Below are 104474 nucleotides of genomic sequence, written 5' to 3' on the forward strand. Positions count from 1 at the left end.
ACTGCGACAAAAATAAACGTCGACATGGAACTTTGCAGAAATAGTGTTGCCATACAATATAAACTGTATTCGTTTTTAACATTGTTTCTGTAATTTTTTAGTAATTACGTTAATTCTAACGACAATTTTATTATTATTTTTTAATATTTTATTATTCGCAACATAAAATATATGTATGAAACATCTGTAATATCATTAATTTGTTGATTGATTTAAGGGGAACATTTGGTAACCCTATCTTCTTCGGCCTTACTTCAAATCAGCTGTTTGTGTCAAGCAAGAAATTCAGTTGAAGAAAATTCAAGACAAACCTTAGTATCTATTTAAAATTTGTTTTTAATGGTGTTTCATGCCCTTTTTGTGATTATAAACAAATTATACGCAATAATAACATATCAATATATCATCATGTGATTTTTTTATTTCAAAAAAGATTTTCTTTCATATAGAAAAACATGAATACAACCGACTCTCACTATGAAAATGTAAGTGTAAAGAATACACATCAAATGGGTGTAAAGTGTGTTACAGAACACCTCGGCGTGTGTTCGATACACTTCTGCCGTTGAAGTGAATGCCAGAACATGCCCGAAATATTTATCAAAATTAGAGGTAAACACGGAATTCCACATTTTTATTATGCTTCGTTTTGGTGATGTACGTTATGACACCTAGCTAGGTACGTTATGACACCTAGCAAGAAAACCAGCGTAAGTGAGAAATGCTGTTTCTTTGTTAAAAGAAAAATGGCTAATGGCAAAGAAGATAAGTAGGGCGGCAGGAATCCCCATTAGGGTCTTAAAAGTAAATACATCCGGACAATCTTCCAAATATGCTACACTTGTACACTTGTTTTCCATTTATGGACCTCTTTTCCTTTTTTTTTTTAAAGAGCGCTCCTTCTTCCATTTGTAGTTTGTCTAGAAAGTGTGTCCTTCCACATATAAAATACCTACCCAATATCCATCTTTTATTGGAAAAGGCCTTCCATTTCGAGAACATTTTCCAAAATTCCGTTGAAAAGGAAGGGAAAATATATATGACCTTCTGTGTATTAAAAAAATATATCGCCAATCGGAGAAAAACTGTTTTTTTTTTTATAAAAAGTTTCCAAAAGGCCTTTCATGTTAAGAAGGTTTTCCTAAGATCTATAGAAATCCACCTAATAGCCTTGTAAACATAGAAAACTTTACTAATTATATAGTCCATATTCATTAAAATTGCCAAACAATATTAATTTTGATTTTCTCCTTTCAGTACCCAACAAGATGAAGATGAACCCATGGGTACGCTGTGTAAATGTGCCCATGTAGCTCTCACCGAAATGTTGCCGGCCACAAAGATGACACCCATTGTTGCGGATATCTTGAAACAAGATCGTTCGGAATCTCTATCGAAATCAAAATCTGTACTCGAATACATCTTATGGGGTCCATCGGATGTTGTTTTGACGGGTTCAACAAAAGAACGAGAGACAGCATTGCAACGTTGGCTGGATTTGGAAAGGGCCACTGTATTGCATGGTCTTGTGCGTACACGTGTCGAATTGACAGTTTACGATGAATGTCATCTGATGTTTTTGGTTCGATCCACAGCGAAAATTATGAATGATGCAGCAAAAATTATTGCCAATTATCAGGAACAACAACAGCAGCTGCAACAATAATAACGATTTAATTAAATCTATCAAAATTTAAGGATTTTAAATCCACATTAGTTTTTAATTTAGGAAATATTTATAAAAATTATAAAAATAACAAACAAAAAACTTTATATTTAATATGTTACTCGAATAGTTTGCTTTGTGAAAAAAAGCCCTAAAAACAGTTACTGTCACTTTTCATTCAGCTTGCCCTGGAAGTGTAAGCGTGTGCCAAATTTTCATCCTTTGTATAACGAACAACAATTGCTCTCTGTAGTTTTCTTATTTTCCTTTTTTAATTAAATTAATATTTGTTATAATTTTCCTCGTTTCGTTTTTGATTATTGTTAAATTGTAAATTAAAAAAACAAAAAAACTTTGTGAATTTTTTAAAAATACATTTCTTATATTATTATTTTGTTGCAGAAAAATTGCCCATTATAATTGTTCTTTATTTTCAATTGTCTGCAAAAATTATTATAATTATTATTATTTTTAAATACTTGTGTACATTTATATGAAATATTTATGTTAATTTCTATTATTACTATATTATTTTTTCATTAATTATTATTAATTCTTATATACTTATTATTTTTTTATTTTATTAATTGGTGTTTGCGAACAAATTTATGAAATATTATATCGGATCGAATTATGATTATAAAGCATACAATCAAAACATACATAAATATACTTATATACATATATTATATTTTTGTAATAAACAATATTTATATTATTATATATTTAATTAAAACAAAAAAAAAATATTGTTGTGTTTTATTTGGGGATTGAAAAAATAAAAATAAAATTGAAAATATGTTTTGATGTTATCAACCGACAGCTATGTAAATAATACCCATGAAATATCTATAGAATATTTCATTCGATCCATTATTTACGTATTATCGAGGGTTTCAACGGAAAGGTATAGAATTTCATTGTTTCGAAAAATACCCTTAGAACAACCTCTTCAATTAGAACAAATCCACTATTAAAGCCCTTTTCATGTACTTTAATCAAGCGCCTAAAAGAATGCTTTAATTTTCTTAATTTCATTATAACCTCATTAGAAACGATATGGCAAGGCAGCATGTCGCTGCAAACAGAAGCATTTTTGCCAAGTGCCGAATACATTGATTTTTCATTTTCACATAATAGGCGAACAGAACCGAACAGCAGCTATATTTCGGCACAAGCTTAATTTCAAATTGAAATATCTCTGGAAATGCTTAAGCTATTTTGATGATTTTTTCACCACTGTTTAGAGGAAGATATAAAGTTTTTCTACAAATAGAAAAATTATAGTAATACGGGTGATTTGTAGGAGAAATTCACGAAAAATGTAAACTCAACGTATGTGCAGCAATTTAACTGATTTTTTATATAGTATTACTGAACACTGGTATGTCATTCATATTCTGCTATATCTGTCGAACATGGAATAAAGTGGTATTTTAGGCAAAAAGGACAAAATATGAATTATGGTCTTATAATGTAGTGGAATGATATTTTTGTTCGAAAATAAGCTATTTTATGATTCGTAGAGTTATGACCCTCACATGATATAAAAAATTAAGGATTATCATCAAAACATCACATTATTTTTCAAACTCGATTGAAAATATATTTTTTAGATTATGAACAAACCGATCATTTAAATAATATACATGCAATGTTTATTAAATATTTCATAAGACTCCCAGTGTTATGGCTAATGTGGTATAAACACTTTGATACGTTACAAATGTTTCTCATTGAAATATTGAAGTAAGACCCCATGTTTCTTTGGACCAAATCCGTTTCACACAATTTGGAGTCAATTTACAAAAGTCCATCTGTCTGTCTGACCGGCTGATGCGCATGCTAACTCTCGAAGAGCGTAACCGATTTCACACAAACTTAGCTCATCGTAATATTTCTTCCAATCTTAGTTCAAGTTCGAGGATTGGGGTACATGGGTCCACTCATTCTGTTCCCTCCCTCAGAAAATAGTCAACATTTTGTGAAAATAAATGTTATAAAATCATGCGATACGGACTCTCCGATTTGAACCAATCTTCTTTGCAAAATCTATTATCTTTTCCAAGTCCAGTTCGAGTACAAAGAGTGAAGCCATTGACCCACTCCTTCTGGTATCTCCTCCAAATGTTCATTATTTATATATCCAATATTGGGGAATGGAATGAGCGATTTGATCCAATCTCTGCACTCCGTAACATTTCTATCAAATTCAAATAAAGTTGAGAGATGAAGAAAATCAATCCACCTATATTATGGTCAAAATTGTGCTGAAAATGCGTTTTATATATCATGCGAATATTTTAATCGGACCACACGGTCTTGTAACTCCCCCACAAAGGATCAACATTTTTAAAATTAGTTATTCCATTAAAAAGGGTGTGGATATGCAAATCGTAATTTTTTCTCAAACTAAAATTAATTTCAAAGGCGAGGAAAATCAATCTAATCCTTCTGGCCAAAATTGTGTCAAAAATGCATTTTATAATATCATGCGAACAGAGCATCCAGTTTAAACCAACCCTGTTCACAACGTAGTATTTTATTGTTGGAAGATGGGACTTACCGGTCACTCCTTCCCCCGCAAAGAGTCAAAATATTGACATTTTGTAAATCTTATATACAACGAATAGAAAATAGTATTTTAATCGAACCTTTACTTATCGCCATATTTCAACCTAGTCCAGATCGATCTAAAGATGGGGCTCATTGGTCCTCTCCTTCTTGTACCTTCCCCACAATGGGTCAACATATTGATTTTTTTCCAGTAAAATAATGTGGAATGTCCGACTATGCACATCGCCAAATATCGTAAAATTTCTTTCAAACTTAGTTCATGTTGGAACATGGAATTCACTCCTTCTGGTCCCTCCTACACAAAACGGTCAAAATTTTGCTGAAATTTAATTTTATAATGACATGCGAATGGACTATTCGATTTGTACAAACATTTCCACAACCAAATATTTTAAACATGCTTGTATAATGTTAGAAAATGTGACTTATCGGTCCCCTCCTTTTAGTAACTCCCCCAAAAAGTGTCAACATTTTGAAATTGTTTAAATTGTAAATATTTACCATACATGAATATGGGACCCATTGGTCCACTACTTCCGATAACTTCCTCACAAATAATCAACAATTTGTTAATCCAATATCAATATAATTGATTGTCAAATTTGATTCAAATTTTGCAAATCGAAATATTTTTCCAAACCTACATTAAATTCTAAGATGGGTTCAATTAGGCGCAAACCTTCCCAAAGATGGTCACCTCCTTGAGAAAACATATATCTTATATAAAGCGAACAATAAAAGTTATGTTTTATTTCGTAGACCTCCGCAAACCATAGTATTACCTCAGTCTATGGTTTGCGGAGGTCTACGGAATAAAACATAACTTTTATTGTTCGCTTTATATAAGATATATGTTTCCGTCGGAAACACCGACTGGCACTTTTTTTACTTGTTATTGATATTTTTGCATGAAATTTAAAATTTATTCCAATTCATTTAATATCTGTAGATTTTTAATGTTTTCTTATGATTTTTCCCTCTTAAAATATCGCACTTTTCATTGCAGGCTTGCTTTCAGTTACTCACACACTACAACGTTTTCTATAATAACTTACATTTAAATCAATAATGTTTACTTACAATAAGAAATAGGATGTCTACTAATCCTACATATGCGATCAAAAACAATATTAAACCAAATTTGCAATAATTATTACATTTTCCTGAAGTCTACACATATTTGTGAATTTCACTTGTAAAACACAAGCATTCTTATTTGCTATCACTTTAAATATAAACTTCAAATTTTCCTCTATACACCACCGAAAAAATCATCTAAATTGGTTGCATATATACCGAGATATTCCTATTTAAAGTTGACCATCATCCTAAATATGCCTACGTCTGCGTTCTGTTTGCCTGTTACACAAAAATGAAAACCACACAAACCACAAGTGGAAAAAATGGCAAATTTCATATATGTAGTGTTGCCAACCACATTAATTTCTTCTAGTTGTTATGTGAAGAGAAAATGTAAAGCATACTCTTAGGCGCAAATGAGAAAATGTGCAAACGGAGTCTAAAGATGTTAACGTTTACATCTAGTACTCAATTTGGAGCCAATTTATTAATATTTTCCTTATATCAAAACTTCTTGAAAATAAAAACAGTTGTTTATTTTTAATATTTTAAAATTTATATTTTATTTGAAAATAGTTTAACAAATACATAACATATTTACAGTTCAAGCAAAAAAAATTATAGGTAAAAAATTATACACTTTTTTGACATGTTTGCAGATATACTATATAGATAAAATTACAAATTTATAATTAAAAAACTTATTGTTTTCAATGTAAATAACCTACGATCGCAGCAGAGAAGGATTTAATTTAAATTTTCGCATACAAAACTGCGACGTTACAATACTTCGTCATCAGACATTCTTCTCTAAGTGATGTGATTTGGCCCCCTGCAATATTTTTTCCGCTGCCAGGAATTAACTCGGTACTGTCCCGATGATTGAATAAGATCTGCAATAAGAAAAAAATACAAATAATTAGTTATTAAAAATAAATAAAAAAAACAGAGGTAAAAAACAAATGTAATTTAAAAACATGTTGTGGTCAGCATAACATTGTAAAGGAGTTGGGGATCTACTCTCCTGCTGAAAAGTTTAACATAATATGCCACAATTTGCCCCAAAAATTACTAAAAAAAACATGTATAATTTAAGGGACCCCCCATTCTCGATTTTTTATTTTTAAGATTTTAAATGGGCTGGTAAATGAATACCAATGCTTGTTAAGGTTTGTAACTTGGCACATATGTATTTGAAGATTTAAAAAAGGAAGAAAAATAATTTACCAAAATTTGTTGTTGTTGTTTTGTTGTTGTTTTTTGGGTTCAAAGAAAAGTCGATATTTTCGATGGCGGGCATGATAACTCCTCACTGGAACATCGGAATCCGAAAATTCCAACTGTTTTAGAAAGAGGACATGTCTGGCTCTCGTATGAACTAGGATTATTGACTTCGCACAACAATTAACAAAATGGCGGAACTTTGAAAAAATTTTTATGGAAAATCGCCTATTTTTTACCACAAACTAAGTTAAAAAATAAGGAAGATCTTCACCGATTAGCTTTATCCTAGTTCATACGAGAGCTACACACTCCCAGAGAAACGTGTCAATATTTGAAACCGATTGGATTATTAGTTTTTGAGTTATCGTGCCCGCCATTCGTTTTGAGAAAAACGCGTTTAAAGTTTGAGAAGCCCTTTAGCCGTCACTTGATGCTAACACAATAAATCGGCTATATCTTTAAGAGTTCTTGAGATTTTCACTTGAAATTTTGTAGAGACATTCTAGAATTAGAGTAGATTCGAATTAAATCAAAAAAATTTTTGACACCGAGAATGGGGGGGGGTTCAAATAAAACGACTAAAAAAGTGTGAATTTGTGTTGCCGATAGATATGGATCCTTAGGAATAGGTACCAGAAGACGTTGCTTTGTAGACCCTATTTCGGCAGTTGGTAAAAATTTAACGATATGCTTACAATGAATCAAATCGGTTAATATTTGCAATGTTTGGATCAAATCCGATGTTTCATAGCTTGATACCATTTTCACCATTTTGTGTGGGAGGTACATGAAAAGAGTGCACCAATGGGTAACATCTTCAAATTGATTGATTTATGTTTCAAAGAAATATTACGATGTGCACATTTTTCTTTTATCAAATTGGACAGTCGTTATTGCAGTAATTGGATTAACAAAATGTAGATCCTTTGTGGGGGAGTGAACCGATGGTTCACATCTTCGCATTCGATTTAGGCTAGGTAAAAATATTACCATGTTAAAAGTTTGGATGAAATTGGACATTTCGTTCGCATCGTATGATGAACCGATAAGTCCCATCTTACAACATTATACAAACATGGCAAAAATATTAGCTTGTGCAAAGTTCGAGAGTTATCGTGTGCACAAACCGGCCATATATACAAACGTATGTTTTGTAAATTGACTTCAAATAGTCTAAAACGGACTTGGTCCAAAGAATTAGATCCCAACCAATATTTCGATGAGGCTCATTTCTGTCGTAGCAACGTGTTTATACCCTCATAAGCCATAAACCTGAGGGTGTCAAAAGAAATCCAAAATTTTGTACTCATTTTACAAGTTTTGATGATCCGAGGAGGCACATTTTCCAACCGAAGTAGCTGTAATTTGATATACAGTTTTCAGCTCCTCAAACTATACACCGCAGACTCCACAATGTATGTACTGATCGAATAAAAGTCTATATCGATTAAGCCATGTCTGTGTGTCTGTTGCAATAACGATAGAGCTCGTAAGGTTTAATATAGGGTTTTGAAAATTTGCATTGGTATTCTGTATTTAAATCAGTCCACGTTTTCGTATATCTCAAAATATTCAGTGTTTTGAGGCTCCCAGACACGTTCTTCCTATAAAAAATTATCAACATCGATCTACTTTTTGTTATAGCATACAATACCCCCACTTTTCGGTGTATTAAGGATTTCCTTTTTCAATCAAGTTGACAGTAATTATATAGTTTTGGCTTTTAGTTGGTCACCAAAAACCAATATCAGTTCAAAGTTATGTTTCTTGAATGTCTACCTGATGACATGGCGTGACACAATCCGATCCTTTTAGCTACCTTTACTAAAGGGTATGGGAGACCGGTTCGATGATTTTTATTACGTTATTACTTGGGTTTTATCATATTTTTTTACATTACAAATTGGATTACTAATTGTACGGATGTAAATAAAACGATGCTGAAAATTAATTGTTTTACAAATCAACAGGAGGACAAGATGTAAAAAGTGTTAGAACAACCTTTACACTCTATAAAAACGGAGTTTCAGTTTTGCGCATGATCGTTCCAGGTTTTTAAATTTATTTTTTTAAAAAGTGATTGCAAACTGTATTCAAGAAAACCGTAGGTTTGTAAAATAGACCCAAAGATAAAAAAAATCTCTCTAAATATTGTGTATAATTTTTTTGTAACCTTATTCAAATTTCTTCCATTAAAATATTCTCAATGAGCTGGAAATGAAAACACTATATCTTTCTATAATGTTGTTGTAAATTGTTAAAATTGTTCTTATTTTGTTTTATATAAAGCGACATTTTTTGCGGTAGTTATCATGAACTTGAAATGTTTTGAAATTTTGCTTTAAGCATATTCGACATGATAAACATTACACGAAGATTTGCCATTGCAAACTTGACATGATCGCAGCTAAAGAAGTGCGTTTCTAGAAGGTAATTGAAAGCTCACTTCAGTTTAGTTCTAAGACGGCACGTGAAGCATTCACTAGTAAAAAACAAAGCATTGCATTAATAAAAGTTTTCAGTTCAACAACGACGAGTATGGAATATTTTTTCCGAGGTAGTGTTTTTATACGGTGCAGAGTAAAGCAATTCACAATTATATTTGTAAATATTTTAAGACGCAAAATTGATTTTGTAATGTGATCATATAATACTTAAAAAAAATAAACATGTTGTTATGTTCAACCGGGCCCAACTTTATATACCCTCCACCATGAGGTAGACATCCAAACTACGTTAAATCGATCGGAACATATAATTTATAAAATTCTCAAAATATCAAAACCTGGAGAAGCCACTATAAAAAATATTGAGCCAATATGTGGTTTTGGTACGAACATTGCTAAATGGTATACCCATATCCATATGGCTAATGAGGGTACATATATACAATTTGCAAAAGCTAAAATGTACCTCATCGAAATTTTGGTCTTAAACACTATGTTTATTTGGACCAAATCCGTTTTAGACAATTTGGAGTCGATTAATAGATGTCCGTCGGTTTGACCGGCTAGTGTGCACAATAACTCTCGAAGGGAGTAACCGATTTCATTCAAACTTTGCACATCGTAACAGTTCTTAAATCGAGTTTGAAGATGGGGAATATCACTTAACTGCTTCTGGTACTTCCCCAACAATATGGGACTATTTTTGCTGAAAACTAATTTTATATCCGATTTAAAGCAGTTTTTGCACAACATATTAAGTTTACAAAGCCTAGATCATGCATTCAATATTTATAATTCCAACATTCGACGTAGGAAATTTCCCTTGTGACTCCCATCATGTTCGAAGAAGGGGCCAAAATTATGCTGAAAATGAATTTTATAATATCATGCGAACGGAACATTCGATTTAAACCAAACTTTGCAGAATATAATTCCTTACCCAAATATGTATAATATTTGAAAATGGAACTTATCGATCCAGAGCTTCTTGCAGCTCTGCCACAAAGGGGCAATATGTTGAAAAATTGTAAATCTTATATACATTTTACGAAATATCCAAATTTCATCCAAACTTTTCCCATCATATCCAAATTCCATCCACACTTTTTACATCGTATTATTTTTACCTAGCCTAAATTGAATCGGAAGGTGGGACTCATCGGTCCACTTCTTGTAGTACCTCTCCACAAAGGGTTAACATTTTGATTTTATTTAATCCAATAACAATCGTACGGAATGTTCGATTTTAAACAAAATTTACACATCGTTCTATTTCTCTCAGCCTTAAATGAAATTGGAATATGGGACACATCCGATTTGAAGTAAACTTTAAGCAAACAAATATTTAAACCACGCCTGTATAATACTGGAAGATGGGTTCTTTGGTTATCTTTGAAGTTTGTCACAATGGCGTAATAAAACAAACTTCACAATATGCGCTCAAACGAATTTCCACTACTGTAGCTATAGCATGGCATTCCAAATTCTTGAAGAGTGAAGCATATTTGCCAAAATATTCAATATCGATCCATGTTTGAAAGTAGCCTTCATATTGACCTGTTTACTTGTCTGTATTTTTATGTTATAACCGCATTTTCCTGCTAAAGGGCAGTAACTTGGTATATCAGGTTCTTGGAGGGTGAACAATATTTTGTCAGAACATTTTCGATATAAGCAACCATATAAAAGTCCGTCCTCCTTTTTTTTTTGGGTCCTAGTCATATTTTATAAAGGGTGAAAGTATTTTTTTTAGAAAAGAAGTAGTTTTGGGAATTTGTATAAAAATAATGCTAAAATCTTGAGTACCACCAATGTCTGAAGTTCCGAAAATAATCTACGCCTGTGATGCCCATGTCAAATTTCAAGATTGCAAATCAATTCGTTCGTCTAATCTGAATTGTACTAAAATTAGTATCATTTAGCACTTTTTAAATACCTTATGTGCGAATAGCACCAAGGAAATATTATGTGTCGATTCACGTTATGGTACAGCCCTCATATAAGGGTATCCCCGAAATTGTTTTATTTTGGAGGACTCAAAACGTGTTTTATCAACCGAATTGGCTCATTGTTTGGGTTACTTTGTATTATTTTCCCATTAACAATTTTCAATATTATTCGACGTATAGCCCACAATAACTTTTAGATATTTTCAGCATTTTAGAAACATTGGTGCAACTGATACTAGTTTTAGTCCTCTATAGAATGGTAATCCAAATTTCCTATATTTTGAAGATTTAAGACACGCGTTTTAACCGATGCAAATCTTACTACCTAGAAATTATTAAATCGCTTCATGTTTTTGTGTAACCTCCAGTTTTCGGTATTTTGAATATTTCAGAAATGTTTTTCCACCGAATTTGATATAATTCCAGTAACTGGTATGTAAACAAATTCTTCTCAAAAAATTGGAGCATATGGCTTCCATAAAGCATTGTCTTCTTACTCTATTTATTCCTGGTGTTAGTTATGTTAATTATAGTTTTTATACCGGGTTGGTCTGTTGTAGCCTTTCGCAGGTGATGGGGCTGCCATCTACCATTGGTTAGAAACAGTAGCAAATTGGGGTCCTTGTTTATTTAGCATTGCCATTTACCGCTGTGTGGCGCTATCTACTTTAATGTTGACTTCATGTGTTGAAGTTGACTCCGCTGTAGCCTGTCCCAGGTGATGGGGCTGCCATCTATCATCGGTTAGAAACAGTGGCATATTGGAGCTCTTGTTTATTTATTGTTGCCATGGCGATATATCCAGTCATTTGTACTTTATTGTTAACTTCATGTATTGAAGTTGATGCCGAGGTTGGTTATTAGAATTTCAGAGGTTTCCGTATGCATTTCATTTGGTGGAGGATGAATAATTTTTACAAATTTTCGATAAACTTTTTTAATAAATTTTTCTTCTCCGATGGGATTAAATTTCGGGATCCATTCCATTGATCCATTGATTTGTTTTCAATTATTATTCTCTCATTTTAATGTTTTCTTATTTGTTTATTTTTCATTTAGGTTTCTTTTCCAGTGTTCTGGTATTTTTAATGATCCGCATCTTGGTGGCATTGTCAAGACCCCTACCTTATGATGAAAACTTTAGAAGATTGCGACCGTTATATGAAGATAAATTTTTAGATGCCGATTATTATGGAGAAATATTTTATGATGACAACATTCTTGAAAATTTTTGGAATAGTTTCAGTTAAAAAAATTGTTTTTATTATAATATAGATATACATGTTAATTAAAATCGTATCTATGGGATGGATTGTACAATAAATCAATAATTTTGTTCGTTATTTTTAATAATATATTTTGATACAGTTTGCTAATATAATTTTTATAATAGTTAAGAGATTAAGTGTAATAAATCAATATTTTGTAATTATTTTTTTATAAAATATTTAATTTTTTCTTTATATATATTTTAATGATGTCGGGAATTTTTTAAGAAGTGATGAAAGCAATTTAATTGTGAGTTGGCTCCTCCAATATTACAAATACCACTTTATCTGGTATATTTGAAGAGTATGTGTATTGCATTTCTCCGGGAGAAATTGTATGCACATTACTTTAATTAATGTTGATTCAAAAATTTATGGTTAAATATAATTCGTAGCGAGAGAGATAAGCTGAGCCTGTTTCAAATTGGCGCTGAAATACAAAATGCTTCCTATGCGATGCTGTAGTTTACCTTTGCATGTGGCACAGACAACTTGGAAAAATGTTGATATTAAAAAAGGGGAGACGTTTAGTAACACCACTTAGCGGCGATGTTTACAAGAAATATAGTAACGTGAGTGATACCAATGAAATTTAAATCGAAATCGCTTATATCGACGGCCAGGAGACATTCGTAATTGGTTGATATAAACTATATACAGTCGAATTCAGTTAAGCGAAAACGTCTAATTTCAGAAAATTTGTTTCTCTTAAGCAGAATTTTCAATTAAAAGAACTTCGGATAATCGAAACTCGTTCCGCTTAAACGAAATTTTCAATCAATATCTGAAAATCGTGAAATTTATAAATCATATTATGAAATGAATTGAGTACGAACTTATTTTTTCTTAGAAATTTTCTTGGATGGTTGGAAAAATTTGCAACATAATATTAGGGTTGCACATAAAAATTAAAAAAAATAACATTTACAAAAATTATTTTTTTTTCACTCGTTTCATATATATTTGCTCGTTTCATATATAATTGTGTTTTTGCACCATAAAAGTCTATTTCTTATACAGATTTTCAATTAACCGGGTTTTCTTTTAAGCGAAGTAGAGTGTTTGGAAATTCATCTGAAATATTAGTTTAAAATTATTAGTTTCAATTAACCGATTTTTTTCGATAAAACGGCGTTCGCTTGTCCGAATTCGACGGTACGTTATAAACAATATCAAAAAAGGGCAAACCTTTCTTCGTGAATTTTTCTTCTATATGATTTTGACTATAATATACGTGGATTTTATATAACTTCCTTCATCTCTCTACACCACAGGTACTATTATTTCCTGCTACAAGAACCATTTTTACTTTGGCAACTCGAAAGTATTCCCTTTTTAATAATGAATGGCAAAATGCTAAACCCTTTGAAGAATTGCCCCGTATTGGTGCCTGGAAATTGTTGACAAATTTTCTTCCTGGTGGCAAATATAGAAATCTTGATTCGGCCCAATTAATGATGGTAATTCGGATACTGTACTTTGTCACAGTCCTCAGGATTTTGAAAAAGTTCATCGCAATGAAGGTATTTGGCCAACACGACCGGGTATGACTGTCTGTCAAAACACTGCGATAATGATGTATCGCAGTGTTTTGCGAGCTGACTTTTTTCAAGGTGTGGAAGGTCTTTCGGGAACGTAAGTACAACGTCTTATATCTACTTAATAACCAAAAGAAACACTTCGAAATGATTGTATAATATATGCAATTATAATATAATTTCCATGTATATGTCCATATCTAGTGTAGCATTGAATGTGAGTAGTAGTGTAGGATTGATCCCAATCCCAATTCGATATTACATATATAGAGGATTTTATATAAATCATATTTTAATTCTCAAGTAAACCTTGCTAATCTCTGTTTTAAAATTGAAAATCAACACAATTTTTTTAAAGTGGGTGATGATCGCATAGATTAGAGTAACTTCGGGTAATGTGAACCACCATTTTCCTTTTTTGATATTGTGAGCGTAACAGCGGTAAAAAATAAAAACAAATTATTTTCACAACATAGTAGATTCGTTGGCTAAATATATTCAAGTTCAAATATTATTTATATTTCTCTATAAAAAATGTTATTGCATTATATTTCAAAAAACTGTAAACTGCGAATAAAAATAACTTGGCGGGTAAGTGGACCAGTATGTGTTGGTAATGAGGATCAGTAAGTTAAAGGTAGATTGTGCATTGGTTGTGATAAATTTCCATTTATTGCACTCTTGGGTAACAATGAATGCAGAAATTTTTAGGTTTAATGTATTGGAATAGCCCCTATTTAAGGGTGTCGCCCCATCCGCGGTATTTTGAAGGTCCTTGCTCCATTACCCAACCGAGGGAACTGTAATTTCGCATATCGAGTTTTCAGAGGATAGAATACCACCTCGCATATTAAATGCACCCATGTTTCGATCTCGTCCTCATGAAAAGGTCCCACTTTTTTATAGTGGTCCACATTACCCAACATTGAATATTTTTATTTAAAAATAATTATCGGCTTCAAAAATTAATAAAAAAACAAAAATTACAGCTAAACATATATTTTTGTCAAAGAAAACAAGAAAACCACACAACTTCTTTATTTTCGAAAAAAAACGAAGTGTTCGACTAAAACGAAGTGTTCGACTATTTTGCAAAAACGTTCGTTGTGCTAAAAGATTTTCAAATCACACCTTTACAATCAGAGCTACATTTTCTACTACTAAATTTTCAACATTGCAATTATTTATTAAAAACTAAACTCGATGTTTGTTTTCACTAATTATGAAAACATTTATCAAGGCCGCATTGACATATTCCAAGCATTTTCTTAGATATGGGGGGGTGGTCCACATTAGATGCCTGGTCCACATTACTCTACTATTGGGAAAGGTAAAGAAAACTATAGTTTCAACTTTCGCCAGAAATCATCATCAATTCTTACTTAAAAAAACATCCCGACAAATAAATAGCTATCATTTGTTTAATATTAATATTAATATGTACGACATTTATATTTTAAAACCAGTGAGCGGAGCAGTATAGTCGGACGGGGCCGACCATATAATACCCTACACAACTTCCACGAAACCCTAACTTTGCGTTATTTACACCCTCTTGAAACCTGGCTAAAGGTCAACATATATTACTAATACTCAGTAGATGAGGGCTGTACTTGTCCAGATTCTCTTTACCGTGGGTTATGTTGTGATGTTGGGCTTTCAATTGTGGCCTACAGATAGACTCAACAAAAAAAAAACACAAAATTTCGGTCCCCTTCATCCCAAAATTATTATCTGATCGTCACTGAAAGTTATAGGCGTTGTCCTTGACCATAACTGGAATCTCATTGAAATTTTCAAGGCGATCAGCGCTATATTTCCGCCCTTTAGTGTGGTTTTGGGCTACTAAATAATGACTGAATACTTAAGCACACGTAAATATTTAAGTGTAGCTCCCACATCTGAGTACATACGACCAAATAATTGGTATCAATTTAAAGGTCAACCACTCCTCTTGAACCTATTAACTTTTTGGGTCTAGGTCCTTCAGCGGCAAATATATACGCCATAGAATACAAATTTTGTCATTTTTCACACAAAAGTCAGGGTTCATTTGATCCGCTAAATATTGACCGATCTTTATCAAAACAGGCATGCTTATTCTTTGGCCCAATCCCCTTCTCTATGCAAAAATTCGCTGTGTTTGGGCCATAATTGCGGCCTCAGGAGCGACCTGAAAACCCGACAAAAATAAAGTTTTTGGTCCATTTCATCCCCTAAATATTAACCGATCTTTTCCAAAAACAATAGGGGTCTTCATTGGCCAGAACCCATTCTACGTGCAAAATTTCGTGAAGATTGGTCCATAAATGTGGCCTGTATCGAGTTTACAAATTATAATGGACAGACGGACGGACGGACACACGTGTCTAGATCGATTCAGCTAGTCGAGATATGACGATCAGTATACTTAAAGGTGGGTCTAGGACCAATATTTCGCGGCGTTACAAACTTTTGGTGCTGCACAAAGCTATAATACCCTGACAACATAGTTGTGTAGGGTATAACTATAATACCCTGACAACATAGTTGTGTAGGGTATAAATAGTAATAACAATTTAATATTTAAATAAATGGTCCATTTTACATGAATCTCTCATTTATCACCAGCTACACGTGGCCAAATAACAAAAGGCTAAAAATTAAGCAATCACTTAACAATTTAATATATGTACATATTTATTGTAATCCTTATTTAATTATTATGCAATTAACAATCTGTAATTTACACTTCATGAAATGTTGTAATATCAAAGTAATTTCGGTCATATGCAGTCATTCATAAGCAAAAGTCAAACAATTTAAAGGGTCGTCGACCAAACCGAACCATTTATATGAGGAAAGTAAATTGGATATATGTTAAAAATGCTATAACGTTATATATTTCTTTGTGTGAGGAAGTTTTCAATTCATTTATAATCCCAATTTGTCGTAAATTCTGTAATAAAATTATTTTTTTTTTACTAATTAGGTACAAATATTATTTAATGCAATACATTTATTTTTTATAGGCAAGGAGAAAAATGGGGAAATTTTAGATCCGTTGTAAATCCCATATTAATGCAACCGAAGAATGTTCGTGTCTATTTTCATAAAATGTCTCAGGTCAACAAGGAATTCATTGAAAGGTAAGTGAACGAGACCACTACAGTACAAAATCGTTGTCTTAGTTATGGGGATTAAAGCCCTTGGAAAATGTATTAAGAACCCAGACGGACAAATTCACCATAGATCATGATTGTGATATATGGGAAAAGCTTTGTCTTTCTCATTATATGCATATAAGATTAATAGATTAAGTAGAACCAGTCCAAACAAGACCTTTTGTCTGCAGGCAGGTCATGTTCGTAGGGGAGTTATATCGGCATACGTTTAGATATATAAGGGAGCGCGATATTCATTCTAATTGGCTGAAATTTGGTAGCATGGGTTCTTATTGGGTACCAACTGTCTCCACAAAAAATTATAAATATATATATATTTGGTTGCCCCCATATAATGGTACCCCCAATTTTCGATATTTTGGGGTTCTTGAGCGTGCTTTTCAACCGAATTCGCTGTAATTTGGTACAATGGGATCTTCTTTGGTACATCAATCCAAACACATCTCGGTAATCTCTGCCAAATTCCATGTCATTAGGGCAGATTTATATTCGTTTTTTTTTTTTGTGCAATGGGACAAAATTATGAAGATCGATTTAAATGAAATATAATCTCCAATTCATCCATAATCAACACTTCAGTGCACCCTTTAATTGTTTGGTGCACCATTAACTTAAAATCGGACGAAAAAATATGTGGGAGCTATATCTAAATCTGGACCGATTTTTCACCAATTTCAATAGGGTTCGTCCTTGGGTAAAATAAATAATCTGTGCCAAATTTCATCTCATTCGGATAATAAATGCGACCTACACTCTGTTTACAATTTAACATGACAGACAGAGGGACGGACATGCATAAATCGACTCAGAATGCATATTCTTAAAAGTACCATCGGTCTATTCGTTTCCTTTTGCCTGCTACAAACATATGCACAAAGACATAATACCCTGTACCACAGTGGGGTAAGGGTATAAAATCGAATGAGACAATCCACAAAGCTGCTGGTTTAATATGAAAAATGTCACTGCAAAAAAATATGAAAAATGTCAATGGGGACTATGCCTAAATACGGGCCGATATAGTTCATTCTCGAACCTGACGTTCGAGTTATTTATCTCCATATCCTCTGAACGTAGGGTGATTACAACTATAACTACAAAACTCCAAATTACAGCGAATTCGATTGAAAAACGAGCTCAATAACCCCAAAATACTGAAAATTGGGGGTATCCTAATACGGGGCTACCCGAAAAAATTGGACCTACATTTATAATTTGTAGTGGAGATATTTGGTACACAATAAGAACCCAATATACCAAATTTCAGGGGTTGAAATTTGGGTTGAAAAACCCCAAAAAAACGAAAATTGGGGTATCCTTATATGAGAACTATGCCTAAACGTGGACCGATATATCCCATCTTCGAACTCGACCGGCAGACAAAATATGACATTATTTAAATCTATCTTTTGGGCGATCTATCTCAATTCATTTAGAGGCAAGAGTGATTACAACAGACGGACATGCTTCTACTTCTCTGCCCGAAAACGAGGGGTATATTTGCATATAATAAATTATAAATATGATAGTTTGTGTTATTTCTCTGTAGATGTTTATTTTCCTATGCGGAAATTGAATAAAAAACAAATAAATAATATTTTATGTGGAAATCGGTAATACTGTATAATTTATAATTTAATACTCCTAATTTCCGAAATCTGATAAGAATTCCAATTATATATATTAGCAAATACCTACAAATTCTACATTTAGTTTCATTCAGCACTTTTCGAACACATAAGTTCAGATTTTCAAGACTACCTCCATCAATCAATCGTACTTCTAATTTCACTAAATTTAGTACTCATAAGAAATCTAAATTCCAAATGTCGGGTTTCTAGACCTATCCGTTCACCCAAAATCCAAATTGTACTTAATACTAATACTGTTCGTACCCATAACTACCAATTTCCTAAACCACCTAAAGCATGTACTCCAGCAGTAAACTTAATTGAAATTTCAGGTTTTAATTTTTATTCGTTGAATCAAATCTAAATTTGTTCCAAGTTTAGTACCATTTGGTACACATATATTCCAACAATACTTTTTGTTCACATAAGTACGAATTTCCTAAACTACCTCAATCCTACCCTCCAACAGTAATTTTAGTTCCAAAAACTGTGGAGTCCGGCTCTATCCGTCCACGCTTATTCAAGTTGTACCAACTATAGTACAATTTAGTAAACATAAGTACTATACTTCCATATCCCAATTCTGAACTTCAACAGTAACCATTTTTCCAAATATTAAGTTTGTCCGTTCCGTTTCCTCCGTTTACCCAAATCCCACTTGTACCAAATCTAGTGTTATTTAGTAATTTTCGTACACATAAAAACTAATTTCCAAAGCTGTCTCTATAGCTCAATCCTCAACTGTAATCTTTATTACAATTTCAGGTTTTAAACTCTACCCGTTCAGCAAAATTCAAATTGTACTAAATTAAATACCATTTAGTACTTTTCGTAACCATAAGAAAACATTTCATAAACTGTCCCAAACCTACACTCCAACAGTAATTTTAATACCCAATTTCAAGATTACAGCTGTATCTGTTCAACTAGACCCAACTTGTGCCAAATTTAGTACCATTTAGTACTTTTCGCATACATAAGTACGATTATTTAAAGCTGCATAAATCCTGTACTCCTATAGTTCCTGTAATCAGGGTTCCATATATACGCTCAACTAAATGCAAATAGTACCAAATTTAGTACCTTTTATACAACTAAGTACGAATTTTTAAAACCATTTCCATACTTCCCAACTTATATTCCATATAAAATATCAAGATTCTAGCCATGTTTAATATATACAATTAGAACTAAATTTAGTAAAGCTTATTACTTTTCGTACACTAATAGATCGAAATTCCGAAAACCCTTTTGTACATCTTTTTAACTTTCCGTCAGTCATCCACATTGCAAATTTCAAAAATTCTAGCTCTTCCTGTTAGCCTAATACAAAGGGTACAATATTTAGTACTTTCTGTACTCTTCTAATTCGAATTTCCAAGCTTCTAGCTTCAGCCGTTTCGTCTGGGCGATGATCTGTTAGTCACTCACTCACTTATCACTAAGTTCTATTATACATTAACATAATTCATATCCATATTTTCTATTGAAAATAATTTCCAGAATCCGTGAAATCCGCGATCCCCACAACAATGAAGTTCCCGACAATTTCGAAGAAGAAATAAATCGCTGGACATTGGAATCAGTATCCGTTGTGGCATTAGACAAACAATTGGGTTTAATACGCCAACATCGCGATAATCCTCAAGCTAAACTTCTATTTAAATCATTGACGGAGATGTTTGTCTATGCTATGGAATTAGAAATCAAACCATCGATATGGAAATATTATACAACACCAACAATGAAAAAATGTATCCAATGTTTAGATCAAATTACAGAAATGACAAAATCCTATATCGAAGAGGCAATTCAACGCATCGAAGATGAATCGAAAAATAATCGGAACAAAAAATCATTTAAAGAGAAAAGTGTATTGGAAAAATTAATAAATGTTGACAAACAAACTGCCGTGGTTATGGCAATGGATATGCTGATGGCGGGTGTGGATACGGTAAGTGGGTATAACATTTAATATTCCTGTGTGAAAATTTAAAATATTTCCTTTTTCAAGACCACAACCACATTTACAGGTTTACTTTTGAATTTAGCAAAAAATCCAGAGAAACAAGCAAAACTTCGAGAAGAGGTGATGCATTTATTGCCTCGTAAAGATTCTGAATTTAATGAAAAAGTATTTCGAAATATTTGAAGGCATGCATTAAAGAATCGTTGCGCATATATCCCTTGACATTGGGTAATACAAGGGTACCAATTAATGACATCGTGTTAAGTGGTTATAGAATACCCAAGGGGACACAAGTCATAATGGTATCAACTACACTGATGAGAGATGAGAGACACTATCCCCGTGCCAATGAATTTTTACCAGAACGTTGGCTGAGGTCTATAGAAGAAACTTCGTCTATGGATTTATTGAAGCCCAGCAGTCCCTTTATTTATTTACCCTTTGGATTTGGTCCACGCAGTTGTATTGGTCGCCGAATTGTTGAAATGGAATTGGAAATGGGTATTGCACGTTTAGTAAGAAATTTTTATATAGATTTTAATTATTCCACTGATAATGCCTTTAAATGTGCTTTGATAAATGTACCAAATATCCCATTGCGATTTAAATTTACTGATGTTGAAAATAAAAAAAGAAATAAAAACTACCCATTTAACCCTATTATTTGAAAATTTAAAAATATATTTGAGTTGATAATCTTTGGGGAGGTACTAGAAGAGGTTACACAATGGACCCAATCTTAGGATTTAATGCAAGTTTGGAAACATTTTACGATTTGCAAAGTTTGCGTAGCGCATCTTTTCTGAAATAATTTTTCGGGAGGATGTGGCTTTTAAAAATACATTTTTGGACTCGGAAGTGTGGATTTTAAAATTATTTTTTTTTGGACTCAGAAGCGTGAATTTTGAAAAAGGACATGTCTCATATGACATATGACATGTCACATATGTCATATGACATGTCACATATGTCATATGACATGTCACATATGACATATGACATGTCACATATGTCATATGACATGTCACATATGACATGTCACATATGTCATATGACATGTCACATATGTCATATCACATGTCACAAGACATGTCACATATGTCATATGACATGTCACATATGTTATATGACATACGTGACATGACATATGTCTTATGACATGTCACATATGTCATATGACATGTCACATATGTCATATGACATGTCACATATGTCATATGACATGTCACATATGTCATATGACATGTCACATATGTCGATGACATATCACATATGTCTATGACATATCACATATGTTATATGACATGTCACATATATCATATGACATGTCACATATATCATATGACATATGACATGTCACATATGTCATATGACATGTCGCATATGTCATATGACATGTCACATATGTCATATGACATGGCGCATACGTCATATGACATGTCGCATATGTCATATGACATGTCGCATATGTCATATGACATGTCACATTTGTCATATGACATGTCACATATGTCATATGACATGTCACATATGTCATATGACATGTCACATATGCAGAGTGCTGTGTGAACGATTGAAGCCAATGGCCAATGCCATTATTGGACCATACCAATGCGGCTTCAGACCTGACAAATCCACCATTGACCAGATTTTCACTCTGCGCCAAATCCTGTAAAAGACCCACGAAAAACACATCGACACATACCACCTTTTCCTCAACAATAAAGCCGCATTTGGCAGTCCTATCCGTTCAGAGGTGTTTAAAGCCATGTCTACATTCGAAAAAGCCATGTCATCTTGCAAAATCAATACGGCTGTGCAGGATAACTTTAAGTGTCCCAAGGTCAGCAGTTAAAGTAGGAAAGGACCTATCGTAGCCCTTGAATACCGAACGAGGATTCAGACAAGGTGACAGTTTGTCGTGTGATCTCTTTAACATCCTGTTGGAAAAGGTCATAAACGTGAAGAGAAATGGCACTCTGTACACCAAACAACACATGTTACTCGCCTACGCCGATGACATCGATATAATGGGTCGAACAATTGAACAAATTGAGAAGGAGTCTGGCAAAATGGGTCTGGCAGTAAACGGCGTGAAGACCAAGCTGATTATATCAACGAGCTAGACGTCCAGTAGACTCGGACCAACTGTGGAACTTGAGAACTAATGCTTTGAGGTAGTTAAAGATTTTATATACCTTGGTACCGCCGTAAAAAAGAATGAATGACATCAGTTTTTAAATTCGAAAAAGGATTGTGATGTCCAACAGATGCTACTATGGTCTAAGTAAGCAGTTTAGAAACAAGGCCAACTCCCGCCAGACCAAACTCTCACTTTACAAGACGCTGACACTACCCGTGCTGTTATATGGATCTGAAGCATGGGTACTTACGCAATCAGATGAGGCAGCTCTTAGGGTGTTTGAAAGAAAAATTCTTCGAAAGATCTACGGGCCGATCTGCGTCGACGGTGAATATAAGCGTCGAATGAACCACGAGCTTTACAATTTATACGCGGACATCGACATTGTCAGTCGTATTGAGTTGTAGCGACTACGATGGCTAGGCCATGTTCTGCGAATGAATGAGAATGCCCCAGCATATAAAAGCGAGCATACTGATGGTTCCCGTAGAAGGGAAAGGCCACGAATCAGATGGAAAGACCAAGTAGAAAACAACATCTTTGGAACGTGGTATTTCAAATTGGAGGAGATATGCACAAGACCGACGCGCTTGGAAATCTTGTTCAAGTTCGGCTTATGGAACAACCGTTCTGTAAAAAGTCTGCTAAGTAAGTAAGGTAGTAAGTAAATATTTTTAAACTGACTTTATATTATTGACAAAACGAAGAGTTGTGGATTTTAAGACAGTATTTTGGCAGATCTATCCTGCTCAGAGGCGTAGATTTTAAGACTAATTTTTGACATGACTAAGGGACTCACATGTGAACATTTTTAAGCATATTTTTTTGTTCTCTTTTAGAGAAGGACTGAACAACTTTTATATTCCGAAGAAAAGAGTTTTAGTATAAGAAGCGTGAAGTTTTATACAAATTCGAATTTCTGGCTGTTGCCGGTCAACTGCCTATTAAATTGGACATTCGAGGGCAGTTCGGAAACTTCTTAGCCTAGCACAAAAAGGGCGGTATAAACAAAAAAAGTTAAGTGTTTTGGAAACTTTCATCTCATGTTAAATTTTGTTTCGTTCTGGCCTTCATTTAGAAACAAATGTTCAATAAAGACGCATTCGCAATTTTTTTACAATGGAAAAATTAGAAATACGTGCTTTCATGTATGGCCCATGCTGTCGCCTTTGTTGGAAAGTTTTGTCTTACTATGGGTATTAGGGCAGTATACAAAATACCAAATAGGCGAGAACTGCAAACATTTTTTCATTCTCTAAGAACCCCGAATGCCTGATTACTCCCACTTCGGAATATATAATTATCTAAAATGAGATTAATTGGTGAATATCGATTCAGATTTGGATATAACATCCACACATTACTTGTTCCGATTTCATATTTTGTTACACGGTGCTGCATTGTTTCAACGTTCAAATTTGTATAAGAATTTTTAGAAAAGTTCACAATATGACGTATTCGGATTGATAAACAAATGTATATGGTTGTCAATGTTCATGTTTTCAAATATAATTATTAATCGGGCGCCACACATCATAGATAAATGTTGTAGACATACCCCCTACCTGTCATACAGCTGGTGTATTCTGCAAAGCTTTTGCGAGAAAGCTTTTTCCATGTTCAATGTTCGATACTGTTTTGCGAAAAAATACTCAAAATTTAGTCAGTATTAAATAGTGGACGGCGAAGAGAATTACTTACGATATTAGCGGTGAAATACACAATATTTAAACGATCGGAAATTAGCAAACCAAAATCAACACAAAACGAACATGTTGAAAACAAAAAATCAAATAATGGCTTTAAATCGTTTGCGATATAGTGATAAAATTGTTTGGAACACATTCCCAGCTCTTCTGCAACAGGTATATTTAATAAACTCGACGTTTTTAAATATGTTTACAATAATTAATTATTCTTTTTTTTACAGTTGCGTAGCCAATCGACAACATCTGCCGCCTTAGAATGGGAACAGGCGAAACCATTGAGTGAAATGCCCACAATTAGCCCCTTGAAACTTTTGCGTCATTTTTTGCCGGGTGGTAAATATGCCAACAAAGATTCCACCCAATTGATGACAGCCTTTAGCAACGATTTTGGTCCTATTGTATTCTTTCACGGTAGTCTGGGAAAACCCGATGCTGTTATGACTAGCAATCCTCACGATTTTGAAAAAGTCCTGCACAATCAAGGCACCTGGCCAATGCGACCGGGCATGGACTATTTGAGCTATCATCGTCAGGTGCATCGCAAAGATATCTTTCAAGGCGTGGAGGGTCTTTTGGGATCGTAAGTATATTGGATGTATTATTGGGAATATAAATGATATTATACCAAGTCGGCGAATTGACTTGTATTTTAAGAGAAAGCAGTATGTAGCAGAAAAATGGGTTGCATTTGTGGGGCAAGAAGTCTCTTACCCAAAAAGATTGGCAATCTAGATTAAGATTTTAGTATAGACCAAACTTTTTGTGGTACGACCAGATAAAGATTATTATAATGTTTTCAATAATTACTCACGATATGTTCTATTTATTGTTATTTTTTTATTTTTAAACAATGTCTGACGAAATTAAAGACATTTCTTTATCGAAAGACATACCATTATTGAAAATTGATTGTCAATGTCAAGCAATTTTTTTTTATCAATAAATGTTTGGCGATAACATGAAACCAAGCACTCAATGAAAATCAGGTTAATTTAAACAAGCAATAACATATGTATGTATAACGTACACTCTAAATATAGTTATATATTCAAAAAGTAAACATTGGATTAAAATCGATCGTACCGAACATGAACAGTTTGGAATTCCAGAAACCGTAATGAAGAAAAAGTAGTATATCTTTGCATACGGCTCCAGGTCATTTTTATATCCTCAACTTTTTGAGGGTACGTTAAGAAGTGCCTCATCGAAATATTGGGTTTAAACCCTAGGTTTCTTTGGACCAAATCCGTTTCAGAAAATTTAGAGTCGATTTACAAATGTTCGTCCGTTGTCCGTCTGTCTGGCCGGCTGGTGCGCACAATAACTCTCGAAGTTATAATCGATTTCATCCAAACTTTGCACATATTATTATTTCTTCCAAACTTGGTACAAGTTCGAAGATGGGGAATATCGGTCCACTCCTTCTGGTACCTCCCCCACATAACGGTCAAAATTGCGCAAATAATTAATTTCATAATATCATGCGAACGGACTATCCGATTTGAACCAAGCTTTGTACAACCTGTCTAGATGAAGTAGGAACATGGGACCCATTGGTCCCCTCTTTCTGGTACCTCCCCACAAAGGGTCAGCATTTTCAATATTTATATATCCGATAACAGGCAAATAGAAAGTTTCATTTAAACTATACTTTGCACAAACTATTATCTTTACGAAGTTTAGATCAAGTCCGAAATTGGGACGCGTCTGCCTTCTCCTCTAGTACCACCCCCAAAAAAGGGGCAACATTATACAATATTGTAAATTATATAAAACGAAAAATAAAACCTGTGTGTAACTCCGAAGAGCTTCTCCGCAGGGTATATATCTGTCGGTAACGCCAACTGACACTTTTTTACTTGTTGAGATAATAACCTGGAATAGTCGTATTGTTCGTTATTATTTTTTGAACCGGAAACTAAGTAAAAGGTGATTTTTTTTATCACAAAATCTTCTACGAAAATATTGTTCATAAGTTTATCGATATTGATATGTTTTCATCCTCACATTAAATAAATTATGTGCTTAAGATTCAACTAAATCCGAAGATAGAAAAATAGAACCGTTATTATTTCTACCTTGTATAATTATGCCAGGCTAATACATAAAGTGTCAAAATCTAGAATATTTATAAATCCAATATTAGGCTAATGAATTGTCCTATCGTAATATATTTTCAAACTCAAATCATGTTCAGAGATGGAGAAAATCGGTCCACTCGTTCTGTAACCTCCCCATAAAGGGTAATAATTTTTTAATAAATAATAATCGGATTTGATATAAAATGTGCACATCGTAATGTCAGTCCACTGCTTCTGGTACCTCCCACATAAAATAGTCAATATTTGTTGAAAAATTATTTTAACGGACTAACCGATAACTAACTTACCGAACGGACTAACCGATTTGAACATTGAAAATTTGCACAACCTAATATTAGGTTGGGGAAAAAGAGATCTACTAAGCCGTCGTCGAAAATGTCGATAAAATCGGAGATATGATTGAAGTTGACCTGTATGTTAGCAGTCGTAACATCGCCCAGGAGCTTAAAATCGACCATGAAACTGTTTTAAACCATTTACACAAAGCTGGATTAAAAAAGAAGCTCGATGTATGGGTGCTACACCAATTAACAGAAAAAATTAGGATGGATCGAATTTCCATCTGTGAAGCCAAACGGAATGAGATAGACCCATTTCTTAAACGGATGGTGACTGGAGATGAGAAATGGAACATATACGATAACCCAGTGCGAAAACGATAGTGGTCAAAGAGCGGTGAAGCACCTCAAACGGTGGCCAAATCAGAACTAACGGCCAGGAAGGTTATCCTATGCATTTGGTGGGACTGGAAGGGGATTATTTATTATGAGTTGCTTCCATATGGCCAAATGCTAAATTCTGATCTCTACTGTCAACAACTGAACCGTTGTTAGAGGTGTCGTGTTCCACCAGGACTACAAATATACAGCAGGACTTCTATGAGAGAGGCATTATGATGTTACCTTTAAATTGGCAACACATGATATAATAAAACTTCCAAAATCGAACATTTGGAAGCAGGTTAAAAAGTTCTATAGTTCATATAAAAGAAATGGATTTATTTGTCACCAACCTAATATTATAACCATGGCTGTATACTGTTGAATGATGGGACTTATCGGCTCACTCCTCTAGTACATCTCCCACAAAGAAACGAATGGAATATCCAATTCCATCAAAATAGTGCACAACGTTTTTTGTTTACCTTGCCAAGATTATGTCCGAAAATGGAGACCGATGGTCCATTCTTTTTGGTACCTCCAATACAAAATATTGCTGAAAATATATTTTTTAATATCACGCGAACGGACTGTCCGTTTTGAGCAAAACTTGGCATAACCTAATATTATAACAATGGATGGGTCTTATCGGTCCTTCTAGTACTTCCCCCACAAAAGGTAAAGTTTTTTCAAACTTGTACATGTCTGGACACGTTTGTCAAACGAATTTGTTCTACTTTGATTTTGCAAGTTATCCTTCCTACTAAAAGTTTAAGTTTTGGAAGGCTTTAGCCGCATTTTTCAATCGATGTTTCCTGGTGAATAAAAAAATTATTTCCAGAAATTATTCAATATTGGTTAATGTTTTACAATAGCCCCCATACATTATGTGGGACATAGTTTTCATTATGTTATAGTTCCTATCCCAGTTTTTCAACCTGGGACTCTGGAATTTCGAATTTTTTTTAGACAATGAAAATTTCCGATCCATTTAAGGAGTTCTGAATCTACACCGAACAAGAGCTATGTACTTATAGAAATTGATAAAATATTCAAACGTAAAATGCAAATTAGAGATTTGATCAAAAAAGATCCCCGGAGTTAGTCTTGGACAATCTCGTTCAGTTCAGTGATCGAACGAACTAGATCATTTTGAACTAGGTCGTTCACCACGTTCAGTTGCTTATATCGTTCATATGGTTACTTAGTTCCATTGTCATGGCAGAGTATTCCAATTAAGTTCTGGCAGTTCAAACAACCGTAAAAAATGATTACCTTTCCAAATCATTCGAAGGACTTTCCTATCTGCGGTTCGGAACGTTCTTAGCCTAGCACAAAAAAAAAAAAACAATGAAAGCGCGCATTTCTAATTTTTCATTTGTAAACAATTGTGGATGTGTATTTTTTGAACACTATATATGAAGGAGTTGCCAGATCGTCCATTCCTCCTTGATCACAAATGGTCACAATTTTGAAAAATAAAAAAATGTCAAGAAATGGTTCTCCAATTCTGTCGAACTAATAACAAAAAATAGCCCATACACTTTCTAACTAGCTGTATGTCTATTTCATAGGCCAAATGAAATGGATTTATTTGTCACCAACCTAATATTATAACCATGGCTGTATACTGTTGAATGATGGGACTTATCGGCTCACTCCTCTAGTACATCTCCCACAAAGAAACGAATGGAATATCCAATTCCATCAAAATAGTGCACAACGTTTTTTGTTTACCTTGCCAAGATTATGTCCGAAAATGGAGACCGATGGTCCATTCTTTTTGGTACCTCCAATACAAAATATTGCTGAAAATATATTTTTTAATATCACGCGAACGGACTGTCCGTTTTGAGCAAAACTTGGCATAACCTAATATTATAACAATGGATGGGTCTTATCGGTCCTTCTAGTACTTCCCCCACAAAAGGTAAAGTTTTTTCAAACTTGTACATGTCTGGACACGTTTGTCAAACGAATTTGTTCTACTTTGATTTTGCAAGTTATCCTTCCTACTAAAAGTTTAAGTTTTGGAAGGCTTTAGCCGCATTTTTCAATCGATGTTTCCTGGTGAATAAAAATATTCTTTCCAGAAATTATTCAATATTGGTTAATGTTTTACAATAGCCCCCATACATTATGTGGGACATAGTTTTCATTATGTTATAGTTCCTATCCCAGTTTTTCAACCTGGGACTCTGGAATTTCGAATTTTTTTTAGACAATGAAAATTTCCGATCCATTTAAGGAGTTCTGAATCTACACCGAACAAGAGCTATGTACTTATAGAAATTGATAAAATATTCAAACGTAAAATGCAAATTAGAGATTTGATCAAAAAAGATCCCAGGAGTTAGTCTTGGGCAATCTCGTTCAGTTCAGTGATCGAACGAACTAGATCATTTTGAACTAGTTCGTTCAGCACGTTCAGTTGCTTATATCGTTCATATGGTTACTTAGTTCCATTGTCATGGCAGAATATTCCAATTAAGTTCTGGCAGTTCAAACAACCGTAAAAAATGATTACCTTTCCAAAATGGTCACAATTAGCCTAGCACAAAAAAAAAAACAATGAAAGCGCGCATTTCTAATTTTTCATTTGTAAACAATTGTGGATGTGTATTTTTTGAACACTATATATGAAGGAGTTCTCGTCCATTCCTCCTTGATCGCAAATGGTCACAATTTTGAAAAATAAAAAAATGTTAAGAAATGGTTCTCCAATTCCGTCGAACTAATAACAACAAAATAGTATAGCCATGATACTTTCTAACTAGTTGTATGTCTATTTCATAGGCCAAATGAAATTTTTGTAATCTATATCTTTAAATTTTTTAGGCAAGGTGAAGCTTGGGGCTCTTTCAGATCAGCTGTAAATCCCGTGTTAATGCAACCCAAGAATGTACAATTGTATTTCAATAAAATGTCACAGGTCAATAAGGAGTTTATGGAAAGGTAAGTAAATCCTACCACCAAATTTTCCACATGAAAATCGAAAATTATATCCAACCCTCTAAAACAGAATTCGTAAAATTCGTGATCCCGAAACGCTGGAAGTACCCGATAATTTTGAAGAAGAAATTAATCGTTGGACTTTGGAATCGGTATCAGTGGTAGCATTGGATAAACAATTGGGCTTAATTACGAAAAATCGTGATGATCCAACTCCGAAACGATTATTTAAAGCCCTAACAGATTTCTTTCAAGCATCGGGGGATTTAGAATTTCAGCCATCCATATGGAAATACATAAAAACACCAACATTTAAAAAGGCCATCAGAAGTTTAGATGAAATTACCGATATTACAAAAATGTATGTTGATGAGGCCTTCGAAAGGATTGCCGAGGAGAATAAAAATCGCAAAGAGGAAAAACCTGAAAGTGAGAAAAGTGTTTTGGAAAAGCTCATCAAAATTGACAAACAAATTGCCATGGTCATGGCCATGGATATGTTAATGGCTGGTGTGGATACGGTAAGAAGAACATTTTGAAATTTAATGAAATTCTTTATTTATTTGAATTGTATTTTCCTTGCAGACTTCATCCACCTTTACCGGTCTCTTATTGTGCTTGGCCAAAAATCCCGAAAAGCAAGCAAAACTACGCGAAGAAGTCATGAAATTACTGCCCGAAAAAGATTCCGAATTCAATGAAGCCGTTTTCAAAAATATGCCCTATTTGCGTGCCTGCATCAAGGAATCTTTGCGTGTCTATCCCTTAACGGTGGGCAATGCCCGTGCCTTGGGTAATGATGCGGTAATAAGTGGTTATCGTGTACCCAAGGGCACATTGGTCTCCATGAATTCGGTAATTCTCATTAAAGACGATCAACATTATCCTCGTGCTGGGGAATATTTACCAGAAAGGTGGTTGCGGGAATCAAAGGATAATAGTGAAAAATCTACCGAATGTCCTCATGCCTTGAAGGCCAGTACTCCTTTCAATTATTTACCATTTGGTTTTGGTTCACGCAGCTGTATTGGTCGTCGTATTGCCGAAATGGAAATGGAATTGGGTATTGCTCGATTGATACGCAACTTCCATGTGGAATTTAATAATTCGACGGAGAATGCCTTTAAGAGTTATTTGATAAATGTTCCCAATATTCCATTGAAATTTAAATTTACCGATGTTAGTAATTGAGGAAAACAGATGATGGAAAATGTGTATTTATGTGTGTATAATGTGTTTAAGAAAAATATTTATTATTCAGTATTTATGACCTTTAAATAATTGTAAAATCCCAAAAAAATCAGTGTAAATATATAAAGAAGTGTTCAGATCAAAAATTAAAAATTTTTATGAATGTTAGGAATAGAGCACAGGATTTGAAATTTGGTAATCGATCGTACCAAATTTAGTACATTTGGTATTGAGCGAGAGAAAAGTGGTACAATATCAAAATTTGGTATGGGGGTTGTTAAGGTAATCGTACCAAACATATTACCGTACTAAGTACTATATTGTACTCAAATTTGTACTGTTTAATTTAAAAATTTTAATTCGACTATGAGAGTTGAGGAGATGAACAATTTTGAGATAGAATCCGACATCAACCGACTCTACAGTTGACTGCGAATAAAGGTATTGTACTATGCAACAAAACGGTCGGATTTCTGGAAAAATATATTTGGAAAACATTGGCCTTGGCGATTATGATAAGAACTAAATTCACGAATTGTAATGATTTCGAGTTATGGTGTGATAACTTTTTGCTGGGTTTTATCAAAGTTTGCAGCTATTGCATATTATTATACTATCTACCAGAAGGTGTACTGCATATTAAAACCATTGAGCGGAGCAGTATAGTCGGACGATATGACGATATGTCGGACTGAATTCTAACACTCTGCTGATCTGTAATGCCCAAGCTTGGCAATATTTTGCTATAATCGTATTTGCACCCTTTTGGTAGATTACCCTTCAACACAAAAATGTGTATTCATTTGCCCCGTCAATATTGAACATTCATTACCAAGACAGTCATTTGAACTAGTCAGATCGCCTTCCCCATTTAAAATTTTTGATTTTCGACTGGTAATAGCAACGTCTAGAGCGTTTCTGAGATGGAGCTTTGAAATTGGCTCCACTTTGACATTATGGAATCCAATTGAGTAGGAAATCTCCCTGGTAAAAATATCCATGTTTCGGGGTAGCCCCAATGAGCGGGACGGGGTTTCAATAGAATTAACTGTAATTTGATATTTTGGGTTTGTAGAGCTCCATGCAATCCCATTTAAGGTTTTTTGAAGGTTCTTGTTTTCCGTATGTTACGTTTTCTAAACCAGTATTCCAACCTAAGTGCCTGATATTCGGTATTTGAATTTTTCAGAACATAAAAAACTACTAAATGGGCAATTTGGTCCGACTAATCGCGTTACATACAAGACAAAAATGTACCAAATCGAAATAAATAGCTTGAGCCAAATCCGTTTCACACAATTTGTAATCAATATACAAATTTCCGAAATGGTACCGAATATTTTACAATTTGTTTTTGTGCGAACGGATAGAGATGGAATCCTAAAATTTGGGATTAGAACTAGCATTCGAATGTATGATTGAGACATGGAGGTAGTTTTGAATGCTAAAGTTGCTACAATTTACATTTGGCGGATAGGATTCAGTTGGAATCCTGAAATTTGGAAATTAGATTATTCTTGTGGAGTAGAATTGATTCGTATCTTCGGGCACCAAAAGTGATAAATAGTACAAAATATTGTACAATTTGGATTTGTGTGAATGGATAGCAATGTCATCCTGAACATTGAATTAATTCATAATTGTGTTTACTAAATGGTATTAAATATTGTACAATATGGATCTATGTGAACGGAATGGGCTGGGATCCTAAAATATATGATTAAAACCAGTGAGCGGAGCAGTATAGTCGGACGGGGCCGACCATATAATACCCTACACACAACTTCTAACACACAAAATCTAACTTTGCGTTATTTGCACCCTCTTCAAACCTGACAACATATATTACTAATATTCAGTAGACGAGGGCTGTACTTGTCCAGATTCTCTTTACCGTGGGCTTTGTTGTTATGTAATGTTGGGCTTTCAATTGTGGCCTATAGATCGACTAAAAAAAACACACACAAAATGTTAAGTTTTCGGTCCACTTCATCCCAAAATTATTATCTGATCATCACCGAAAGTTATAGGCGTTGTCCTTGACCATAACTGGAATCTCATGGAAATTTTCAAAGCGATTAGCGCTATATTTCCGGCCTCTAGTGTGGTTTTGGGTTACTAAATAATGTCTGAATACGTAAGCACCTGTAAATATTTAAGTGTATCTCCCACATATGAGTACATACGACCATATAATTGGTATCAATTTAAAGGTCAACCACTCCTCTTGAACATACTATCAACTTTTTGGGTCTAGGTCCTTCAGGGGCAAATATGTACGCCATAGAATACAAATTTTGTCATTTATCACACAAAAGTTAGGGTCCATTTGACCCGCTAAATATTGATCGATCTTTATCAAAACGGGCATGCTTATTCTTTGGCCCGATCCCCTTCTCCATGCAAAAATTCGCGGTGTTTGAGCAAAAATTTCGGCCTCTGGAGCGACAAGAAAATCAGACAAAAATAAAGTTTTTGGTCCATTTCATCCCCTAATTATTAATCGATCTTTTCCAAAAACAAACAAAACCCATTCTACATGCAAAATATCGTGAAGATTGGTCCATAATTGTGGCCTGTATCGTGTTTACAAATTATAGTGGACAGACGGACGGGCACACATGTCTAGATTGACTCAGCTAGTCGAGATATGACGATCGGTATACTTAAAGGTGGGTCTAGCACCAATATTTCGCGGCGTTACAAAATTTTGGGGCTGCACAAAGCTATAATACCCTGACAACATAGTTGTGTAGGGTATAATTACTGTTGGAGTGTAGGATTGCGGATGTTTTCAAAAGATGTACATATGTGTACGAAAGTTAATAAGTGGTACTAAAATTGGTACAATTTGGATTTTGGTGAACGGATAGAGCTGTAATCTTTAAATTTAGAATTAAGATTATTATTGGAGTGTAGTTGTGTAAATTCGTGTTTATGGATACGAAAAGTACTAAATTTGGTACAATTTGGACATTGGTGAACGCCTAGAACTGAAATCGAAGTTCTGGGAATTCTTAAATTTGAACTTACGTTTACAATCTGAATGCATTATTGTGGTAGTTTTGGAAATTCGTACTTATAAGTACGAAAAGTACTAAATTGTATTATACTTGATATTAGATGTAGGAATAAATGTGGAATTCGGAATTACAGTTCAATAAATTATACAGTATTATTTATTTATTTGTTTTGTATTCCCTTTCCGCATACGAAGTTGCTGGCACTTCGCCATATAGGGCCACGTATATTATAGCTCATAACATATTACCGCCCCATTTTCCGCATTACTATATGTTTAACCATATTTTATCATCGTAATATCTCGATTAATTTTCGGTATGATGAAGTTCATACCCACTGGTTGGAAAACTGGGGTACGAACATGAAACGTTATTTTTTTCAGAGCATGGACAATCATCTAGCACATAATGCAAAAACATAACCCTATGTAAAGTTCGGCCCGGAAAACTATTCACTCATAAGCAAAATTTTTAGTTGTCTTTGAACCCACAATTGAGCCCACTGTGTTCTCAGCAAATAATTAACCTATGTATTATATGTTTGTAAATATATTTTCTAGTTTTCTGTTTTCATTCACATCTTCGTAATATAAACAAATACAAATAAATGGTGAGAAAAATACAAAAAATAACGCAAATTAAAATTGAGCTTTTTTTTTTTGTTAAAAAAGCTTCTGGGAATATATTGTTATCAGTTAGCGAAACACTCAATCAAAGCACGATTATTATCGTGCTAGCGATTAGCAATCTCATAGCTCAGTGAGACCCCCGCGGTCTATCTATTCTATGATAATGGTGACAATGTTTGCATGCTTTGTTTAGATATATACGAGGTGTGTATAGTAATGAATGCTGAATGGATAATAAAAACGTTAAGAAGAACAACTATGAAACGTCGATAAGTTCGGCTGTTTCAACTTTTTATACCCTCTACCATGAGGTGTACATTTAATTCACACAAAAAAGTGTCCAAATAAATAATGATATATGCTAAAAATCATATTGATCATAAATAGTAAGGAGATTTGCTATCCAATATGAGCTCAAAGTTTCAAACTGCAGTCAATTCCGGTAAAAAACTAGCCAAATGTTCCCAAATACTGTACCTATGTAGAAAATGTTTCTTTCTCCGACAATGGGAATCTTAAGGCCGAAGCAGATCTTTTACTCAAATGGAAAAATTAGTGTTCATTTCCAATTATAAAAAAATTAAATTTTTTTCTTTGACTTTTCAGATGAACCTCTTACATGCAAATCATTAAAAAAGCTCTGTTGATGATCTAGCTAGCGTTTGAAAACGATGAGTAGTTTTTTTTTTGCGATCAGTTAGTCGCAAAACTGTTGTGGAAGAAGTGAAGTGATATTTGAAAAAACAGACAAAACAGCAATGTTAAAAACAAATATTTGCCAAATCACCAGAAAGAATAATTTAAATGTTCAAAAATGCGTTCTAAAAAATTTCACTCCAGCCCTACAACAAGTGAGAAACACAAAAAAAAAAAAATCAAAATTAATAAAAACAAAAAAAAAAATCTCAATTAAATTAATAAAAATCAATTATTCCAGTGGCGTAGTCGTTCAACAATTGCCGCCACAGCTGAAGAGATAAATACTACGTCAAACAATGCCGTCAACAGTCAAGTGGAATGGGAACAGGCGAAACCATTTGATGAAATGCCCACAATGAGTACATTCCAATTCTTGAAGAATTTTCTACCGGGTGGAAAATATGCCAAATTGGATTCATCACAAATGATGTTGGCTTTGAAGGAGGATATGGGTCCAATTGGCCGCATCAAAGTTTCGCCGGGCAAACCTTTCACGGTGTTCACACATAATCCCCAAGATTTTGAAATGGCTTTACGCAATGAAGGTATTTGGCCAGTACGTCCTGGTTCTGAGGCTATGTACTATCATCGTAATGTACATCGTGCTGAAATCTTTCAGGGTGTTGAGGGTCTAATCGGAACGTAAGTGTGGCTTTTTTGTTGTGTTATTTATTTAGTGAATTAATATTTGTTTGTTTTTTTATTTTTGTATACCCACGCGTCAAATTTAAATACAATGAAACGTAATTGATATAAAATATGTCAAGTCATTTTTGTTAGTTGTTGAGATGTGATAATCAGTAGATACTTATAGGTTCTTTTTTTTAATGATATTGTACTGTGATAAAATTTTTTATTCACATTTTAAATTGAAAAGATAAACAAACAAAATTGTTAATATTTTTTCATTTTTTTGTCCTAAATTGACGACTATATATTCGGTATATATATATATTATATATACCGATTTCTCTTGTTCAGTGACTTATACTAAAATTTGATGGAGAATATTTTTGTCCTGTATATTATCTTTCTAACGACATCTAGTGGGAACAATTGCTACAAACCCGAAATAAGATTGGTTTTAACCTTTAACATTTGTTGTCCTAAATTGACGACTATATATTCGGTATATATATTATATATACCGATTTCTCTTGTTCAGTGACTTATACTAAAATTTGATGGAGAATATTTTTATCCTTCATACCACCCATCTAAAGCGAAATCTAGTGGGAACAATTGGTGCAAACTCAGAATAAGATCGGTTTTAATCTTCAATGTTTTTTGTCCTAACTTGACGACTATATAAAATTCGATGGAGAATATTTTCATTCATTATACCATCCTTCTAAAACGACATCTAGTGGGAGCAATTGGTACAAACTCGGAATATGATCGGATTTAACCTTATTTTTTTGTCCTAAATTGACGTTTATGTATTCGGTAACTATATTATATATCTCAATATCTCTTATTCAGTGACTTATACTAAAATGTGATGGAGAATATTTTTGCTCTTTATACCATCCTTTTAAAACGACATCTAGTGGGAAAATTGGTACAAACTATATATATATACTATATATATATATTACGTATATACTGATTTCTCTTGTTTAGTGACTAATGCTGAAATTTGATGCAGAATATTTTTGTCCATTAGACCATACTTCTAAAACGACATCTAGTGGTACAAACTCGGAATAAGATTGGTTTTAACCTTCAACACTTTTTTGTCCTAAATTGACGTCTATATATTCCGTACATATATTGTATATACCGATTTCTATTATTCAGTGACTTGTACTAAAATTTGATGGATAATATTTTTGTCCAGTATACCATCCTTCTAAAACGACATCTAGTGGGGAAAATTGGTACAATATTAGAATAAGATCGGAGTTTTAACCCTAAAATGAGTTTTCATATTTTTTAGGATTTTTGCGATTAGACTGATTACCGAGTTTTGGTCTATTCTGAGACTTATAGTAAAACTCTATGGGAGACCCAATAAAACAAATATATATTTTGATCGGTTTACCTATGACCGCCTGTATGTTAGAGTTCTGAAATTTTGCATCTAAATTGCTTCCACTTTTCTAGGATTTTTGGTATTGAAAATGGAATATATCGGTAAACGTTTTGATATAGCCCCCACATAATGGCATCGCTCTATTTTCGGTACTCTAAACGGGCAGTAATTTTGAAACTCCGACATATAAGGTCCCAACGTAATGTTGGTTTTTGGTCGCAATATATCTTTTGAATTATCGATGCAATAACTAGATTTTGATTATTTAAGGCTCACATTGTGTATCTTTACAGACAAGGCGAAAAATGGGGCACATTCCGATCGACTGTAAATCCAGTTCTAATGCAACCCAAGAATGTACGCCTATACTTCCAGAAAATGTCTCAGGTCAATAAGGAATTTATGGAAAGGTAAGATCACCAAACGAAAATACCACAAAATTCAGTAAAATATAAAAAATCTCCTAATTTCAGAATTCGACAAATTCGTGATCCCAAAACATTGGAAGTTCCCTCCACATTCGAAGAAGAAATCAATCGTTGGACCCTGGAGTCGGTGTCTGTCGTAGCATTGGACAAACAGTTGGGGTTGATTAGTAAAAATCGTGATAATCCCACAGCGAAACGTATGTTCCAGGCCCTAACCGATTTCTTTACCTATTCTCTGGAAATTGAATTTAAGCCATCGATATGGAAATACTACAAGACTCCGACATTTAAAAAGCTAATGAAAAGTTTAGATGAAATAACGGATATTACAAAGGGTTTTGTGGAGGAGGCCATCGATCGGCTGGAGGAGGAACGTAAAAATGGAGTACCTGAAAAGCCGGACAATGAGAAAAGTGTTTTGGAGAAACTGATTAAAATCGATAAGAAAATTGCCATGGTTATGGCCATGGATATGTTGATGGCTGGGGTGGATACGGTAAGTATCAAAATAAAAATAATTATATTAATTAACGAAAATTATTTTAAAAATATCCTTACAGACTTCAACCACCTTTACCGGGTTGCTTTTGTGTCTGGCCAAGAATCCCGAGAAACAAGAAAAGTTACGCGAGGAAGTTAGGAGACTCTTACCCCACAAAGATTCCGAATTCAATGAAGCTGTATTGAAAAACATGCCCTATTTACGGGCTTGCATAAAAGAGTCATTGAGAGTATATCCTTTGGCAATTGGTAATGCCAGAGAACCCATAAATGATGTTGTGCTGAGTGGTTATCGTGTACCCAAAGGAACACAAGTATCAATGATATCTACCTCCCTACTAAATGATGATAATCATTATCCCAGAGCTAAAGAATATTTGCCAGAACGTTGGCTACGACCTTCCAAGGAGACTGAGGGTACTGCAGAATGTCCCCATGCATTGAAGGCTAGCAGTCCATTTATTTATTTACCATTTGGTTTTGGTTCACGCAGCTGTATTGGTCGTCGTATTGTTGAAATGGAACTGGAATTGGGTATTGCTCGTTTGATTCGTAATTTCCATGTGGAATTTAATTATTCCACTGAGAACGCTTTTAAGAGTTTGCTGATTAATGTTCCCAATATTCCATTGAAATTTAAATTTACTGATGTTAGTGATTAGGAAAAACATTATTTACTAGGAGTTCGACTCCAAATGTAAATAATGCTAAATAGTTTATATATATTGTCAGTGTAGTCTAGTGAATTGAAATGTATGTGTATACGTCACAAAATGTAAATAATCCCAAATGAAATCCTTTCAACAAATAATCTTAAAAACTCAAGCTTAAAAAAAAAAATATTAAATAAATTATTATTATATGTTCTGCAGGCCATGTACCAGAGGTTGGTATTTAAAATTCTTTAAATTGTTATTCACTAGGAATCCGGAGTGCTAAATTGCAACCACTTCCAGGAGAAAATACAACTAAAACCTTCAGAATACCGAAAATTGTGCGGGACATATAGGAAACTACGTATGAATTAAAAAAATCTACAAATTTTTAATGTACAAGAACCCGGAATGCCAAATATATCCAATGGCGATATATCCAATTTCAAAAAGTAGGAGTAATAGCAATATATATCCATATATTTCAACAGACAGACGTAATTTAATGAACCCTGGCTTATCGGTCCTTAAAAAAATAAATTTAAAAATATTCCCGCTTATTGGTAGGTAGTTCCTTTAAAAATTATCCGTAGGTCTGTGAAAAAATTTGCCTGTATTGCATGTATTGGTCTGTAAGACCTTGAAAAAATAAGTTAAAAAAATCTACGTTTATTGGTCTGTGGGCCCATGAAAAATAATTAAAAAACCGTTTATTGGTCTGTAGGTCCTCGAAAAAATAATTTTAAAATTCCACGCTTATTGGTCTGTAGGTCCCGAAAAAATAATTTAAAAATATCGACGTTAATTAGCCTGTAGGTCCCGAAGAGAGTAATAACAAAAATCTTTTAAAAAAATTAACGGTTATTGGCCTGTAGGTCCCTGAAAAGATAATTTGAAAAATCCACGCTAATTAATCCGTAGGTCCTTGAAAAAATGATTTCAAACGATCAAGACTTATTGAAAAAACCTAAGGGCAAAATTCAAATAATAAAAAAAAAACAATTTAACAAATCCAAACACTTTAAACAGAAATCAGGATTGGTCTGTAGTTCTATGAAATAATATTTTAAAAAGTCCAAAAATCCGTAGGTCTATGAACAAATATTAAAAAAAAACAAACTTATTAATTCGTTGGTCCTTAAAAATAAATTTACAAATGCCAGGCTTATTGGTCTTTTGGGCTTGAAAACATAATTAAAAAAAATCCACGCTTATTGTTAAACTCACTGTTCTCACTGGTCCTTCAAAAAATATTTAAAAACACCGGTTGTTGGTCTGTAGGTCCTTGAAAAAAAAGCAATTTAAAAACCCTCGGTTGTTCATTAATTAAAAAATTCTAGCTTATTTGCCTGATTGTTCATGAAAAATAGACCTATGGACCTAAATGAAAAATGGTCTGCAAAAACTTTTTTCACTTTCAAGAAACCCGGAATGATAAACATACAATTACTTTTTACCATCAAAGAGACCAAAACCTTAAAAATACCGAAAAATGGGGATATGTCAAATTACAGAGCTTTCGGTTGGAAATGCGGATAAAATTTTCAAAATACCGAAATATTAAACATTTTCTACATACCTTTACATTTACCTTCTACGAACTCGGATTTGGATAAACCATTCACATACCCCCAAATAGGGTGGTGCTATAGGTCCATGTTGACTCTACAATATTGACCATTCATTCAAAAGTGTCAATCTCTATTCGAAATCTTGCAATAGCCAGACGATAATAAATATAAAATTTTTTTCTTATCTACTATACTACGAAAAAAGATTTTGGTGGTAGATAATTCAAGCAAATAAGGACGGAAAAAACGCCTAAGTACTCGAAATGGGAGGATGATCTCTTTTGCAAATATATTCATCATTCAATTTGACTGAAGACAAGTGATCTCAAAAATAAACCGCAATAGCTGCAAACAAAGATATAAAGTGCTATATTAATGAAATTTCGAACTACCAGCAAAATATTCGTGGCACTATAACTCAAAAACTGACTTATGGCGAATTTATCCTTCTGGGTTCTTAATATACTCGCCAAGGGCTTTCATCTCCGTAAAGAATTTTCACTCCCTTTTCTTTTTTTCTCCCAAAAATTCTTTATTTTCTTTGTTGTACTCCCAAAAATTGGACATTAGTACGCGTGTCAAGAACCAGGTACTTATTAAAGCAATGTGTTAATTATACCGAAGAAAAAAATTTTTTTTGAACTATTCGTATTTCTTTTACATTTAATTGTTTTGAATGTTTTCTGTTTTGATACACTTATTCGTAAATATAAACAATTTAAGGCGAGATAATCCCCATTGGCAAAGAGGTAAACAAAAAGTGTGAGTAAATTGTACCTTAATTTTATTGCAAAGCTTTCAAATTGTTGTTTACCACCAACAAGCAAACCAAACAAACAAGTTCATTATCATACGAGAACGATTAAAAAAGCTAGCACCGCAGCAGTATTTTTTATCAGATAATTTCAATATATTTTTAATATGAACAAACCCATTTTCAATGGCAAATGAAAATATTATCTTTATATTAATTTGTGTACTGGTAATAGATCTACATTTTCTATTGGTCACCTTTTAACCGCATACCCCAACTTTGACATTATACACAATTCTAACTTTATTCATGTTCATTATAATTTGGAATTTATCGTACATTTATAGTAATACCAAATCCTTACTCCACCAAAAATTTATACCCATATCAAAGATTATGATTCAAGTTTTTATCATTCATTAAATAGCTATTGTACTAAGTTTAGTACTGTTCCCAACTGTTCATACAAGTATTGTACGACCGTATACAACTCTATGCTCCATACGATTTCAATCTTATATTTTAACTATATTTGTTTAACAAATACCAATGTCACAAACTGTAATATAACATACATTTTTGTGGACACATAGGGGAGACTGGGGCACCTTCGGCATCGGGGCACCTTCGGCAATCGCGTTTTCGATATGAAGTTCTCCCCGTACATCACTAGTTTCGATACATAGGTATCGAATATCAAAATAAATAACTGACACAAAATTTGAAATTTCTAGCTAATAAGCTTATTTAGATATATAGGTTTTTGTATTTTTATAGATGTTTCTGTAATATTTCAATTCCATTTCGTAAGTATTTCGTGTATAAAACTTTTTAAATTTTTAAGACAATATTATTAAAAAGTGGTTAACTACGATGTGTATTATTATAGAAATATTTAAAAATATAATGTTTTTACAAAACTGATCGAAAAAAATGAAAAAACTATAAAAAGTACATTCGGGGTACATTCGGCATTTGAAAGTGGGGCACATTCGGCCATATACAGATTGTGCAATATTATTTCCTTAAAATGTTTTTGAGTTTGTCTTTAAAACTAATCCTTTAATATGGTTCGAAATTGCATATATAAGATCAAACGTGCTTGTATTGACGAAAATGCGATAGAAAACCTCTATTTCTGATGGTGAGTGCGACCTTGAGATGTAAACGTCCTCCGCTAGAAAATAATGTCCTATAATTCAAATATTGTGTGGCGTATTAAAACCAAGTAGAGCCTTTAGAGAATCAAAATTTCAATCAGACTGATAGCGATGACAATTACCCGGCTATGACTATGGTGCCGAATGTGCCCCATCAAATGCCGAAGCTACCCGGGTTGGGGCACATTCGGCGAATTTGACTTTTTTTACAAAACAGTAAATTTTTTTAACTAATACTATTTTTTTATATCTTTTTGGTACTTTTTTTATAATTGAGTGTCAGAGGACAATAATCAGCTATAAAGTTTTTATATATGTTGAATAAGTACTGAGATATAGAGCTCTAAAAAAAATGTGCCGAAGGTGCCCCAGTCTCCCCTATACGAATTCCCGTTATACGAGTATTCATCTACCAATTGTATCAGATTTACTATTATTTAAAATAATTGTCTACGCATAACAAGATTCTAGCTATATTCATTCACCCAGTAACAATAGTACAAAATTGTGTACCCTTTAGAGTTGCCCGCTTATATAGTCCCTATATAAATGTACCTCACAATTTTCTATATCTTGAGAAGTTTGAGTTCGTCTTTCAATTAATTTTGCTGCAATATTATATTTTTAAATCTCCTTGGTTGTCAAAATTTTCTACCAAAAGTAAATTATAGCCTCCAAAACACAGTAACCCCACAATTCGACATTTTGAGGATATCAGATATATATTATCAAACGTAATATTCGGTATGTTCAAGGTCCATACCCAACTTACCAGTACTTGAGTGTCTCTGGTTTATGTTCTAAAATTAGTACATATCAAATGTACTAGTTTTTGTACATAATACTATTTGTACGACTTTAAGAAATTGTACCCTTTTCTCAATCCGGAATACCAATAGCATTCACCATGTTTAATTTAAAGATTAGAAGTCTATCCGTCCACTATAAACTTAATGTACAAAATTTAGTATCTTTTAGTGAACGACTTGTCAGAACCAAATATTTATCACTATGTCCGCACTATAGAATTTCCAACACTTTGACATTACAGTAATCGTACACAGCAAGTACGATACCCATACACAATTCGGCTAATTTTAATATTAATTCTATCATCTCTTATTTGTATCTTCGGGCCATTAAAGAAGGAGATTTTCATTAAAGAAGGTGGTTTTCAAATATTATTAAACATGAAATTCATCTGAATCGCACTGACATTCTTATAAGTAATCTCGCCATCAACACATACAAAATAGGAAAGGCAGGATATAGCGATACCAGGGGAAAATGGCAACATTAAATTAATAAGGACCTCAACTACTGCTCAAAATTCAAGGAGGCATTGTTTCTAGGCAACGAAGATGACAGCCCTATCACCTACGACAAGGCTACAGAAGGCAATCATCTACTTAGCTATTTAGTATGCCAGATTACAAACCAATGGGTCCCAGGTTCGAATAACTGCGGTGGAGGAAAGATTCATTCCCTCTCGGCATCAACGCATGAGTATAACTTAAAATAGGAAAAACGGGAGATGGTGACACCCAGCGGAAAATTAAAACACTAAATTAGCAAGGACCTGCGCATCACATAGGACAACGCTACAACAGACCAATCAACTACATAGCTGAATATTGTGTTAGATTATAAATCAATGAGTCGCAGGTTCGAATCCCGGCAGTGGGGGAAAGATTATTTTCCTCTTCGGTTGAAATTCATCCGAAACCCATTGGCATTTTAATAGGCAACCTCGGCATCAACACATGAGTATAACACAATATAGGAAATACAGGATATAGCGGCATCCAACCGAAAATGGCAGTACTAAATTATCAAGTTCATCAACCACTGCACAAAATTCAAGAAGGTGATGTTTCTAGACAACGATAGATGAAAAAACAAAAACAAAAAATGAAAACAAGGTTACAGCAGGCTAATAAACTATTTACCTGTAAAGTGTGTCAGATTACAAACCAATGCGTTGGAGGTTTGAATCCCGTCGAAGAAGGAAATATTCGTTCCCTCTCCAAATGAAATGCGTCCAAAGCGCACTGACAATTTAATAGAGTAAGTTCTTGCATTGAAAGCGCTGAAAAGCGGTAGTTTTTCAATAAGAAAATGTGCGGGTTATGTGGTATAGTTGGTAGGATTTAGGTGGGATAATGTGGATTCCTAATTTAACCTGATTTGGAAATTATTGTTCTGAATAATAATAGGGAAATTAGCATACAACATTAGCCGCCCTCAGCTATATCACATTAGCAGCTCATGGATTATTACACAAATTATTAATTAGAAGATACGAACTTACTCTAATCAACCTCGGCATCAACATGACCACTAAATAGAAATGGTAGGAGATAGTGACACCCAGCCGAAAAAGGCAACTCTAAATTAGCTACGACCTCAAACAATGCAAAAATCACAAAAACGTTTATTCTAGGCAATGATAGATGGCACTCGCATGCTAGATAATTGATAGCAGCGTTATAGTTTCAAACCACTGTGCGTAGTATAACATATAACTTTTCGTTCTATCTCGCAAGTCATAATCATAAAAAGCTCTATGTTGATCATTTAACAGTCAAATTTAGAGAATATTTGAACCAAAACAAATCAGTAGTTATTTACCTGCGAAAGAAGTAAATTGTGATCGCCAAACAAGCAAATCAGCCGAATCGAAATGTTAAAAACAAAAATTTGTCAAATCACTGGAAATAATTTCAGCATTCGAAATGTGGTACTTTTAAATTCTTCGCCAGTTGTAAGTAAATATTTATAAGAAATTGAAAATAAAAATGGAATATATCGCTTGTGGATGAAAGTCCTTAATGTGGATTTAAAGAATCAAAGAAGAAGAAACCCAGTTACATTTTTCGGATATTTCGTGGTATGTTCGCTGTTTCTATTGTATTCTTTTGAAGGCATATATTTTGGAGACAGAATGTTTTCAGTTTTCAGGATTTTTCTCGTTTCACTTCAAGGACATCCGCGAAGGAATATTCCATTCCTTAATATAATATTCAAATATAAAATAATGATTTACTAATGATATACATACTTCCAGCTGCGTTACCGCTCAACCGTTGCCGCCTCAACTCCCTTAAATAATGCCGATACCACCACAGCAGGCCAAGTGGTAGAATGGGAAAAGGCCAAGCCATTTGAAGAAATGCCCTCTATGAGCACATTTCAATTCTTGAAGAATTTTCTGCCCTGGGGAAAATATGCCAAATTGGATTCGGCCCAAATGTTGTTGGCCCTGAAGGAAGATGTTGGCCCAATTAGTCGCGTTAAAATGTTCCCTGGCAAACCGTATACCGTATTCACCCATATTCCACAAGATTTTGAAATGGCTCTACGCAACGAAGGTATTTGGCCTGATCGTCCTGGTTCTGAGGCGTTGTATTATCATCGTAATGTTCACCGTGCCGATATCTTTCAAGGTGTTGAGGGTCTATTGGGGACGTAAGTGTTTATCATTTATATTTTTGGGTGATTCATTTGTGTGTTGTTTATTCGATTTTTGGGTGATTTTTGATTTTGGTTGTTTTTATTATCGCTTCGCCATGAAACGTGAATTGATAAAAGAAAAAAAAATAACAAGTCATTATTTTCGTGTTAGAACATGATTGTGGATAATGATCGATTTTTTAAAGCTCTCATGGTGGTATGGTATAGCCGATGTGTCTACTAAAAAATTAAAGAGCAATTTATAAACATTTGAGGGTTTTTTATGGTTCATAGTGCTACAATTTTTAAAGAGCAACCGGTTATATTTTAACCACAAACGCAACAAATTTTTCACAAAAAATGAAGTGTGTGGTATCAGGGCCACACTTCGTAATATAGGTTCAGAAAACTGTGGTACTAAAAATGGTACGTGTTGAGAAAGTTGGCAATGCTAGTCCTTTGTAAGAGTACTTTTTGATATTTTCATTTAAAAGTATTTGCGGGATTTTTTAACTAAGTATTTATTATTATTTTTTTAAATTCCAGTAAAGGCGAACCCTGGGGTACCTTCCGATCAACTGTTAATCCAGTGCTAATGCAACCAAAGAATGTACGTTTGTACTTTCACAAAATGTCACAGGTCAATAAGGAATTTATGGACAGGTGAGTCAAAACTCAAGAAAAAAATTCCAAACACATCTGAATCATTACTTCCTCTCTCAGAATCCGTCAAATTCGTGATCCCCAAACACAGGAGGTACCCGATACATTTGAAGAAGAAATCAATCGCTGGACTTTGGAATCAGTATCTGTGGTAGCGTTAGATAAGCAACTGGGATTGATTAGCAAAAATCGTGATAATCCTGCAGCAAAGCGGCTGTTCCAGGCCCTAAACGATTTCTTTGCCAATTCATTGGAAATTGAATTGAAACCATCGATTTGGAAATACTACAAGACCAAAACATTTAAAAATCTAATGAAAAGTTTAGATGAAATCACAAATGTCACAAATGGTTATGTTGAAGAGGCTATTAGGAGGCTGGAAGAGGATCGTAAAAATGGTATACCCGAAAAACCCGATAATGAGAAAAGTGTTTTGGAGAAACTCATCAAAATCGATAAGAAAATTGCCATGGTCATGGCCATGGATATGTTGATGGCTGGTGTGGATACGGTAAGAATAGTTTATATATATATATAAAATTAAAAAAAAAAAACTAACTGCTTCTATATAAAATTATAATACAAATTAACAACCTGTTCCACTAAGACGATCGATGGTCTACTCGATCGACTTATAGTCGCTCGAATTCGATTCAGAATGGTTTTCGAATGGAAACAAAAACCCATTCCGATCGTCCTAGTAAAACAGGCTGTAAATTCATTCACAATGATTTATTCATGTATTACAGACATCGACAACCTTCGCTGGCCTGCTGCTGTGCCTGGCCAAAAATCCCGAAAAACAGGAAAAACTACGCGATGAAGTTCGCCGGCTATTACCCGAAAAAGATTCTGAATTCGATGAGGCCGCATTTAAAAATATGCCCTATTTGAGAGCTTGCATTAAAGAATCCCTACGCGTTTATCCATTGGCCGGTGGTAATGCTCGTGTATCAGCCAAGGATATTGTATTAAGTGGTTATCAGGTGCCCAAAGGAACTGAAATTATAATGGTATCAACTTCGCTGTTGAAAGATGATAATCATTATCCCAGAGCTAAAGAATATTTACCAGAACGTTGGCTTAGACCTACGAAGGAAACCGTAGGCTCTACAGAATGTCCACATGCCTTAAAGGCTAGCAGTCCATTTATATATTTACCGTTTGGTTTTGGTTCCCGCAGTTGTATTGGACGTCGTATTGTCGAAATGGAACTGGAATTGGGTATTGCTCGATTGATCCGGAATTTCAATGTGGAATTTAATTATCCCACTGAGAAAGCCTTCAAGAGTTTGCTGATTAATGTTCCCAATATTCCGTTGAAATTTAAATTTACCGATGTTAGGGATTAGAAAATATTTTGTTTTCATACGACCATGAAAAATGTGTTTTTGTTGTTAAAGAAAATAATGTTGTTTTTGTAAATATTATATTATTAGTAAATATAAAAATGTAAATAGCTTTTTAAAAAAACATCGGAAAGGAAAGAAATCTAATTTTTAACCTTTAGCATTAAAAGTTCAGTTTTAAATCTCGAAAACAAAAATTGCTTAAAGATAATTTTATTATATTTAAAAATAAGTTAAATCGCTTATTTTGACTGTATTCCCCGTTGTGACTCCAGGCAAAGTTCGACCATCTCAAGATAAAGTTTGTAGCCTAGACCCATGATATAGTCTTGTTCATCAGTGGTAAATTTATGCTAACCAAATTATGCAGGGTGCTTTGGTAACTCTGTCAAATTGGGAAATCGTACACTGCTTGTGAGTTGCGATAGTTCTCCCTATACTAACCTACGGAAGCCTTGTGCGATGGGAGGTCTTCGACAAAAGAATACTCTTGATCAATCTGAAAAAATGCAATGAAGAGACGGAAATCACTCTTTATAACAAGAGACCTCTGAATTCCACCTCAAGCTGCTTTTAATGTCATCTTAAATCACCGCCCAGACTTTTGGATTAGATTCCAAGCAACTAAATTTGCTCTGAGATTCAATAGCGTGGCGAACCTCGACATTAAAGGCGCTAACATTTTAAAACATGAATGGAAATCATTATTTTATGGATAATGACATTCATCAACTTCAAGGAATTCATCTTAATTATTCCGAATAGGGAATCGCGGACAAGTGGCAGTGGCCCCAAGAAGATATACAACTCATATTGACTTTGTCACTTTGTAGAGTTTTCAGGCTGAAATCATAGGACCGGGAACTATATATGTCGCATGCATGCATACGACAAGTCGTTATACTTTGTAGGGTTACAGGACATACTGAAATAAATGGGCTCGCTTGACTATATAATTGGCAAGATCTACAGCGTGAAAGCTGAAAGCAGCTGGTCTGTAGCCTGGCTGTAGAACTTTAAAATGCATCTGGTCGGAGATTTTGAGACGTAGAACTTCCTCATTGCTGCCACTAAAGAAAATGTAGATAGTACTCACTGTAAGAATCATATGTTACTGCATGAGGGCATGATCTGATACATTAGGTTCTGTATTAAACATCCGTATATAATGCCGTTTTTGCCTAGAAAAGCTCTGCCTAAAGAATAAATGTTGCAGGTCTTTCACTTATAGAAAATCTGAAAGAACTGCTGTACATGAAATAATTATTATGATAAAAATCTACAGTCTGTAAAATTCCTATATGAGTTCCCCTGCCAAGTACCCGGTAGGTTATCTGTCAATAGAAAACCTGTGTCCGTATAGGAGCTCTTTTGTCTATACAATAATGTTTGTCTATTAAAGCTCTGTAGGAGCTCTTCTGCCTAAAGAATATACGTAGGGGGTATTTCACCTATGGAAAATGTGAAAAACCTTCTGTATATCGAAAAACTGTTCTGATCAATATCTACTTTCTGTAAAAGACCTATATGAGTTCTACTGCAAAAAAAAAAAAAAACAATACAAAACAAAAAACAAAACAAAAAAAAAAATGGTAGGATATCTGGAGGAGGCAAACTGTATATAGAGGACCCTAAGAGAAGGCCTCTGTCCATAAAAGTAAGTCATCAATGTAAAAGTTTCGTATGATATATTTACTTAGAGAAGACTTGCAGAAGCTATTGATTTGCAGAAGTAAATTAAAATACCTGTATGAGCTTTTCTGTCTTTAGAATAGCTTAAAATATTTTGCTTATAGATTACCTGGATGTCTGGATCTCTTCTCTCTATATATCTGTCTGTAGAAACCTTGTAGGAGGTGTCCTTCTAAATAAGTCCTGTAGGAGATATTCTGTATTCTTTTGGTTCTTTGGAAAATCTATGTTACGCCCGTTGTCCGCGTAGGAACATTCTGTCTACAGAAGAGGTCTTCTGTCACGAAAACAACTGAAATATTCAAATAACTTTATAAAAATTACCTCCAGAAAACCATCCGGACGGAGCATTCACGACGTCACTAAAGAAAAAATATATCAAACTCACTGTGGGTATCATAACAGGTCACTGCAGAATTAGATCCCACACATCTGATTAAGAATCAAATGAGTGGACTAAGAGATTAATACTCTAACGTTATTCTCCAAACTAAAATTGAAATATGTAATGATATAAAGCTAAAACATGTAATCTCTTCCAAGCGCCTCCGAGTAAAAGCAGTTAATGACACTGTGCCACAAGATTTTGGGGAGAGGAAAATTCCAATTGGGTATTAAAGGCCTTTGTGAGTATATGAAACCCTCAGAAGAAAATAAAAGCTGTAGATCAAAGTTCGGATATATGGCTTGATCATTTCTGCTGGCATTTTTTACATAGAGAAATTGATTCGTATCTTGATTTGAAGCTATTGTATGTATTTGTTGAGGTTACATTTCTGTAGTAAAAAACTATTGAAACATCATTTTGCCCTTCCAAGTCGATTCTTTGTGTGTCCCTTTTATCCTTAATTTATTGAACCGGACTCCAATTATCACAATATGCGTTTTTCAATCTCACAGTATTCTACAAAAATGTTGCTCGTAGGATTTTAGATGGGGTCTTCATGGACAAGAAATCGATATTATAACGTTTTAATGGCCTTGTCTCAATTTTACCCGTATCATGACAGTAAAAACCTAAGATTGGAGGCAGAGAGAATATAATAATATACACACAAGGTATTAAAACCGGTTTAATTTTTTCTGGTTCAAAAATAGACAGTTTTCATAATAAAGATTTTATACTGAATATACTTAAATGCATACAAATAGGGTTTTAGTGGCATGACACGGGTAAAATTGAGAAAATATAAATTGTTTTAATATCGATTTTTGTCTTTAAGAACCCCACGTAAATTCTTATCAGCAAAATTTTTGTAGAATATTGCGAGGATGAAAAATCGCATCTTGTGGTGTCTCCAAGGTATTGTTCAACAAAAATTCATCAGAAAGATGGAATTTCGAATTTTAGTAAATATAATTATCGCCTCTGATATAGGCATTTAAAAAAATTCGAAATCAACTGAATAATCGCCTTGTTGCTCTATCTGACTGAAGTCAACAATAGATGTCTTCTGCCCACCAACATATTATTAATAAAAACAATGATTCTAATGATTGGATCTAACTTTGAAACGACAATCACACATCGTGTTGTGATGCACATAAATATGGTATACGGTACACCCTATTATACAGTGTTATTTTTAAGAGAAACAAAATTATAACTCTTAAATAGAAATTAATCAGTAAAAAGCTTTACGTTGTGATGGACTTTTCTAATATGAAAATACTTTACAAAAAGATCGGTCAGTCACTAAACTAGCGTGAAACAAACAAGTTGAAATTAATTTAAAACGACAACAAAAATTTCAAAAAAAAAAAAAAAAATAGGAAACAAATATAACGCAAAATGTTAAAAATGAGAATTTATCAAATAATTAATAATAATAAATTATTGTTGTTAAATATCAAAACAAATCAACAAAAACTACAACAAGTGAGAATCTAAAAATATATTTCAATATTTTTCAACAATAAATAAAACAATTAAAAATGTTTATATTTCCCTAGTGTCGTTTGCGCTCCACCGTTGCCCCAGCTGCAACAGCAGTGGAAACCGATTTGGTAAACAATCGTGTAGAATGGGAAAAGGCTAAACCCTTCGATGAAATACCCACAATGGGCGCATTGAAATTCCTTCGCAATTTTCTACCGGGTGGAAAATATGCCAAAATAGGCCCCATTGGTCGTCTAAAAATATTTCCCGGCCGTCCATATATTGCGTTCACTCATAATCCAAAAAAAATTTTAAATGGCATTCCGCAATGAAGGTATTTGGCCAGAACGCCCTGGTTCAGAGTCGTTATATTATCATCGTAGTGTACATCGTGCGGACTTCTTTCAAGGTGTTGAGGGTCTTATCGGAACGTAAGTTGAAGTGCAAATGCAATATGTGTGCGTGTGTGTGTGAGAGAAATGATAAACAAATGCGACAAGTCTATTTGTTTATTTAAACTTGATAATTGTTTATAAGATGGTTTAAAAAAATATTTTTGATATTGCCAAGTGGATATTCTGAGAAATTCTACACCAATCTAACCTGCAGTAGCCACAAACATGATTTCGATTTTTGTAGCATAGTATTATATGCCTGTATGAAATATTCTATCTTAAGAGGATCTGTACGATATATTCTACCGTTTGAATATTTGAAACAGACTGTAGAATGCCGCTAGGAAACGTTCTGTTATTGGAAGGTCCATAGAGGGTCTTCCATTAATAAAACATCTGTAATGGTTCATTGTTTATAAGAGTATGTATTTTGTCTATAGAAAGCCTGAAGATCTTCGACTTAAAGAAAGTCCTTAGGAAACGTATGTCGGTTGACATATAAAAGACCAGTATGCGATTTTCCGCCTTTATGTTATCTTCTGTAGAAATCGGTAGGTAATATTCTGCCTAAAGAAGACCACTATAGAGGTCTTCTGTCTATAGAAGATCTGAAAGACATATTCGTGGAAGTCCCTATATGAGAAAAGGTACATATAGAAGAACTGTATTCTGTTTATATATGGCTTGTGGGAGATCATCGATCATTCGAAGGTGTGCTGTAAGTCTTCTGCGTAAAAGGCCAAAAAATACCTGTGGAATGTTTTCTGCCTGTTCAGAAGGTATTGTGTATTTAAAATATCCGCATAATATCTCATATCCCTAGAAGATCTGTCAGAAGACCACAGCAGTGCATATAGGAGGCAATCTAGGTATAGACGAGATGTGAGAAGTTCGCATTTCATGTAGGAATTTGTATGTGTACAGGACACATGTATCAGGTCTTCTTTATTTAAAAGCCCTGTAGTTGGACTTCTGATTCTAAAATACCATAAATTATTTGTAAACGACTTGCAGGTATTCTATTCTATATTCACAATACACGCATTAGATCGTCTGTTTTTGGAAGTCTTGTGAGAAGGGCGTTGTCCGTTTAGAAGGTCATCTGTCTATAGAAGAAAGAGTTAGAGTTAATACATATGATGTCTTTTGCTATATATGACATGTAGAAGGTATTCTTGTCTGTCTATATGGTTTTATGATTCTGTGTTTAGATGCTGTACGAACTTTTCTGTTTTTAAAACAGCTCTGCCAGGCCTTGTGTATTCAACATACATGTATGGGACCTTCGGCCTCTACAAGATCTTAGTATAATGCATATAAACGACCTCTAGTATGTGCTTTCTCTATAGACCTGTAAGCCGTTTACTGTCTGTGGAAACTCTAAGGGAGGTATTTTCCCTAAATTAGACCTGTAGGAGGTGGTCTTCTACCCATAGAGGGACCGTAGGAGATTTTCTGACTATAGAAAACATGTGAGATATCTGTCTTCGGCATATGGGCCTTCTGTCTAAAGAAGAGATTTGTAGGCCTCTAGAGGTCTCCAAAATGTTTCTTTTGTGTTAGATGACTTTAGGAGAGCCTTCAGTCTCTTTATATCAAAAGGACTACAATATACCGTAAAAACAGTGAGCGGAGCCGTATAGTCGAACGGGGCCGATCATATGATACACAACTGCCATGGAACTCTAACATTCTGAGGATCTTTATTATGATCCTGGGCAATATTTCGGATATTGCACCCTCTTGATCAATTATGTGTCAACAGCTCATTTTTCTTACCCTGTCATATTTTCCGCATATTACTGAATAAAAAACCCCATTTCAATTAGTTAGCCAGAATGTCATCCCCGTGTGTTGTTGTTTTTGTCCATTTCATCTCCTAAATATTATCTTATCATCTCAGAAATTTATAAGCGTCATCCTTCATAAAGCCTAAGCCTTTCAGGAATAAACATATACACTTCAGAATGCAAATTTTGCTATTTTTCACACAAAAGTTTGGGTCAATTAGACTCGCTAAATATTGACCGATCATCATGCCAGACTTATTCCTTGGTCAAAAAAACACAATACATGGTCGTACGTCAAACCGTACGACACTTGTACTCGTCGAAAATGTTAAGGAATTAAAGATCATTTTTTGGTACTTCAAAATTTAATTAGCACATACGGAATCGTTTCAGAAATGTTCGCCCGGAGGATATAATTTAACCACTGTATCAAATGACATTTGATTTTTTCATAAAAAAAACAATTTTTTGTATTGCAGAAATGGTGATAAATGGGGTACATTTCGATCGGTTGTAAATCCCGTACTAATGCAACCCAAAAATGTCCGCTTGTACTATCAAAAAATGTCTCAGGTTAATAAGGAATTTATGGAAAGGTAAGCTTTAAAATATTCCCCTCAAAATATGCCATATATTATTATATAAAATTGTTTCCAGAATCCGACAAATTCGTGATCCCCAGACATTGGAAGTCCCCGACACCTTCGAAGAAGAAATCAATCGTTGGACTCTAGAATCCGTATCTGTGGTGGCATTAGATAGACAATTGGGTCTATTAAGTACAAATCGCGATGATCCAACAACAAAGCGAATGTTTCAAGCCTTAACCGATTTCTTCACCTATTCGCTGGAAGTTGAATTTAAGCCATCCATATGGAAATACTACAAGACCCCAACATTTATGAAATTAATGAAAAGTTTAGATGAAATCACGGATATTACAAAGGGCTATGTTGAAGAGGCCATTGCACGGCTGGAGGAAGAACGTAAAAGTGGGGTTCCCGAAAAACCCGATCATGAGAAAAGTGTTTTGGAAAAGTTGGTGAAAATCGACAAGAAAATTGCCATGGTTATGGCCATGGATATGTTAATGGCTGGGGTGGATACGGTAAATTTGGAAATATAATATTTTGAAAATTTTAATAATTGTACGATTCTATGCAGACCTCATCAACCTTCGCTGGCATTCTGTTGTGTTTGGCGAAAAATCCCGATAAGCAGCAGATATTGCGTGAAGAAGTACGAAAACCATTACCCCACAAAGAATCGGAATTCAATGAAACGGTTTTCAAAAATATGCCCTATTTGAGGGCTTGCATCAAGGAATCCCTACGTATTTATCCATTGACGGTGGGTAATGCCCGATCACCGGCCAAGGATGTGGTGCTGAGTGGTTATCGTGTACCCAAGGGAACACAAGTTTCAATGTCAATTACATCACTGGTCCGCGATGATAAACATTATCCAAGAGCAGGGGAATTTTTACCCGAACGTTGGCTGAGAGAAGCTAAGGATACAAAGGAGGCTACCACCTCTGGATGTCCACATGCCTTAAAGTCTAGCAATCCATTTGTTTTCCTACCTTTTGGCTTTGGTTCACGCAGCTGTATTGGCCGTCGTATCGTTGAAATGGAACTGGAATTGGGTATTGCTCGCTTGATACGCAATTTCCATGTAGAATATAATTATCCCACCGAAAATGCCTTTAAGTGCCTTTTGATTAATGTTCCCAATATTCCGTTGAAATTTAAATTTACCGATGTTAAAGATTGATTGGTGGAGGGAACAAACATATGTTATATTGTTATATTGTCATATCTCAATTGTTTATTGAAATAAATTATAATAAAATACCAATGAGCGGAAAAGTTTTGTCGAACGGTCTGACCATAGAATGCCCTACACAACTATCAGGGAGTGTTAGATTTCTGCAGATTAGTTTAAGAGTCAACAGCTCCTCTTCATTACGCTGCAAATTTTTCCCGGAGTGAACATCTACACCATAAGATCCAAAAGGTTGACCGATCATTATCAAAACAACCATTCTAATTAGTTGCCCAGATCCCCTTCTCCGTGTGAAATTCGGGATATAATCGTGGCCTCTATAGCGACTAGTTTTCAGGTCATTTCATCCCCTATGAAAAATATCGAAAAATTCTTCTCACCATAATTTTTAATTTCTCAAAACATTGGCATTCGGTATTTTGTATTTTGGCATAACGGTCCTTTGGAGGGTGGTAAACATATTTGCAGAAAATGTTTTATATATGTTCTTCTTGTAGCCTCCACATCAACGTCCCGCCCCATTTCCTCTATTGTTATCGCCATCGAAGTGGCTGTAATTTGAAAATCCAAGATCTTGGAGATGACAAAAATATATTAAGAATATGTTCGATGTAGGTCCAAATTTAAACATCGCCCCATATAGAGGTTCAGACCCACTTTCGCTTTAAAGGTCCTTGAAAAAATCAGAGAGTCCTAGTCGACATTTTATTTAAAAACACCACACCTTTGAGAGTCCTTGAAAATATTTTCTTTAAAGAGTCCACACCTGTAGCTTTGATAGTCCTCCAAAAAAAATATTCTTTTTATAAACCACGATTGCAGCTCTGAGTCTTTGAAAAAATCGTCTCTGAAAGTCCACAACTTTAGAGTCCTTGAAAAGTCCACGCCTATAGATGTTATAGTCCTCGAAAAAAATCTTTTATCTGATAGTCTTGACAAAATCTCCTTTAAAAAGTCTACGCCTGTTGATCTGATAGTCTTGACAAAATCTCCTTTAAAATGTCCACGCCTGTTGATCTGATAGTCCTTGAAAAAATCTTCTTTAAAAAGTCCACGTCTGTTGATCTGATAGTCCTTGAAAAACTCTTCTTTAAACAAATCAAAGTCTGCAGCTCTGATAGCCCTTAAAAAAATCGTCTTTAAACAAATCCAAGTCTGTAGCTCTGATAGCCCTTAAAAAATTGTCATCAAAAAGACCACGCCTGTTGATCTGATAGTCTTGACAAAATCTTCTTTAAAAAGTCCACCCCTCTTGATCTGATAGACCTTGAAAAAATCTTCTTTAAAAAGTCCACGTCTGTTGATCTGATAGTCCTTGAAAAAATCTTCTTTAAAAAGTCCACGTCTGTTGATCTGATAGTCCTTGAAAAAATCTTCTTTAAAAAGTCCACGCCTGTTGACCTACTAGTCCTTGAAAAAATCTTCTTTAAAAAGTCTTAATCTGATAGACCTTGAAAAAATCTTCTTTAAAAAGTCCACGCCTGTTGATCTGATAGTCCTTGAAAAAATCTTCTTTAAAAAGTCCACGCCTGTTGATCTGATAGTCCTTGAAAAAATCTTCTTTAAAAAGTCCACGCCTGTTGATCTGATAGTCCTTGAAAAAATCTTCTTTAAAAAGTCCACGCCTGTTGATCTGATAGTCTTGAAAAATCTTCTTTAAAAAGTCCACGCCTGTTGATCTGATAGTCCTTGAAAAAATCTTCTTTAAAAAGTCCACGCCTGTTGATCTGATAGTCCTTGAAAAAATCTTCTTTAAAAAGTCCACGCCTGTTGATCTGATAGTCCTTGAAAAAATCTTCTTTAAAAAGTCCACGCCTGTTGATCTGATAGTCCTTGAAAAAATTCTGATTATCTGATAGTCCTTGAAAAAATTTTTAAAACGTCCACGCCTGCTGATCTGATAGTCCTAGAAAAAATCCTGTTGATCTGATAGTCCTTGAAAAATCTTCTTTAAAAAGTCCACGCCTGTTGATCTGATAGTACTTGTAATTTTTTTCTTAAAAAAGCTCAGTCCTGTAGCTCTGAAAGTCCACGGCTGTAGCTCTGATAGTCCTTGTCATCTTCAGATAGTCGTCTTCAAGAAATCTACGTCCCGGATGTCTTCTGGCCGATAATATTCGTTTCTTACACGACCTGTAAATTGTCCCATGGTGGAAGGTATATTCTATATTGTATAAATTCGCGATCCTCTCATCCATGAAATTCCAGACGATTTTTAGAAGAAATTATTGTCTGGACTACGTACCTGTGGAGGGTAAATCAACAACGTTAAAATCCCGATGCACAGAGGATGACAACCTCTTCAATAAATATTTGTTGTTATTTGAAGAAGTGGAAGTGGAAAGCTCAAACATTTGCAGAAGATATCCGGAATGTGTTAGATGAGGGGGATCAATTGTTATGATTACTTCCGATGCAATAACCTAAAAGACAAGCGTCGCAGTTCGATCGCAATAATAGTTCCAGAGAAAAGGCCATCCCGCACACAAGTTCATCAGTTGCCAAAAACCAAGTGCGGGATCGCTGTAGTGAAAGGTAGGTCTACGATAGTTTGTGGTGTTACAAAAACTTGTGGCCATACCAACTTATAATAACTTCATAACAGGTTGTGAAGGGATAATTAAGACCTGAATGAAATGCAACTAACTGAACGCATTTAATTAATATATTTATCGTCAACCCATTCAATATCCGATTAACCCCTTTGGGATATACCACTTTTCATGATAGTTAAATTTGAAATCAATTCTCTTACGACTCTCCTCAAACTCATTTAAAGGGTTAATTAATTATGTCTATTAACGATAATTAGATCAATAGCCTCATTACGAATTAATTATTAATTATTCATGCATTGGAAATTATCTCCCTACTACTGATCAGTTGCAAACTGAAGATCATACAATCAAAACGTGTTTCATAAAATAAATCAAAATAGAAATGTTTGCAAATAAAATTTACAAAATTGTCATCAAAAATAAAGGTCGTTTAGATTCTCAGAGGATTCAACAGCAGGTGAGTTTCGAAAAAAATTTTAAAATTTTTTGAAAGTTAAAATTATTGAAATATTTTTATAGTTGCGTTTTTGTTCCAATACTGCTGCAGCTTCAAATATTCGAAATAATTTGTCCCGTTCGGAATCTGAATGGAATGCAGCTAAAAAACCATTTGAAGAGATGCCTACACTGGGCGCTTTACAATTCCTGCGGAAATTTCTTCCCGGAGGAAAATATGCCAACTATGATGCTACACAAATTATTATGGGTCTGAGAGAAGATATGGGCCCTATATGTCGCATTAAATTATATCCCGGTCGACCGTATATGGTTTTCACTCATAACCCCCATGATTTTGAACAGGTTTTTCGCAATGAAGGCATGTGGCCAACACGTCCGGGTTTGGAAGTTTTCAGCTATTATCGTAATGTACATCGGTCGGATTTCTTTCAAGTTACTGAAGGTCTGATTGGAACGTAAGTATTAGAAATTTAAAAGAAAAAGTTTCAAAGACCATTACAAGGCGTGGATTTTTTAAAGAATATTTTCTTAAAGGAACATTACAAGGCGTGGATTTTTTAAAGAATATTTTTTTAAAGGACCATTACAAGGAGTGGATTTTTTAAAGAATATTTTTTAAACGATATTTTTTAAAGAATATTTTATTTGTCATTCTATTTTTCAGAAACGGCGAAAAGTGGTGGAATTTTCGATCAATTGTCAACCCTATTGTAATGCAACCGAAAAATATCCGATTATACTTTCAAAAATTGGCCCGGGTTAATGAGGAATTTATAGAAAGGTATAAAATTGCTACAAAATTGCCGCGCAATAATTTCCCGATTTTTTTTCGCAGAATCCGACAAATTCGTGACCCTCTGACCCTTGAAGTTCCGGAAAATTTTCTAGATGAAATTAGTCGTTGGACCATGGAGTCAGTATCTGTAGTGGCGCTGGATAAACAATTGGGTCTTATAAATGAAAATCGTGAAAATTCCGATGCCAAGCGACTATTTCGGGCCCTTAACGATTTCTTTACCTATTCATTGGAAATTTCCTTTAAGCCATCCATATGGAAATATTATCAGACAAAAACATTTAAGAAACTCATGACGAGTATGGATGAAATTACAAATATCACAAGTCACTTTGTGGAGGAGGCCATTGCACGTCTAGAGGAAAATCGTGAAAATGGGGTACCCGAAAAACCCGACAATGAGAAAAGTGTGCTGGAGAAGCTAATAAAAATCGATAAGAAAATTGCCATGATTATGGCCATGGATATGTTATTGGCTGGAGCGGATACGGTAAATGAAAAATAAATCTTCTCTAATAAATTAGAAAGAAAGAATAATTTTTACTTCTTTTAGACCTCCTCAACATTTGCGGGGATCCTCTTGTGTATGTCAAAAAATCCTGAGAAACAAGAAATCCTGCGCTCGGAAGTCCGAAAAATATTACCCCACAAGGACTCGAAATTCAATGAATCGTCCTTCGGAAATATGTCCTATCTGAGGGCATGCATTAAAGAATCCCTACGTATGTATCCACTGACAGTGGGTACAGCTCGAAAACCAGCAAACAATTTGGTGTTAAGTGGTTATCGAGTACCAAAGGATACACAAGTATCAATGGTATCCACATCATTATTACAGAATGATCGACATTATCCAAGGGCTAGAGAATTTTTACCGGAACGTTGGTTGCGAACTTCCAAGGACTATACGGAGGGTAAGGCAGAATGTCCCCATAACTTAAAGGCTAGCAGTCCATTTATTTATTTACCCTTTGGTTATGGTTTACGTGCCTGCATTGGTCGCCGTATTGCTGAAATCGAATTGGAATTGTGTGTTGCTCGTTTGATACGGAACTTTCAAGTGGAATTTAATTATCCTACCGAGAATGCATTCAAAGGGGTACTGATAAATGTTCCCAACATTCCATTGAAATTTAAATTTACAAATGTTAAGGATTGATTAAAAGTTAAAATATAAAAGTACTCACCACTACAAAGTAGAACATCGAAATATTCCTGAAATGAAATACAAATTAAAAATACATTATGAGTGTTGATAAAAAAATAAAAAAACATTAAAAAATCTTTTAAAAATACCAAGCCTAATTGTATGCTAATAAAAAATAACTTTAAAAAATCCACTCCTATTGGTATGCTAATAAAAAATTGCTTTAAAATTCCACGCCTATTGGTAGGCCAATAAAAATGCCTTTAAAAATTCCACGCCCAATGGTATGCTAATAAAAATGACTTTAAAAATCTCACGGCTATGGCACGGCTATTGGTAGGCCATTAAAAACGCCTTTAAAGATTCCACGCCTAATGTTATGCTAATAAAAAACCCCGTTAAGAACTCTACGCATATTAGAAGGCCATTAAAAATGCCTTTAAAGATTCCACGCCTAATGTTATGCTAATAAGAAATCCTTTAAAGAATCCTCGCATATTAGAAGGCCATTAAAAATGTCTTTAAAGAATCCAAGCCTATTAGAAGGCCAATAAAAACGCCTTTAAAGAATCCACTCCTATTAGAAGGCCTATAAAAATTTCTTTAAAAAATCCACGTCTAATGATATGCTAATAAAAATTACCTTAAAGAATCCACGCTTATTGGTGTGCTATTGAACAAATCCTTAAAAAAACCTATTGATAGGCTACTAAAAAATTATCTTAAAAAATCCACGCCTATTGGTAGGCTACTGAAAAATGCCAATACTAAAACATTCACGTCTATTGGTAGGCTACTGAAAAATTATCTTAAAAAATCCACGCCTATTGGTAGGCTACTGAAAAATTCCAATACTAAAACATTCACGCCTATTGGTAGGCTACTAAACAATTCACTTAAAAAATCCACGCCTATTGGTAGGCTACTAAAAAATTCCAATACTAAAACAGTCACGCCTATTGGTAAGGTACTGAAAAATTCCAATACTAAAACATTCACGCCTATTGGTAGGCTACTGAAAAATGCCAATACTAAAACATTCACGCCTATTCACATTCAGGCTACTAAAAATGCCCTTAAAAAATCCACGCCTATTGGTAGGCTTCTAAAAAATTCCCACGCCTATTGGTAGGCTACTGAAACATGCCTTTAAAAAAGCCATATCTATTGGTAGGCTAATAAAACATGCCTTTAAAAAAGCCATGTGTATTGGTAGGCTAGTAAAAAATCCACCCCTATTGGTAGACTACTAAAAAAATTCCTTTAAAAAATCCACGCCTATTGGTATGCTAATAAAAAATTCCTTTAAAAAATCCATTGGTATGATAATGGTTATCAAAAGGTCTGTATAGCCCAGTGTTCTTTGTTTATACCGCTCACTAAAGATAATTATGAAATATTTTCTCATGTTTGCTTTCATCTAATATTCATAACAAACTACAGACAAAATAAATAAAACAATTGAATAAAGCTTTTTTTGTTGCAAAGAGATATCGTTCAGTTACCTCCCGTATGTAAACACAATAAGGCCGAACCATCTTTGTTCGAATCGAATAGGCAACTGAAAATAGAAGCTTTTTTTCTAATGTGTATCTCTAATTTCTCGTTTAGTCAGGTTTAGAATTGAGTGAAATAAAGACGTCTGATTAAGTGAAAGCAAGATTTTTTTTTGCAAACAAATATCAATTCAAAATGTTAGCGATCATAAAATTCGGCAATCACAAAAGCAAATTATTTTACGATATACTAATTAAAACCCAGAACACAGCATTGGTAATTTGAAATTAAAATATAATACCAAAGACACAGTGAACATCTAATTTAATTCACAGTTGGCCCGACATTTCGCATCGACGGCAGCTGCAGAGAACTTAGATCGAAAGAACATTGACGATGTAGCAGCTTCAACCGAAGAATGGGAACGAGCCAAACCGTTTGAAGAAATTCCAACAATGAGTACTTTTAAATTTCTTCGCAATTTCTTGCCGTGTGGTAAATACGCCAAATTGGATTCATCGGAAATGATGTTGGCTTTTCGTGAAGATATGGGGCCAATTGCCCGCATACCAACTTTATTTGGTAAAGAGGGGTTTGTGATCACCCATAATCCACATGATTTTGAAAAGACACTACGCAATGAAGGTATTTGGCCTAATCGTCCCGGTTCTGAGGCATTAATCTATCATCGTAGTGTACATCGAGGGGACGTCTTTCAGGGTGTGGAGGGTCTAATTGGAACGTAAGTGTGATAAAAAAACAATATTTGAAAGCAATCAGATTTTTTAATTTTTGGAAATGCGGATTTTTTAATTTTTTTGGCCTACCAATAGGCGTGGATTTTTAAAGGATTTTTTTAGTAGCCTATCAATAGGCGTGGATTTTTAAAGGAATTTTTTGTAGACTACCAATTGGCGTGGATTTTTTAAAGGAATTTTTTTTAGACTACCAATTGGCGTGGATTTTTTAAAGGAATTTTTTGTAGCCTACCAATATGCGTGGATTTGTTAAAGGATTTTTTTAGTGGCGTGGATTTGTTAAAGGATTTTTTTAGTGGCGTGGATTTGTTAAAAGATTTTTTAGTGGCGTGGAATTGTTAAAGGATTTTTTTAGTGGCGTGGATTTGTTAAAGGATTTTTTTAGTGGCGTGGATTTGTTAAAGGAATTTTTTTAGTGGCGTGGATTTGTCAAAGGATTGTTTTAGTGGCCTACCAATATGCGTGGATTTGTTAAAGGATTTTTTTAGTGGCCTACCAATGGGCGTGGATTTGTTAAAGGATTTTTTAGTGGCCTACCAATAGGCGTGGATTTGTTAAAGGATTTTTTAGTGGCCTACCAATAGGCGCGGATTTGTTAAAGGGTTTTTAGTGGCTAAAGGATTTTTTAGTGGCCTACCAATACGCGTGGATTTTTTAAAGAGATGTTATTTTTAGCATACCTATAGGCGTGGATTTTTTAAAGAGATGTTATTTTTAGCACACCTATAGGCATGGATTTTTTAAAGAGATGTTATTTTTAGCATACCTATAGGCGTGGATTTTTTAAAGAGATGTTATTTTTAGCATACCTATAGGCGTGGATTTTTTAAAGAGATGTTATTTTTAGCACCTATAGGCGATTTTTTAAAGAGGATTTTTTTAAAGAGATTTTTTAAAGAGATGTTTTTTAGCATACCAATAGGCGTGGATTTTTTTAAAGATATGTTTTTTAGCATACCAATATTCGTGGATTTTTTTAAAGAGATGTTTTTAGCATACCAATAGGCGTGGATTTTTTTTAAAGATATGTTTTTTAGCATACCAATAGGCATGCCCTTTTTAAAGATATGTTTTTTAGCATACCAATAGGCATGCCCTTTTTAAAGATATGTTTTTTAGCATACCTATAGGCGTGGATTTTTTAAAGGCATTTTTTAGTACCTTACCAATAGACGTGGATTTTTTAAAGGCATTTTTTAGCAGCTTACCAATAGGCGTGGATTTTTTAATGAGACATTTTAGCATACCAATAGGCGTGGATTTTTTAATGAGACATTTTAGCATACCAATAGGCGTATTTTTAAAGTAATTTTTTATATCTTTTTGACTAGGCAAGGAGAAAAATGGGGTACCTTTCGATCCACTGTAAATCCTGTGATGATGCAGCCAAAAAATGTTCGCCTGTATTTTAATAAAATGTCTCAGGTGAATAAGGAGTTTATTGAAAGGTATGAAGTTCTGAAACTGTTACAACTATATTTCTCAAAATAAATACTTATTTTTCCATTCCAGAATTCGCAACATTCGCGATCCTGAAACCCTAGAAGTGCCTGCCAATTTCGAAGAAGAAATAAATCGCTGGACCCTAGAATCGGTATCCGTTGTGGCCTTGGATAAACAATTGGGTCTAATCACCACAAATCGAGATGACCCAACAGCTACAAGACTATTTCAATCACTAACGGATTTTATACAATGCTCCATGGAAATTGAAATGAAACCATCGATCTGGAAATATTACCAGACACGAACATTTAAAAAATTATTAACAAGTTTAGATGGTGTTATGGATATAACCAAAAATTTTGTGGATGAAGCAATTTCCCGGCTGGAGGAGGAACGTAAAAATGGTGTACCAGAAAAACCGGACAGTGAGAAAAGTGTTTTGGAAAAATTGATAAAAATCGATAGAAAAATTGCCATGGTTATGGCAATGGATATGCTGATGGCTGGAGTGGATACTGTGAGTATTAAAAAAAAAACAAATTTACTACATTAAAAAAGTTATTAAAAACATTTTTTCTCCTAGACCTCCACCACCTTTACCGGTTTACTTTTGTGTTTGGCCACAAATCCCGAGAAACAGGAAAAACTCCGCCAAGAAGTTCGAAAACTATTACCCCACAAGGACTCCGAATTTAATGAGGCTGTTTTCAAAAATATGCCCTACCTTAGAGCATGCATCAAGGAATCATTGCGTGTATATCCCTTGACTGTGGGTAATGCTCGAGTACCCATCAACGATGTAGTTCTAAGTGGTTATCGTGTACCTAAGGGAACTCGTGTGACAATGATTTCAACTTCTCTGCTAAAAGATGATACACATTATCCCCGAGCGAAGGAATTTTTACCAGAACGTTGGCTGAGACCTTCAAAGGCAGAAACGGAAAATGCCACCAACGAATGTCCAATGAACGCCCTGAAAGCTAGTAGTCCATTTATTTATTTACCATTTGGATTTGGTTCACGCAGTTGTATAGGTCGTCGCATCGTTGAAATGGAATTGGAAATGGGTATTGCTCGATTGATCCGCAATTATCATGTGGAATTTAATTATCCCACAAGGAATGCTTTTAAAAGTTTATTGATTTATGTCCCGAATATTCCGTTGAAATTTAAATTTACCGATGTTAAAGATTGATTTAAGTTATAATTAAATTAAAATGAAAAAATATATAAAACAACAAATTTCCTCTTCTAGGCATCATAAGGAGACCTTTTCCAACAGAAGGTATTGTAACTTGGCATTCCGGGTTCTTCGATGGTTAACACCTTCTTCGTAGAATGTCTTCCATATAAATCAATTTTTTTACAAGACTCGAATGACTCCGATATTGTGATGGTGCTTTCCATATTTACAAATCATGGTGGCTTTAAGTAGGTATTTCGGGGTTTAAGAGAATTAAATACAAGTTTGGCATAGTCCCAATACTGGAACCGCAGTAAACCCTCCTCTGGACGTTCTGGTTTTTATACAGAGCACTGCTGTATAATGGCATTTAACATCAAATGGTACGATGACGTTACGGATTGCTACATACTCTGTGAAGAGACGGAGACGATCGATGATCTCTTATGTCGCTTTCCAGTTTTGGCCTGCAGACGACATTATTTATTAGGCATTATTCATTTGCCATCATAAATAACGTTCTACTCTAATATGGAGTCTGCCTTAATATACAACATCGTCGACCGTTAATCTTAACTCCTATTTTATCAGCTTCGTTCACTTTCCCTTATTTCGTTTTCCTCTAGTTTTACATAGTTTTTCAAAAAAATGTAAACGTTTCATTAATATAAAAATTATTTTCTTTCTTCATTCTACTTTCCTTAATGTGTTATTCTCTTGTTTGCTATTCTCTCGAATGTTTTCCTTCCAAAACGAAAAAAAAACACCACCATTCACTGTTCGACGGTGTTTTGTTTCCACATAGACAATCCGTCTCTCCTTTTACTTGGTGGATGTTACTCAATTGTGGGTAGTTTAGCATTTCATTGTTTGTTTATTTCAGACACGTCATGGCTATTATAAAATTCGCATATGTATATTCCAAATTATTTCGATATAAATACCAGATATAATATGTCAAACAAGTGTTGATACGAGTGTTTAACATTGTTATATATGATCTATTTTATAGAAAGTGTATGTTCTACAGGTCTTCTATGAAAAATCTTTGTATAGGTGTCCTGTAAACAAAACACCTCCTAAAAACGCTCTGTACATAATGGATATCTTATAGCTCCTATGTATATCCATCTGGCCTTTAAAACATATAACATATTCCACATGCCTTTTAAACGTCTTCTGTCTATATAAGACCTGTTGGAGATCTTCTGTGTAAAGAAGTCCTGTCTATAGATGACCTTTTAGTGATCTTTATTCTTAGAAGACCGGCTGGATGTCTTCTGTCTACAGAAAATATCCTAAATGTATATGTTCTATAGAAAACCTGCGATAGAAGTTCTGGTGATTGCCTTCATTTTGCTGAAGACCTGATATTATAGAATTCGCATATGTATATTCCAAATTATTTCGATATGAATACCACTTTTAATGTGTCAAACATGTGTTGATATGAGCAACATGACCTATCGAGTGTTTAACATTGTGATAAGTGATGACTGAGAACAAGTGATGACAGAGAACAAGCTTATTAATGCCTATAAACACGGGCAGCCGTGTCCATGCATGAACATCATTACCATAGAAAAACCACCATTCAAATAGACTCCAAAGTTGTTTCTCTCTCTTTCTCTGTCTGACAAAAAGCCAGTATTTACAGTTTTATGAATCGAATTCATAAAATGCAGAATTCCGGACATGGACAACACTTTCTTACCACTATTCATTTAAAATATTAATTATCTTTTCTGAGTAAACTTCACACTTCTTTCTAGACCAAATTTGGCCAAAATTGAGAGAATCGGGCAAACCTAACATCTGATGAAAGCATATATAGAAGCTATATCGAAGGATGAGGTTGTTAAGTTTGATGAAAGAGGTCTTCGATCTATAGAAGATCTGTAGGAAGACTAGTGTCTATGAAAAATATTCTTGGTCTGTAATAGCGATTTTATCCATGAGTATGAGACATTCTGGCATATGAAGACTCTAGTTGGAGAAGATCTATAGAAAATGTTTTGACTTTATAAGATCTGTTGAGGATCTTCTGACTATAAAAGACCAGTTGAAATTTGTCTGTCTATAGAAGGTCTGCTGAGGGTTGCCTGTCTTGCAGGTGATCTATTAGACGTTTTTTGTCTGTAAAATACCTGTTGATGGTCTTCTGCTTATGATGGAAATCTTCTGTCAGTGTAACACCTGATAAAGTACGTCTACGTACGTGATGAAGTACGTCTATAGAAGACCTGATAAAGGATCTGTTGAAGATCTTCTGTTTACAGTAGTTCTGTTGGAGGTCTTTTTTATAGAAACCCCGCTGGAGGTCCTGTATTTATATAAAAGGTACTGAAGGTATTCTGTTTGTGGAAGACCTATTGGAAGTCGCCTATTTGTAAAAATTTTATTTTTCCTATAGAAGTGCTGCTGAAGGTCTTCTGTATGCAGAACACCTGGAACAGGTCTTATGTCTATAGAGGATAATTTGGAGATCACTCTGCCTATATAAGACTTGTTGGAGGACATATGTATACTGACTTCTTCTTTTTTATATATTGTAGCCTTATGGAGGATCTATAGGAAACCTTTCGCCTACAGAAAACATTTTCGACTGTAATAGGATCACGGGGAGGTCTTCTGTTAAAATGCTTTTTCGGTTCTGTTCTAGATAATGTTTTTTCTTACATATATACTCCACTTACGATCTTGTGTATAACAATAAAACTAAAGCTACTGTTCGAAGCTAAAGAAATGAGCTCCGCAGAAAATGAAATTATTATCATTTAACCACAATGCGGGAAATCACAATTTAACTAATATAGGCACACTTTTGCTATTTTTTGCGTGATATCGATTCCTTTGAAGATATACAATCAAGCAGATTTTTTACACTGTGTGCAATTAGTAGAAAAAATTAATTTCTCTGAATTTTTGATTTGCCCTAGTAACGTTAACAAAATAATTAATTAAAAATATTTTAAGTTTTCTGTTTTTATTTTTATATTCATAACAAACGATCCGCTCATACCACACTAGCTCATTAGCAATAGAAGAAAAAGTAATTAAAACAAATAAAAGAAAAAAGCTTCTGTGTGTATTCTACTCAAATGTCTCCGGCATGGAAAGAGAAGACTCGCTTATTCTCAAATATTTTCCAATATTGGGTCAGTGCTTGGGCGAACGTTGTACAAATTAAAGGCATTTAGAACGAAAAAAAAATATCCGCACAACGATGACAAAATACCACAATTATTTGTTGCGGAATAAAAATAATTATCGATTTGTGGTAAAACAATTAAATCAAGTAAGATAATAATTTTTAAAAACTATGCGAAATGTCTATTAAATACCAATATCTTTATTATAGATACGTTCCGTGGCAACAAATCCCAATCATCCTCTCTCTGAAACCTCACCAAAGTCATCATTCTCCGAACAATGGCAACTGGCCAATCCGTATGAAGAAATTCCAACATTGGGATCTTTTGAAATGTTCAGAAATTTTTTACCAGGTGGTAAATTTGTTAATCTGGACCTTACGGATATGATAATGACACTTCGATCCGAATTGGGTCCGATATGTAAAATGAAGGGTGTATTTGGTCGTCCTGATATGGTAATCACACATAATCCCATCGATTTTGAAACTTTGCTACGGAATGAAAGTGTATGGCCTAATCGTCCTGGCTCGGATGGCTTAAGTTATCATCGTCGTGTACATCGTGCGGATTTCTTTCAGGGTGTTGAAGGATTAATTGCGTCGTAAGTGGAAAATAAATTTAGTTTAATTTTTATTAGATATAAAATTGTACAATGATCTTTGTCTACAGGACCAAAAGACTTTCTTAGACAAGATCCTCTATAAATAAGTAATTTTTAATAAAACAAAGGGTCTCCGAAAGAACGAAGCATCCTCTATTTAGTCATGAGACATGCTTCCCATATATTCTCTGTAAGCCAAGGGGCTCTTACAGATCTTCTTTAGGAAGAGGACTACCCATATGTCTGCTAAATATAGAACAATTGTTTTCCCCAAATACCAAAGACCTCCTACATCTAGTAAATCTCCCTATAGATCTATAACAGAACACCCCCTAACAACTTTCTGTACGTAGTGGATCTCACTTAAAATATCCATCTGTTTATTTGAACATAAAACAGTTTTCACGGGACTTTTGACAGTCTTCTGTCTATATTAGATCTGTTGGAGGTCTTCTGTCTACAGAAGTCCTGTTAAAGGTCTTTTGAGATCTGCTGAACGTCTTCTGTCCATAGAAGACCTGAGGGAATTCGGCAGACGTGATGGAGTTTTTCTGTTTATTCTGTCTATAGAATACCTGGGTGAGATTCTATAAAAGTCATGATTGAGGTCTTCTGTCTGTAGAACAACTGGAAGTGATCCTTATCTGTACAAGGCATGTTTTAGGTCGACTGTCTATAAGACTCCTTGGAGGTTTTCTGTCTGTGGAGGAACTGCTGAAGATCTGCAGTCTATAAAACGCCTGGAGAAGATCTTTTGTCTATAGAAAGCCTGAATCCTGAAGATCGGATGTGTATAGAAGACCTCTTAAAGGTATTCTGTCTATAGAAGACCTGTGGCAAATCTTTTGACTATAAAATCATCTTAATGTCTTTTTCTATGAAGTCCTGCTAAAGCTCTTCTGTATGTAAAGGCCTATAGAAGGCCTGCTGGAGATATTCTGTATCTAAAAAACCCCGTTATTCGGTTTGTAGAAGACCTGGAGGAGGTCTTCTGTTTGTGGAAGGCCTTCTGGAGATCTCTCTGCTTTTAGAATACCTTCTGGAGGAAGGTATTCTGGAGATCTCTATGTTTATGGAACAACTATTTTCTTTCTGTAGAATTATTGTAGGCCAGTTGGAGATCTTCTATCTATAGAAGAAATGGATGAGTTCCTCCATCTATAGAATACCTAGAGGTGAACCCATATCTATATAAGGTCTGTTTTATTCCGGCTGTATATAGAAGACTTCTTGTAGATTTTCTGTTCGTAGGGAACCTGCTAAAGATCTTCTGACTATGGAAGACCTGTAAGAAAACTGTTGATGACCTGTGGAAGATCTTTTGTCTGTTGAAACCTGCTTGAGGTTTTCTATATATGTCTACAGAATGCCTGGTGGTGATCTTCTGTCTATAAAAAACCTCCTGTTTGTAGGAGGCTTCAAAAGATCTCTCAGCTTATAAAATACCTTCTGGATGTCTGCTTTTTATAAAACATATTTAAAGGTATTCTTACTATAAAAAACCTGTCGAAGGTCTTCTGAATATATGAGGCCTGCATGAGGTATTTTGAGGGGTATCTTGTACATAGAAGACCCGCTGGAGATCTATGCATATATACGACTTCTTTGAGGTCTTTTGTTTTAAGTCTGATGGATGTCTTTTCTAACGAAACGCGCCTGAAGACTTTTTTCTAGAGACGACCTACTGAAGGTCTTCTTTATGTAGAATACCTGGATGAGTTTCCCGGCCTATAGAAGATCTGTGGGATATATTGTGTCTATAGAAGATTTGCGTTATGTGCATTCAGAAGGAAGGAAGGTTCTGTCTATATAACAAATGTAGTAGGCAATATCACAATGAAATGTTCCATCCATAGAGCTGGTGGGATGTTTTTACCCTAAGAAAACTGGTTGGTGATATCCTGTCTATTGAAGATCTGTTATAGAACTTCTGTATATCGAAGAACTGTAGGAAGTCTTCGGTCTATAAAATACTTGTTGAAGATCTTCTGCCTGTAGAAGTCCGGTATGCGATCTTCTACCAAAATAACACGTCCAGAATATCCTCTGCCTATATAAGACTTGTGGGAAGTCCTCTGTACGTTTAAGAAGTCTTCTGCCTAAAGAAGGCCCGCCGGAGATCCTATAGAAGACTATTGGCTGACTATAAAAGAGCTCCTGAAGGTCTTCTGTCTATAAAAGATCTGCTGAAGGTCTTATGTTTCTATGAGTTATGTATAGGAGCAATTTTATTTTTTGTTTTATTTTCAGACAAGGCGAACAATGGGGTACATTTCGATCAAAAGTAAATCCAGTATTACTGCAACCTAAAAATGTACGTCTCTATTTGGATAAGATATCTCAAGTCAATAAGGAATTTATAAAAAGGTGAGTCGATTAAACCAATTTTATACATTAATAAATAAGTTTTTCCAATATTTCAGAATCATTGAAATTCGAGACCCAAAATCCCACGAGGTCCCCAGTAATTTCGAAGAAGAACTTAACCTGTGGTCTTTAGAGTCAGTATCAATTGTGGCCTTGGATCAAAAATTGGGATTACTAAGTGAAAATCGTTCAAATCCCGAAGTGAAGAAATTGTTCGGCCTATTAATCGATTTCTTTACATTATCGGTGGATATTGAATTTAAGCCGCCGATATGGAAATATTACAAGACAAAGAAATTCAAAAAGTTAATGGAAACTTTGGATGGTGTGACAGATATTGTCAGTAAATATGTGGAGGAGGCAATTGAAAGGATTGAAATTGCCGAAAAGGAGGGTTTAAAATCCGATCAGAAAAGTGAGCCAAGTGTGTTGGAGAAATTAATAAAAATTGATAAAAAGGTTGCCACGGTAATGGCCATGGATATGCTAATGGCCGGTATTGATACGGTAAGAAAATTCAATTCAAAAAATATATTTTTATAAAATAAATAAATTTTTTAAATCTCTTTTCTAAGACCACATCTGCCTTTACGGCATTACTTTTGGCCTTGGCAAAAAATCCAGAGAAACAACAAAAATTACGTGAAGAAGTTATGCGTGTTCTACCGCACAAAGATTCGGATATCGATGAGGTGGCATTTAGAAATATGCCATACTTAAGGGCATGCATCAAAGAATCTCTACGTGTCTATGCCTTGGCTATGGGTAATGCGCGTATATCAACGACGGACATGATTATAAGTGGCTACCGAGTACCAAAAGATACCCTAATTATGATTGTATATTTATCGTTGATCAACAATGATGGCTACTATCCGAGAGCTAAAGAATATTTACCTGAACGTTGGCTAAGATCGCCGGAGGGGGAAAATGCATTGAAGCCTCGTAGTGCCTTTGTTAATTTTCCCTTTGGATTTGGTGTCCGTAGCTGTATTGGTCGTCGCGTCGTTGAAATGGAAATGGAATTGGGCATAGCTCGTTTGGTGCGCAATTTTCACATTGAATTTAATTATTCGACTGAGAATGCCTTTAAAACATTGTTGATTAGGGTTCCAAATATCCCATTGAAATTTAAATTTACCGATGTTGAAAATTAAATAAAAATTAAAAATTTTAAAATCAATGAATCTGAATGGGAGTTATATGTCAACAAAGTCCAATGGTCTTCCTTCTATAACAGAAACCTTGTAGCAGGTCATCCGAATATATAAGATATGTGGGGGTTTTCACTAGGTCTCTTGGCTATAGAAGATTTGTAGAAGAATTTCGGTACAAAATAGGCAGGAGTGATATCTTCTGTCTGCGGAGGATTTGCTGGACAAATTCATTCCATTGTGAGAGATCTATAGGAGGTTTTCTGTCTATAGTAAACGTCAGATATGAAAATCATCTGCCTTAGAAGTCCTAAGGTCTTTTATGTGTAGAGTACCTTGACGATTATCCTGTCTATAGAAGGCCTGCTGGAGATCTTCTGTATATAAAAAAAAAACCTGCTGGAGGTCTTCTGTCCGTAGAAGACCTGGAGGTGGTATACTGTTTATGGAATCCCTGTTAGAGGTCTTCTTTCTATAGAATACTTTGTTGGAGGTTTCTTGTCTATAGGAAGCCTGTAAAAGGTATCCTATTTATTAAAGACCTGTCGAAGGTCTTCTGCCTATAGATTGCCTGTTTGGGGCCTTCTTGAGGAGTATATTTTCTATAGATTGCCTGCTGCAGGTCTATGTCTGTATACGACCTACTGGAAGACCTCTATAGACGATCTGCTGAAAGTCTTCTGTATGTAGAAGACCTGAAGGAGGTCTCTTGTCTATTGAAGTCCTAAGGAAGATTTTTTGTACATAGGTGATTTTTTTATAGAAGGTCTGTAAATATTCGGTCTATAAAATAAATGTAGGAGGTATTTTGTTTATAGAAGGCTAGTCTTCTGTCTGTATAACTCTAATAGGAGATGTTCCAGAGGGAGTTTTACTTATAGAAGGTCTGTGTGAAATTTTCTATACATAGAAGGGGTGGGATGTTTTTGCCCAAAGAATACCTGTAGAAATCTTCAGTTTATAGAAGATCTAGGAGGTCTACTTTTGGACATCCTCCGTCTGTAGAAGTCCGGTATGAGATTTTCTATCAAAAGAAGACTTGTGGAACATCCTCTCCCTTAGTTTAAAAAATCTATAGAAGGTCCCAAAAAAATATTCTGCCTATGATGGTTTGTTTAGATGTAAGTAGAGGAGAGCTTATATTATTATATGCATTCAAAAGACCTGCAGTTAGTCTTCTATCTCAAGAAGGTTTATGTTCATAATGGACTTGTAGTAGGTATTCTGTTTATAGAAAACATTTATTAAGTCCGCTGACCCTGTAGGAGGTGCTTTGTATATAAAAGACTTTTAAGATATGTCTAAGATAGAGACTTTTATGATATATCTGCAAGAGGTATTCGTTCTTTAAAAGTCTTGAGGTATTGAAGACCTACAGAAAGATAATATGTTCTATATATGTAGAATATATTCTGCATAAAAACAGTCCTTTTGGAATTTTTTTGTCTACAGAGGACCGGTGGGAGAACTTTTGTCGGTGAGGGCGAAGTCCACTGTCCGCGTAAGAGGTTTTCTGTCTCTCTGACAGGGTTTTCTCCCTAAAAAATCCCGCGGAAAGTATTTTACCTATATGAAATCTGTTGGAGAACTTCTGCCTATTAATCGTCTATATGTAAAAAGTTGAAGGTCCGAGTAAAATGTGAAGAGGTTTTCCTATTCTATGTAGATCTGTATCGGTCGGTATAGACGTTTTCTGTCTAGATGACTATAGTAGATATTCCTCAAAAGAACTATGTGATGCGTTTGTCTATAGAAGGCTAGAAGAAGGCTATTTTATCTTAAAAATATTTTTATCTACGGAGACTTGTAGGAAGCCTTCTGTCAACATATGATCTGTAAGAGTTATTCTATCTACAGAAGGCATGTAAAAGGGATCTTATATTCATAGAATACCTCAATAAGCGTTCAAGTCCTTAGATGGCCTCAATCAGGTCGAAGACCTCACCTTATATATATATATATATATATATTTTTTTTTTTTTGGCTTTGTTTATGAGTACCGCAGCGATATAATTTATTTTAAGTTTTAACTGATAAAAACCACTGAACAGATGTTCGACTACATCAGAGGCTCTGGCAGGTGTTGATTTTTTAAAGAATTTTTTCATTGGCTCCAATAGGCCCCAATAGCAAAGGCTCCAATTTTGTTGAAGATGTTTTTTTTTTCAGAGGCTCCAGTAGACGTGGATTAGTTAAAGAATTTTTTCCAGAGGCTCTAATAGGCGTGGATTTGTTAAAGAATTTTAAAGAGACGGTGATTTAATAAAAAATCAGAGGTTCTAACAGGCATAGATGTTTTTAGATATTTTAAAATATGATGGTTTAATAAAAAAAATAGGAGGCCCCAAGAAGCGCAGATTCTTTTTCAGGCGTAGATTCCAACATTTGTGGCAGTTGATAAAATTTTTTAGAGGTTCCAATATTCCTGTACTTCATTAAAATATATTTTTTCAGAGGTTCCAACAAACCTTCCAAAGGTCTATAATGACCAAAAACCTTCCAATGGGCTTCAGTAGTCAGAACGTCTACACATGGAAGTTCTTTCAAAGGTTATTGTGATTTTTAAGAGTAATCCCAATTGGTCTATTAGTACAGACTTCCTTCAAAATGTTTCTATGATGATGATAAATATATATACCGACATTAAATCTGTGCTAAATCTGTCCTAAATAGGATATGAAACAAAATTTGTCGTCGCTACATCCTTTCATTCCAATATCAGCAAAAACAAATATAATGTCGACTTTTAATTATTCTTTAGGTTCTTTTTTACAAGACTCAACTACAATTTTGAGGGTAAAATTCGTACATTTCGAATACGAGGAGATTTAAATATTTTGGGCTGTATACACAATTTGGTACTGAACATATTTTTGCACTCATCTATGTATTGAAAAGCGTATGTAATCCCAAAAATACACATTTACTTGCCGCGTATTAAATATAAGCTCTTAAAACATACTACAACAAACATTATTTAAAAACACCACATCCATTGGAGCGCCTCCGAAAAAGTTATTTAAAATATCCACGCTTTTTGGAAGTAAGCATAATCACATTTATCGCTTCTTTAAAAGAGAATCACGAGAGAGAACCCCTAAACTCAGGCTATTCGTTTATAAGGCACCCTCATGACAATATCAACATTTAGATGACAAGCAAACGCTTACAAAGTCACAGCTTTTATTTTAATTCGTTGTTCACTATTTTATTTTTTCTTTTCAATTCGTCAAACATGATCAAATAAAGACAAACAACTAGATACATAAATGTCATACGCCGGCAGGGAACACAGCAAATAAGTACAACAAAAAAAAAAAAAAAACAAACAAATTTATTAATTGATAAAAATGACCGAAAATGGTTTAATAAAACATTTTTTACAGCTACGTTTCACATCGACAAATGTCCAGATTTCACACAGTGACAACAAAACATTCCCTACAGAATGGCAAAATGCCAAACCCTTCGAAGACATACCCTTGATGGGTGACAAGTCCATGATGAAACATATGTTATATGTTCGAAAGGATTTCTTTGGGTGTGTTACCGGTTTGGTATCAGTGTAAATAGAAAGAAAATGTGGGAGATATCAGTTGCGAGTGAAAAGAAAGAATATGTAAATAAACACCTGTTCCAAATAGTGCTTATCAGTAAAAAACTTAAAGATATATATATATATATATATATATCGCTGACCGTGGGGTAATCAATAACAAAGACGGCTGACGAAATGTATCGAATCAATTTCTAGTCACACTTATTTCATTTGAAAGTGAGTCGGTTCCAAAAAATCGCGTCTATAGTGCGCCTTAAACAATTATTTAAAACAATCCACGACTATCAGAGCCTCTGATGAAGTCGAACATCTGTACAGGGGCAATCATTAAAAAAGAGCAACATTCAGTATTAGATAAAATTTACCCAATCAATTTGTAGTCACTTATTAAATTTTCAAGTGGCAGGCCCAGAAAAAAATCTTTCAAAAATCCATGCCTTTAGTAGCTCTTGAAAAAATAATTCTTTAAAAAATCCATGCCCATAGTAACCGATGAAACAAACTATATTAAAAATCCGCGACCTTTAAAATAATGTTAAACGGTTTACGTTAACTGTTAGAACCTCTGAAAATCCACGACTTTTGGAGAATCTGAAAAAATTCTTTAACAATTCCACGCCTATTGGAGCCTCTGAAAAAAATTCTTGGCTTAACTCTAGTTTAGTAAAAACGATCAGATTTTTCTAAAATTTTTTCCAGATGTAGGTATTTTTACCCTAATTATGGGGATATATTTTTTTCTTGGGGGACGTACCCGGTTACCCGGTTATTTGACCCGAAAGTTCGGGTCCGGGTACCCGGTTATACCTGGTTCTACGGATCCGATCAATACAAAATACAATATGGGTATCATTTTAAAGGTTATAAAAATACCTTTCCAATGAGTGGTGATATGATGGGGTTTTGGAGACACAGCCAAGAAAACTGGATTTTGGACCCCTATTTTTTTTTGAAAAACTCCCTAAAAGTCGAACTTGGGACCATTATAGTCCCAAATGATAGACCACAAATTGCCCTTTCCAAAATGGTGTGATATGTGGCTGTATCTGCTGTGGATCAACAGATATGGGCCTTAGAACCCTACAAAAAAAAAGAAAATTCTGTCGCGTAGCCGGTGTTGGTACCTGTCCATAGGAGAAAGTCTTAAATCCCCGGCCGAAGGCCGGCTACCCAGAAAACTATTCTATATGAAAGGAGATTCTGTCGCGTAGCCGGTGTTGGTACCTGCCCATAGGAGAAATTCTTAAATCCCCGGCCGAAGGCCGCCTACCCAGAAAACTATTCTATATAAAAGGAGATTCTGTCGCGTAGCCGGTGTTGGTACCTGTCATATCTCATATCTTTGCATTTGCATATAAGACATTCATGTTAATACTAAACATGAATTTGACATAGTCGGTTTGCAGGGTTCTAAGGCCCATATCTTTTGATCCACAATAGATACAGCCACATGCCGTACCATTTTGGAAAGAGCAAATTGTAGTCTATCATCTAAGTAAGGAGTCGAGAGGGACCATAATGGACCCAAGTTCGACTTTGTATTAATCGGATCCGTAGAACCGGGTATAACCGGGTACCCGGACCCGAACTTTCGGGTCAAATAACCGGGTAACCGGGTACGTCCCCCAAGAAAAAAAACATTCCCATAATTAGGGTCAAAATACCTACCTCTGGAAAAAATTTCAAAAAAATCGGGTCGTTTTTACTAAACTAGAGTTGTTCCAAATTCTTTAACAAATCCACGCCTATTGGAGCCTCTGAACAAAATTCTTTTATAAATCCACGTCTATTGGAGCCTCTGAAAAAAGTCTTTAACAAATCCACGCCTATTGGAGCCTCTGAAAAAAGTCTTTAACAAATCCACGCCTATTGGAGTCTCTGAAAAATAGTTCTGTTTAAAATCCAGGCCATTTGGAGCCTCTGAAAAAAAATTAGTGTAATAACAGAACTAAAATGCCCATCTCTGAGCGAATCACACTTATCGTTTTTGTTTTCTACGACAGAGAACAACAAGAGAGAATCGCCCTCTCTCACGCTTCTCGTTTATAAGGCACCCTCATGACAATATCAACAATTAATTGACAAGCAAACGCTTAAAGAGCAACAGCTTTCATTTTGTTGTGATTTGTTGTTCGCTATTTTTTCAAAACATGATCAAATATAGACAAACAACGAGATATATAAATTTCTTAAGCCGGCAGAGAGCACAACAAGTAAATACAACAAAAACAAATTGATAAAAAAATACAAAAAAATATTTAATAATATATTTTTTCACAGCTACGTTTCACATCCACAAATGTCCAGAATTCGCCCAGTGAAAACAAAGCATTGCCCACAGAATGGCAAAATGCAAAACCCTTCGAAGAGATACCCTCGATGGGTGACAAGTCCATGATGAAAGATATGTTACCTTGGGGTAAATACGGTCGGATGGAATTACCAAAATTGTTAGTGACCCTTAAACAGGACATGGGACCAATTGTACGAGCTCCAGCATTTATGGGTCGTCCCACATCGGTTATAACTCATAATCCAAATGATTTTGAAATTGTATTTCGCAATGAAGGTATATGGCCCATAAGACCGGGAGGTGATGCTCAAACGTATCATCGAACAGTACATCGAAAGGATTTCTTTGAGGGTGTTACGGGTTTAGTGGCAGTGTAAGTAGCAAGAAAATTTGTGAAGTTTTAGTTGTGAGTGAAAAAATTTACAAAAACAGCTGTTCCAAATTGTTCTTATCAGCAAAAAACAAATTAACAAAATTATGTCGCTGCAGGTGGGGTAATAAACAAACAAATAATCACAAATATTATCTGACGAAATGTGTCAAATCAGTTTCTAGTCACACTTAATAGATTTTAAAATGAGTCACGAAGTTCCAAAAAATCACATCGCTTAACAAAATATGTTAAAAAAATCGAAGCCTGTCAGATTCTCTGATGTAGTCGAACACCTGTTCAGCAGTTCTTATCAGTTAAAAATTAAAATAAATTATATCGGTTATCTTAAACAATGAACGACAAACAATATCAGATAAAATATTTCCAATTTATTTATAGTCACACTTAATCGATTTTAAATGAGTCACGAAGTACCATAAAAGCCCCTTAAACACTTTATAAAAATCCACACCTATTGAAGGCCTTGGAAATAATTCTTTAAAACAATCCACACCTATTGAAGGGTTTTGAAAATAATTCTTTAAAATAGATCCACACCTATTGAAGATCAGGAAAATAATTCTTTAAAAAAAATCCATACCTATTGAAGACATTGAAAAAAATCCATACCTATTGAAGAAATTGAAGAAAAAAATCCATACCTATGAAGACATTGAAAAAAAATCCATACCTATTGAAGACATTGAAAAAAAATCCATACCTATGAAGACATTGAAAAAAAATCCATACCTATTGAAGACATTGAAAAAAAATCCACGCCTATTTGGAGGTTCTGAAAAAAAGTCTTCAAAAAAAACCACGCCTATTTGGAGGTTCTAAAAAAAATCTTTAAAAAATCCACGCCTATTTGGAGGTTCTGAAAAAAATTCTTTAAAAAATCCACGCCTATTTGGAGGTTCTGAAAAAAAAATTCTTTAAAAAATCCACGCCTATTTGGAGGTTCTGAAAAAAAATTCTTTAAAAATCCACGCCTATTTGGAGGTTCTGAAAAAAAATCTTTAAAAAATCTACGCCTATTTGGAGGTTCTGAAAAAAATAATTCTTTAAAAAATCAAGGCTTATTTCATGTTTTTTCTTTTTTCATAGGCACGGTGAAAAATGGGGCAGTTTCCGATCAGCTGTGAATCCTGTCCTACTGCAACCCAAGAATGTACGGGTATATTTGCATAAAATGGCCCAAGTGAATGATGAATTTATTAAAAGGTAAATATATTTCAAAAATCCAGACCCATAATACAAAACAAATTTAAAACATATCCATTTGCAGAATTCGTCAAATACGTGATCCCGAAACGTTGGAAGTTCCTGCCACTTTTCAAGAGGAAATGAATCGTTGGACCTTAGAATCGGTATCCGTTGTGGCTTTAGATAAACAATTGGGTTTGATTACAACAAATCGTGATAATCCCGATCTGAAGAAAATGATTTCATTACTAAATGATTTCTTTGAATTGGGATTGAAACTTCAAGTGGGAATTCCTATTTGGAAATATTTCAAGACACCGAAATTCTGGAAATTTATGAAAGTCCTTGATGGTCTATTGGAAATTGGTAATAAATATGTAAATGAGGCCATTGAACGTCTCGACGCAGAGAAGAAGATGGACTTGCCAGAGAAACCAGAAAATGAGAAAAGTGTATTGGAGAAGTTGATTAAAATTGATAGGAAAATTGCCACTGTTATGGCCATCGATTTGATATTGGCTGGAGTCGATACGGTAAGGTGGAAACAAAATCAATTCAAAACACTATTTTAATAAATATATTTTTTATAGACTTCCACAACATTTACTGCCCTTTTGCTGTGTCTGGCTAAACATCCCGAGAAACAAGAAAAGTTGCGTGAGGAAATTCGACAAATTCTACCTCACAAAGACTCTCAATTTGAGCCAAATTCTCTGAACAATATTCCCTATACCCGAGCGTGTATAAAGGAGGCCTTACGCATGTATCCCCTAACAGTGGGCAATACTCGCATTTTGGCTAACGACGCTGTTCTAAGTGGTTACCAAGTACCCAAAGGTACCCAAGTCACCATGGTATCGACTGCTTTGTTGCAGGAGGATGAACACTATACCAAAGCTAAGGAATATTTACCAGAACGTTGGCTACGTCCCAACAAGGCGGCGGAGGAAGCCGGCGAATGTCCTCATGCTCTTAAAGCCAGCAGTCCATTTATTTATTTACCCTTCGGCTTTGGTCCACGTAGTTGTGCTGGTCGTCGTATTGTTGAAATGGAACTGGAATTGGGTATAGCTCGGTTGGTGCGAAATTTCCATATTGAATATAATTATCCGACAGATAATGCTTTTAAATTTAAACTTATTAATATACCGAATATCCCGTTGACATTTAAGTTTACCGATGTTGAAAATTAAATTAACGAAGAAATACATATTTGAAATTATTTATATATTATATATATATAGTATGTCTTGAAAAAATGCATTATTTTTATACCCTCCACCATAGTTTTGTTTTCCGTTTGTAACGCATCGAAATAATCATTTCCAACCCTATAAAGTATATATATTCTTGATCAGCGTAAAATTCTATGACGATTTAAGCATGTCCGTCTGTCTGTGAGTGACTACACTCTAGCGTCTAAACGAATTGAGATAGATCGCCAAAAATTTTGAATGGAGTCGTATTTTGGGGGTTTTATTGCATTTTTCGACCGAATTCGCTGAAATTTGGTTCTTTGAGTTCATATTGGGTAGCCAGGGCTAGTCCCCATATAACACCCTTTTTATACCCTTCACCACACTGCGCTACAGGGTATTATGTCTTTGTGCATATGTTTGTAACAGGCAAATGGAAACGAGGTAGACACGTGGTTCCTTTTGAGAATATGCATAGAATCACTTTCTGAGTCGATTTATGCATGTCCGTCAGTCCGTCTGTATATGTTAAATTGTAAACAAAGTATAGGTCGCATTTATGATCCGATTTGGATGAAATTTGGCACACGTCACTTATTTGGCCTAAGGACGAACCCTATTGAAATTTGTGAAAATCGGTTCAGATTTAGATATAGGTCCCATACAGGCCCCAAAGCCCCAATATATCTTTCGATTTGCACGAAATTTGGCATAGGGTACTGAATATGTTCCAGAATGATGTGTGCTAAGTTTCGTTAAAATAGTTTCATATTTATTTTATGTAAATGGTGCACCAAGGTCCCTATATAGATTTAGATATAGCTCCCATATATAGTTTCGTCCGATTTAAGGTAAATGGTGCACCAAAATCCTTATATATCTTTCGATTTGCACGAAATTTTGCATAGTGTACTGAATTGAGTCTAGAAGGACGTGTGCCAAGTTTCGAGAAAATCGGGTCAGTTTTATATATAGCCTCCATGAATATTTTCGTCCAATTTTATGTAAATGGTGCACCAAAGTCCATATATATCTTTCGATATACACGAATTTTGGCATATCGTACTGGATTGAGTCTAGAATGATGTCCGGTAAGTTTCGGGAAAATCGGTTCAGATTTCGATATATCTCCCACATATACATATATATTCGTCCGATTTTACATAAATGGTGCACCAACTCCTAATGTTTGCCCGATTAACACGAAATTTGGCACAACGTATAAAATTGAGACTTGAATGACATTATTGTCTTTTGATAGAATTGGTGTAGATGCAGCCATAGCTTCTATATGTATTTCGAACAGGTGTCTGATTGAAATTAAATGTTTAATAGTGCAGCGTACCGAATAGCGTGTATCAATTTTGGTATACATCGTTTTCCATTAATTTATCCCATGGTACGCAGACGACTCTAAACCTACTAAATTAAATTAAATTTAGCGTAGGTTGCAGAAAGACATGAGTATGTTCCGTCGAGGGAACATTGACATGCAATGTAAGGATACATATGTACAATATACCCAAAGTGGAATACGACTTTACTACTTTCCTTACTGGTTTATATTAAAATAGTTGTCTGATTTTTTCCTCGTTTTGGGTTGGGTTCTAAGACTTTCCTGTAATCATTCTACCTGCGTAGGATATCGAAATAAAAAATTAGAACGTGAGGTTCGAAAATGAACTATATAAAACCTGTGGTGATGGCCTTGTATAACTGAAACCTCTAAATTGCAGTATTTTGTATATGTTCCATCCTACCATGCGTCGTCAATATCGGTCCACTTTTTGGGGTTTTTAGGAAAAATATCCATAAAATTTTCTGAAATTTGTATTTCATGTATATCGGCAGGCATTCAGGCGTTCCCTCCATATAATGATAATTTCTGAAGGGAAGAATTGAGATACATAACAAAAATATTGGGTTCGAAATTGACACATATCGCTCATTAATTATGCATAGCCTTCATATAATGATAACCCCAAATATTCGCTAATCCGTACACTCTCTAATCAATATTGGTCCCTCTTTAGGCATAGCCTCATATAACTTTGAAATCTAAACTGCAGTTTGATGCTTTTTAGGGCGAAGGAGCATTCATGTAAATGTTTTTTATTAATTTCTCTTTCGAGATGAGCTGCATGCCAGAGAGATACTACATTCCCACCATTATGCGACGCGTTTCGCCGTTGGTTAAGCGGCTCATCAGGCACATTGGGCAATGTGGCTTACAAATGTCTTTACTTGATAAGTTGTATTTATGTCGACTATTGCTGCAAAATTGCATCTACGAATTAAATTCAACCGTCTCAAGATTCGGACATATGGCATCACACCAGAACATTAATTTTCAGATCAGATTTTTCTTGTAGTGACGGACTACAGACTACAATATTTTTCTTCAATGGTATGCAACTGCATATTATGCAACCTTAGGAAGATAAAGAGGTGGCTTTGAATGCTAAGGCGCCGGACAACAATCAACAGATGCCATGGGAACCAGGGTTCAAATCCCAGCCGGGCTCAATCTGAATTTTTGAGTTTTATGCCTTTTTAGGGCGAAGGATCAATCATGTAAATGTTTTTTATTAATTTCTCTTTCGAGATGAGCTACATGATCGGAGTTGCAATGAAAAGGAAAGCCAGAGAGATACTACATTCCCACCATTATCCTTTTCATTGCAGTAGTTTGAAGATTTTATACTCTACCATGCCTAATTTGTATAAGTCCACGCTTTGGTGTTTTCAGATTTTAGGAAAAATTACCATTAAAAATTGCTGAAATTTCTATTTGGTGTACATAATGATTTACATTAATCTGTTTGTATAATTATCGGTATAGGTTCACTTTTTGGAGGGTACCCAAAGTTCGACCTGGCCGAACGTAAGGTTCTTTCATATGTTTCTTCTATAGTAGGCCATGAACAAAGTTTTTTATGAAAAAAAAAATATTTAAAAAATCCACGCCTATAGTCGTCCAGTAAAAAAATTATTTAACAAATCCACGCCTATAGTAGTCCAGTATAAAAAAAATATTTAAAAAATCCACGCCTATAGTCGTCCAGTAAAAAAAAATATTTAAAAAATCCACGCCTATAGTCGTCCAGTAAAAAAATTATTTAACAAATCCACGCCTATAGTAGTCCAGTATAAAAAAAATATTTAAAAAATCCACGCCTATAGTCGTCCAGTAAAAAAAAATATTTAAAAAATCCACGCCTATAGTCGTCCAGTAAAAAAAATATTTAAAAAATCCACGCCTATAGTCGTCCAGTAAAAAAAATATTTAAAAAATCCACGCCTATAGTAGTCCAGTATAAAAAAATTATTTAACAAATCCACGCCTATAGTAGTCCAGTATAAAAAAAATATTTAAAAAATCCACGCCTATAGTCGTCCAGTAAAAAAAAATATTTAAAAAATCCACGCCTATAGTCGTCCAGTAAAAAAAATATTTAAAAAATCCACGCCTATAGTCGTCCAGTAAAAAAAATATTTAAAAAAATCCACGCCTATAGTCGTCCAGTAAAAAAAATATTTAAAAAATCCACGCCTATAGTCGTCCAGTAAAAAAAATATTTAAAAAATCCACGCCTATAGTAGTCCAGTATAAAAAAATTATTTAAAAAATCCACGCCTATAGTAGTCCAGTATAAAAAAAATATTTAAAAAATCCACGCCTATAGTCGTCCAGTAAAAAAAATATTTAAAAAAATCCACGCCTATAGTCGTCCAGTAAAAAAAATATTTAAAAAATCCACGCCTATAGTCGTCCAGTAAAAAAAATATTTAAAAAATCCACGCCTATAGTCGTCCAGTAAAAAAAATATTTAAAAAATCCACGCCTATAGTCGTCCAGTAAAAATAATATTTAAAAAATCCACGCCTATAGTCGTCCAGTAAAAAAAATATTTAAAAAATCCACGCCTATAGTAGTCCAGTATAAAAAAAATAATTAAAAAAATCCAAGCCTATAGTAGTCCAGTATAAAAAAATTATTTAAAAAATCCACGCATATAGTAGTCCAGTATAAAAAAAATTATTAAAAAAATCCACGCCTATAGTAGTCCAGTATAAAAAAAATTATTTAAAAAATCCACGCCTATAGTCGTCCAGTAAAAATAATATTTAAAAAATCCTCGCCTATAGTCGTCCAGTAAAAAAAATATTTAAAAAATCCACGCCTATAGTAGTCCAGTATAAAAAAAATATTTAAAAAATCCAAGCCTATAGTAGTCCAGTATAAAAAAATTATTTAAAAAATCCACGCCTATAGTAGTCCAGTATAAAAAAATTATTTAAAAAATCCACGCCTATAGTAGTCCAGTATAAAACACATATTTAAAAAATCCACGCCTATAGTCGTCCAGTAAAAAAAATATTTAAAAAATCCACGCCTATAGTCGTCCAGTAAAAAAATATTTAAAAAATCCACGCCTATAGTCGTCCAGTATAAAAATTTTTTTTAAAAAATCCACGCCTATAGTAGTCCAGTATAAAAAAATTATTTAAAAAATCCACGCCTATAGTAGTCCAGTATAAAACAATTATTTAAAAAATCCACGCCAGTAAAAAAAATATTTAAAAAATCCACGCCTATAGTCGTCCAGTAAAAAAAATATTTAAAAAATCCACGCCTATAGTAGTCCAGTATAAAAAAATTATTTAAAAAATCCACGCCTATAGTAGTCCAGTATAAAAAAATTATTTAAAAAATCCACGCCTATAGTAGTCCAGTATAAAAAAAATTATTTAAAAAATCCACGCCTATAGTAGTCCAGTATAAAAAAATTATTTAAAAAATCCACGCCTATAGTAGTCCAGTATAAAACAATTATTTAAAAAATCCACGCCTATAGTAGTCCAGTATAAAAAAATTATTTTAAAAATCCACGCCTATAGTAGTCCAGTATAAAAAAAATTATTTAAAAAATCCACGCCTATAGTAGTCCAGTATAAAAAAATTATTAAAAAATCCACGCCTATAGTAGTCCAGTATAAAAAAATTATTTAAAAAATCCACGCCTATAGTAGCCCAGTAAAAAAAATAATTTAAAAAAATTCACGCCTACAGTAGTCCAGCAAAAAAAAATATTTAAAAAATCCACGCCTATAGTAGCCCAGTAAACAAAAAAAAAAATATTTAAAAAATCCACAAAAAAAAATATTTAAAAAATCCACGCCTATAGTAGCCCAGTAAACAAAAAAAAATATTTAAAAAATCCTCACAAAAAAAATATTTAAAAAATCCACGCCTATAGTAGCCCAGTAAACAAAAAAAAATATTTAAAAAATCCACACCAAAAAAATATTTAAAGAATCCACGCCTATAGTAGCCCAGTAAACAAAAAAAAATATTTAAAAAATCCACGCCTATAGTAGCCCAGTAAACAAAAAAAAAAATATTTAAAAAATCCACACAAAAAAAATATTTAAAAAATCCACGCCTATAGTAGTCCAGTAAACAAAAAAAAAATATTTAAAAAATCCACACAAAAAAAAATATTTAAAAAATCCACGCCTATAGTAGCCCAGTAAACAAAAAAAAAATATTTAAAAAATCCACGCCTATAGTAGCCCAGTAAACAAAAAAAAATTTTAAAAATCCACGCCTATAGTAGCCCAGTAAACAAAAAAAAAATATTTAAAAAATCCACGCCTATAGTAGCCCAGTAAACAAAAAAAAAAAAAAATAAAAAAAAATCCACGCCTACAGTAGTCCAGTAAAAAAATTTATTTAAAAAATCCACGCCTTTAGTAGTCCAGTAAAAAAATTATTTAAAAAATCCACGCCTATAGTAGCCCAGTTAAAAAGTATATTTAAAAAATCCACGCCTATAGTAGTCCAGTAAAAAAAATTATTTAAAAAATCCACGCCTATAGTAGCCCAGTAAACAAAAAAAAATATTTAAAAAATTCACACAAAAAAATATTTAAAAAATCCACGCCTATAGTAGCCCAGTAAACAAAAAAAAAATATTTAAAAAATCCACAAAAAAATATTTAAAAAATCCACGCCTATAGTAGCCCAGTAAACAAAAAAAAAATATTTAAAAAATCCACACAAAAAAAAAATATTTAAAAAATCCACGCCTATAGTAGCCCAGTAAACAAAAAAAAATATTTAACACTTTCAGTGTTTTTGTCGAATATATTCGACATTTAAAAATACTCTCTTTCTTTGCGATTTTTCGGTTATCCTATGTACCGTTACTATTGTTGTTTTTGTTTTTGCTGAAAGACAGACGAAACTGTCCGATGATTAAAATGACAATTGATATTTTTTCTAAACTATGCCCCTTTATATGATTTTAAATACAACATTTTAGATTTTTATTCCGACAAAAATTTTTATTGACACTGAAAGGGTTAAAAATCCACACAAAAAAAATATTTAAAAAATCCACGCCTATAGTAGTCCAGTATAAAAAAAAATTATTTAAAAAATCCACGCCTATAGTAGTCCAGTATAAAACAATTATTTAAAAAATCCACGCCTATAGTAGTCCAGTATAAAAAAATTATTTAAAAAATCCACGCCTATAGTAGTCCAGTATAAAAAAATTATTTAAAAAATCCACGCCTATAGTAGTCCAGTATAAAAAACATATTTAAAAAATCCACGCCTATAGTCGTCCAGTAAAAAAAATATTTAAAAAATCCACGCCTATAGTCGTCCAGTAAAAAAAATATTTAAAAAATCCACGCCTATAGTCGTCCAGTAAAAAAAATATTTAAAAAATCCACGCCTATAGTAGTCCAGTATAAAAAAATTATTTAAAAAATCCACGCCTATAGTAGTCCAGTATAAAAAAAATTATTTAAAAAATCCACGCCTATAGTAGTCCAGTATAAAAAAAATTATTTAAAAAATCCACGCCTATAGTAGTCCAGTATAAAACAATTATTTAAAAAATCCACGCCTATAGTAGTCCAGTATAAAAAAAATTATTTAAAAAATCCACGCCTATAGTAGTCCAGTATAAAAAAATTATTTAAAAAATCCACGCCTATAGTAGCCCAGTATAAAAAAAATTATTTAAAAAATCCACGCCTATAGTAGTCCAGTAAAAAAAATATTTAAAAAATCCACGCCTATAGTAGTCCAGTAAAAAAAAATTAAAAAAAATCCACGCCTATAGTAGTCCAGTAAAAAAAATATTTAAAAAATCCACGCCTATAGTAGCCCAGTAAAAAAAATATTTAAAAAATCCACGCCTATAGTAGCCCAGTAAAAAAAAATTATTTAAAAAATCCACGCCTATAGTAGCCCAGTAAACAAAAAAAAAATATTTAAAAAATCCACAAAAAAAAATATTTAAAAAATCCACGCCTATAGTAGCCCAGTAAACAAAAAAAATATTTAAAAAAATCCACGCCTATAGTAGCCCAGTAAACAAAAAAAAATTTAAAAAATCCACGCCTATAGTAGCCCAGTAAACAAAAAAAAATATTTAAAAAATCCACACCAAAAAAATATTTAAAGAATCCACGCCTATAGTAGTCCAGTAAACAAAAAAAAAATATTTAAAAAATCCACACAAAAAAAATATTTAAAAAATCCACGCCTATAGTAGCCCAGTAAAAAAAAAATATTTAAAAAATCCACGCCTATAGTAGCCCAGTAAACAAAAAAAAAATATTTAAAAAATCCACGCCTATAGTAGCCCAGTAAACAAAAAAAAATATTTAAAAAATCCACGCCTATAGTAGCCCAGTAAACAAAAAAAAAATATTTAAAAAATCCACGCCTATAGTAGCCCAGTAAACAAAAAAAAATATTTAAAAAATCCACGGCTTATGGCTGTGTTGGTCTTCCTGAAAAATATTTAAAAAATCCACGCCTTATGGCTGTGTTGGTTACCTTGAAAAAATATTTAAAAAATCCACGCCTATAGTAGCCCAGTAAACAAAAAAAAAATATTTAAAAAATCCACGCCTATAGTAGCCCAGTAAACAAAAAAAAAATATTTAAAAAATCCACGCCTATAGTAGCCCAGTAAAAAAAAAAATATTTAAAAAATCCACGCCTATAGTAGCCCAGTAAACAAAAAAAAATATTTAAAAAATCCACGCCTATAGTAGCCCAGTAAACAAAAAAAAAATATTTAAAAAATCCACGTCTATAGTAGCCCAGTAAAAAAAAAAAAAAAATATTTAAAAAATCCACGCAAATTGCTGTGATAGTGGCGTGAAAAAAAATATTTAAAAAATCCACGCCTATAGTAGCCCAGTAAAAAAAAAATGTTTAAAAAATCCACGCCTATAGTAGCCCAGTAAACAAAAAAAATATATTTAAAAAATCCACACAAAAAAAATATTTAAAAAATCCACGCCTATAGTGGCCCAGTAAACAAAAAAAATATTTAAAAAAATCCACGCCTATAGTAGCCCAGTAAACAAAAAAATATTTAAAAAATCCACGCCTATAGTAGCCCAGTAAACAAAAAAAAATTTTTAAAAAATCCACGCTTATAGTAGCCCAGTAAAAAAAAATTTAAATCCACGCCTATAGTAGTGCAGTAAAAAAGAATTTAAAAATTCCACGACTATAGTAGCCTAGTAAAAAAATATATTTAAAAAATCCACGCCTACGGGCCCTGATAGTCGTTGAGAAAAAAATATTTAAAAAATCCACGCCTACGGGCCCTGATAGTCGTTGAGAAAAAAATATTTAAAAAATCCACGTTGAGAAAAAAATATTTAAAAAATCCACGCCACAGTAAACAAAAAAAATATTTAAAAAATCCACTCCTATATAATGGTGCCTCATTAAAAATGTTTAAAAAATCCACGCCTATAGTAGCCCAGTAAACAAAAAAAATATATTTAAAAAATCCACACAAAAAAAATATTTAAAAAATCCACGCCTATAGTAGCCCAGTAAACAAAAAAAATATTTAAAAAATCCACGCCTATAGTAGCCCAGTAAACAAAAAAAATATTTAAAAAATCCACGCCTATAGTAGCCCAGTAAACAAAAAAAAATATTTAAAAAATCCACGCCTATAGTAGCCCAGTAAACAAAAAAAAATATTTAAAAAATCCACGCCTATAGTAGCCCAGTAAACAAAAAAAAATATTTAAAAAATCCACACAAAAAAAATATTTAAAAAATCCACGCCTATAGTAGCCCAGTAAACAAAAAAAAATATTTAAAAAATCCACGCCTATAGTAGCCCAGTAAACAAAAAAAATATTTAAAAAATCCACGCCTATAGTAGCCCAGTAAACAAAAAAAAATATTTAAAAAATCCACACAAAAAAAATATTTAAAAAATCCACGCCTATAGTAGCCCAGTAAAAAAAAAAAAATATTTAAAAAATCCACGCCTATAGTAGCCCAGTAAACAAAAAAAAAAATTAAAAAATCCACACAAAAAAAATATTTAAAAAATCCACGCCTATAGTAGCCCAGTAAACAAAAAAATATTTAAAAAATCCACACAAAAAAAATATTTAAAAAATCCACGCCTATAGTAGCCCAGTAAACAAAAAAAATATTTAAAAAATCCACGCCTATAGTAGCCCAGTAAACAAAAAAAATATTTAAAAAGTCCACGTCTATAGTAGCCCAGTAAACATAAAAAAATTTTAAAAATCCACGCCTATAGTAGCCCAGTAAAAAAATATTTAAAAAATCCACGCCTATAGTAGTCCAGTAAAAAAAAAATATTTAAAAAATCCTCGCCTATAGTAGCACAACTATAATGGCCCCAGATTTTTTTCAATTAAAAAAATTCTCAGTTTTTTTTTTTTTGTTAGACGTTTAAAGCTATTTTTATTTATTTATTATTTATTTTTTTACACAATAAAATTTGTTTTTTTGTTTTTTTTTTATTTACGACATATTATTTAAGTTATTAGACAATGATGTTTGTAGTTGAGAACCATATATACATTAATAAAATTTCTATATATATATATATGGTCGATGGTTTGATTTTTCCTAAATTTAAGAATTTTTTTTATTTATATCCAAATTTTAGTTTGGAATTCTTTCTAAATCCAAATGAAATTTTAGGTTATTTTTTATAAAGACAACAAATATTTATTTTTCTTATTTGTTATCTGTAGTTGAAATTTAAATATTAGTTTTGTTATATGATATATGTATATTTTTTTGTATATGTTTATTGATATATATTTTTATTTATTATTTTTTAATTTTATTTTTTGTAATATTTTTTTTTCAAATCTTCCATTGTTGGTCCAATTTTATTTAATGGGGTGTTTAATATATTTTTATTAGTTCTAATTGGTTCACATCTGTTTGTTTTTTTGGTTTTGTAATTTGAAGGGCCTAGTTTAGTCATTCTCCTAAGTTGTTTTTGTTGTCCTAAAGAATTTTTTTAACAACTAATTTGTTTTTTTCTTTTTTGTATGTTTTGTTTGTTCTTATATGATTTTCTTTAAGTTTCCACAAGGCTTTATAATGACTCTTTAAACCAAGAGTTTGAATTGGTTTTTATATAAACTCGTTAGATCTTTACGTTTTGTTAGTATTGGTTTATTTATTTTTATTTGTTTTTTTTTTTTTTTGTATACTGACCTATATATATTTTTTGATTTATTTTTCTAAAGTAACAGTTATATAAAATTGTGTGTTTTTTTATTTATTTCATTTATTTAATTTTAATATATATTTTGTTGTATACATTTATTTGTTCTTGCTTAAATTCAAACAAATTTTATTTTTATTGAAAGCTTTTACAAAGTTTTTTTTTTTAATTTTATATTATTTAACACATATAACTTATATTTAATTTTATATCCATATTTTATTTTATATAGCATTCTTTCTCCACAAAAATATCATACTTTTTATTTTTTCTTTCTTTCTCACTTAAATTAAATTTGTTTTTAAATTAAAAAAAATTAAAAACTAAAGCTAAGATAGTTTGGTTTTTGTTTCTAATTTGTTTTCAATATGTATATATTTTTTTAAATGATTTTCATTGAATTAAATATTTTTTTGTAATTATTCATTTGTTTTTCTTTTTGTTGTTGTTATAATATTAACATCAGTTCAATCAGTCCTACATTTTGGATATGAAATTGTTTGTTTTAGTTGTTTTCTCTTTTTCAGTGTCTGAATTTTAAATTTTCTTAAGGATTTCAATGAAAAAAAAATGTAGTATACTTTTAGGTGTCCCTAGAAAAGAAATCCATGATGTTTAAATTGAAAGTTGGGCAAATGAAATGAATGATGTATGAATGAAAATGCTGCAGGGTTTTGGGGTCAATATATTAGATTACCTCATAATTATATAAAGCATACCTTAGTACATTGTAGAAAATACTATAGATACAGTGCATACTTTTAGGTGTTATTAAAAAAATAAATTCATGTGAAAAATATCATTTAGGCTACATCCCCTAGATTTAATGGGGAATTTATATATATTTTATTTCAAATCCACAAAAGAGCTTTGTATTTAATTTTTTTTTAAATGGTGCATTATTTTTGGCTCTGAATCAATGGGTCATACATATATGCATACTTTTAGGTGTTGTTAAAAAAATTAATTCATGTAAAAAATATCATTTAGGCCACATCCTCTAGACTTAATTGAGAATTAAAAAATATTTTTTTTTTTTCGAATCCACAAAAGAGCCTTGTATTTAAATTTTAAAAAAATGGAGCATAATTTTTTTCAGTGAATGGGCCCTAGAAAAGTTGGCAGAAAATCCGCTTTTTTATCGACAAATTTTGTTCAGCGATGAGGCTCATTTCTGGTTGAATGGCTACGTAAATAAGCAAAATTGCCGCATTTGGAGAGAAGAGCAACCAGAAGCCGTTCAAGAACTGCCCATGCAACCCGAAAAATGCACTGTTTGGTGTGGTTTGTACGCTGGTGGAATCATTGGACCGTATTTTTTCAAAGATGCTGTTGGACGCAACGTTACGGTGAATGGCGATCGCTATCGTTCGATGCTAACAAACTTTTTGTTGCCAAAAATGGAAGAACCGAACTTGGTTGACATGTGGTTTCAACAAGATGGCGCTACATGCCACACAGCTCGCGATTCTATGGCCATTTTGAGGGAAAACTTGCGATTGACAACTTTAGACTATTTTTTGTGGGGCTACGTCAAGTCTAAAGTCTACAGTAATAAACCAGCAACTATTCCAGCTTTGGAAGACAACATTTCCGAAGAAATTCGGGCTATTCCGGCCGAAATGCTCGAAAAAGTTGCCCAAAATTGGACTTCCCGAATGGACCACCTAAGACGCAGTCGCGGTCAACATTTAAATGAAATTATCTTCAAAAAGTAAATGTCATGGACCAATCTAACGTTTCAAATAAAGAACCGATGAGATTTTGCAAATTTTATGCGTATTTTTTTTTTAAGTTATCAAACTCTTAACAAATCACTCTTTATAAATGGGTCATGGGTGGTCAGCCAATTAGAACAAGAAAAGCTACAAAAATAATTCGGAACTTTTCCTAGGTATATTTGAAAACTCAGGAGTTGATATAAATAAATGATTTCAGGGTATTTGTATTGTGAGAATGTTCTTGCAACATTTTGAATAGGAAACATGTTCAAATTTTCAACTTCCACCATGCAAATTTGAAAGTCAAATTTACTAATATTTCACAATATTTGTTTTAAAATTAAAATATTATTATTAAAAGTGGTGCAAGAGTCTTGAAAAATTTTTCCAGCATTTGTTGCGAACCAATGTTCAGGTAATGTTTATGCAACATTTTCATTAGCAAACATGTTGAGGCAACATGTTCAAATGTTGATGTCCCATCTTTCAAATTTTCAAGTCCCAGAATTGCTAATGTTTCCCCAATATTTCTTTTATTAGAACTTCGAGGAGTGTTGGAAAGCGATAAGATCTTGGAATTATAATCCAAAATTTTTCAGCAAATTATTTTGTTGCGCAACAATGTTGAGGCAACATGATTAAATGTTGAATTCAAACTTTCCAAATTTTGTTGCTTGTTCTCAATCATTTTTAGAATCTTAACACTTTAGGGGAATATTTGGAAACTCAGGAGATGATGTAAATTAAAACTTTATTGAGTGTAGAATTGGGACATATTCTATGCAATGTTTATGCAACATTCACAATATCAATCATGTTGAGACAACATTGAAGTCCAACCTTTTAGTCCCAAGTTTACTAATAGTTCCCCAATATCTTTTGAATTGAAACTTCGAGATGTATTGGAAAGCGATATTATCTTAGAGTTAAGAATCCAACATCGAATCAACACTATTTTGTTGCGAAGCAATGTTTATACACATCATGACGAAATGTGGACACATTTGTTTAGAAACATTTTCTCCTTCATTCTGAATATTTTCTTAGAATAATTAAAAAACTGACTTCTAATTAGTCTTTATTAAAAAAAATATTTTGCTACTGGATCAACGATGTTTCAAAAAAATATTATTATTTTGCAACATATTCCTGTTTCGAAACATTGTTTAGGCAACATATTTTTATATTGAGGTCATATCTTTCAAATTTAGAGGTGACTTATTAGAATAGGTGTGAAAGCTCTTCAGGGCTGAGTTGGGAATTTTCTATTTTTCTTTGTACGGTTTGGGCTACCCTAGAATTTTTACCAACAATTTTGATTCATTTTTTAAATAAATCTTCCCTCCAGAAACATCTAATAAAGGCATACAGGGGATTTTTTGGACAATTAAATCCCCTCTATGTAATATCGAAAATATAACAAAAAAATCTCTCTTTTAAATGAGGTCTGAAGAAAAAGGCAAATTTTATTTCCTTTTCCAAGGAAAAGACATAGCATGGAAAATCGAACTCGAAAAAACATTTCTCATACAATTTGCAATTAATAGTTAATGGTAAAAATTCGGTGACATATGTTGTGAAAAGGAGTTTTAAAAATAATGGAAAATAGTTGAAATAACAATTAGGTGAAATATGTTGTGAAAAGGATTACGAAACTGAACGAAATTTATGACGGGCAATTTAAAGTGTTTAATATAGTTCAGAACAAATGTTTACATCTGAGGATTAATTGGAGTGTATAAACATAATATAAAAAGGTAACTTCGTATCATTTGTAAGTCTAACTAATAAAGCATATGAAATAGAAGTGGTTCTACGATGTCATTGAGAATTATAACATTACTGAATGTTCTCAAATACACTGAGTGTACATAAAAAATACACACAAATGTGTAGGTAATTTTGAAAATATGAAAAATATCATGGTAAATCGAATTTAATAATGGAGTAGTGAAGCTCACCACTCCTCTTTGACAGCTATAAACAGCTGTCAAGATATTTACGAACAAAACGACATTGTGTTTAAGGATACTGAGAAATTTGAATATATGTAACTTGTTGAAATTCAAGAATTAAAGAGATAGTAATTTTGAAAACATGTTTTAAATATGCTTCCAAGAATACGATTAAATCTGGATAGCAATAATGAATTTATGCTTTTTCCATATTAAAATTGAATATGTGAATGAAATGGAACAAAAAACAATTGGCAAAGAACTAGCGTTTTCAACAAGCCTAGGATCTTTTCGAATTACCATTTCCATGTGGAAAGCCAAAAATATCTTTATAAAAATATATATGCAATTTAACTCAAAACTAATGGCTCACAATATAAATCTAGGACAAAGCAACTCCTACAAACAATGTAACTCCTACTTTTTACAATACATGTTCAAGAACATATGTCATGGAGGTGATACAAAAAAAAAATCGAACATATTGAGAGGAGTTCAGAAAATGAAGACAACAATTTTCAAAATAGGTCTTCTTCTAAAAAATCCCCTCAATACAGAATCTGTAGTGTGTCGCCATCACATTATGTTGCCATGCATTTTGATGTTCAATATTTTGTTTTGTTGAGTTGGTCAGTGCCACAACGAGTTCATTGCTTTCATTGTTTCTTTGTTTTCAAAGCGCTACTCATATGAAGTTCATTGCTTCATGCTTACTCATATGTTGGGCGACAGTTTAGAGTTTCCAATTGGAAACTCAAATACTATTGTAATGAATCAGAGTTCGGCCAATGGGAATGAAGAATATCCCAATAGTAAATTTGATTGAGTGAAATTCCAAAATATGAGTATGAATGAAAATATGAAATGCATGACAACATATGTAAAAATATCACATACACACATACAAATATACTTCGTTGTAAAATAGATTTGTAAGAACTCTTTTCTGATTGGTTAACAGAAAAGAGTATTGAGTGATATCTAGATTTAAGAATTTTTGTTAGAATTAAGAATTATATTATAAATACGGAAAGGAAAAATAAAGAGGTCAGACTGGTGCTGACATCCATCAAGCTTGCTCTATCAGCAAGCCAACAAAAGTAAAAGGTATTTTATTACATGGCGATCCTGCCAAATCTTGCTCTCTAGTCAGCAAGTATCCTGCGTTCTATCCGCAGTTAAAAAAATCAGATCCTGCGTCAAGCCGCAGATTCTTGCTAGAAATTTTTGAAGGCACTGCCATACTGTCCGGGCAGTCCGATCCAAGCCGTGGATCGTGGATTAAAAACAGATGTCGGGACCGCAGCCACTAACGATTGACGATTATAGAAGAAGAAACAGGCTAAATAGTGCAAGAGAGGATGAAATAAAGATCACGAAGGTGACCAGACCGAGGACGATAGGAGGTTACACTTGGAGGCTTAAAAAGGAGAGAGCTCTCCTGATACGGGCAGTCCAATCCAAGCCGTGGATCGTGGATTAAAAACAGATGTCGGGACCGCAGCCACTAACGATTGACGAGTATAGAAGAAGAAACAGGCTAAATAGTGCAAGAGAGGATGAAATAAAGATCCCGAAGGTGACCAGACCGAGGACGAGAGGAGGTTACACTTGGAGGCTTAAAAAGGAGAGAGCTCTCCTGATACGTGAAATAAATGCCGATCCGCCACCTCCCTGAGAACGTGCTTCCAGGCTCTGGATACGCATCGATGAAATAGATTTCCTCTTGAGGAACTATCTCAGCACTAGGAGTTAGAAAAATAAATAAAACGCTGCAACTTTGAAATATTCCACAATTAATTGTATTTTAACATACCAACATTAAGTGACTTGTACAAAAGCTTTAGATGACATATGTAAAGGATTTGGTTTTACAAAAGGATAAATTATTGGAAATAAAATTTCCAAAAAAATAGAATGAAGTAAAATAAATAAATTTCATTCTATAAAAAATGACAAGGATACACATTATTATAATTAGAGGTAACAAATATGTCCCAACGTAGAAAGTAACAATTTAGTTTATGTACTGAATTATGAAACTTGAAAAACATTACAATTAGAGTACTGTGAATTCGAAAGGATCTACATTACGTGCAAATGTATGGAGAAGACATAACGAAAACGAATTACAATATTTAAATGAAAAAGGAAAGTTACTATTAAATCAACATCGGATACATATGTGAGGGAAATGATACACAATGTGTTAAGGAACTATAGGAACCAATTACAAGGATAACGAAAAAATACTATTGCCAATTACATTATTTTAAAAGTTGGGGAATTACAATTCCCTAAACATTATAAAAAAAATATGTACTGAAATATTCGAGAGCCCGAAAAATATCTGTAAAATCCCTAACAGAGTTTGCTATTTAAAATTACAACTTGTTTAATAATCAGAAGATTGTAATAGGTCATGACCTATTATATATAAAATATATACTATTTATCATCGAAAAATAAATGCCTCAAAGGCTTTTAACCATTGTTTAATAAATTTGTGATGTTACTACTATTAAATCAACACTGAATGCATATGTGAAAGAAATGATACATTTCAAGGAACGGCATTTGAAACACAAAACACCTACTGCAGGATTTGCTATTGAAATTGGGGATAACTCAGATTATCGGATATTTGAAAATGCTCTAAGTACATCCCATTTAAATTTTGAAAAACTTTAGCTTAACTTGACAAATCGAAAAATATCGACGAGACTTTGAAATTAATATTCCGTCCATTATTTCGAAAAGCATTGTTTATATACTTGTGTATGTTACTACTTTTAAATCAACACTGGATGCATATGTGAAAGAAATGAAACAACAAGATTTCAAGGAAAGAGATTTTTAAAAAACAACTACTACAGGGTTTGCTATAATAATTGGATACTACATGATTTGCTATCAAAATTGGACTTATCAATATTTTAAAATTCTATGAATACAACCAAATTTTTAAAAATATTTAGTTATATGACAAATTAAAAAAAAATATATTTTTTATAATATTCCGTCCAAAATTTTGGAAAGCATTGTTTATAAACTTGTGATGTTACTACTTATAAATCGACACTGGATGCATATGTGAAGGAAATGGTGCCGTAGCAAAACTGTACAACACCTAAGAATAGTTCTAGAAGTTTGAAAAGTCGTACATAATTTGACAAAGCTTTTAAAGGACGTGTGAAGAATATGGCTAAGGTTCCATATTCACCGCACATCCGAATAATTACCAATTGATTACAATTTAGAAGTAAAGGCATATTGAAAACTGCGAATCTATAATATATAGGGAAACATTGTTTAATAAATTTGTGATGTTACTACTTTTAAATCAATACTGGATGCATATGTGAAAGAAATCGAACTACAAATTCCTAAAAAGTACGAAAAAAATAAAAAAAAAACCTTTACAGAAGGAGAACTTCTGTAAAATCTCTAAAAGAGGCAAATTTTTGTGTAGAAAATAACAGATACCAAATCCATTTTGTAATAAATTTTGATGTTACTACTTCTAAATCAACACTGGATGCATATGTGAAAGAAAGGAAACTATAATTTCCTATACAAAATCATAAGAGATAAGGATAAAATATTCATTGCTGTAAGAATTAAAAATGCCAATTGAAAATAGGGGCACTATCAAAATGCCATAAACGTTTAAAGTTGTGAATATCGAATAACTCGAAATCCATTGTTAGGAATTGATACTTCGCACTTACTTTAAAATATCGAAACGTTTTCATATGTAATAGATTTGAAACTATCAAAAATATAGAAAAGTGATGACTACAAAAGTCACAATAGATTTAAATAAATCTCAACCTTTATGTGTCAATTACTTTGAATAAGATACCGATTATGGTTCAGGGCTTTACAAAATTATTTCATAATTCTCTCCTTATAGGGAATTGAAGTATTAAAAATACTTTAAAATTTTCAAGTTTTAAAAATATCTCAAACGTTAAATTTATAAAATCATTTCAAGACTTTTACATATGAAGAATTAAGACGAATTGCAGTCCGTGTAAGGAATTGAAATATCGCACTTACTGTAAAATCAAAATTTTTTGACATATGTGATTTAGATGGTAAACAAAGTGATTATATTCAAATAAAAAAATTGAATTGGTTAAATAAAGGTTCAAAGTAAAAGTTCAAAAAGGTATTGCAAAAAACAGTATTGCAATATTTATGATAAGTAGTAATAATGAGGGTTAGATATATAATCTAAGGCAAGACTCTTTAGAGACAACAATTTTCAAACACTTTTAAAGGTGAACATTTCACGTCGATGTAGAAAAACATTCCCCTTAAAAATCAGTTTTAAACAGAGTTTTATCTATTGAATGTACTGTTAATTGTGGAGTACAAAAAAACGAACTTGGTGAAAATCTAAAACTATGGAAAGGATATCCATAATTAAAAGAAACACAGAGAGACAAATGGAGTACAAACGAACTACTCAATTGAAGAAACAGAAAAGGATTTGCGTACGGGATACATATTAAGGAAACGAACAAACCCAACTGTGATCCATACTAAGACAAAGACTAAATTTTAAAACTAATGCATACCGACTTGATGAAAATCTAGAACTAAAGGAACTATTTTCGCTTTAGTATACATTTTTTAAAGACACATCTAAGATAATAATTCCTAAAGGAATTATATATCATTAGATGTGTCGTTAAAGACAAAGGGAGAAAAGGATTTGTTTTCGTTTTAAGAATTATATTTTATACGGGATAAATTTTGGACATCTAAATCCCAACTGTGATCCATACTAAGACAAAGACTAAATTTTAAAATTAACGCAAATGACTTGATGAAAATCTAGAACTAAAGGAACTAATTTCGCTTTAGCATTCTTTTATAAGAAAACACACATCTAGATAGGAATTTTCATTATAGGGATCTGAGGAGAAAAGGATTTTATGTTTTCATTTTCGAGAAATAAAATTAATATTCCCGAATTTAAATATTTACATGTATTTTCACTCAAATTGTGTACGTTTAATCAAACTTAACCGACTTTGAAATTAAACTGTTAAAATATTGTTGAAAATCTAAATCAAAAGGATTTGGAAAATAAAAAAATTCTCTATGGGATTTTTGGAAATTTATAGGTATAAAAAATTCTGTCATTATAGCATTGTGCCCAAATATTCAAATATCCATAATTTAGTTCAATAAAGTCCTAATTAGTACGAGACCTCATATGATATTATTGTCACACGCAATATGGACTTCATCTTGTGATGTTTAACATTTATAAAAAAATCTAATATTTCAACACGATTTTTTCACGAACAGTTTTCCCTTTTACACCTAAAAATATGCTTTGTTTTTCCTTAACAAGTCCTAAATTATTTATCACACGAATATATTGTTAGCCGTAAATTTTAATTAAAAACTTTTAGTGGTTTACCTTTAAATTCGGATGAATTTTGTCTATCTTCCTCTTTCTTCGAAAATCCTTTTGACAAGCCTCGCAAAAATACACCATTTTTAAATTGTATAATTTTAAAATTCGAAAAATAATTTCCAAAACTGTTCAAGGAGAAGATCCCATCATATTTTACCCCAAAAAATATCCCCACCATGTTTTGTGTCCCAAAAAAGAAGTTTACTCACTTTCTCCCCTCATTTCTTGTTAACAAGTCCTTTATTATTTATCACACGAATATATTCCCAGTCGTAAATTACACCTAAAGACTTGTAAGTAATTTTACTTTGATACTTAAATTCTGAGAAATTTTTCCTCTCCCTCCGACCATTTTAAACAACAAACTTCAGGCTGTCAATGAAGACAGAGAGAAGAGAACAAAAATCCATTGAAAGTAGATGGTGGATGTAATGACTTAAAGTTTGGCACGTGTCATAGCAGAATTCCCTTAATTCGTTTAACCAAAAATGAAAAGAAAAGTAAATACATAAAATTGAACCGAACCAAAATGGAAAACAACAACACGAAGAGGAAATGTCAAAACTGGAGAGAAAAACAACATGAAATCTTCAGTAAAACAAAAAAAATGTTCGTTAATAACAATAAAATGAATCGTGTGGGGTGTGATAAAAACGAACACTAAATTAATCAAATATGGGTAGAGGAAGGTCCTTAAAAAACAAAGCATATCTTAATGGGGACTCTTTAAGGGAAAATGTGTAGCATAGTTTATAGGCTCCAGCATAATTTACGTATTTGAGTAATTATGTATTATACTTTTAGGTGTTTGCAATAATGGACAATAATTTCTAAACATGTAACAATAAGTACAATTTAGTAATAAAAAGAGAGAATTAGGGCATATCGAGTAGGCGCCAAAAAAAATTGGCTTATTATTGGTAGTGATGTAGGAGATGTGATGGTCATGATTTGTAAAAGCCATAATAGACAGCCTCTAAAACTAACATATATTATAAATATAAGACTTGAAGCTCTATATAATTCTATAAAACAATCAAAAAAAAAAGTCAGAAGACCTATCAAATGCCAGTTAAAGTTCAGAAGGTCCATAACACCTGGCACGTACACATGATTTAATTTAAGGGACGATTTCGAAAGTGTTTTAGATATTTAACATCATATAAATGTGCAAACAAATCATATGAGAGCTTTTCTGTTAGGGTTATTTAAAATAAACAATTTCAAAATAAATACCCCCAAATTAAGCAGTCTATATATAGACTGCTTAAACAAAACACAGTCAACTCCTAGTGAGCTATTACAGGGACTACATTTGTCACGTAACTGCCTTCAAAAGTTCTTTCAAAAATATCGATGATTCTATGTCTATAGTATCCTGCTATTTGGGGGAAATTTATTACTATATACTACAATACTGAATCTAACTAAGGGGAAATAATTCTTTTCAAAAATAGCGGCAATAAAATTTACAAAACTTCAATCTCTATTGACCTCTTCACTAAGGTAAGCCCCTAAACTGTAATAAAATTAATATTTTGAATATGATTTCCACATCCGTTCATGTATTATCTAAGGGATTGTGTTTCTGATCATGGACCCATAATTTCTTATGGAGTTTATATAGAATATTGCCTGAACATAAAATATCCATTGAGCTTGCAAAATAAGTCAATTTATATCCCTTACATACAACATATTTTCATAAAAATAACACTTATTGACAATACTTCCCAAATCTACATAATCAAGGAATATAAATACAAATTGTGTTTAAAAAATATGATGCTTTAAACAAGACTTTGTGAACCAAGATATGCAGCTGAAAAAAAGTAAGCAATCATTCTCAGGACCTCAACTCCACAAAGTCTAAACAGGAAATTCTAAATAAATAATATATCAAAACTAATATATCTTTTGCAATCAACTGCAAAGAAAACTAAACAGAGAACAATGAAAGGAACATGTTTACAAGTTGTAGAAAAGGCTCCAAAACTTGCTTTCCCTTTTAACAGATAATTTGTCTTTCAAATGACAAAATAACAAATAAAAATACACCATTCCGATACTGGATTTATTTCACATAAATATCAAAGAAATATTTTGATTTATATGCAATTTTTAGCAAAGTACAATTGCGTCAAACAATTTGTCATAAAAAAGCAGGCAAGTACTTTGAAAAATCCATAGATATTAATTTTGGCATTTCTACATCAAATTTTCAATGACATTTATGGGTAAACATGGTGAAACAAAATAGTAGGCAAGTATAATTATTTGTCGGTAATAATAAGGGTAAATTATTTTCAATTCTAATGAATACGACAAGTTAATACACAATGATACATTTGAAAAATGCTCCCAAGAACAAATTTCGTGCTCTCTACATAAAAAATAAACATTTTGGACGCAACAAGGGTCCGGGGAAAACTTGGTCAATATCAATTCGGGACTTTTGGATATCGTTTGGATACCCATTTATTGTCAGAAAAATTTTGCGCCAAAATTTTTACTGAAAAAAAACAATGCCTCTGCGATGATTTACAATTTAGCTGATTTTCAAAATTAAATATCAATTAAATTGTAAACCCTTGCAGAGGCATACTTTTATGTCATGCCATAATTTGTTTAAAGTCAATTCCTAGACATAATTTCATATCTTGAAGAGAATATGAATAAACTTAGATTTTTTAAAGCGTAATAATAATTAATGATTTAAAAGAAGCAAAAAAATACCTCGTGAAATTTCACGGAAAATAAACATAAAAATGAACCTATTAAAGTATACATCTATAATAGGGACATAAAATAATACGCTATGCCATAGCATAATTTAAGTCAATTCCTAGACATTATTTTATATCTTGAAGAGAATACGAATAAACCGAAATGTTTAAAGAGCGTAATAAGAATAAATGATTTATAAATGCTTTCCTATAACAAGAAGAAATGCAATCTCGTGACAAATCACGGAAAAAAGAAAACGAAAAAGGAGGAAGTACCCGATAAGGAATCGAGACACAGAAGATCTTAAAAATAATCTTTAAATTTCAAAGATATAACAAAAACGCAATATAGAACAATTTTTCAATGCCAAGGTCAGAAATTAATATCGTTGAACATTAACACATATCTCTCTCTCTGACCTTGGCATAACTTGCCTTTTGGTAAATTGTTTGAAGAAATGCGATACTAAAATATACACTCGCTTATCTAATTAACAAATATGTTGATTTAGTCTTAATTGCTTTGAAACCATTATCAGAAATTTGAAATCTCATTGGAAAAAGTTTATGATAAACGTTCTATGCAATGTAAATTCG

General features: G+C 33.3%; 8 protein-coding genes and 1 pseudogene across 8 annotated transcripts; all 9 read left to right on the forward strand.

Annotated features, from left to right (window-relative positions):
• Positions 1-1252: 1252 nt before the first annotated feature.
• Positions 1253-1674, forward strand: LOC133326636 (uncharacterized; the record flags this gene model as incomplete). Its single annotated transcript, XM_061535268.1, has 1 exon — positions 1253-1674. A coding segment is annotated over one exon (414 nt), but the record flags the coding sequence as incomplete, so codon positions are not given.
• Positions 1675-12711: 11037 nt separating this feature from the next.
• Positions 12712-21181, forward strand: LOC133326638 (cytochrome P450 CYP12A2-like; annotated as a pseudogene).
• A 3271-nt stretch (positions 21182-24452) lies between these two features.
• Positions 24453-31269, forward strand: LOC133326639 (cytochrome P450 CYP12A2). The gene is made up of 5 exons (XM_061535269.1): positions 24453-24521; positions 24587-24945; positions 29965-30081; positions 30149-30599; positions 30664-31269. Exons 1-5 carry the CDS (start codon positions 24453-24455, stop codon positions 31267-31269), a joined length of 1602 nt encoding a protein of 533 aa, XP_061391253.1.
• A 3344-nt stretch (positions 31270-34613) lies between these two features.
• Positions 34614-39250, forward strand: LOC133326640 (cytochrome P450 CYP12A2-like). The gene is made up of 5 exons (XM_061535270.1): positions 34614-34646; positions 35859-36262; positions 37949-38065; positions 38129-38579; positions 38644-39250. Exons 1-5 carry the CDS (start codon positions 34614-34616, stop codon positions 39244-39246), a joined length of 1608 nt encoding a protein of 535 aa, XP_061391254.1. The 3' UTR covers positions 39247-39250.
• Positions 39251-46053: 6803 nt separating this feature from the next.
• On the forward strand, positions 46054-55716 carry LOC133326641 (cytochrome P450 CYP12A2-like). The gene is given in 9 exon segments (XM_061535272.1): positions 46054-46190; positions 46722-46838; positions 46899-47349; positions 47588-48184; positions 51833-52057; positions 52059-52189; positions 54423-54539; positions 54601-55051; positions 55108-55716. Coding segments are annotated over 9 exon segments (2814 nt in total). The 5' UTR covers positions 46054-46074.
• A 2393-nt stretch (positions 55717-58109) lies between these two features.
• Positions 58110-60700, forward strand: LOC133326642 (cytochrome P450 CYP12A2-like). The gene is made up of 6 exons (XM_061535273.1): positions 58110-58263; positions 58712-58743; positions 58806-59200; positions 59410-59526; positions 59581-60031; positions 60095-60700. Exons 1-6 carry the CDS (start codon positions 58110-58112, stop codon positions 60698-60700), a joined length of 1755 nt encoding a protein of 584 aa, XP_061391257.1.
• Positions 60701-62380: 1680 nt separating this feature from the next.
• LOC133326643 (cytochrome P450 CYP12A2-like) lies at positions 62381-65584 on the forward strand. Its single transcript, XM_061535274.1, has 5 exons — positions 62381-62461; positions 62521-62927; positions 64275-64391; positions 64456-64906; positions 64973-65584. Exons 1-5 carry the CDS (start codon positions 62381-62383, stop codon positions 65582-65584), a joined length of 1668 nt encoding a protein of 555 aa, XP_061391258.1.
• A 3214-nt stretch (positions 65585-68798) lies between these two features.
• LOC133326644 (cytochrome P450 CYP12A2-like) lies at positions 68799-72853 on the forward strand. Its single transcript, XM_061535275.1, has 5 exons — positions 68799-68870; positions 68934-69328; positions 71579-71695; positions 71752-72202; positions 72271-72853. The coding sequence occupies exons 1-5, from the start codon at positions 68799-68801 to the stop codon at positions 72850-72852; spliced, it is 1617 nt and encodes a 538-aa protein (XP_061391259.1). The 3' UTR covers position 72853.
• A 5705-nt stretch (positions 72854-78558) lies between these two features.
• On the forward strand, positions 78559-81473 carry LOC133326635 (cytochrome P450 CYP12A2-like). The gene is made up of 5 exons (XM_061535267.1): positions 78559-78621; positions 78689-79074; positions 80182-80298; positions 80363-80813; positions 80871-81473. Exons 1-5 carry the CDS (start codon positions 78559-78561, stop codon positions 81471-81473), a joined length of 1620 nt encoding a protein of 539 aa, XP_061391251.1.
• Positions 81474-104474: the final 23001 nt, after the last annotated feature.

The sequence above is a fragment of the Musca vetustissima genome, unplaced genomic scaffold (assembly GCF_032173495.1).
Source record: "Musca vetustissima isolate MV318-11 ecotype Yass unplaced genomic scaffold, APGP_CSIRO_Mvet_v1 utg22059, whole genome shotgun sequence".
In the NCBI taxonomy this organism is placed as follows: domain Eukaryota; kingdom Metazoa; phylum Arthropoda; class Insecta; order Diptera; family Muscidae; genus Musca; species Musca vetustissima.

What these genes read in the sequence shown, in the direction of transcription:
- LOC133326640 (XM_061535270.1), top strand. Translation starts at nt 34,614, where the DNA reads ATGAAGTTCATACCCACTGGTTGGAAAACTGGG. An exon ending in CCACTGGTTGGAAAACTGGG is followed by an intron (nt 34,647 to 35,858) that starts GTACGAACATGA and finishes CAATTATTCCAG; the next exon opens with TGGCGTAGTCGTTCAACAAT. An exon ending in TGATGGCTGGGGTGGATACG is followed by an intron (nt 38,580 to 38,643) that starts GTAAGTATCAAA and finishes ATATCCTTACAG; the next exon opens with ACTTCAACCACCTTTACCGG.
- LOC133326642 (XM_061535273.1), top strand. Translation starts at nt 58,110, where the DNA reads ATGAGGGGGATCAATTGTTATGATTACTTCCGATGCAATAACCTAAAA. An exon ending in CGGGATCGCTGTAGTGAAAG is followed by an intron (nt 58,264 to 58,711) that starts GTAGGTCTACGA and finishes TCAAAAATAAAG; the next exon opens with GTCGTTTAGATTCTCAGAGG. An exon ending in TATTGGCTGGAGCGGATACG is followed by an intron (nt 60,032 to 60,094) that starts GTAAATGAAAAA and finishes TACTTCTTTTAG; the next exon opens with ACCTCCTCAACATTTGCGGG.
- LOC133326643 (XM_061535274.1), top strand. Translation starts at nt 62,381, where the DNA reads ATGTTAGCGATCATAAAATTCGGCAATCACAAAAGCAAATTATTTTAC. An exon ending in AAACCCAGAACACAGCATTG is followed by an intron (nt 62,462 to 62,520) that starts GTAATTTGAAAT and finishes TTTAATTCACAG; the next exon opens with TTGGCCCGACATTTCGCATC. An exon ending in AATAAGGAGTTTATTGAAAG is followed by an intron (nt 64,392 to 64,455) that starts GTATGAAGTTCT and finishes TTTCCATTCCAG; the next exon opens with AATTCGCAACATTCGCGATC.
- LOC133326644 (XM_061535275.1), top strand. Translation starts at nt 68,799, where the DNA reads ATGACAAAATACCACAATTATTTGTTGCGGAATAAAAATAATTATCGA. An exon ending in AATAAGGAATTTATAAAAAG is followed by an intron (nt 71,696 to 71,751) that starts GTGAGTCGATTA and finishes CCAATATTTCAG; the next exon opens with AATCATTGAAATTCGAGACC. An exon ending in TAATGGCCGGTATTGATACG is followed by an intron (nt 72,203 to 72,270) that starts GTAAGAAAATTC and finishes CTCTTTTCTAAG; the next exon opens with ACCACATCTGCCTTTACGGC.
- LOC133326639 (XM_061535269.1), top strand. Translation starts at nt 24,453, where the DNA reads ATGGCTTTAAATCGTTTGCGATATAGTGATAAAATTGTTTGGAACACA. An exon ending in TCCCAGCTCTTCTGCAACAG is followed by an intron (nt 24,522 to 24,586) that starts GTATATTTAATA and finishes TTTTTTTTACAG; the next exon opens with TTGCGTAGCCAATCGACAAC. An exon ending in TAATGGCTGGTGTGGATACG is followed by an intron (nt 30,600 to 30,663) that starts GTAAGAAGAACA and finishes TTTTCCTTGCAG; the next exon opens with ACTTCATCCACCTTTACCGG.
- LOC133326635 (XM_061535267.1), top strand. Translation starts at nt 78,559, where the DNA reads ATGATCAAATATAGACAAACAACGAGATATATAAATTTCTTAAGCCGG. An exon ending in GTTACGGGTTTAGTGGCAGT is followed by an intron (nt 79,075 to 80,181) that starts GTAAGTAGCAAG and finishes CTTTTTTCATAG; the next exon opens with GCACGGTGAAAAATGGGGCA. An exon ending in TATTGGCTGGAGTCGATACG is followed by an intron (nt 80,814 to 80,870) that starts GTAAGGTGGAAA and finishes TATTTTTTATAG; the next exon opens with ACTTCCACAACATTTACTGC.